A 122,520-nucleotide genomic window follows, 5' to 3' on the forward strand; every position below is an offset into this window, starting at 1 on the left:
AAAGAGGATGAGCAGAATTTGGTGGCATCAAGCGGAAGACAGAAAACCTCACTGCAGTGCTCACCTATGGACAAACTCCCCTAAGAGAATCAAATGATGCAATCTCTCTATCACCACGTGCCTGTCTATCTTCTGCAACTGTAGTTAGATACTGTAAGGAAGAGAAATGGTGGTTCAGTGGGTAAGTTTAGTTCAATTTTCTTTCCCCTTGTAGACTTCAAGGAGTTCTTTCTGCTTAAAGAGATAATGACCTTGAATCGTAAACTTGAATGGTCTGACTCGCTCCTGAGACACTGGAAGTCGGTGGTTTGGTCTCTGCTTAGCTTCCCAAAAGTAAATAATGGCATAGAGGTGCTCTGAGGTTTTTTTGTTTGTTTGTTTGTTTGTTTTTAAAAAAAGTGTGCAGTACTCAGATCCAATGGCAGTGGGAGCAACAAAAGGCTTATAAAAGGCAGAATGTAACAGGTAGTCGTAGTTTATGTGATAGCTCTGATGTATTAAGACATTGACATAGCCAATGTAGTCTTCCTTCTCATTTCCCCAGGTACAGGAGTTAGAGAACGGAACGGTGTTAAAACACACTTTTAAAGGCCTTAAGACCCTTTTAGATGCTTCTATCTAGAGGAGCTGTTGTCTTGTCATTCTCGTGTAGCAAATGCTCTTTGTAGTAATTGTGTACCTCTAACTGTGTGAGTAATCTAATGCACATCAACCAAACTGAGTGGCCCCATGGCAGTGTGTGGTGTTAGAAGTTGCTTGAAACTCCTGCTATTTCACAGTTCAAGGAAAGCCATGCTTTCCACTTTTCTTTGGTCTCACTTTGTATTGCTTGATCTTCCTGTTCAATTTCAGAAGGAGATGTGGCCGCATGAGACACTACATACCTGTGTGTGCAGTCACAGACATTCACAGTTGAGCATTATCTGAGGCTTTCCCAAATGTGCTTTCATTCCTTCCTCTGATTTGTGTGTCCAGAGGTTTCCTGAGAGTAGTCTAGCACCAAACAAAGTGTTTTGCCCTTTCAAGTTTGAATTGCCACATGTTATTGTTTCCCCTGTTTGGGGCCAGTACAAGCTTTTTCCCCATTCTAGGCAGAGTGGAATGTTGCCGGCATCTTTTTTTCATCCTCAGAGGATTTAAACGTGCAGTCACTATTGCTTGGATTCTCCATTTTCAGGTACCCAGCTGTGCTGCCTCAATGCTCACCCCAGTGTGGCTGCCAATTTTAAAAGCTTTACAGGGTCACATTTTTATTCAAGCCAATCTAACTACACATCATATCAAATGTTCTGCTTTACCAAACAAAAACAACAACAACAACTCCCCACCCCTGCCAAATATAGAAAAAAAAAACCTCACAGGACTTAATTTTCTGGTATCTCCTACTGTAGAATAAAATGTCTATCATGACCTGGTAGGGGAAAAGAGATGCATTCCAAGCAGGAGTAAAGGTTGGACCCCTCTTAAGAACTGCAGTGGTCAGGTTACACTCACCTCATCTCTTGTAAAGACTGCAGAAGAGGTTTTCTGCCATGGCCAAACTTTCCTAGCTCAGCACCTTTGCAAGCTTAAGACATGTGCCATGACAGCAAATCTTGTCCAATAAGCTTCTGCACCAAAGAAAAATGTCTTGTCATGTAATGAGTAAAGCTATGTGTGTTTCATAACTTTTTCCCTCTCTTTGAATGTTTAACTCCATTATTTAATTTTGTACAGAAGCTCTTTTCTATATTTTTTTCCTCCTTTGTTTCAAAATCTAGGCTCTTTCCAGGAGCCAGCCCATTGTGAGCCCAGAAGAATCAAAGGTTAATTTAAAGTGCTGGAGAGACCATATGAAACATAGAGGATCTATATACTTCTGACTCTGCAAACCAGAAAAAATGTAGCAATTTTAGCTTTGATTGTCATGACTTAAGTTGCTGTCAGAGACATCTTTCTCATATGATTTTCTTCAAAGTATTTCTCCCCTTGATATGGTTGAATGATAGCATGCTCTGTTTTGAATAGACTGCCAAGGCTGCAAGATGATAAATGCATGTTTACATAAGTAGTCATTGCTATTTCCTTCTTCCTCCTTTTATCAAAGGGGATGTGACATTTGTGTCAAAATTGACTTTAAACACTTTTCCAGTGTTATTGACATAACAGTCTTTGTTAAGAAGGCTTTAAGGTTCTGTGAAAACTAAAGCTAATCTTTGAATAATGACATATGTAAGCTTTAATTCAAAAAGCCAGTGGAAATAGCGGAAAATTGTCAGAAAGTTGTCATGGAAACTACTAACACCTAGTTATTGGTGAAAAAAGAAGCTTTTATTCAGAGACAAAAATTATTTGCAAAAGAATCTGTAGGTTTTGGAAACATTTTTTTCTGCTCAGTTCTGATGGTAGGACTGTTTTTAATTTTCATAGATGTATGCCTGGATTCACACACATACACAAACCAGGAACACTGTGCTTTGCGCTGGATGAATAAAACATAGTTTTGTCAGAGAATATTGCTCAGAACCAAAGACACAGACCAAGAACAAGCTTTTATTGGCCTCTTGTGTTTGATGAGTAAAGCTTTTTCATTTTTAATCAAACTTGTTTAATTCCTGTTGACTGAGCACAAGAAAGAGATGTGTGTATAGAATAGAGGGATGGCTGTGGTACTGAGTAGAGAAGTTCTATCTGACAAATTTGGCTGATTGGGAAATAAAATAACAGCTGAAATAAGTGAGAAGGGGGGAGGAATCCAACTCTACATCATTCTCAGTTTTTTTTTTTTTTTTTAAAGAGAAAACATGGCTTCATAGCCTGTATTTTAGATATTATCTAAATATAGACTTCTGTCAAGGTGCTATAAAATCTGGTTACTCAACAGTTCCCAGTAAGTGTGTAACATCTATCTAAAAATGGATTTAGGAAGCAAATTTTTTTAACTCCAATTTTTTTTTTTAAGTCTTAGATGCTTGTTTATCTAAAACTTTGGGTTGGACTTTCATAGCTCTATGTCATTTAAGTGGGATGTTTTAAATGTCACCTTCTGTATCTCTGCAGCACTCTTTCAACTCTAATACTTAAGTGCTACAATAATCTCATGAATGTACAAAACTGACAGTTTGTCATAGTATGTTCTCAAAGGCCTATTATAGATGCTTTGAGAAATCTAAGGGATGGAGTGATTTCAGATAGGGAAAGACAATTCAAATATTGAAAATACTTTATGTTCTAGAGTTTTGTAAGACAAATACATCTTTAGAAGGGATTCGAGAGGGTTCAGCTAGGGGAGTAGTATTTGGAAAAAGTTTCCAAACCTGTTGGAACATAACAGCATCCATAATTGCTCATAGAAATTGTCTGCATAGCCCAGAATTTTATCTCTATGAGTGGCCATAAACAGATAGATGCCTGAGGAAGACTGAGAATAGATCAAACATACATACTACTTGCCACTCTGATGTTTTCTCAGGCTCTGACTATACCCTCCTCAGAGAATTTCCTGAGCCTGACTGTACTTAGTCTGCTTTGCAACATAAGATGCATCTTTCTAAGCACCTGTTTTCACCTGTATAAACTTGTTGCATACACGTTGCCAATGAGTGCCATAGGTTTGGTACCCACTGAATCAAGAATCACCCTCCCTACACGTGTTTTGTACCAGGCTCCAACCAGCTTTACAGAATGGCCCCTACCTCACCTTGGAAGAGACACAGAATGGGTAATCCCTATCTCTACTGTCCTTGTCATTCAAGAGTTCATAGACTTCAACTGTATTCCCCCAAGTCATCTTCCCCAGGCTGAAAAATCCTCTTCCTCATACAGAAGTCATTTTGTACTTTGATAACCCTTTGCTGCCCATCTCTGAATCTTTCCCAGTTTTAACATATTCTTTTTGAGAACCAGACTAGAACAACATACAGTATTCAAGGTTTGAACAAACTATGAATTTATGCAATGGCATAATTATATTCTCTGTTCCTGATGATATCTAATGTTTGATTTGCTTTCATGACTACTGCTGAGCACATAAATAATGTTTTCATGGAATGATTTTATTCCCAAACTCACTCCTGAAGTGGCAACGGTCAGTTCAGAGCCTTCTACCTGTGATTTTTTTCCCCTGTGCATCACTGTATACTTATTTACACTGAATTTTATCTGCCATTATATTGCTTAGCCACTCAGTCTGCCCACATTCTAGCTACCTTAAATAACTTTGTATTATCAGGAAGCTTTGGCTTGTCATTGATCACACCCATTTCCACTTCCTTTTATCCAGCATTTTTTGCCGTATAAAAGGAGATGACAGTGTGTTGATACCATTAGATGTGAGATCTGAAAAGTAGAACAGACACCCTTGTGTGAGGCTTTGAAACATGAGAAGAAATACCTGATGCCACAAATAGGGGTAAATGCCTTGAATGAACTGTGGAGCAGAGTAACATTTGACTGGATGAGGAGAGTAGCTTCAGTTGATGTAATGTGGATGGTCTCACAAAAACAGCAGGTGTGGTGTTTTTTGTTTCATGTTCATGAATGCGTACATAGGTCATCTGATCCTTGTATTGCTATGTGCCTACCATGGGATACTTCCTTCCAAGACTCAGCACCGTGCAACAGCAGGTCTCATATTGATTCAGCAGGAAGCCCTCTTCAGATTGTGGTCTTTACAGATTTGTGAATACAGGTCTTCAGGAGTGCTAACATGTGTAGGGGTTTTTTTTTGCTGTCAATATTTTATGTGAGTATTTCTGTGGAGATGGAACACCTGATTGACCCTTTTCCCGCAATGCTGAGAAGGCTTAATAATCTACAAGAATTAATGAACAACACTTAAGGACAGGTTTTTATTTATCCGAAAGACCAGGAACAGTTGGTGAAAAGTGAATCAAATACAGATGAAATTCTGGTCTACCTCAACAACTGTGTACTTCTCTGAATACTAAATTTCTGAAGGTAGGCCAGACATTTTTGCCATTAGAGATGGGGGGGCTCAGAGTTCACAAAAATACCACATCAGTTAATTGCTATTCTTGGTTTCTGAGACAAAGCTGGAGGGAGAGGCATACAGCTCAACACCAGACTACTCTACTCGCATAAGCTATTGCCAGTCTTTCCACCCTGTTCGTCCTGATTCAAAGCCATACCAGCTTCAATGTGGTGTTTTCTTGGAGTTAATCAACTGTTGGTATCTTTCTTCAGTTGTAGGTGGCAAATTCCTTTCACTCTTCCTTTTTCCAAAAGTCTGGCTTCCTGTTTCTAACCCAATACAAACACAGATCTGAAGACTTGCATCTCCTGCTTCTATGTATTAGGCATATAAATTCAAATAACTTTCACAGCTCTTTTTTTCTGGGAGGGTGTGTGCCTTGAATGTTTGAGAGGTGTTATTTATGGTTCTGTTTGCTGCGCCACTATCACTATCTAATACAGCATGTTTAGGTGATGTTGTGGTTCCTTGATCATTAATACTTAAATCTTTGCAATGCAGGATTATATCCTGGTGCAGGTTTGATCTGGATCAGGAATGGGGAGGCACTCATGTTTCATCATTATCAGAACACATGATGTAGAGTTTATTTGACCTTACGTTTTCATGTTTGCACTGGGAGGACAAACAATACATGACATGATAAAAATCCTACTAATACACAAGTAACAAATCTGGTTTAGAAGAGTGATTGGCCTTGATTCAGTAGTAGAGGCCCTAGAGACAGAGCTACTGAATAGAGACCCAGACTACTAGGCCCCTGTGAGAGCTACTGATACCTCATGTCTTCCAAAGAAACTTCATGTTACATAAGAAGGACATATCTGGGCCAGATCCATCTAGTCCTGTATCTTGTCTCTGATAGTGGCACTAGTGGCTATATGAGGCAGAATAGAAGAATAAGGCAAAGATACAGTGCTATTTCCACAAAATATTCTATAAACCACCAGTGACTTGTGGCTCCAGAAGTTCCTGAGTCAAAAGTAGTGTCTTGGAGTTTATAAGAAAGAAATATTGACAACTGGTTTAATAGCAGGCTCTTTGTTCAGCCCACCTCATCTGGCACCTGTGTGTATAAGGGTGCGTATGTGGGATGTCTAGTTATTATCACTGTCTTCAGAATGCTGCAGTTGATAGTACTGCGTACGTGACTAAGGACTGTAAGATCTCAGACCCAGTGCTAATATACTTCATCTGGACAAAAGGTAAAACTCTGACCCAAAGAAATCAAATGCTGTTTTTTCTGTCCCTGAATCTTGAATCACTGGGCTTTATCTTGGAATGCTAAGTGACTGCATTGAAAGACTGTTCTAGAAATCATTCTGACAAAAGCTTCCTTAGTTGACTGCTCTGTCTTGTTCTGTTGATACTAGAATAAAGCAAGTAAAGGTTTCATAAGGATTTCAAGCAGGGAGACCACACTGTTAATTTTACATGAGTGATTTTATATTCATGTCTGTTTAGCTATTAATTAACTTGCCCTTTGGTACAATTGCTAACTAAAGTCTAATTCATTCCTATTTTTATTAAGGCAAGTATACTTGGTGCTGTAATGATGAGCAACAGACTAAATCCACAGTGGAAGAGAATTACAGCTGGAGCCAGAGGGGGCTTAGGAGATCAACATAACATTTTTTGGTGGAAGAGAATGGTGGTTCAATAAAATATGAGACAGGATTAATGCTGTAGATGACCTTAAAATACTGAATAGCAAAGAGCAAATGGCAATTATATGTGCATGTATAGCAGTAACTGTCTGATGGTAGGTGCCTGTAAGTTTTAGAAGGACAATCAAAATAGCATAAAAAGGTCCTAAATAGAGTGTGCTTGGGTTCATTGAGTAATATAATGTAAATGATAGCTTACCAGAAAAGTAAACAAATATCAACTCAAGCATTTTTTCCATTTTGTGAAAACTTAAACTGTTTTTGGAAAGAGAAGTTTAGTAAAGTAAATTTCATTGTGGTCAGTTGTGGTGTAATAACTGCATGGACAGGTTATATGATCTTTCAGGTTGGCTCTTCACTTTTATGCAAGCTTTATCTTTGTCCATTCCATAATCTCCAGCATGCACTCAGATTGTCCACGTGTTGGACTGTGTTCTTTTGGTAGCCATCCTTGACTTACCAAGTGTGTATAGTATTATACTGAGCTCACATAAGCAGCAGATGAATTTTTTAAATATCGTGTTCTTAGAGACTGTTAGCTATGCTCTGATGCTGGGGAATACAGTATGTCTCCAGCAGGTTCTCCCAAAACTTTGAGGTCAGTGAGCTGTGTTTTTCCCGATATCTCACTCATGTTTATAACTGCTCAGCTTTTATAATCTCCAGCAAGAATTTCTCCTGTTTATTAGTTCATCTGAGGAAATGTATAATATGCCCTTTTCCTGGCCTTTTGTATTTACCTTTTCATTTAATATCTAATTCACAGCAAAACTGACCAAAACTTACAATGAGATAATACTAAATTTGCTTATACCCTTATCTAGAATAAGGCTTTATAGGAATAATTTGTGACTGAATTATCATTTACATTTGGTTATATTCAGTTTTAGCATGTGTACATTGAAATTGCACTTCAGTGGCTTTTGCTAGAGCTTTAAAACTATTTAATGCATTTTAAATAATCTTGTAATATGATTTTTTTTGAAGGTTTTGGTTTAGTTTTATTAGGAATTGATCAATTTTTATTGTATATTTTATCACTAGCGGTATTTAGCCTAATGCTAATATATATTTTGTAACTACTATGCTATAATTTTGTAACTATTTATGTTAATATTAAGCATATCAAATAATCATATACTCACAATGCTTTGGCCAGGATAGAAAAATCTGGAAGGAACTTGTCCTTAAGACTTTGAACATGCAGGAAGTACTCTGATCACCTGTATGCTGTAATCAGACAGGGTTTAAATGTGGATATCCCTGCACATTTTTTTTGGAAGTGGTTGCTATGTGGAATACATTTTTATATGTATAAAAGTGATATGGCTTCTTTTACGCATGGTCAGTTAGCTTGACTTCTACGTATTTTCAGTATTAAATCCTGATTATGGGCAGTCTCTGTTGATTCCAAGTCAATAATTTTGACGTGGAATGAATAGCCTGTTCAAAGAACAGGGTGCTGCATATCTCAATGGCTTTCAGAACTGTAAGCTTCTGAGCGTGCTGCAGTTCTGTAAAAAGTGACACAGCTAATGTCTGTTACATGTTATTCACACTCTCAGCTTTTCCCCTGGAGGACAAATGCATGTGCTGGTATTTGTGCCATTTTATACGGCTTTTGTTTCAAAACAATTCACAGCTGCATGCTTGTGATACAGAGAGAAAGGGGCAAGGTTAAGGTGTGCTTTGCATACAGAGTAGGATGTGCTAAGATTTGTCTTCGCTTCAGTGAGAATTTTTAGACTGTCCTTGAAGAAAGCTCTGCACAGCTGAACTTTTACCTTTACATAAACAAAGTTGTATTGTGCTAAAGTATCATCAGTGTTGACAACATGATTTTCATCCTGCATCTTTGGCAGATGTCATAAATATTTGCTTTTGGTACCTAGAAGGCTACTAAGTGATGAACAGATGAGAGCTGCGACCTTGTGTATGGCTTCTTTCCCTGAGAAGCCTTGCTAGAGAGCCGAGTACGTCTGATCTGCTCATGCTAGTTTGAATTACAGAGGGGAAATGTTGCAGCATCTTCTGTTTATTGGATTTTATTGGGAACTGTTGGCTCTCTGTCTGCATATACTGTGCTGTGGTAGTGGACATGTGTCAGTAAGACCATGTCATCCTCCACAGAAATGGGATAAATCCTTTGGCTAATTGGAGATGGTAAGAACCACCAAAAAGCATCACTTACAGGTTCTTTGCAAAACTGAAAGCAGGACACTAGTATTCAATGACAAGTCCAGTAGATCTCACTTTTAGAAATTCATTAATACTTATTTTCCGTATTTTCTATGGAACTTTATAAACAAGCTATAGAGGTTTATGTCCCAATGTATCTAAGTACCTGCTCAGCTTTTAGCACGTAAGTAGTCCTTTTGAAATCTGTAGATTAAAGCCTGACACTAGTGGAGTGAGTAGCAGATACTCATTGACTTCAGTGAGCTAGGTTTCGCTCTGATTAAATAATCCTGTAATAGAAAGGTAAATGTTCAGTATGTGCTTAGATTAATTTCAGTGAAATCTATTTACATAGGACAAGGCTTTTCCATGACAGTGAGATAACTAGTTTTGTGACTTCAAACTGGGCAATAAATTAATTTCAGGGAGAGGTAGCGTGTTTATGGACTGTCCTCTCTTTTCAGGGACATTGGACTTTTCTGTTGTTGCCTTTCCTTCATTTGCTTACTTTTCTGTCTCATAGACTGTTCAAATCAAAGGTGGCAATAAAATGTTTGAAGTACTTTAGAAAAATTGACACTTTATAACATTTCAGTTTTTTACATTCAGACCTGAATATAATTATTTAGAAGCAAAAAGCTGGAGAAGGAGGATCTCTTTGTAAACAATTTCCCCACTCTTTCTCCAAATCTACCTAGCCTACAGCAAAACTCCTCTTTATTTTCCATTAAGAGAAAAAGGAAAAAACCAATTTTTGTTTCAAGAAGAAAAAACATGGCTCTTCAGCCTTTACTACCATAGTTCTATTTACTGCTTTTGCGTTGGAGAATTATTTTGCATTTGTAGAATTAGTCCTAAAAATTTGACCAGGTTTTCTCAATGAGGTGATGCACAAGTTTAAAAAAAAAAAAAAAAAAAGTTGCCTGATCAAGTCCCACTGACACACAAAATCATCATATTGTTACTGAAATGTGGGTCACAGCAGGATATGCTTCATATGTTTAATTGAATCTTTTTATGAATGGCGCACATGCATTTCTTATAAAGGAAACATAGTGTTTTCATCTATTAGGAGTTAGGAGCGAGACTTGTATTAAAGAGATTATAGAGTATCATTTATTCATCACCAGCTGCCAGCGCTTCCGGCCTGTGAGATGATACCTTATGAGAGTGCTTTCTAAGGGCAGGAAGAGTCAGGATTTCAGCTGATGCCCTGGGGGAATATCCTCTTTAAGGACAGGTTCTCTTCCTCCATAGAGAGCTTGACTCAAAGACCAGCTGGAGGGTGGGAATGCCAGATGAACTCTGTCTCTAGTAAGACAGTGTCTGAAGTAAAATTATTTCTCCTTTTCCGTGTCAATACTGAACAAAAGAGTACAACACCGAGACACTGAGTTAGTGCTTGCCTGAGCTGGTGCTTCTACATACAGCATTACAGTGCCATGTAAAGATATTAGCTGGGTGTCAGCACTACCTCTGGTTCCCATCTTAGCTCATGCAGAGCCAGCTGAGGTGTTTCTGCCCTGCATTGCACTGTCTTCTCATTTTGGAATTAGTTTGTCAGGGATCCAGAGAGACAGAAGTCTTTATACCCAAAATATCCTAAAAATTAAAATTCTAAGGTGCTCTCTGACCCAGTCAGAATTTGTTTGTGGGTTAGCCACAATAAGACTTTTTTCTCTGCCTAGGCAAGAATGGTCCAGGATCACAAGGATTCCCTTGGACTTGAAGAGAAGGCAAAGCTTTGATAAGACTGGAGAAGAGACAAAAGTAACCTTCTTTCCTTCTGCAGCAATCCACAGCTTGGTGGGAAGGGATAGGAGGAAGAATGCAGCAGTTCACATGTCTGCAAGGCAGAAAGGATCTTGGGTCTTATTTGTACTGATGCAGAACTATGCGGGGATGTTTTTATTTGATTCAAATGTTTTCCCTGCGATGATAGCATAAATTGCTAAAAGGAAATACAGTTTGATTTGGACAGATGTCTGTCATTGTAATTTTAAGCTGTCAGGCAGTGAGTGATAGCAAAAATGGTCAGAATCAAAATGTTTAGGCTGCCTCCTGCATATATTCTAAATTAAGCTGAGCCCTTGCACAGAAACTCGGAAATAAGTAAGTGTATCCTCCATGGGGCCTTCTGCACACGTTCAGATACAAACCAGTTTTTATCAGTGACAATCAAATGCATTTGGTAAATGCAGAACTGAAACTATATGAATATAAAGAATAAAAGGCATGTGTACCCTTTTTGTAACATTAGCATTAGTCCATCTTGCTATTGCCCTTCCATTAATACCCGAAAACTGATAGTCCTTAGGCCACAATTTCAGTCCTCCACTCCTGATTTGGATTGGTAATGATAACCACAGAGGAGTTACACAAAGTCTGGTCCCCAGGATAGAGGTGTTTGAAAATCTCAGCTGTGCTGCTCTCCTGTGTTCTTCCTCTCCACAAGGTTCTCAGCCTGTGCAATTTCTTAACAGGGAGTCATGGAGTAATCTGTTCTGTGCCTTACAGAAGATGCCATAATCTTAGTTGTCGCTGTTGGCCAAGTCCCTACAGCAGGGAGAGTTAAAAACACTTGGGGCTCTTGAGCGGAATCTTTGCTTGGATTTCCTGGTGGCTCAGGGGTGAGCTCCTTTTCCCCAAACACCCACTCCAGACAAACGCACGTCCTTCTTCAAACACTTCTCATTACCCAAGGCCCCTTTTCAATTCCAGATTCATTCCAGATTTATTTTTATGCAACTCTCCAAATGTTATGGGATGAGGAAGAGTTCTTTTCCAGCTATAGATTTGGGATGTGGGCATACGTAATGCTAGTAGCCCATCACATAAGCCAATTAGTTGATGATTATTTTAACAAGAAAGGAGAAACCAATATAGAGACTTTTTTGTATTCTGTTTGTCTTCATCAAGCACTAACCCTGACCTATGCCATTCCCATCTCTCTTTTCCTTTTTGTTTTAGTATGTTAGGGGCTTGGAGGTGGAGGGGTTTTTTGCCCTCCCCCCACCCCGCCCTTTCCCCTAGGGCTTTTAAACCTGTTTTACTGCTTTTCCGTATCCTATTTCAAAACACGACCTTATCCAGGATTCAGCTCATCAGTTAACAATTAACAGGCCTGTTTCCAGTCATAAATACTTAGGTTCTCTAAATGATGTTTATTCTGATCCCTCTTAAATAAAAATCGTTTATGCAAACTCCTCTAACCTTGAAATGGAATCCAGATTGCCTGCAATTACCTGCAAATATTTGAATTAACACAATAAAAGCCTTTCTGATTTTACAAGCATTTTTCAAATTGAGGGTCACTCTTCAGCCTCACCTACAGAGGTGACTGACTGGGGAGCAGCACTGGCATGCTTACATTGTTAGGTAGAAAGGATTTTTGTAGGCTGAAAGACAAGTCACTCTTGGCAATCAGCAGTGGTCAAAACACGAGTGGGCAGTCTACAGGAGGCAAATTCTCTATGTGCTATTCCCCTCGCTCAGACTTTTCAGTTCTGTTATTTCTTTGGTTGAAATACGGTCTTCAACAGGTAGAAGTTTTCCCAGTTATGGGACTTCCACAGGCAAGGGCGTTATTCCTTTCCTCATCCACTGGAATGTTGGCTTCTCCAGGACTGTGACAGAGTGAGGGGCTTGAGGTTTTTCTCTGTCAGAGTTGAGCAGTTATGGAATTTTCTGCTTTGATAAAAATTTAGAGGTTTTGAAACAAACACAGACACCTACAGTGTAACTAAGGTTACTTACTCTTCACACAGTTCGGCCTGCAGTCAGCATCCCCTAATCTTTGGGAAGGACAGCTGAAGGAGATAGCCATGTAGAGGGGCACTGATGCTGAGGACTCCAAGGCCCACAGCCACCTGCTGAGAAGCTGGCAGTGTCCAGGAAGGCAGCTGGAGGATGCAGCAAAGCCTGGGATCTGAAGCTGCCCTGAGGCAAGGTACCCAGGAAGCCAGCCTGTTGCAGAGCTGGGAGCTGGTCTGCCAGTACTTCTAGGCTTCACATGGTGAGGAAGACCGCTTGGGCTATGGGTAAGGAAGGCGTCAGCTTCCAAACTGATCTCTCTCTGAATAAATTCATTCTAGTGGAACATTTCAGTCAAAGCCATTTCCTAGTGGAAAAATGTAGTGTTGGAACATTGTCTGGCCAGTGCTGGTTCCTTTTTTATTCAGGGCTTGAATGCTCTGGTCCTAATTCTTCAGTTCCTTAAACTTCTTCCAGGCATTTACACCTGTCGGATGTGGGTTTAATAGGCTTTGCTGTTCTGGTTTTATGTCTTTCTCTGTACTTTTCCAATATAAATAATACTAGAACAGTATAAATAACAGAATAAATGACTAGAGGAGATGGGATGGAATAGGGAACCAAGATGTGTGCCACTTTCAGAAAGCAGGATATATTCAATTGATTGCCAATCTGATTTCCAGGTACCATTCACTGGACATGGGAATAGGGAGTGTGCCTATGCTAAGATGCTGACCACTGGGCTATTAAGGTATCATTTGAACATAATTGCACAAAGAAATCCTGGAAATTCAGTCCCTCAAAAGAAAAGCTAGAGTGGTACCCGCTGACAGATGGTTTAGGCTGCAGATTCCTATGGTGTGTGCTGAGAGTTTTGCCAAGAGTTCATTGAAAAGATTGAGATGTCAAGAGGGAACGACTGGGCCTCCAGTGTTCTGCTATCTGCTAAACTGTTCATTAGGCCAATGCAATAGAGGAGTTATCTGCCACTTTCAATCCACAGATGCTCTGAAATTTAAACAAGGTTTTCCATCACCTTGTGAAGTGTGTGCTCTGATCCTCCACAGCACAGAAACCAAGCGGAACATTTTATGATTAGAATAATGTAGAAATTCCTTAGCAGCTCCTTGTGGTTCTTGATCTAGCTGTTAGTGAGGGATATATGGCTGGACCATCCATGCAGCAGGTTGCTGATGGATTTCCAGAACCTGTCCTGGGAGCTTAGGCACTTAGCATACTCTTGGAGCAAGTCCAGGTTGTGACAGGGAGTTGGCCTGGCACCCACGGTTCCCTCAGGTTCTCTAACACTCTCAGTGCAAATGAAGTATTCAAAGTGATAGAATTAACACTTTAAATAAAGACACTGCTTCAAAGAAATAGTTTCAGTTAAGATGACTGTGTGGAAGGATTGTAGTGTAAGTTTTATACATTCACAACAGCCCGCCTCACTTGAAAGGCTGCACTTTGAAAGGCTGCACTTTGTAGTAGCTGAGGCTTCCTGGGGAATTCAGGAACCTCTTTGAATGGAAGTGGGCTATGACAGATCAGCCCTTGAAGTAATAAAAGCTTGAACAACCAATGACAAGGACTGTCCTGTTCAGTGAAAGATTGTACTGTCTAGGTCATCCTGAATTAACAGGTATACTTCAGGGCCACTTTTATTATCCAGAAATGCGGCAGCAATGATAGATTTATAAAGTCTCTGATAGAGTGAACTACTGAGAGTGGCTAGTGTTGTGTGCTACTCTGTATAAAACAAACAGGTCTGAATGAATAACTTTTTTTTTTCTTTTCTTTCTCCTTAGCTCTAGTCCATATAGCTTATGTCTGTGTTTGTCCAGGTCCACGGACCTGCTGGAGTACATAATATTCTTGTCTGCATGCTCAGAGGATAAGGGCCAGTTCGGTGCCGCAGCTTCTTGTCCTCGCTGAACATCATTCTTCAGTACTTCGTCTCTACCCAGTGGATTGAAACTGTTCCAGTCAGAAAAGGGATTACATGGACTGGAGAAAGTGCATTTGTGAAGTGGTTTAAGTGCCTGCAGAGTGAAAGGAAGATTCAATGGAAAGGAAACAAGCAAGGAGCAAGGAAAAAGGACAATTTCCACCTAAACTGAAATGTTAGGGAAAACTTCTGTAAGTAAATCCATGTGTTTCTAGCATTCATAGTAAAATATTGCTGAGATAAAACTGTAACAAGGTAATTTAACTCCTAGGTCACTGTATTGAAGTTGGTGGAACTGACATACATTTACACTGCTTTAAATAAGAAAAATATAGACCTCTGAGTCTATAGTGTCTGTGGTCTTGGCATATTTTAGGTAAAAAGCCAGACGTATATCAGAAGGGAGGGACTTTATGTGAACATGTGTATATATATATACACCTCTTTCTTCTTGACATTTAAAGAAGCAAATTAGCTAGCCAGCTGAAAAATTTAAGGTGTCTGTACATACTAGTTGGCCATAAAATGAATGGCTGTTTAAGGGGAGCTGAGACCCATTTATGCCTAATTAGATTATTGTCTTCTGTATCTCTATGGCGTAGGTCTAGTGAGACCCAAGAAGAACATCTGGTCCTCATAAAAACTATGAGCACAAAGAGGGATTTTGGTGGATGGGAAGAATGCATTGCTCATGTAACTGCTTGGCAGATGGTAAAAAGTGTCAGGGTAGAAAAGTTCCTCTGGGAGTCCTTGGTTGAGGGAAAGATATGAGAGTCAGCTTCTAAGAATCGTAGGGTGCATTTGCTAGAGCAAGCTTCTACCCAGTCAATTATTCCCTGAGACATAGTGTATCTGAATAAAATAGAAAAAAAGGTTTTTGATGTATCTTCCCCCCCCCCCCCCCGCCTTGATGAGATAGCTGGCATGTGTATCTGCAGAAAGACAGAATAGTTCTTGTGTGATTTTTTGCAAGTGATAGTGTCTCAAATTACTGGCCCTGGAACAAGAAAAATTTAGCCTGGTCTCTGGCTTGGGTGAGCACGCAGTTATGATAAAAATAATGAATGTGGGAAAACACTTTGACTTTCCATCATTAAAATGTTATATATTTCACCAAAGTCTTTCATGCATTGAGCTCCAAATCCTGTTACTGCTAGTTGCCAGTAGCAGAACAGTCACTAGCTGTAGAGAAAAGTCTAGCAATTCTAAATGCTTAGCATTTGAGGAAAGAAGCCCCTATTGCTTTCCTTGTAAGCAATTTCAATAAAGTAGTATTGTTCCTGTGTTTGCACTAGGTTGTGCAAGTCATGCAGTATTCTCCATGTATGGCATGATTTTGACTCATCTCTCTTCTGCCTTCATGTCCTCTCAACCAGACTATTGCAGCTCTCTGGCCCAGATCCTAGCTCTTCAGCAGGAGCAGGACACTGCAGTCTGCCCTCATATATATGTGTCAGGAAACATGAATGTCAACTTCTTTTTTTTCAACAATTATGTTGGCTCCCATCTGCTTTAGAATTCAGCTCAAAAGCACCCTGCATCTATTTAAAACTCTATTTGACAATCTGTATATTAGAGTAAGGATGCTGTTTAGCTTTTATTTATTTTTTTTTTGAAAACAAAAATACGTGGAAAAGAAAGGACTCTTAGTGGATATTAAAAGCTGGACTTTGTTTCACCCACGGAGTTCTTTACACATCTGGGAAAAACACTGCCTGGCTTATCTATTGCAGAAAACCCCTGTGATCAAAATGTATTTCTCCTGCTGGAAACAATTATTATTATTCTTTTTATCACTCATTATTTACACTTAGAGAGTGGATCCTAATTAATTTTTGTTAGGCATTTGCTGTGATTGCTCAGCCTTCCAAAGGGAAGGAAGAGGTCAAGAATCAGAGTTCATGAAAGGATTTGCTCTTCTGAGATGCTTTCCAAAGGTTTTTGTTGCACCTGGAATTTGTCAGCCATATCCTCTTGGGTTGCACAGCGGTATTATGCATGAACTTTTAGAGCTAGTGAAGGAGGATGCTCTGGGATTAGAGCCTTAAGCAGTACCACACACTTTTCTTCCTGTTCCATTTCCCCTTCTTCAGTCCCAGTAGTCCCTTCCCTGACCTGTGTTTCTGTGGCAGAGACAAGATTTTGGGGATAGGCAACAGCAGGCTTATGTAGTTAAAAGGAGAAGATCTTCAGATGCAGAATTCACTCCCCCACCCTGATCAGATGTGATTATAACTACAGCTGAATGAAGTTCCTAAAGGCTGCTGGAGTTGAGAGGAATGGTGATGTGTGCAGTGCTCTGGTTTGGCATATAGGCAGGGAAATATTATGCAGTTTGGACTTTGCATTTACATAAAACTTAAAGGTTTATGGATCTATGTTTTTGGTCCAAAGACCATCTTCTCTTAGGTGAGAGCTTCTCCTTGCCTTTTGAATTTAGTGTCATTGTCTTTAAAATTTCTGCTTGGAAACAAAATCTCTGGATTATGTTCATGTGTGTATCACATTTACTTGTGTTGAGTCAGCTTCTGAAGGGAAATCTTCCACTGTCATTCAGTCACCTGCGAAGTGTCCTGGAATCTATCTGTGAATAGTGAATACTTAGGGGGAAGAAGGAAATGCTCAGACATGGATGATGAAATTAAATCTGGAAGGCATGTAAGATTCCACATCCACATTATCATCACAGCTTTTTGACAGTAATGTTTTATACTATTATCAGTTGTGATTTTAATAGTTGCAGCTGTACTGCACAGTAGTTAGAAAGAAAGAAAAAAGTTTGCAATGGTGTGATATTTAATGAGCATATAAGTAGCATCTCTTCTTCTAACAGTGAAACTTAAAAAAAAAAAAAAACAGTGAGATTTGGGCATTTAAATCTTAGGCTGCTTTGAAAACCACAGCTTTTATTCCTTATTCAGCATAGAATTCAAATAAGAAGAGAACAGTCAGAGTTTGGAGCCGGATAAAAAGTTTCCCAGATGTTAGAGAGTATTTGCACTTGGGATTTTTGTTTCATTCTTTCTAAGGAAAGAAGCCAGGCAAGAAGTTATATGTATTAAAATATTTTATATGTATTAAAATATTTTATATGTATTAAAATATTTATGTGGCTCTCATCACTACTTTTTGAGTGAATAGGTTTGGATTTGAATTTCACCAGCATTCAGAGTCTGGATCAAGGTTTTAATTCAGAGCCATCTTTCATTTTAAATCACTTCTATGGATTTATGACCCTACTTGGTTTTTTTTGTTTGAAACTCAATACACTTCAGACGTTTTGGGCAGCACATTGATTTAAATTGGCAAAGTGTAGCAGAGTTGTCTGTGGATAATGAACTTGTGGATATCATGTGAAGCTGACACCTGCAAATGTCAACCTTGACCTACAATGCTCTTTGCTTTAATTAAAATCTTTTTGAAGAGTCTTGACTAGTCAAAGATCTATGAGAAAGGGCAAAACACAAGTATTGTTTGTATTGAATGTGCCATAAAAGCTTAAAAAATGAAATCCATTTCTAATAATTAAAAAAAAGAAAAAGAGATAAATATACCAGCTCAAGCTTCAGGATAAATTGCTTAGGAAAATGGGAAAGTCTGAAAAGGCAAAAAGTTCTGTGTGTTGCTTCCTGAAATTAGTGCAAACAGGTTTTTGCAGCTGTGTGTAATTACAAGAAGTTAGAGAACTGTTTATTTAACAATGATATATTTATACATTTACTAGGAAATACAGCATTAGTCAGAGGCATTAAAATATCTGTTAAGCTATCTGTTAAAGTATCTGCAAACTGAAGCCTTTATGAAGTAGTATTTTTGCATTCAATCATTTTTCAGTTTCCTGTAAACACAGCAAGAAAGGCATAATCCAAGGGGAAGTTCATGGAGGTTCGCACAGAAACAGAGATATTCACCTTAAGTTTATTTCTCTCTCCCTCTCTGATACAAATTTAACACCTGTTTATATCTGAGGATTTCAGATTTTTGTTTTTATAAGTTTGTCCTTGAGTCACTTTTGTTAGGTTAGAAAGTTACAGCATATCTATTCCTGACGTGAGAAAACTGAGCTCTGGACAGATTAATTCAAGAGTTTAGGACACAAAGGGTATTTGGATGTCCACAACTCGCCCCACAAACACCTACAGTTTTGCCAGTAAAGTTTCTCGTTCACACAAAGTAATGCATGTCCAGAGTAGTTCCCTTTATGTTAGGGCAGAGCAATTTGCTGGACCTGTGTGTGGATCAGGCAGAATTTGATCCTTAGACAGGCATCCCCTCTGGGACCCCGCTGCTATCAGGATGGTCAGGCTCCGTCTCCTAGACTAGGCTCCATGTGGAGCGCGGTGGCAGCCTTTGCATTCGTTAAAATACCTGTGGGAAAGGGTGGGATGGTAACGGTACCCCAGTTTACACAACAGTCTTGTGGTTAAAGCATTTGAAGGCGATGTGATGCAGTCCCTTCCCTCGATTCCCTATGATTGTAGCCCACAAACTGTAGCTGTGCTACTTCCTGAAAAAGTACCACGACTATCAGAGGATAGTTGATATATTGAGAATACCTGAATTTCAGTTCTTCCTTCAAAAGTTGTCTGCATATTATGTTAACTTGCACAGGGAATAAAAGCTAGTTTTTGTAAGTCATAGGCTAGTATCCTAGCCATTCATATTAAAACCAGAAGATGGAATTTAGTTTAATTTTCTTCTTGGGTAATTTCTTTTCTTTCTTCATCTTCTTGAATTAATTTAGTGGTGTTGAAAAGTTCTGAAATTCTTTCCTGGACTAGATTCATTATTTAAAACAATGGGAGTTGTTTGGTTGACTTCAGTGGAAATTAAATCAGGCAACTTATTAAAAGGCAAGATATAGCACGAACAAGCAATAAATCCAACTCTCCCTTTTGTCCCTTCTTCTACACGTGTGCAGGTGCGCACAAACACACTCACACTCACATTAGCAATTTCAACTTTGATCTCCAATTGTGAAAACAGGTTGTTCTTTAGGCCTTTACATTTCTTGATCATTTGAGGAGAGGTTGCTGGTAATGAGATAATCTTCCCACTACAAACTGAATTAACATGATGAATTCTTGTCATAGGGGTCATCAAATAAGTGCCAGAGCATAACATACAGCACTTAGAATGGATTTATTCTGGTTTAAGGCAGTTATTTGGTGTGTGGTATTCATAATGTTTAAATGACTGTCTTATTGGCACATCTGCCTGTAGATTTTGGGGGTGGGGAGCAAAACAGAGACTGACTAAAAAAGAGCAAACCACCAGTGGGATGGATTACTTATATTATAGCATCCTATTAATAGTGCTGAAGTGCATATTGTTCCGCCACTGGTAGAGAGCATAACTAATTAGTGATGTGCTGTTTTCACAGCTGCAAGAGCATTTACTGATAGACTTCTGGAAGTGTGCAAAGACCCCACACCAGCTAGCTACCTTATGCTTGTGAGGGGTAAATACGAAAGCCTTTTCTCTCTGCCCCCAAGAGCTTAAGTACTTGTCTTGATTATTGATTACTGCAGATCGAGCTCCTGTTCCCATTGAGGTCAGATCTTTGCAGCTAATCTCAATGAGAATGTAATAAGGGCAACAGAGAGGGGGATGCCTCACAAAGAGGAGAAAACCTTTTATAATAAACCTCATCAACTATGAGGGATTTGATAGCTTTCTCTTCCCTGCAGAAAGTTGATTTGCAGTTTGGCATAGAAGTGTAAACGCTGTTTAAAGGCAGTTTATGAACTATTAACCTCTGGGATTCCTTACACAGATAGAAAGCTAAGCAATCTGAGGAGCAAAAATTAAAAGCCATGGACCTGAGGAAATGGCACCTGTAAAAGTGCAAGGTTGTTGACCGGATGGGAGAAACTCTAAGTAGTGAAGATTGTGTGCTATCAGTAAAGATATTGGTGCTCTACCTGATGTGCTCTGCTAAGCCTTGGATAATGAGACTGTACTCTTTTTCATACCACCAGTTGTGGTTAGAAATCCACCACTGAACAGTACTATGATACTGGTGGCGGGGGAAAAAAAAAACATGTCTTTTTTTCTACACTCCAGTAACTTTATTAATATGTTAATTTTCACAACGTTAAGAAGCTTTCAATCTTGCCCTGCCCTAGGGTACGGTTTTCACAAACACTCATCATTGATCTAATCCTTCTCCCACTGAAGCTGAAAATAAAGCTTCCATTAACTTAAATGGGAGACAGAATTAGGCCAACTTTAATCCTTTTCAAAACAGTACCTGGTGCGTAGACTTGCTTCCTGCCTGAGCCCTCAAGTAGGAAATTACAACTGAGATTATACCGTGATAATGCAGCTCTTTGTCTACAGTAAATCAGATTAGAGGCTGGCTCCTAATCTTAATGGTAAGGGAAGTTTACATCCCTACTTGTCTGAGGCTTCAAACCATCTGTAAAACAAACTAAATAATTTATCACTTTGAAGGGCTAGAAAACTATTGTGTAAATCTTTCTTCTGCTTCCAGCTCCCATCTCTGCATTCAGTGAAAATAAAAAAAAACTTACAAGTTTTTTTTTTTTCAATTTTATTTTATTCTCTCTCTTTCTGGCTCTCTACTGGGATGGGGAAAGTGGTAATTTTGCATCTGTATGCAGGTTTCACTCATGTGAGATATATGGTAGACTGCTGAGGTAGCCCTGCTGCTAATAGTATATTGTAGGAATATGTCTTTAGGGTAATATCATCTGACTCTGAACCCTTAATTCATAAAGAGATCTGAACTAATTCTGACTATTTTTATAAATTCCAATAATCCTCCATCACTGGCAATATTTGCTTTTCCCTCTACTTTAATACACAGTTATTTTGTGTCTTTTACAAACTGTCAGTGTGTTTACTGCTTGGCCTTCTTGTTGATTCTTGACTATTTTAGGTCTGCAGTTGGTCATTTCTGCCTCATAGGGCTGTGTAGAAATGTAATCAATTTTTCTGTACAGGCGGGGGATGAGTTTTACAATTGGCATGTTGTGACGAATGGAACTGGGACATTAGTGGACAAATTAAACAGATTTGGGGAGATGAGAACTGTTTTGGATGTATCCAAAAACAATTTTTGTAGCAATTCAGCACAACAATACAAAATAAGAAAAACTTATTTTCCTCAGTTGTGACATTGTTTGCTCCAAAATGAAATGTTTCAGTTTTAGGTGACTTAAATTTCAGGCCCAGTTCCAGATGAAAACATCCTGGTTTAAGAAGAATGTTGAAGTGATACTCTTTAATTTTCCTTATTCGACGCCCCTTCTTCATGCCTTTCCTTTTCCTATGTCTGAAACTGCCAAATTTATGGCACTAGAGCTGACCTTTATTGATTGCCGCTAAATCTTTGCATAGTTCTAGCTGCATTATACTCCTATTGCACCAGTGTGGAAGAAGACAACGCTGAAAGCAGAGCCTGGACAGTCAGTTTTCTTGAGTGTCCCCATGGACCTTGAGTCACATATGAGACCACATCTCTGGGCTCTGTTTATGTCATCTACAAAATGAATGAAATAAAGATAAAAGCCAATAGAAATTACATTCAAGAAAAATGTTCTGGAAGAGGTGTAAAAATTCCTGGTTTAGGAATGTAACTATGATGCTACTGGTGGAGATGAGTGGGTTATAATTTTTCTGTGCTTATCGTACAGTTTCTGAATCTGCTTCTGGAGCATCTCTACTGGCCACTGTAAGGAGTAGGGATACTTAACTAGGTGAGGTACTAATCCAGGCTGTTATGGCAGCCTCTAACACCTTTCTTCTGTAGCAAGATAGTGTTAACTGTTCTTTCTAGTGTATGTGAAGGTATTCAAATAAAAAGCACTTGAGAAGGACAAAATATTATCAGTAGGTAATGCTGATGAATACAATTACTCTGTCAACAGAGCAACCATGGGAGTTTCACCAGGACTAATCTTGAAGACCCAGCACGTTTGCAGGTGAAACGTATTCTGAACAGAAAAAATAAGTTAATCATTAGAAGACAGCTGACTACTTTAAGCGACAGCCTTTTTCTTTTATCAATGTGTGTGATGCAAATAAAAAGAAAAAAACAACTCCACAACTAAATATAGCATAAAAGTCCTCAAAAGCCAGTCAATAAACAGTAATTATCTCTCACAGCTGGAAGCATGTTTTGCCTTGAGTGAAACCAACAAACTGTGCTTGCCTGTGTGATGATTATTTCAATCAGGTTATAAAGGAGAATGTTATTTGGGAGCTGTTCTCTTGAAAGGTATTCTTGTAAATGTGTGCATATTTCCCAGCTCTTCTCCTCCTTTCCAAACTGTTGCAGGCCTTGGTAAATGGTAAAGCCTAGGTGATTTGAAGGCAAGGTTAATCTGTGATTCTAATACAGCTCTTGGACAGAGCATCATCAGAACTACTCTTCCCCGTGCTCCCACTTGCTACTTCTGTGCAGTTTCTAGTTTCAAAATGTTAAAGCAGACTTTTGTATTGGATCGATCCTGCCAGGTTCCTGGGCAGCACTGTGACAGAATGCATGCCACTTGAGAGCTGATGAATAGGGAGAAAAGAAGGGAAGAAACAAGAGGGCAGCTCTCAGAGGAAGAGAAGAAAAGTAGGCCCGGCGTGTTTCATGGCTCCTGACACAGTGATCCTTTCAGTCACCTCAGCAAAACTGCAGAATGGCTTAAACTCAGACAGCTTAAAAAACATGGTCTGCAGGACTGATTACTGAATGATGTTGCATAGAAGGAAAAGTTTTAACTGATTCACAAAGTTAATTTGTCACTACCAGATCAGGAAACTGAATTTCACAGTGCTGTCATGAAACATCCTCCTTGACTTTCACCAGGAAGTGAAAATCTCAGTGTCCTACTGCCAGAAGCCTTTGGCCAGTATTCACATAACCCCTAGGAGCTACATTTTTGAGTGTCTTCTTGCAGTTCACTTGGCCTGTTTTAGAAACAGCACAATCTTTGAAGAATACTCTTTCCATGCTAGAATGGTGGTCATCATTTAGAAGATAGCATCTGTTTTGTTGTTCTGTCTTTGTTTCTGACAGTATCTACAAAATCTGATTGTTTTCTCAATATAGAAAACAAAAAAAGTAAGGCCCATATAGAGCCATGTGCATTTCATATCCAAATTGTCAAAGACCTTGTCGTAGGCACTGTGCTGGGTTTTGAAGCAATTTCTACCTGAGGTTCATCTGCAGCTTCTAGACAGATATTTCACTTATTCTTATCTTCCTTCTTCCTGAGTAACCAGGCTTGTTTAAGTTTTCCCTTTTTTGTCATACCTTTTGCATATTTGGGAAAGAAAAGAGGCTGCCAATCATTTCTTTTAGTAGTTAAGCTCATCTCTGTTTTGCTAGAGCTACATGAACATAGAAGAAATTTTGAACTCCCACAAGGGATATTTTACGTTGTTTGGTTATTTTTTCAAACAATGACCTCTTTTTCTTGGAAGACACTTACGTTTTCGTAACAAGCATTTTAGGATGCTGAATCTAACTTTGACTCTGTTGTGCTGTTCGATTTGTATTTCATGACTTAAAAAATATTTAGACTGTCATAACAACTTAGTTGAAAATAAGGTGCTCCTTTCTTCTTTCTTTTGATTTTGAATAATTTGTGCTCTAGGTTATGTGTGAAATGCCCGTGATTCATATGGGGAACACGAGGCTGAGAAGTTATGAAGTTTTGTTGAACACCTCCAGAGAGAGCAGACTTTTCCCCCCATTACAGCCGAAAGGGAAAGATCTCCCTTGAAGTTAGTTTTTTTTAAATTTTAATTGGAATTATATTCTATTTTACTATGCCTGTTCCAGGGCTGTTTTTAAACTACTACAGAACAGCAAAATCAGTGAGGATTCCTCCAAGGCAAAAAGGAGGAGAATGGCAGAGTGACTGATCTGTTGACCGTCTGGTAAAAATTCATGTTGCTTGCCACAGGTTGCTAAGTCCGTTGCAGCTGGCTGGCAGTGGAGTTTTGGGCTTTTTTGCTAAACTAACCATTCATCTAAGCAGAACATCAGGCAGGATACATCAGTATGTCTAAGGGCTTTGCAGTGGTGCTGTTTGCAGGCTATACTTGGTCTCACTCCTTGAGAAAGCAAAGGTTATTGGCTTGCTCTAATTAAGAGAGAGGTTGGGTTTTTTTTTTCCTTTTTTTTTCAGTAAAGGCTCATATATGCAATGAGTCTCCCTTGATCAAAGCCATTGAGCAGTGGACAGATGGAGTTGCATGAGCATAGGTTTAGGTGACCCTTAACATTATAAAACTGTGATAGAGCATAAAAGCATGATACAGCACAGAAATTCTTCATGGTCAAAAAAGATTCTCCTGAGATTAGTGTAGAACAACACATCTCGGTGTCATTCAGATGTTCTCTCAAGGCTTTGTTCTTGGCAGTTTTCAGTTTGGCTGGTCTTTTTGTTTTTCCAACTGTATATGGACTTCTTTTGTTTCAAATTATTCTGTTGATTGGCTGCAGATGTACAGTAAAACAAAGGACACTTTGGTGTACATTTACAAGTGACTAATGATTAGCTTTGGTTGGAAATTTTTCCATTGAAATGGTTTGACAGGCATTTGTGGTTCCAGCAAAGCTTATATTTTCTATGGAAATTTATCAATTTTGCCAAAGGGGGTGAAAAAAAACCTTTTTTGTCAAGTCATCCTGAAATTCATGGTTTATTTTAGGTTGGCTTATGAATGGCTCTAAGTTGCTGCATTGTTTCAGGGTAGTACTTAAGACTCCTGTGTTGCGTGACCTCGTTTGTTGCTATGGGATCCACTAAACAGTCTACTTTATACCTCAGTGTCTCCTGTTGGAGATGGCACGATAGCAAACTGGGAATTGCAGGGCTTGCCTGTGATGCTTTCAGAGAGAGAAAATATCTCAGAGGAGGATGTGGGTAAGACCGCAGCTCTTGGGGGGAAGCTGAGGCAGCATTAAGTTTGCAATTGCAACTTGGTAGGAGATTTGGATGCTTACTGTGCAAAATGTAGTTGTGAAAAGTATAGAACTTCCTTTTGAAAAACATTTTTAGCCAGTCCTAATAGGATTAAAATCTCTTATTTATACGCTACCTCCTACTAGCATCTGTAGTTCTACCGTTCTACCACCTGACTTTTTTTTTCTTTTTTTTTTTTTGGTAGAGGTGCCTTCTTGCTCAGTTTTAAAATCACAAGGTTTTTTTTTTTTTTTAAAAAAAACAGCAACAATAATAACAGATTTTCCGTCTTTTTATCTTAATTCTGAGAATATTTTTATAAATTCTCTTCTTCATAAGCACAAGGGCTTGAAACTTAACTTTCATTAAGAAAATAAAAAAGCCTTAAGTAATTACTTGTTTTCAGGAACTGTGATGCTAAGGAGAAAAAAAAAAATCACATCATTAGAATTTCATGGAAATCATGAGACCTGGCAGCTATGGGATAGCAACACTGCTGGCCTTCCAAAGACATGTAAGAGCTATTGTACAGGACTAAATGTGATACTTGTTGTGGTGGTGGTTGTTTTTCTCATCTCTGCATGAACCAGTAGATTCCAGGATAACCTGGAAGCAACTTTGCCATTATTATCTTTCGTTGTGCTCCGTGGGTATGGTCGTCCACGTACAGGGCTATCAGTCCATGTGATTCCAAGACGAGATTGCTTGAAGGAAAACGCTTCCCTCTCTTCCCTGCTTCCCCAAGAAAAAAATGAATGGAGAGACAAAAGGAATGGAGGGGAAGGAGAAGGGAAATAGGGAAGGAACAAAGAAAGTAGTCAGGAAAAAGGTGGGGAGACCTTTTTGTTCTCCCCAAACTCCTTTTGGCAGTTGGGAAAAGGTTGGGAAGCTGCCAGACTCTCACCTGGTGTAAACCATTTTCACTGATTCCAAGGGAACTATGCTAACTCACATTGCCCATATTTTGGACACTCAATCCTTTAATAGAAACAAACTGAAAGAGCTGATTGGCAGGTCATGTGGCACTTGTTAATAACTAGAAAAACTGTAATGTAGCCAGATGCATAAGATAGAAATCTTTCTGGCAGTGTTTTTGTCTCTTCCCTAACCTAATGGTCATTTCAAAGAGTCTAATGAATATCTGCAGTTCCCTAATATTAAATCATCAGGATTGACTTTCAGCATACTTTCCCCTCTCCCCACTAACTTTTAATTCTGTTTATAAACTACAGCTCAGAGCTACTGCTCAAGATTGTTCTGACAGTGAAAATATACTGAATGCAAATATTTTCCCTTGAATTTAACAACAGCGGACCAATGTAATTTCTTTGAAGTCTGCAATGATACACTCGGAGTGAATTGAGTCCACTGAGTGCATCTTGGGCCAAAGCGAGGGTGGGATGTAAATGTGTGTAATAACCGAATGTATTGGAAAAGTTTTCATTTATATTAAGTTTGTCTTTATTCTTATAAGTACTTGTCTGTGTGGCAAGATATTCACCCTGATGCCTCTTTATTGTTTGTCACACTTGTAAGATTCACTGAAGTTTTACATCTCCAACATGCCAGTGTCCTGAGGCAGAACATTTCTATTATTAATCAGTTTGGGTTCATGGGGAATTTTGTTACAGTTTGTGCAAGAGAGAGGAAATATCTTTTGCAGCATAAGCTTAATTTTTGTAAAAAAAACCCCAAAATTTATGAAGTTAGCTTTACTAAAAAAAAAAAAACAAACAAAAAACTTTTTAACAAAAAAGTAGTAAATGTCTTTTCTTCTATGTATCCTTTCTCAAGTTTTTGCTAAAGTGGCTAGCTCTGGCTTTGAGTTTTGTAGTGGTTCCCATTTCTGTGATAACAAGTCATTAAATGCTCACCAAAGTGAATAAGCTGCTTAATGTCCTATTCCTTTGTGGCTTGAGACTTTATCTAAAGAAAAAAAAAAATCCTCTGATAAACATCTTCCCAATTACTTAAACATCTGTCCTAGTATCATGCAATTGGAGCATGGAGGAAACAGAAGAGGCACACTAACCAAATGTAATTCTTGTAAAACAGGGACATAAGGAGGTCAGATTGATAACTGAGCACATGAAGGATTTAATGTTATCCAAATACTTACAGTACATGCTCACGCAGGCACTAATAACCTCAGACAATATCGATAATATCCTTCATTTGAGGAGCGAGTAGAAAAGCCCACTCAGTTGTACCCAGTAGCGTGCTGGGCTCTAACTTATTAAAATGAATTTTACAAATAGAGAGCACACTGCATCTGTGAATTAGCACAATAATGACAGGAACAGATGTCACTTGCTGCTGAATGAGCAACAGAAAATATCAGGAGTGTACCCTGCAATGCTGTCTCATGCTTCCTGACAACCAATTCAAACTCCCTGAAGTCAGCCATCTCCTTAAAACCTTATTCTAATGTTTGTCTAGCCAGAGGCATATTGCAGTGGTGACAGAAGGCACCCTCACTGCAGGTCCTGACTGCTCCATCCCCTTCCTTCACTCTGCCAGATACCCTGGGCAGAGTCTGTTCAATCTACTCATTCCCTTCAGGGATGTGCTAAACACAAAATCTCAGAAATCTCTCTTCGACTAAAGCACATACAGACCTAAGATTAAAAAAAAAAAATACAATTCTCTATTGTCATAAAAACATTCCATTAGATCAAGATTTTACCAACATCTCATAAGGATGTAATTTTCTTATGCATTAGGTTAATTTAAGGCATAGATGTAAAGTCTTGGTGCCACAGCTGTGTGATGCCAGCAGAATAATGGAGTTTTTAAAGCAGAGTTGGGGGTAGAGGGGACTTGATAGGCATTTTTCTGTAGTTGCAAAGAGAAAAGTGAAATTATGACTACTATAGTGTACAGGGGAGCAGCCTGCAGGTTCCATTGGAGCAGACTGTACATGCTGTTTTGGTGATGGGAACCATTCTGTTGCTGGTGTGGATCTGCTTATTAAGAGATAGTGTTGGGAGGGTCAAAAAGTTTTTTTACTTTTACACTTTAAAGTAGGTGTGTAAAAACCAGCTGCACGTTAGTAAAAATGTGAAAAGGGCCTATTGATAGTGGTAGTCATCAATGGTAGGGTATTTGAGAAGACCTGGTGGGAGAACCAGCCATGTAGTAGTTCTTCAGTGTCTTCCACAGCATTGCAATTCTGTAGAGAGCTATTTCTGTTTGTCCCACTCTTCGTGACCTCACAGAAGAGATGGTGCAGATGAGCTACCACCAAAAATGATGTGACAGTTTGATACTCTGCAGATTTTAATTAGGCAGTGTTATGGTGAAAGAGATTCTAAGGGAGGGAGTGTTCATTACTGTTCTGTTTACACAATGACATGAATCTGTCACAGAGATGGTTAGTCACATAATCCAGATCTACTTTTTGTGAATGAGCCAGGGGCAAGATGCTTCCCACATGCACTTGAAAGTGGGAATAATGGAGTTTTGTCAGAGAAGGCCCTTTGCAGCAATATGACATGTGATGTTAGGTGCTCAAGGTTTGTCAGCCTTATAAAACATGTTCCTGTTCTCCTTGTTCAATTCAATGAAAGTGACTTTGTGGAGGAGTAATTAAATAAAAGCATCATGTTCTCCAGAGAAATAGAAGAAAGCTAGCATAGTATTTACATACCATGTATTCATGTTGAGCCTCCAGCTTAAGAGGGCTTTTCTGCTCCAATTCTTTTGATTTGCCTTAGTGAGTCAAGCAATTGTGTGACTCAAATTGTTCCTGCACACACATACTCACACAGGCTTTGGATCATGTGCAAATCATTCAGGACATGGAGTTCTTGTGAAACAATGGTATGGCTGAGATGGAAGCGTGCTGATACTGTCTTTTGATACGCTGTGCTTAAGGCTCCACCTTTTGCAACCGTCACTAATAGTTGCCATGTCTTTATTCCTTATTTCAGAGAGCTCAGTTTTCTCTCTAAATTTGCAGTGGAGAATGACTAGAAGATATCTTTCTATTCCAAGGAAGAAACACAAACAAGATCTCTGTGATCTAGCCTGTCCAGCTTCAGGCTTTCTGCTCGGGGTTACCTGCAACGTGAATAAAGGAACGTTGCATCCTTGGAAGATCGCTGCTGGGGGAAGTCAACTCAACTTCTTCTGGAGGCGCATGATATTTACGTTAGTACATGGATAAGATCCTGCCTTTCTTTAAGCTGATTCTGGTTATTGTACGTAAGTGTTGTAATGCTGGGAAACCATATAAGGCCTGAACGTGTTGAGACTGATAGCAAGGAGAGTTTTGCATTTGACTTCAGTGCAAGTCACAGTGGTCCCTTAATATTGTTCATTGTAATCTTTGACAAACTCTGGCAGATGACGTAAGGAATACATTTTTGGAAACCTATTTTTAAAAACCTTTAGGATGTGCAATTAACAATTTCTTGTATTTTGCATTTAGTCGTTCGACTAAATTACCTTTTCTCCAGGGTTCTACTCTAGGTTTGCTACCTAGGAAGTCCTGTACCAGAGAGTACCACGAGAGGGCACCCGGAATACACTGCTACTGGTGTGCTCGTGACTTGCGCCAGCCAAGTCTAGAGCAGCACAGGCACACCTTGCTTCAGAGCACTATTCGCTATTTTCCCGTGGAAACCTTCAGTCAAAATGCCTGATGAACTTGCGCTATTTTAATTTATCCTTCCACAGGTAAGGGATGACACATGTACACACATCTGCACAAGCTGAAGTCAGCATGCTGCTTCTGTGAAAACAGGTAGGCACCAAAAATTGAATGGGAAATCCTATGTCAACACCCTAGTTTTGTATGGGTCAAAACATAAAAGCAACAATTTTATAGTAAAATTAGGAAGCTCAGAAAAATATTCAAGCTTGCTAAAGCTAAAAATGAAATGAAACTGAATTCATTTAAACTTGGAAATTCAAAGTAAGTTTGTTCTTTTCTTACTGGGCAAACCTTAATGATTTGTCTGATGTACTGTCATATTAAGTCATTCTGTAACTTCTAGTCTGGATAAAAAAAAATTACAAAAAATATATGTGCATCCAGACATCTTTCATGACAAGATGTAAATCAGATAATTCGAGTCTGCTGTAGTTTTCTTCCTATCTCTATGGGTGAAAAGGATTACTGCTGGAAGCAGAAAGAAGTTGTCAGAAAGGGTGGCCAGATCAGAATATGCTTCTGCCATCTCCCTGTAATTTTCTGGGGAAGGGATTGATCTAACCTCAGTTTAGCTGCTAAAAGCTACAATCCAAACAAGTCATCAAACCATCCCTTGAACTGTCAGAGAAAGATGCACCTAGATAGCAGTTCTTCCTGTCTATCTTGAAACTACCTCTTAAAATGGGAAAAACTACCCCTTGGATTTACTTAATTTTAGCTGGGAATGACAAGAAAAGCCCAGGGGCCTGACTTTTAGATGGCTTAACTGGCCAAGATAAATTCCAAGCTAGGGGACCATAACTGGTGAGCAATTGATAAGTAAAGAGAATCAAAAATCCTTATTGTCTCTTTGACACTACTGGCCTTGTTGTGACATTTTCAGCAGGTAATCTGTGAAAACTCCATGAAGTGGCATTAATTTGGCTGACAACATTTCCTATTTAAATTCTGGGACCCTCCTTAATATAAAAATGTTGGTTTTGTTTTGATTCTTACATAAAAGAATAAGTCTCAATAAAGGGATAAATCATAAAGCATGAATAAGACACCTGCTGTTACTTTTATTTTTTTTCTTATATTTTTTACTCTTTTCCTTTCCTCTGTCGTCTTTCCTTCCCCTTTTGCTAGAAGTGCTGGAACAAAAAGTAACAGTGCTTTAAAACTGTGGGAGACTTCATAACATCAGAAATAGGAAACTAAACTTTGAGGCTTTGCTGAGGCTGCAGAAACACTGCACAGCATTAGAGAAGATAGAGAATATAGTCCATGACCTGAAGGCAGAACTGACGCTAAACCTTCTCTGCTTTTCTTTGACTGTAAGTCACTGAGCAAAGGCTGTCTCTTCCTTTGTGTTCTATAAAGATTTGGACAGCATGAGCCAAAATCCAATGTAACTGGGGCTTTTTGTGATCTTGTAATAAGGGTAATCAGTGGGTTTAATATTGTGGCAAACCATACAGATATCTGGTATGCTCTCCAAAACGGTGAGATAATGGTTATTTTGCCTAGGCTAGGCAGAGAAATTTTCCATTAATATAGGAAGCTTTAAATACAAAAAAGGCCATCGATATGGATAGAAAGAACAAATTTCTGAAAATTTGGCCAGAATGCCCTTGTTTTTTCTTCTGAAAGTAGGTAAGTCCTTTCAGACAAACATCCTCTGCACTCTTATCATATTCTTATTAAGTTTCAGAATAAAAGATTCAAGATATTTGTGTTCACATTTTTAATTCATCATATGCTTTCTGTCTTTCTGTAGCTTTAAAGAAGGTGGTTTGGGGGGATTTTTTTTTAACCTACTCTTTTGTTTCTCTGTCTGCAAAATGTGGATAGCTCCACTTTACTTTTCAAGAGTGATGTGAGGGTAAAATCCATTAATGATTTTGAGACCTTCATATTAAATTTGCAAGGGCCATATAAGTACTTAGATATCAAAAAATATTAAACAATCTGCTACGAACGTCTCTCTTTCTAACTGCCTTTTCGGTGTGGTTCATTAGCGTGCACTCGCAGATGACCTTAGTGTTGCTTGTGGCACCCTTTCAGATCCTGTTTAAAGCAGCTATTGAATGACTCACTGTGTTAGGGATATGGAAACTTTCCCAGAGTGCATTTATGCTCTACTCTCTTACACTTCAGGAGATGGAGCTGATCAGGAAGGCTGTTAGAGACGACTGAATATATTTATAATGGGTAGACTATTCTCCCCTCCTTTGGAACATCTGCTGATGAATTAAAAAAAAAAATCTTCTGGCTGGGCTTGGTAGCAAGCAAACACAGGTTGTTTTTGTGTCGCTGATGATGCATCTTCAGAGGCTTACACATGCCAGTTGCTTGACTTCAAGGAAAATTTTCATGCTGGAGTGATGAGACAGATGTAGTGTTGATCTAAAATAATTTTTCTTTTGCTTCTGTTCTCTCTTTGCTGCTTTAGGGATGGTACAAAGCCATACAATTCAAATCTGAATTCAAAGATTCCTAAAATGTGAGTTCAGATGTAAGCTTTTCACTGGGTTGTTTTCAAAATTGGGATCATTCCTACCTGGTTCAATTTCTTGCTTTTTGTTTGTTCCTTCAGTGAAATTTATAAGCCCATCTTTTTGCCATCGCTTGCTGTCACTGTGGAAATCGGTATGATGTCATAAATCTGATACTCTGACTTCAGATTCAGACAAAATAGACTGTCAAGAAGCAAACAGAACCCTGTTGAGTACAGAATAGTATTAGAGACTGATGAACTTGGAGCAAAACTTGACCTCAGACTGAGGATTCAGAATCTAAATTCTAATGGGAATTTTCCCAGAGCTGGGAAGAGAGGAACTCAGGATGTGCTCTCCTGGTCTTCTTCTGAAACACTCCTTATCCACAGTCCACAATCCACACTCCACAACACTCCACAATCGCCTATTACAAGTTTATTTGGAAGAAAAAAAGGGAGTTAAACAAATATGAATAGCAGTGTAACAAAAATCAAAAGCTTTTGAGACTGGCAGGATCTAATTTCAGTTCAGTTGTTTTATTTCCTTTTTGAATTGCCATTTTGCTTTCCAGCATCTCCTTTTCCTCTTTTTTTTTCCTTGACTGAAAGTCTCTAGTAATTTGACTGGGAGAAAAACTTTGAAAAAAATGTCATAAGTACTCAAGTCTGTCTGAAACTGAAGGTGGTATGAAACAGTGTATCTGGAAAAGGATAAGTCACCTCAGCTGGAATTAATGCAAGTATCTGGTTTAAATGTCAACATTAACTCTTTTACTGCTGGTCAAAAAAATGAAAAAAAGTAAGATGATCACCTGAGGAAAATTTGCATGATTTCTCATCTTTATAAAGTCAGTGAAAAATACCCAAGAGATCAAATGGATAGCTTTTCTGATCTTTGCTTATTTTTCTTTATTGAGCATAGAGCGGGGGAAAAAAAAGATTAGTAGAGAAGGTGAACCAACTAATTAGTAGATGACATTATAAACCCAAAGACAGCATCCAGCTTCAACAGAGGAGCAGAACCCCCAATGCTCCTAAATTTTTGTAAAGTAAGCGATAAAGGTTTCTAAAGATGTACACATGATTTGAACATTTGCTATTGCCACCTCCTTTCTCACAGCTAAATTAGAACAATGGATCAAGATTCACAAATGCATATATTCAGCTGTAGCAAAACTTTCATGGATAGAAGGAAAAGATGGGCTATGTTGATTTTTTAAAAAAAAGTATATTGTGCTTTCTCTAAGATATTCCTATGAGATACAAGGTATCACTCTTAGGATAAGACATTGGGACAGCTAGAGAGAGACGGCAGAAGATCCCAGTGATGATTCATGGCCTGGAAAAACTGCTTTACAGTGAAAAAATTGAGACATTCAATGTAGTTTATAAAAAAGAAAAGGCTTATTCATGGTATGAATGCTTGCATGGGAGAAGATAATGGTGGGTTCTTTAACCAAACAAGCCAAGTTACTGCAAAATTGGAGGGAAGTTTTAAAAAAAAACAAACAACAAAAAACCCCCCCTTAAATTGGATATAGAGCACGTATGTTAAAAGCCAAGGCTATTTAAGCACTGAATGGGTGCTAAAGATTCTCTTTCACTGGAAGGCTCTAAATATCCATGGGATGTAGTTTGAGAAATATATTTTAGTGCAGTCAGAAGTACTGGACTTGATAAGAGAATTTCATCCAAGAAGGCTGTGGCCTGAGTGAGAAACAAACTAGAGTTTCTGTGTTTTCCAGCCTTGTAATCCATGAATATTGAATGCACTGTTATGGATACAGCAAAACCTCTGTTCATGTTGCAGGAGGAGAGATATTCCTATGATTAGATGTGATAATAGATCCAAATTTCATATGATATAGGTGATTTACTAATGCATGTTTGTAGATTAAGGAAATGAAGAGAGGAAAAGAGAATTAGTCTTTTATATAGCAGAGATGAAAAAAATAAGTTCAAATAATGCTTTTGAATGCCTTTATTAGGATTCATTGTTATGCTGCATCTCTTCACAATGGTTTTAATTGCATTTTAGGTCCCTATTTTGTTAATCATGGTTTTAGTGTTGTTATGGTCATAATACTTCGCAGTATAGCAGAATAAAGATTAATGAACTGTCACGAGTAAGGAGTCAAGGCTATCTGGTTTAAATACTATTTGGAAGAGTAATTTTGGCTCATGAGTTGTCTGAATTTCTACTAGACAGGTTTTATTTTAAAGTAGCATGACACTATATGGCTTATTTGAACACTAATAAGATGTTCTACTTTCAGCTTGCAAGAACCACCCTACTGCATTTTCAGAGCCATGTATTTCCCTCTTCATCTTTGATCTATAGCTTGTATCTCTAGATAATGAATATATTTGGGGTAGGGGATGGGCAAGGGAGCATGAAAATGGGAATAGGAAAACGGCGTACATCTCAGTATGTGCATTTAGAAGTTAAAATGTTATTTTTATTTTAAAAAGTTTACATGTATAAAATGTTCCAATATTCCAAGAATACACAGTACCCTGCAAACAGTATCAAAGACACATCAAGGACATTTTCTTGGATGAACTTTTTCTCTGTGCTGCTCGTTGATCTTATGTTGTGAAATGTTCTGGCAATTTGTGAAGCAGTGAACAGATGAGCTTCCTGTCGTTCTAGGAGGTGTCATGGATATTGGACCACAGCATTTCTCCTAATTACAGCTGAACACATTGCTGCCTTGTAGTCAGTGTGACTTAAAAAGGAGAAAATAGATATGCCAAGTCTTTGTGCATATTTATTAGACTGATGTATTAAGAGAGAATCATTTATGAGAACATGCCATCTCACTGAAATTATCAGAGGTCTTTTTGGTTTTTGTTTTTTTTGTTGTTGTTTTTTTAGCTTTGTGTTTTTAAAACGCTGCCAGGAAAAGAGATGTTCTAGTACATGGATAATGAAGCATTGCATCAAAGATATTTCTTAAGTGCGAATGTTTACAAAACAAATTGCAAAGGGTGGTGAATTATCTGGAACACTTGCTTTTTAAAATAGCACACTTTCCCACACACCCCAATAGATGGACACAAGAGCAATGCTACTGTTTTGCTGGTTTGTGTTACAAAAATCCTGGCCTGAATCCCCTTTGCTGCTGATGAGGATTGAAGAGATTTAGCCCAAAGCAGTGCTATTGCATAGACTGCAGCAAAAGGCAAGTCTTTGATCATTCCTTGCACTGTCATCCTGAAGTATTGCAGTAAAACTGTGGCTTCTATGGAGTAATCTGTACTGAAAAGATATTCTTATGGGTGCAGGTCTGCAGGCGGATGCATGACATGAAGCAAAGCCTGACGTCTGCCCGTTTCCCACCTCCTGCCCGTGGAGTATGGGCTCAAGGTTTAAATCTGAATAGGCAATCCCTTATATCTTAGCTTGAATTCTTAGGGTGGACTACAGATAATCCTTTGAAATCAGCTGAACAGCTGATGGAGGGATGTGCAGCTCCTGAGAATCTGGGGAGAGAGAGGGATTAGAATCAGGTCAAGTGCTGGCATTTTTAGCAGAGGCACCTAAGGGGTTTCTGGGCTGAATTCCTTTTTTTTCATTCTGCAGCTGGCTTGGCTTGGTCTCAATTGGAAAATATAGGGATGGATCCTGTACTAGGGCTTGTCTTTGGAGGGAATCACTTTACATATAAATCAAGGTATGGTCTCAAGTCAGAATCATTGTTCTGCAATAATTTTTGGATAGATGGTTGTCTTATATTTTAGCTTACTCTAGTTTTGGGTGCAGATTAAATGAAATAGTGTGAAGGCAGAGTTAATGTGAAATAAAAATGTCCATGTGGTGAGCCATGCTGTTACCAAATTATTAGTTAGAGCCATTCAGTAATATTAGATCAACTCTAATAGGTGTTTATACAATTCCTCTCCTGTCAGTAATAGAGAACATGGGTCACTAGAGCTGTCAGTCAGGCTCTTTCTTCATATTAATTTCTGGTGTTACTAAATTATTTTTTAAGTATTAATTGAACATGATCAGCTGAAAACCATGAAAAACACATGGACTAAATCTTCAATCTGTTCAAACATCCAGCCAGGAGGAAAAGTTTCTCTTATTGCAACATACATATGTATCATATTTATACTGAGAATGGCACATTAGAATTTTAGGTAAACAAGTTATTTGTGGAGTAGCTCTAAAACATTGGAGCTTCTAATTTAATCACAAATAACTATAACTGATTGGAAAACATTTGCTCTTAAATGCCAGCCCCAAATTGTTTTAGAGAAAAGATTGTTTCCTTTGTTTTCTTTCCCCATCAGAAACATTGAAACTGGTCACAACAAAGTTTTCATGTTGTTTCTAAACAACCTTTCAAAAATGGTTTTGAAGCATGCGTAAGAAATTGGAGGGAGGAAATCTAATTTTCTGTTTCTTTTCTGCTTTCTAACAGGGGGGAAAAAGACCCTAAGGAACAAGGAAAAGAGAGTTCTCATCATGTCCTTCACTCCTAATTCCTGTTTCAGGCCTTTCTTTTTCTCAACCCTTCCTTTAAAAAAGAGAGACAACCAAGTGGAAAGAGAAGGAGAAAATATCCTAAACCCTATGTGAAAAATTGTAAGTTTTGCATTTCCACAAAATGCAATCAAACAACAATTTCAGATGAAGTGCAATGGTATAGTTTTCTTTTGAACTGCTGTGTCAACTAAATTTGATTTTTTCATTTTTTTATTGGAAAACTGGAAGGCTTAGTCAAAATTACCTTGTTCTAACAGAATGTGTGAAAATCAAACATTTCATTCTGGAAATTTTTGAGTATTTGTGGCACCTTGATTCATGAAGCTTTGTGTATATATAAAATTTCTTCTTAACTTTATCATGTGTGTTGATCAGGTCTGTACTGTATTTCTTTGTACGATGCTAGAAGTGCCAATTTTTATGTGAGTTGTGAAACAGTTTCGTCCTGCTTGTAATAACTGAAAATACAAAGAGCTGCTATAAATTTAGAAGAATTATTCACCCTTCTGTCCTGGAAATTGCGAGCTTTATAATTACATATTATTTCCCATGGTGCTCACCTTATTTCTCCGAGGGTAGCATTTTTCTGACAAACATCTTATATGTAGAGGCATTAGGATTTTCATAGGTGATGGGTCCCAATTTCATAAAGGTGTTTGAGTCTGTCTTGCAATAACTATTAGTTCAAGCTTTTATAAAGGCAAATTTAACATCAAAATGAGTTTTGTAGAACAAGTAATTTCAGATACTTTTGGCTATGAGCACATAGTTCTTTGGACACCAAAGTAGAATTCAAGTGCTCAAAAACCTTTGAAAATTTTGGTCCTTACAGATCTGAAGTTCTCACAAATTCCACATACAGTCTATGGTTAAATCTGTAAAATGCCTTGAGACCCTTTTGATCCTTAATAAGTTGACTTGGTTATGGTAGACAGACTGAGCAAGGAAATTAAGAGGCACAAGGAGTATAATAAACACCCCCATACTACAGTATGAGAAAGAAGAGCTGAAATCTCTGTTCAGACGGAAAACATGGATCTTGATATGGGAGCTAAAGAATGTGGTAGGGAGGCTATAGCACATGCTGAGATAACAAGCAAAGACCTATATTTAGGAACCTGACACATTCCTGAAATGTAGCTCAGTCATTACTTTGAGTGTTATTGTCTGGGTCAGATTCTTAAAAATGCATCTAATGTTGGATACTAAAAGTGCCTGCTGTCATGTTGCAATAATAACTGTAATTAATTGTTGGTAATAGTTAGCAGTATATAATGTTGTTTATCTTACAGATCTCAGAGCAGTTCACAAAGATCATCAATATTACTGTCCCCATTGGGAAAGTGTCCTTTTTTTAAGGAAGCAAACCAGTAGCAGAGTCAGGTCTTGAATTCAAATTTTCCTAGCCCTAGCCCTTTGCCTTAGTTCTTACTTTCGGGAGAAAGTGTGATTCAGCTTTTTGTCCTGTTCTATCCTCAAAACCCTTTCTTTACAGCCCCCCTTACCTTCTTATGAGTGACTTCAGTTCTTTTTTACCCTCAATGTCATTTTTTTGTCACTCACCTCTTAGAGTTCCTTACTTTTGTTTCCTACATCTGAATGTTAAAATCTGGATGTCTGCAGTCAAACAAGCACAATATTTAGGCCTGGGTAAAAAACCTCCTTGTATAGCTGTACGTACTAGGAGGTGAAATTGAATACAAACAGGAGGTACAGTGAAGTTATCTGGCCAATTATTTTGCCCATGAAGATTCAGACATCCAAACCACAAAATCCACTACTGTTGATACCAGCTGGTGACTGTTTAAAACGAAAAAGAGAATGATTATCGATATAGTCTGAACAGTCACAACTAAAGCATGTGAATGGGTAGTGTAAAAAAATCTTGCTATTGCTTCTGCTTTTCCTGTTTTGCTGATATAACTTGTTCTTGTCACAGATTTCTTGCTTTTATACTGAAGATAGTATAAAGATCATTGTCTTCTGTATCACAAAATCCACTACTGTTATTTCACAGCTGCTTTTTTGACTGTTAAATACAATCCTATTTAGAGAGGATTTTCCAGCTGTTCAGTCGTATGATTTCTTAGCTTATGTGGCCTAGTAAGAGGCTCTGCAAGTGTTCAGAAGTATCCTTAGCAGATTGATATTAGTCTTTTTATTTATACTGCTTGTCATCTCGAAGTCAGTGGATCAATAAATGCTTTTCTTCTTTGATTTTTGAAGTGAACTCCTCCATAGCCATACTATACACTGAGAAGCATTTGGTTTCACCTTTTTTCTGTTGCTTCAGGTGACTGAGGGTGTTTATGACTACATCCGTGCCTGCATATTTACTCTCCAGGATAATTTGCTGGTCCAATTTACTTTATGGTACAGAAGTCCTTCCCATAAGAGTTACTGGCCTGTTTAGGAGCCAGATCTGAAATATGAAATCCATCAGAATATTTTGGTTCAAAACAAGTGTTTGTTGATAGAATATGCTGTCTGCTTCAGCTCAGCACATTTATCACTTCACTCTGTTAGTTTATGTATATATTAAGGATATATCCTAAGTATAATCTGTCACAGGATTTTTGTTAATACTCTTTTTCCTAGCCGCGCCTGTTTTTTTGTTTGTTGTTGCTGTTTTAATTTAATACTCCTGAACAGTAATGGGTAAGTGCTGTACAATCTTCCAGATGCTTTCAGACCATTCTGCCAATGTATTTCAAAGCTCTTATTGCAGTGTTCATTTATTGAATAGCTTGTTTATAGGTAAGAAGTTTAGCAGCAAGATATATTCAGGTCTGAATTTTTTCAGCTGAGGCTCTTGCCCAGGCTAGGGTGAATCCTAACAGCAATGGTTATGGACATCATGTCCAACTGTTATGAAGTGGTCAGAGAGAGTGATTTGTCTTCATTTGCACTGTTGCCTCTATCTACAAACATCAGTGACTTTTGATCACTATTAACCTTGTCTAGTGATTTTGGAAAATTTCTGTTTTGTACTGTGGAGTGACATATAGTTCAGGGAACCAGCAAATCTTACAAGGTTTTCTAACACAATATATTGATCTAACTTCAAAGGAAGAGGAAGGAAGAAGAATTACAAGGATTAAGAAAATACATAAACAGTGAGAAAAGCTGTACTCTTGGAGCAAGATATTTGATGCCAGGTATTTATTTAGTTTTCTTTAAAATTTCAGAGAAAATGTCAAATTACTTCTCAAGCCCAAACTGGAAAATGTTTTTTTCTGGGCACGTCTGTGGACCAGTACAGGTTTAGAAGCCATGATAGCAGAAGTGAATTTATGATAAGAACCTAGTCTTTTCCCCAGTTCCTGGTAGAGTTCTGGACACCTAACTTGCTATGCAGAACAGGTGAAATTTGATCATCTGTCTGCAGATGTAGCTGTCATGATTTGATACTTTAAAATCCCATCAATTTGGTATGGAACTGTCCCGAACTATTTTCTTTAAGTTTGTTTTGTTCAAAACGTGAAAGAACCATTAGAGTAAACTCATTCCATATAGACTTAACGTACAATGTTTATGCTCAGTGTGATGTTTATACTCATAGGAAACTTCTTTGTGACAGTCTTTACTGTTATCAAGATGTTGGTACTTTGCTTACTGCAATTAAAGAGAGAAAAATTTGTTGTAGCTCCAGTTTATTAGGTATCAGGTATTTCAAGCTGCATTACTGGAGGAACTGTTAAACTTCTGACATGACATTTTGGAGCAATATTATTTGTGAAATTTGGCTATGTTATGCAAAAAACAACTTTTATGATTTGTAGAAAGAAACTGCATATGTTTCACCAGGAAGGCAAATACAGATTTGAGATGTGTGCTTCTTTGAAGATCTTTAAAATTCTCACCTAAAATCTGTTTCTCTGTCACATTCAGAACTGGAAAAGCCCCTCGGTTTCATGGACCTTGTGTTGTGGTAACTGTTGTTAAAATTGACTTTTGAATAACAACCGTCGTGTGTCTGATTTTATAAAGTCTGTGTTCTTGTAGCTGGCAAGGAAAGTTACCAGACTAGACTTTCAAAGGCAGAAAATTAACTCCAGCTCCATCTGAGATTCCTGTTGAGTTAATAAAGTCATATTTTCATTAAATTCCCTTCAGTTATGTTTTAAGTAGAATTTTAGGGATTGAGTGGAATGGTCACTGAAAGGAACTAAAGAGAATATTTGTGGAGAGAAAGTTTTAAACCCATAATAATGGCTATATGCAGTGACTATATATTGAAAGCTAATTCATGTCTGTTCATCTGAAAAAAAATGAAACGTGACCTATATGTTAATGCAATGAAGGCAATTTTGAAAAAACGTATACTACAACAAACCTTTAAAACAGAAATTTTGTGTATAAAGGGCCTAGAAGTGCCTAAAGTTTAGTGGAAGCTTCTCTGTTTTGTTCGTGTGTATGCACTATTGCTTTGGTTTTGTTTCGATCAAAGCATAAGGCTTAAATCAGACATATGAAGAGGCTGCATTTGAAAAACGTGTTTGCTAATAGTTATGTACCCAGGTCTTATGGAAGTCACCCTCTGTAGCCGTGATACTTGGGAATTACTTTCCCAGGAGACTACTCCCACATCTAAATTTGTGTGCAGAAATAGTGGATTAGAATTATTTACTAGGTCATAAATTATTTCATAAATGATGATAAAAATAGTAAGTTCTAAATTTTCTGTCTAAATACTGTTTGAGAATGCTATTACATGTAGTCCTATTGTAATACATGTAATGTTATAGGGACTAGAAGCCCCTAGTTAGTAATATGATCTCTCCGTACTAAGTGCTGCTGCAAAATACAAATGGAGATCCTTGCCAGAGCTGTTTTACAAGTGTAGGCCCTGGCCTTAAGATTTTGTGCTTTGTTCTAACGTACTCGCTCCTTCTGATGTCTTCAACCCTTCCACTAAGTTTTACTTTCCAAATTTAAATAAGCTTCCCTGATATCTAAGCTTCATGCATGTCTCTTTCACTGCAAAAACACAGTTCTGGAAAATACATTGTAAATTCAATCACTGCTTGCAAGACTGTACTGCAGCCCTCAATACTTCCAGTGGCTTCCATGCAGTAATTGGATTTCATTTTCCAGATATATATGCAAATTAATTTAGAGTACCTATGGGAAATTAAAATAACATTTTTGCAAAAGTTGTATTTTGAAAGTTATTTGAACATTTGGAATTATTGATCTATTGAGAAAGATTTAGACTAACTGTTTAATTATGAAACAGTGGCATTTGTTCAGTCTGGGAACATCTCAGGGATGCTCTGTATAAACTGTTTACAGAACCTCATTGCTTTAGAGACTGTACCAGCATAATAAAGGCTTTGTTTCGTCATATGCTTACAACGACACAACCTATACTGCCAGAGATCAGAGATTTTCCCAGGGCTATAATCCCATACTGTAGCTGGTATATCTCCTGTAGTTCTTAAGCTCTATGTACATGGAGATAAAATGTATGCGTGTAAACAAATACTGGAAATTATATGAACAGCACTTTATTATCAAATGCTGTAAATGGATACAGTAACCTCTCGTGATTACAGTTGTGTTTACAATAGGCTGATATTTATCCTTTTTTTTTTCTTTAAAAAAAAAAAGAAACAGGAACATGGTAGAAAATGGCAGAGTTACTAGAGAAGTGTTTATTTACCATAGGCTCCTCCACTCCCTTATTCTCCTAGCACATGCATTCAACAAAAAGAAGATAACAGTTTGCAACTAAAATCCATATATTCAGGGAGATTCCAGCTCTGGTGACTGAAGTGCAGTGCTTTCGTTGTTTTTGTCCATCTGTTTTCCTGTTAGACTTTGTCCTGTTAGACAAAGCCTTTTGGCAGGCTCTTTCCATTAGTACTGATAAAGGTTCTGTTGATAACATTAGTGGCCCTTCCAGTCCCATCCTTAAACCATTAAAACTGGTCCTGAGGAACAGCAATCGGCTGCGGTGATATAACCAAAAGTTAAATGTACATCCCCTTTCATCCCCTTCTACTCCTTAAATTATTTTTGGAGAGATTTTAGCCTCAGTGGATGGAGTGAGGTGATCATGAAGAGGGATCAAATGTTACTCCCTTTTTAACATGTTTGAAAACTCATGTAGTTACAGTAATAGGCTCCATTCAGCCAGTCTTGCTGCTGTTAAGAAAAAGTTAGAAAAGTTGGCCCTTCTTAGTGCTCTACAAGGATATTTAGGTATAGTGCCTGTGTATTGCCTAGGTTGACTGCTTTTCGTGCACTGCTGGAGGCTGGTCTCACTCCCATTGAATTCTGTGAATTTCTATGACAGTTAGATTAGAAACTACTTTTAAGGTACTTTGGTACTTTAAATGTTGATGTATCTGAAGGGTATTTGGCAACTTGGCATGACAGAAGAAAAAAGAATTAGTGGCAAGAGAAAAATTTGTGCTCTGAACTGTCTTGAACAATTGGTAAGCAGTGCATGGTAATGGAAACTTAAAAAGGCTCTGTTCATCAAAAATGGAACTTGAGACATTTTGCAATGCTTCAGTAATAAAGGGCTGGTTTATAAACAAAGAAATTTTAAGACTTATTTTTAAAAAAGGGGGGGGGAATTCTTGCCCACTGTAACAGTATAAAATAGGCAATTTCTTTCATTCTGCTCCATATGGACCTCATTCTGCAACAATGCCAGTGGTTTATAGACCTTCACAACTCCACAGAGTGTCTCTTGGGGTTAAATATACTCCATAAAGACTCGGAGTTAGGCTAATAGGTCCAGTTGCAGGGCTGAAATCTTTGCTTGCAAAACTGGTATCTCATAGATGGAGCAAGAATCAGTATAGTAATCCTTACACATGTAGATGAGAACATAAAATGAAGAATTCTGAGCAGGTAGATATTTTTTAAGATTGTTTACTAGTAGACTAAAAAGTTAGTAGTATCTATTTATAATTCATTATTTCCTTCTCTTTGAAAGATTACTTAATTGGATGTTCTAATATCAGCTCGTATACAATATATGACAGTACTGTCGGAAATGGTTCTCTCATTTATTTGTGATGATTATAACACTATATTTGTGACTCTTCTGCAACACACAAAATACTCTGGAGAGTACATTTGGACTTGGAGTACTCTGGAGAAAAAGGTATTTTGATATTTCTCTAAACTCATATGTGTTGCAGCATCTTTAAAAGCAATGTAGGAGATTATTTGAAATTTATTTCAAAACTACTTTTTTAGTATTTCTTTTGTTCCATTCAAGAACAAGCATGTGGTCTTTCAGCAACTTGGTGACAAACAAATAAAATGGAAAGGACAACAATTACATAAATTTTCTTAGCAAATGATATCAGTTTAGCTAGTAGAGCTGGTATGTGACATCTGATACTTCAGTGAAAGGACAGCAGTGATACTTCTCCTTCAGTAAAGCAGACCTAGGGTGGAAAGCTGAATCATATTTAACCTGAGCAGTGCTTACTTCCATATGCCCAATTTCAAAGCATTTATGTCCAATGTAAATATGCTTGGACTGAATCTTACTGAGTTCTTCGTTCCCTATTGGAAGTGTTTCCCACACAGTATTTCTCCATGCTTCCAGTTTAGTTCTTTTTTCCTGTCAGAAAAGAATATATTGACTGACCCTCTAATTATGAAATGTATCTGATACAGATAAGTGAGAAAAGGTGTGAGTCAGAGGTAGATATAGAGTAACACTACTGATAACTTGCTCAAATATTGTATTTGCTTTACTTCGTCTTTGCAAGTTTGTGTGTTTGAGCATTACAAAAGACTGAGCACGTGTGAGCAAACAAGCCTCTTACTGTAATCTATGCTACTAATTTCTCTTTGTAAATGCACTGGGAGATGAATTGCTATTCTAGAGTTTCTAGGGTATGGATCTCTAATTGTGTAAATTTTTTGGTACTATGAAGTGGTTGCAGGGATGTAGACATCTCCTGGAATCAGAAAATTCTAATACTTTGATTTTGGTGACTAGAAAACTTGAAATGCAAGCCTTTCCAAGACAGGTATCACTCTTGCAAATAACAAATAGTTACTAGTCCTGAATTGTGAGATTTAATAAATGAGGTTTTTTTGTTGTTGTTGCTTTTTGCTTTTGCGTTCTGATTTGTTAATATTGGAATATATTTAGGTCCTCCAGTTCACATCTCCCCCTTGGTCCAGAGGATTGGTATTTACTGTAAGTGAAGCTAAGATTCTTGCACCAATTTCACAGCTGGAGCTTTGACAATCACCGAATGTTGTGAGAGTCAGTAATAGCATGCAGAAATGTTTATTAATAGTTGCCTGTTTCTTTAAGACTCTTTTGAGGGGACTTTGAGCTATGAAGTTGTGGAATCTTTGGAAGTCAATATGGATTATAATCAACATATTCCAATTAATCAGGACAAGGAAATTAGTCAGTTCCTTATGGTGGTCCCCATGGATCACCACATCTTCAGTACCAAAACTTTGGCCAGATTGGAACAAGCAAAGTCACCTGAACTTTTCACTCTGAGGAAGGTTTGGGAAAATGTATACAAGGCCTCCATACTTTCCTAGAAGCAAAGAAGCCTGGGTGGCTGATTGCCAAGTGTACCATGCCAGGAGTTGTTGGGATCTCCAACACATTCCAGTGGGAATATTAACAGGTCTGCACATTGCTGGGTAAAGTCTTGCAAACTTTCAAGAGCGCTGTGAATCTCTACTGTTTAATGTATGTACGGTTTGTGGTCCCCAGTTATCCGGAAACTCTCAAAACTCTGCAAATACCTTATGAAACTCTCACACCCAGACAGCTCTCTAAACATTCCTTCTCCCCTCTTTAAGCATATGTGGTCTCTGAATCCTAAAACCATCTGGAAGTATAAGCTATAGGCTTCCAATCATCACCTTGTAATGGGATTAGCACCCCATCAAGCCCACAGATGCCAGGCATCTGCTGAAATAGCTGTAATACTTTGAAATAGAAAATATCATTAAAAGGGTGTGTGGAGCCTGATCCAAAGTTCACTGAAGTCAGTGAATTCTGCTGCCCCACATGCTTCATTGAGTTTTGGGTTAACCTATGGTTCACAATGGCTTTGAATCCACTGGCACTTTATCCCATGCCATCGTAGAACAAAGCATCTCATAAAGACCAACAGAGAGGTATTTTATGCCCTTATGCTGTGTGAAGGGACTGAAAAAAGCAGCTACCAAAATTCTATTCCTAGCATGGCAAGACCACTCTGGAAGACTTGAAGAACTTCTGTAGTCCGTGGCACTGGGACAGTAAGAGAGGAATATGTCAGGTGTAGGCCATTTAGTATTTCGGTGACTCCTAGCAGCCTGTAACAGAGTTCAGCAAAGCTGTGCAATTTAGATTTTGGATTGTCTAAATTACATTGCAGAAAGAAGTCAAGCAGCCTAGAATCAAGATGTGAAAGTGTTTGAAAGCTTTCTCTGCTCTCCCACCTGCTGCATGCAGGTTCTCTGCTATGCCTCCTGGAAGGACAGCAAGGAGCTTTGCCCCTAGGCTGCATGCCCCTTACTAAGCTTAAAGTTGTTCTGTAAGTTTATCAGAGTGACAAGAAACTTCAGTTCTAATGTAAAAAAAGAAGTTACCATTGAAGACATGGCTTTTACTATTTTGGAAGTTCTACAAAAGCCCATGTCCATCATAAATGTCAAGATCTTTTATACGAATTACATGTAGCATACATTTTTCTCAGGTCAGTAGATTTATTAGCTTTCAGAGCTTATTTGGCTTTATTTTTTTGTTCTTTCTTGACATCGCATAAAAAAGTATGACAAAACAACTAGTCTTTCCAGGGATTGCAAATTTTAAGTTATTTGGAAAATTCCTAAAGTAGTACCATTTTTGACCAGGACATGACAATGGCTCTGTCTTTCAAGAAGCATTAGAAAGGTTATCAGGGAATATTACTTGCCCACTGAAAGGTGGGCATGGGTTCAAGTACTTTGCTGGATCTGGAATATAGTGAGGAAATATACATTCATAGTAGTGTCAATATACATACATCATAGTAGGTTTTGGTTTTATTTGTAGTTGTTGCTGGTCTTTTTTAGCAGTAAGGGGTTTCTGCTGGAAAAGTGTGATATGAGTCAGGATCTAAACTTCCCCAAGAAACAGCAGGCATCTGTGTTTCTGTTCAGATTCATGTTTTCATTTCACCCATCAGGGATAGGAATCTAATGATGTTTGGATTCAGATCTGAACATCACATGAAGACATTTCAGTCTGTTTTTGGTGTGGACCCATCTAGTCTTTAAAGTAAGGTCAAGAGAACTGTAAAGGACTGGAGATGAAAGTCAAATTAGAATTTCTTCAAATGGGAAGGCATGCATTAGCTGACAGTAAAGGAATTTTAAGAGGCAAGCACCAGCTGTTACACTAATAGAAGAAAGACAGAACACGTTTGACCTGGCAATTGTTTGGGGACTTTATTGTAGAAGAACAAAAGGACAGCCTGAAGTCACATGAAAACTCTTATGATTGAATGGGGGTGGAGGTATGAGAAAGGGGAGGGGGAGGAAATGACATGCGTCTTCAATTCTCATTTACAAATTGGTCTGATCACAAATGAAAATTAAAATGCAAATTGATTTTGTCTTTTCTCATAGATTGTAATGCTTGTAAGAGCAAACTTGACTTAGATTATTCATGTTGGGCTTAATTTGGTCATTAAATTGCATTTTCCTGAACCAGTGGAAGTAGGCAAATGCTATCTGAGCTCTCACCTTCCCTTGAGTATTTACTTGGAGGCAGGTACCTTTAAATTATAGCCATAGGTTTCTTACAGGATGAATTGTGTCACTGCTTCCATTTCGACTGGATCTGCCCACATCATTTTTTGGCCAGCATGCCTTACCTCTGGGATCAAACTGGATAGCTGTGAGTCCCTGGCTGGCACGGGTGATGCACTGTGGGAAAAGCACATCCCCACGTCCCAGAGAGGCTCTCTGCCTTGTGGGGCCCTGCCCCCTGGGATGCTACGTCAGCCGTCAGAGGGCTGAGGGGCATCCAAATTCTGGGTTAGGACTCTCCCTCAGTGATGGAGGGGTCATCTGCAAAACTTGGATCAGTTTTCTGGCTTGCATTTGCAAATATTTGAATCTGAGATTTTGATCCGTGTTTTCTGTAGTAAGGAATGAAGAAAACTGATTTGAATAAAATGAAAATGATCTTTGTGATTGCTCTAGAAATGAACTGAAACAGAATCTTTTCTTGCTGTTTGAAATTGCCTTAACTTTCCATTGTTTGAAAAAAATGCTAATACTTCTTTTTGTCATCTTTTTTCCAGATTTGGAAATAAAAATTGGCTACCCTTGCAGAACGTCTGCTGCATTGGTCATGTCAGCCAGGAAACGCACAGTCTTCTTACTGGTAAATGAATTGGTTCTCTGCTCATTTCATATTTAGACTCGTCATTTGTAACTGCTGTTACTAGTAACTGATTTAATAATTTGGCAGCTTGAACAAATATAAAGCTATACATCCAAAATTAAAATAAGATAAATGTGTAACTACTAGAGTAATACAACTTTGGAATGAAAGGTAACTTTGAGATAAAAAGTTGAAAAATGCTTAGAAGCAGTGACTTGTCAACAAACTAGTATTTTTAGTTATAAAATATTTCAGTGAAATGTCTCCACTGATCTCTGATAGCCATATTTGTGTAGTTATTCAAATGTAACAGTGTTGTGTGTAGAGTATTTAATTGATTGATGAGACAGTCAGCCACTCAGATTCATTTAATCATGCCCTAAATGCCTGCAGGCATTTCCTAAAATTCTTATCTAAGCCTTATACTGCCAAAGGAATCTTTTCAAGGCTGGCTGGTACCTAGTTAAGACAACTAGTTTTAGATGTGTGAGAAGCTGTGAAAGGGCTTCCATCTTTTTCTGGGACTTAAGCATGATTGCAACTCTTGTGCTGGGTAAGCTGATAATTATTTCTGTATGACAGTAAGAAATGAGGAAAAATAAATGTAGGGTGAGTGAGTGTTGGATGCCATTTAGCTTCATTTAGGACTAACTTTATATTTTAGGAAGAAGGCACAGGTCTGTAAAACATAATAAGAATAGAAAATCCATTGATTTATTATTTCAAAAATATGTTTATGAGATAGACCAAATGTGTCCAGTAAGCTGAAAAATTCTGTTTAACTTAACGTGCAGTAATCACTGGAGTAATGTGAACCTTTGTTTTATTTATTTCTGTGGTGCAATTCTTTTGCAACTCTTGGAATTTTGTGACAGTAACACATTATGAGGGACATACAACTACTAATTATATTGAACAGCTATATAAGCAAACTAAAACTTTATAGTGTGTCAAAGGAACTACAGTTATATTTCACATGAACCTGTTCCTATTTGGTGTTGGTAGCTGTAATGACTGTATCATTGTTTTCAGTGCGGGAGGGGCTGATTCAAAGCCTGAGAAAGTTTTTGAATGAAACAGTGATGGCCTTTAAGGTCAAAACAAATTGCACAGACAAAGTACGCAGACAGAGTGGTTGTGTGTGGTTCAGCTGAGTCATTCCATTTCTAATGCCACAGTCTGTTATACTAGGTTATTAAGTCTGGTCTCTTTGAATGCTAGAAGTTAATTTGAATTTGCCAAATAATTCAGATACTTGTATCTACAAAATGCTACAAAAAGCTGAAAAAGTTTGGTCTTAGTAGGCGGGAATTGTTTGAAGCTACAATTGAGCGGGTAGCTGGAGAATGATCTTTGTGAGCTAGCAGAGATAGAGACAAGGAATATGCATCTCTACCTGTTGAACTGGGTTCCCATGAGCAAGCCAAAATGTCATTTGAGTTTTTAGTGCCATGGGGATAAAAGACACAGTATCAGCACAGAAATAACCACAGAAATAACCAGAGGAAGAGAGAGCAATGGGCCTTCATTTGCTAGTTAGAAGATGTGTATTTACTCAGTAGTCACATGATATATAGCTGACCAAGGAAATAAAACTGTTTCTGCGGAAAAACAGGGAGAGGGTGATTGCTGGAGCAAATGCCCCAGAAGCAGTGTGTACTAAAAAACAGTGTGTGTATATCTGAAAACAGGTAAGTTGCCCCCCTCTGTCTCCCTCTCACCCTAGCCATCTTAGCAAAGTATTTTGTTGTTTTTCCATTTTGTAACTTGGTTTTCATTTTTGTAATCAGTCAGTTGCTAGAGTGAATCTGACTATGTCCCTAACCTCACTGGGCAGCAGCAGTTACCTAAGAATAACGTGCCAGGGCTTGACTGTTCTGCTCTGTTGGAAGCAGCACATCTGTTGCCCAAAGGATGCTGGTACAAACGGAGAGTTCTTACCTCTCAGCACATCCTTGGGGATTCTCCAGAGTTAGGGGGTGCATCTCCATCAACCTGTATGTGTCAATGCAGGGGCAGATGACAGCTGTACCTGGGACAGCAGAAAGAAGTGTTTCTTGGTAAACATAAACCCATGTGCCTGCGATGGGTGAGCAATAGGCAGCTTATATCACCAGGATAACCCATTTCATGAAAGCTAGTTAGGTCTACTTCGTATAAATATTTCCATCTAGCACTTGTCCTCTGAAATCATGTGGATAATTTTGAACAGGCTAGTTAGGCTCTTTTGCCTTCCTCCCCCCAGGCCCCATCTATCTTACTTGCAAAGACTTGTATTTTTCCTTTTTCTGTACTATTCCCTATGTCTTGAACTTCAGCTGATTTCTCATTTGTTTTGGTCCAGGGGGAGGGCAGGAGGGAGGAATATGCTGCAGATTTTTTAGGAAAAATAGAAGGCTCCCTGAGCTAAAATAACCAAGGATCGGCAAATCAACCTTTTCCGCAGATCTGTCTGGCAGTAACAGCTATCAGCTTCTTTGAAGGGAGTTCAGATGAAACTAATGAAATGGCAGCTCCACTGCAACCAGCTACACTGCCTCAAGTAAATTTTTGTCAGCCAGCAATTATCTGCTTTATGGTGACTCCCTTTTTTGTAGCCAGTTTTCAGCTGATGGAGACATGCTTTTTTTCCCTCTTGCCCCCACTGTTCAAATCACTGATGTTTCAGATGCAAAAAATCTCCTGTGTGAAGATTGCTAAATGTTTTCTAAGTATCTCAGGAAATGCTGTCTACGTTATCCCCTGTATGTGTACCCTAGCCAACATCCTCTGTGAGAATTCCAGCCAGTTAGCAAGATGTGAATTCCTTTTCCTGAAACCTGGTTGGCCATCATTAATCAAGCTGTTCAAATAGCTTGCTTTGTTTTAAAACAAACTTTAGTTAATGTGTGTGCAATTTCCTGCTGTGTCCTGGGGCACTCTCAGAAACCGTGACGTGATTTGGGGCTTTTTCTGGTTGCCCGTGCTGCTAATGTGTTAGAAGAGGTATCACTAAGGGAGCAGCTCCCCTCCTTCTCAGCCCTGAATGAGTGGGATGCTGCAGGATGGTGACACTTTTCCAAGAAGGGAAATAAAGTCACCTGATTGCTGCGGAGATTCAGGGTACTCAGTGTGTGTTCACACATGCACAAGCATTTAATAATAAAAAGCATTCTCTTTGTATGGTGCTTTGGGTCAAAATCTGCCTCTGATGGCTCTATGGCAAATTTGTGCTGACTTATCTGAAGGTACTAATGGACTAATGTTAGTATCTTTGGTGGGAGAATCCATTTCCTACTGCTCTTAGAGCTGTATTGATACCACAGCTCATGGACACTGAAAAAAGTTAATCCTCACCTTTTATCAGTCTTTGTAGCTAATCTTGGTTGGAGAGGGAGCCCGGAGGGGCAATAGTTTATCTTTTACCACTAACTCAGAGGGCAGAATTAGTTCAGGGAAGGACCAGCCTCAGTGCTGTCTTTTGTTCATGGGGTTTTTGACCTCACTGAGGTATCCTAGAGTTTTATGTGGTGGGTCATCCTGCTAGAGGTATTCCACTCCTCAAGGAATGCCTGAATATTCACTGAATGAGTCAGTGACAGAAAATGCCTTCCTGGCCTTTTAAGGATACTTACCCATAATGGGAAGCCAAGTATATCCCATCCATGATATTTCCCTCTTTCCCCAGGGAACATTCAATTATTTAAGCAAAACAAAACAAGCCTGTCAGGAGAAACAAAAGTGTCCATGCCATAGTACCCTATGGTTAGGTGAGAATGTGAGAAGTAAGCATTCAGTTCTGGTTAGGGAAAAAGAGAAGTGAACCTAAATCTCCAGCATCCTGGATGTGTCCTCTAGTTCCTCAGTTCTCATGTGAAAAAGGAACAATCACGACGACTTCAGATGTAACCCTTTATTTGCTTTGCTTTTCTTGGGCCTAAGAAAAAGGGTTTCTTACTGGACTGAATGGAATGCTTAATTTGACACAAAACAGATTTCTCATTTTTTTGGTTTCAGTAAGACATTTTAAGCATTTTTTACGATTTTATCTCGACCACTTTTTTCAAAGAAGCATTTTTTATTCAAATGCTGAAGCAAAAAGAATTTGCGCTGCCCTGTTTAATATAGTCCAGATACTACTTTTGGTAAAATGGGCAATTTAATAGCTCTTCTAGTCAATGAACTGCTTTTGTAGCCTTTGGATGCTCTCCCTCTACATTCTACTCTGCAGTGCAATGCATTGTAATGTATTTCATGAAGTTCATTATTAGTTCCCTTCCCTTTATGATTTTAATAGTCTCAGTGTTGCGACTTAGCACTTGTGCTGTCTAATAAAGTGCAATACCGTTGTTCCAATATTGACTAAATGTGTCAAATGAGTTGTGGGAATCGTCTTTTTTTTCTTTTTTATGGCTGGCTTGGTCTACATGAGTTTCTATTATTTGCTTTCTTTTTCTGGTTTATTCCATTTTTTGGATGATAAATGCATTAACGGTTGCAGAGCTGAGATACTGCCAGAGCAGTAGGATGGGATGGGTCCTCCTCAAAACCCTTTGGGTTTTTGCAAGATGCAGATCAGTACTTCGCATCAATAGAGATGTAGCATATGAGGACCTTCTTTTTCTATAGGCAAAGAATTGTCTATGATTAATGGTAGATGAGGTAAAACTAAAGGAGCTATTATGTGATTTTTAAGGTGGGAAAATACTATGCCTGTTGCTCTTGAAAACTTTTATTTTATAACAGTATACATTGTGCACTTGTGTGTGAAGCTCCTTGCTTTTAGAAAGGTGTTTTCAAAATATAAAGCTATTTGTATGCAAAGTTTTAAAAATTCAGTTTCCTTTTAACCTTTCATGTTCTTCAAAAATTCCTCTTTCAGAAGGTTGTAAAACATGCACCAGCCTTCTGCATCTGTTCCTGTTCTGTGGCTGGCAGATTTTAGATTATATCAATCCATAGCATCTTCCAAAGTAATTATATCCATTTAATGTAACTGAATAGCTGACAGAACCTTTATGATAGCTTTGCAAGGGACACTGCTGCACTAACAAAAGCGTGTATGCATTAGGGCTTTTACAGTGTGAGGATGTATGTTTAAGTTTCAGAGAGGCTGTGAGTGGGATCAGGCTGAGCCTTAGGCAAGGGAATCAGCTGTCCGAGCGCCATCATTGACTGTCCATGCTGCAGTCAGGGGGAGGGTGCATGCGAGGGATGGGTGCATGGGTGGTGGGGACTGGGTGTGAACTCCTGCCAGGAGCAGCCCTTCATCCCTAGCGAGTCTCCGCTCCACTTCTGGATGGTGGTAGCAGCTGCCAGCCGGCCTCTCCGGAGAGCTCTCTTTGGCTCTTTGCCTCTTCCCATGGCAGAAATGGCCTGGCCTTGGCAAAATTCAATTCTGCCTATGCTGATAAGAAGCCTCGAGTTAACTCTGCCTGTAAGAAAAAAAACTTTTATAGAGCTATAAAGCGTGGAAAAAACTGTGAGGGGGGGGCCCTTTCTGAGTGGAGGGTGGTGAACTCTTGTCAGCCCAGGCTGACAACAGGATGGTTTTGCTGACGCCAGGACGAACTGAGGCAGGGTTTCAGTAGATAAAGCGACCTCCCAGGGGGAGCCCATCCTATGGTCAGACCTTCACATGAACTGAGAAAGGAGGGGTCAGTGGAGACATGCGAGGAGGGATTTAAAGAGAAGGGTGCAAAGCTATCAATCCTTCCTGCATACACAGCAATGTGACGTTTCCGTTTCCCTGTTGAATGTGTTGTAGCTTCTCTGGCACTGATGGGGACAGTCCCAGCAGCTGCTCTGCTCTCAGGGAGCATTTGCTTTGTTCTTGAAGTCTGTGGAAACTATACTGCTGTTTGCATCAGGAGGTTATGTTTATGAAAAACTAATAAATAATAGTTAAACAAACATAATTTATCATGGTAATTCACCAGCTTAAAAAGCAAAAACCCTGGTACTATGTGCTTGGTGCCTGAAGCTGTTCAGTTTACATCTTTGTTAATAATGTTCTCATGGCTTTTTCTTTTAATTCCCGTAATGTCCGGATGCTGTGCTGCACATCAAAGGAATTTTGGTTTTAAAAGCAATGGTGAGTGCTATGCACTGTACTTGCTCCGCTTTGATCGCCATCCACAGCACAAATAAATCTCATTAATCAATATTTTCTCTGTTTCCTCCTTGCCTTTCTGTCAGTGCCAGAGATCTGTTTCCAATTTGCTATTCTTTGTTTTAAATGAGGGGAAGATTTCTATGGCTATCTTTCATCTAAAAGGTAAATTTCTCATTACTTTAGGAATTAAACTATATCTGTTGTAACTAGGGCTTGATCTAAGCTTTCTCAGCTCAAATGTCAAGGCAGGAATATTGAAGCAGTTAGAGCAGACATGAGTCTGTGAGCAATCCATTGGCCAGGATTCATTCATGTAAAATATTTGGTGTACCCTTGCCAGCTGAAGACAAATTAATAAAAGTCACAGTCTGTTCGCTTACAATTCTTGAGAAAAGTGATAAATTTGCTGAACAAATTGTGACTTGCTCATCCAATTCTAGCTGTGACCAGAAACTATTATGAGTAACTAGTGTACTTTCTGCACAAGCCTCTGAGACAGTCCTTTTCCATTTTCTCCTAAACTGCTTTGTATTTTTGTTGTGTAATTTCCCCACGCTTATCACTATGGTGTGAATGAATAACTGGAAAAGAGATTTCAGTGTAGCTTGGAAATAAATGTGAGGAAGAACTGGAGATCTTTGGATGAAAGCCTCTGCTGAAAACTCCAGTCATTAATAGTCTCCATCTCCACACGAACCAAATCCTGAACTTTCATCAAGCCAACTAGATGGGCAGCACACTGCCCAACAGAGGGATTCCTGAGTGTTTCAAAGCATTGTTGGCCAGCGAGAATGGAGCATAATAGAGCAAATCAAACAGTGGTCAGGACTCAACCATAGAACTGATTTTGAGGACTGGGAATACACGGTGACTAAAATGCAGAATTTTTAAGGCAAGTTAAATTGGTGCTTCTAACCTCAGGGGTGCCTCTTTCATGATCTTTTACCATGATTTAGCTATGCTGTACTGAGCATTACTTCACTATTCCAAATGTTACCTGTTTTAAGACTTCAGTATATTATGATATACACAATTTCACTTCTCTGCATTACATACATTTGGTGTGTTTTTTTTTTAATTGTTCTTCCCCTGTATGTTTTCTATTTGTCTTCAGTTTCTTCATGCCAGATATGTTGGTGCATCTTCTGCCACAAATGAATGGCTGTGCTGGGAAAATCCAACTCCTTAGGGGTGGAAGAGGAGAGAATGGATGATTATTTTTCCATTCTATTGAACAAAGCTGGCTTCTGTTGCCATTTTTAACACTTCAGTATTACTGGAATTAATTTGATGCATCTGTTCCTGAATTACCTCCCATAGTTCTAGTCCTTACTAGACTTCCAAACCAGTGTTGATTTAGGCCTGTTTGTTCCAATCCATATTGCATTCCCATAAATGCTCTGCTATGTTAAAGCAGTTTAATTGCTTTTTAAACCCTTCAATATTAAAGTCACAATAAATTTCAAACTACATTATGTTATTAACCATACATCTCTAGTTTCTTTCCAGTACTGTATAAAGCCTGGAGCATACCACCTAGTCCTATTAAGCTGTGAGTATTCAAGTTCCACAATCTGATCAGTGACAGGTCTGGATGTAATTTGATGGGAAATCCCCTGTGTGTAGCACTGTTTCTGTAAGGATTCTCCAGATCCCAGCATAGCTTTAACCTATTACTGTTTACTTAAACACCATAAATGTTGAGACAATAAATGTCTGTTAGTCATAGATTATGTTTTCTCACATATAAACCGTCCAGACTTTATGCCACTGGCAGATAGGTGCTCCATCTAGAATTTTATGTTTCTGTACTTAGAGCTGTGGGGCAATAAGGGTTCTGGTTCAAAGTTTTTCCAGAAATGCTTACTGGGCTTTGAATCAATGCATATTTGAGCTGATCTTGTTGAACACACACAACTTTCTTTGACTAGTTTCACAATATCTCAGTATATCCTCTCTTTGTTCTTATGCATGGATTAATTCAGAAGCATAAAAGTAAAGTGGGAGAGAAGTAGCTTATATAGAGGCATTAAAGAGACAATACGAAAACCTGCATTTAAAGTAAAGGGATCCTATTAAAAATCAGTCTTTAAACATGCCACTGGGCAGATCCATATTTTCTGTCTTCATCAGGTGAAATCAATTAAACTTTCTGGTCAGTATCTCTCCCTTCCCTTTCCCCTGCCCCAGGAAACACAGCTGAAAACACAGCGGGAGACCTGACAACTTCCCCTAATCTGGGCCCAGCCAGGGACATAAATTTAGAACAGCATTACATTACACTTCCTATGGCCCCAAGAAGCTGATATGATGGCCAAGAATAGCTGAAATAGAGCAATGCTTTGGCCATGTTCCCTAAACCTCTTCAACACTGGCAACCAAAGAAGGAAAGGTACTGAGTTATTACAAAAGTCCCATGCTGCCCAGGGTCCCATGCCCCAGCTGTACTAGTGAGCAGCTGCTTTCAAATAGTCTGGCCATTTTAAGAGTTATGACAGTAAAGAGTCCAGAGGCAAAATATTTATTTTATACTGGAAAGAGGTAAAAGCATGTAGGTTTGATACTCACCTTTTCTCTAGCATTTGCATTAAATCTATCCAGAGTTTCAAGCTTGTCACAGTTAGGTTTAAATACATTGGAGTTTCAAATTTTTCCTGAAACAGAAGGTAAAATGGCCACTTCACCCAGCCAAAAGCCTTTTGAACATCAGGTGATGAGGCTTTTAAGTGAAGAAAACACATAACTTCTTAAAAAATAACAACAACAAAAAAAAACCCAAAACTGTGCAGCCAGGTAACAGCAGGTAATAATAATTTTAGCCATTTCAGTTCTAAATCCTGATATTCTGAAATAAGTAAAGTACATATCTGTATTCAAGGAAGTACAGTGTCTTGTTTTTAATTCATTTAATTCATTTAATTTAATTTTTAATTCATTTATCATACTGATTTCACTTTGCATCCATGACAGAACAATGAATTCAGAAAAATATGACACTTAATTGTAACAAGAGTACCCATTCCACAATTCCACCAAGTTGCCCCATTTAAGGGATGAACATTTTAAGAGCTTTGAAACATGCCCTGAGGGTCAGCCATTAGGCTTTGTTGAGTAAGGGTGGGAGAAGATGTGGTAGAGTTCCAGCTGAACATTTCTGCTCTCTGTCCTATCCTTTTGAGTTCTAATCTAGGCTTGAACATTTCAGCATTGCACTGATTTTGAGCAAGAAGAGGTTTCTGCAGAGAACTGGGATTACTTAAATTTATTTTTGTGGGAGAGGAATGCTGGTGCTAATCCTTGTGATTTTGGGGGGAGAAAGTAAGGGTGGAAAAACACTGTAATGTACAGAAAATTTTGCAGTCATACTCCTCTCTCGCCTTCCCTGTCCATGTAATTCTGGTTGGTTAAAGACCTACAAATAAAAATGATTGAATTAGGTGACCTCTGGTGGTGATCTACCTATGTTTTATCCTGTTTCTGGCTAGTTCAGTCAATGAATGAATGCTTCTTCAAACATCATTATCATTCTGTGTTTCATGCTTCTCTGACAGGAACACTGGGAGAGAGATTCCTCTTGGTATTTTGCTTCAGGGCATAACCCAAGGTCGATATGAGGCAGGAACTGGAAGTCTTGGGGAAAAAATGCTTATTCAGAGGTGATACTCCCTTAGGATCCTTGTGGATGTAAAGCCAGGTGAAATTCACCAATTTCACTTCACCTGCATGTGCAAAATTTTGCAGTGTGCCTTTCTTCACTTCTGGGAGTCAGTAACCTTGTATGCTAAATCAATAGGCTCTGTCTCTTTCCTTAGAAACGTCAAAAATTTCTTAAATATTGCTGCGCTCAACTTTGCTTCTTGCCTTCTTTCTGCCTTCTTCCCTCCATGATATCTTTCACCTCCTTCTTCTCTCTCCCCATCTGCAGAAGAGATCAGGTTGCCTGCATGTGTGAGATAACACTAATCCACGCTTACTGCATGTGCCCAGAGTGACTCTGTGCTGGCTGTGGCCTTCTCTTTTAACTGAGGGCTTCAGGCATGCTCTTTGTAGGTGCATGCATTACAATAGCATGGTATGTAACTGAGGTAGGTACATAATCTGTGGACTATGTGAGGTGTATATTTGCCTATCTTTATGTGAACCAGAAAAAATATTAATAATCAAGGTGGTACTGGATAAAACAGGAAGATTTTAAACAGTGACTATGCAAGGTGCAGGAGAAGAGAGAATCAGGCTGAGTTTGAAAACCAAGTTACCTTTTTTTGTATATCCCTTTTCTTTAGAAGCAGCTGATTCCTTTTGTCAAACAGAAAATGGGTATATTTTAAGAATTTTTCTGAAGTGCGTAGGAGGCTTTGGAAAATGAGTCCCATTAACTTTCAGTGAACTTGTGCAACTCGGCCCTGGAGATGTTTTTATATTTTTCCCTGTTAGAGACAACTGAAAACTTCCATATCATGCTCGGTGGAAACATCTTTCATGTTTTCTTTACTATTTCTACAATTTGTGGAAATGATCTGCTTTGAAATTAAAACTATTGCTTTCTGTGTCTCTGTCCTCGTCCTTGCCAGTTCGTCTTGCCATTTCTCCCTTAGTCAAAGCCTGTGTTACAACAGAAGCAAGGATGCCGTCTTGCAGCTGGAGGAAAAGAAGTATAGACTGACTTCAGTTTGCGTCTTAGGAAAACCTATTCTTGTCTTCTGTGGAGGAGATTTCATAAGTAACCTTTGGCTTCTGTTTCAGCCAATCATTTTACCTGCGAAGATCAACTATGTTCCTCATTTCCCATTTTCTATGATTGTTCCTACTAAAAGGAAAAAACAGAACAATAAACCCAGTTTGACTAAAAAAATGCTCCGTAGTTCCAGGAGGAGCAGAGAAGCTACAGAAGGAAGCATCCTGCTGAATGGTGGTTTATAGTTAATTTTCTTTGTGCATGATTGTATTGTTGAAGAGAAGTCGTAGATAAGTGCCTGCTGTTCTGGGCATAGCGCAGTCTTGGGCAAGGGCCGTATTACCAGGCAATGCCTATCAGCAGGTGGTTTCCAAGTGTACTGACCCATATAAAGCATTGCAGTCTGTCTTAGCTCTGCTTGGCTGTTGTTATTTCTGGTTTACCTCTGTGTAAACTAAATCACAGAGATGTTAAATAAGTTTGTCCAGACTGAACATTTCATTAGCATAAGTCATATACAGAAAGTCCCCGATTCCAAACTCGTCTAGGACATGCACTACTGCATTACCTCTCAAACTTGCTGGCTGATGAGCCAATATTGGGTGCTATGGCGCCTACTCTGACTTTGGGATGATTAAGTGGATGAGGGTATTCAAATTTAATTTAAATATTTAACTTTAGGTGCTTAGGACTTGGTCCTGAACTTAGGAATTGGTACCTTTTTCCTTATGCTCTTTAGATAGTCTTTGGAGAGAGTTAAGTTCATGCTTTGTGTGGGTGTTTGGGGGGGGGGGGCAGGGAGGAACCCATCAAATCAAAGTAGGCTTCTGTCTTATGTATCCTGATTTAGACACCTAACATAGAAGGTATGAACAATTAAGGAGGAATTAATTTAGTGCTCTTAAAATGCATGATTATTTAGCCAAGTGTTTTTAGCTACCCAAGTTTGAAACTGGTAACAGACAGGTAGCGAAAAGAAGGGATGGTATGAGAACCACTCATAGTTAGGAGTAAGTAGAATTTTGTTTCTCATGAAGAAAAATTAACATGTCAACCTTTTACAAGCTGAATTGTTTAGTATTTTTTCAAAGTCTATTGCTGGTTATCAGTTATCCTGCCATTCTGGTTATCCTCAGGATTTTATCCACTGAAATCTGTGTATTTCTGTAGTTATCTGGTCCTGTATTTTACATTTTTGTGAGCAGGAAAGAGAGCAAAGCTAGTCTGGAAGAGAGCTTGTCCTGAAGTTTCGGTGCATTCTGCTGAGTTAGATTCACTATTTGGCTATGTAAATGATCACTGACCTATCAACAGCTTTATACGCTGACAAACTTTGGAAGAGAACTGAATTTTTACACACATAGTAGATTCTAAAGTGCTTTTTATATAGTTCAGTTCAAGTGGTTAAAGAGTGAAAGCATGAGAAATGTAAACATCATTGACATAAGCTGTTTTCTATTAATTAATTTAAGCATATCAAACAGAATGTTGTTGCCAACACTTCACACACTGTTCGCTTTCCCCAGAAGCTTGTTTGCCAAATACAACACAGGTTAGATGGTGGGAAAAATAATCAGGAGAATCAAGTTTTAATCTAAACTTCTGCTGCTATGTACATGTCTGGCACTGGTGCACACGTGCACAGATTAACAGGAGCAACTAGTTTTTCTATTGGAAAAACACAAGGAGCTAGAATGCTGAATTTCCTTATTGAAGTTTTCTATTAGATGTATTTGGAGGTTTTGGGTAATAATGCTAAACATAATCTCTAAGCTGCTTTATGCCTTCTTGGATAACTGATAATCCAAGACTATGTAGTTGGCTGGGTACTTGCAGCCTTGCTCGTTGGCACCAAGCCCTGGTATTCTTTCGTCTCGATTTTGCATAGCGATTATCATACTGGCTCAGTGCAGAGCAGGAGCAAAAACATTTTTAAAAAGTGCAAAGGAAGAAGTAGAATTAAGATAAACACTTACATAACTGGGAAAAATTACCCAGGAAGGACTGGAAATCTGATGACATTCTGTTTACCTTGTGCAGCATTAAAACAGTTTGTGAGAGATACAAAACAGAACACTTCGTATAAATCACTGTGAATGTAAGGACCTATGAAGCGAGACAGCAAACACTAAAATTATCAAGCTGGCTCAGCATAATAGCATTGACCTTGTTCAAGAAAAAAATTTTTAAACATCTTTACTAAAGCTGCCTTAAGAAAGGAAAAGAGCAAGATGGTACACAGCTTCCTGTTAAAAAAAGTAATTATATAATTTAGATTTAGTATCTACAAACCTTGTCCCTTTTAACCAAATCCAGGCCTTGTTATTCTGTAAAAGCAGGTGTTACACACATGCAAAATTAATGTCCTTCTGAGAACAGAGAAGGTGCATTCTTCGTTCATTTTTTGTTAGGATACTGTTAGTAATATGAGATAATTGTAAGATGTGCTTGTACTTTTCACCCCTTTGCACCAGTAGAGGCAAAATTGTGTACAAATCTTGGCTTTATGTTGACCAACTCCTGTGTCTGACTGGTATAACCTGACTTTCGTGCCCCAGGACTGCACGTGCACTTCTGAGAGATCAGACCCCCTCTAAGAGATGTACTCCAGAAAAAGTACACAGGACCTATTTTTTAAAAGTGGAGGTTTCATTTGGAAAACTACCACAATATCCTCTCTCTTAAGCTACTCTGATTTCTTCTTCTTCTTCTTTTTTTTTTTAATGCCCTCAAATTAAATTAGACACATGTTTTCTCTCAAGACTTCATTGTAATCTTAAACAGGACTTTTCAAGACTTAGGGTTCAGTTGCAGTATTGGAGGAGGAGTTGGCAAGTGTGGAAATGGAAGTTTCCTTTTTTGGCTGGGTAGTCTACCATCCCTTTTGGTTACAGCATGTGGTGTGTGAAAGAAAGCATTAAACCAATCAGATAGCCAAGGCTGGAAAGAGAAGTAGCTAAAGAGGTCTGGGAAAAATATACAACTGGGAGATCTGAGCAAAAAAGAAGTTGGAGAAATTATTAATGTGCAGATGGATTAGAAATCCTTCCCCCATGGGAATGGACCACAGTGACCACAAATTTCACATTTTCTAAATCAAATACAAAGACCATTTCTTTAACCAAAGATTCTCAATAATAGCATAAGACAAACATATTCATTAAAATAACATAACCACCCTTCTCACTGCCTGGGAAGCGAGTGTTATGCACACCCTAAATTTTATAATAAATACTGTATAAGAACATAAGCTAGATAACATGTCATGTTAAATAGAAGTCTAGTCTACCAGGAGGCATTTATTAATAAAAACTACAACTACAGCCAAAACAAACAGGCCTCTACAGAACTGAAGTTTCTGTTTCATGTTCTTTATTTGCCAGTGATGCCTAGAACTTTGTACAGAGCAATGAGACATATAGTAGCTGAATGATAAGTCCAAAGCTGGATACAGGCTACTTAGTTACGCCAGTAGATATGGAGACACAGAAAAAGTTTGGTGCTAAATGAGATGGGGTAGCAGAACAGAGAAAATGAAAGCAAGGCTGATGAAGCACAGTGAACGTGGAAGCATCACAGTGATGAAAGGAGTCCTGAGATGAAGGAGGATGAGTTGTTTGAGTACTGAGCTCATTTATTTGCTCTGTGTGGGAATGAAAATTAGCTCTAGATTCCCATGCGTTGTCAATCCTGAACGTCTGAACAGATTTGGGACTTGCATCCAAACACTGTGTTCTCATTTCCTTCTCATAGTTTTTGCACTTCTCTTTTTCCTTCTTATCTGTCTCTGCTTTCCCTGATAACAGATTTAAGCTCTTCAGGGATATACTGCATTTGCCCATGCAAAATGATTCCAAACTTCCTGAAGTCACTGGTGAGCTTGTATTGTCATCTTGGATCAGTACCTGTGATCAGTACCACAGAGTGCCCAACACTGTTTGCTGGTAGTAGAATGAAAGTGCAATTTTCTCCATCGTATCTTTGTCAAAGCAGCAGTGGTCAGAACAGCAGGAGGGTGTTAGGGGGTCTTGGGTACTCTAAGCATGTTCCTGTTTTACTTTGTTTTGTTTTATTTAATTATTTTTAACCTTTGGAAGCATGATTTACTTTCTTCCCTGCATAAGCAAACAGTTGATTCCAAGGCCAGTAAAAATGTAATCCCTACATAAGGCTTAAAGCTGGGCCTTTCCCAGTAATGTTATGGCAGTTTATTGTCCTGTCAATGGATTATAAACCTTTTTGTTTCAAAATATAAATAAATAAATAGGAAAGTTGTATGTGCCCCCAAGGCACTCACTCAGCTATGCAAATACAAAGTACAAGTATATTTCTCATCACAGAAAGGAGAATGGGGATATGTTTGGAACAATAGTTGATTTAAGAAATGCTATGATTTATTAAAAGTGGGAGCTTCAGACTTTTGAGGCATGAATAATATAATTCTTTCCCCCCTCTTTTTCCCCAAAACAGATTAAACTTTTGCTTGAATTAGGACACAATTCAAATGACACAAACTGTACGCTAGAGGAACAGGGAAACATAATTCATAAGTTTCCTCTGCTCTTTCCTGAAATAGATCAATAATTAATTGAGTCTCACCAACAATTTGGTGTCTGCTTTAATAACATTATTTTCAGATATGGTTCCTCACCTCCCCAGAAATTAAAAGCCATGCACATACTGTGAAGAGCAAGAGAGAAGATTCTTTTCTCTAAGGTGAGCTGATACTCAGGTTCATAACAAAAAGGTGAAATGTAATGCTGTTATCTCAGTATTTCTGCTTGAAGATGCAGAGTACCATAACTCAATTTATTTTCCATTAGGAGAGTATTAAGTAACTGTTATTGATAACATAAATTAAGAGTACTCTAGCATAATTCTTCCATGTAAGGTGACATTTGAAGAGGTTTTCTCTTAAATGCGACAGCTTCCTAAGCCATCATTTCCAGAAGCTCCCAAACCAGTTGCAGCAGTCTCCCCTTGCAGCAGGTTCTTATGTAACACTTATGCTACAAAAACTATGTGGTGCAGGCAGCAGATCCTCACTTTGCCTGTATGGGGTAAACACCTTCACACAGGCACTTAGTGTGCTCAGTGCCCCTCAGCTGGCTGGTGGTGACTGCTGCTCTGTGTAGCCTGTCTAGCCCATCTTACAGGCCTAGCACCTACAGGGACCTAGTTGCGGCCAGGACGTACACTTTTCATTTGGGATGGGCCAAAGGAGGATGAGGAAAGGAGCCCAACTTTGGAGGCGCAGCCACTAGAAAAGCGGAGGAAAGATACAGAGTTTAGGAACACCTACTGCAGGTAGTTTTCTGAGATCACCTCTGATGGATCATTTTGTTTTCACATAAGAAACTCCCCATCACGGTGCATGCAGCTAAGCTTGCTGTTGGAGCCCTGGCTTACTGATGTATTAATAATTTCTGGCATTTGGAAGTAGAACATATAAAACTGATTGGTGTCGAAGCTTATGTTGGGGGAAAAAACAATTCATATCTGATCTCTTGCTCAGCTTTTGCACTTGGGAGGTCTCTGGCTTACTGTAACCATCAGATAAAATTGGCTGTCAAAATCAAAAGTCATAATAATCTACTTGGCAAACTTGCCAGATTTGCTGGAAGATCTAACACTTGATCTTCGGACATCCGCCTTTACTCTTTCTGTTGCTCAGCGAAAGCATACTGTGTTCCTAGTTAGGCCTGCTTCTCCCCATACTCAGCTGGACCATTTTCATTGTCACACTGGAGACTCTGTGGCCCTACTTTGGTTGCTGTTGCTAAGAAAGATCATTCTGACTCTTGTTCACTGCGAAGCCGACTCCACCAAAAATGATAGCCTGGAAGTTTGCCTGCCTTTTTTTATCTGAATCTTCTCATTTCCCTAGCTTGCTTCACATACTGCTGTCTCCCAGGTTTGGCCTTGCCCTGCCACAGCTGCTCCTTGCTTGCAGAAAAATGGCTCTTACTCTTATAATCTATTAAGAAGGCATTAATCACCTTCCTGTTGAAAAAAGTGCCTTGTGGTCAAGGGTTCTGATCTACCACATAGGCTTTCTTCTTTTTGGGTTGTTTTGGGATTGGGCATGGCCCTTGTGATACCAACCGGAAGGGTTGTTTTGGGACAACTGAGATGGCAGATGTAGCCAGAAGCAGGCTATGAGTCACAGCATAGAAGAGTCCTCATGCTGCACTGGATGGGGTCTTGGCATGCCAAATTCTGTGTCTGAGAATGTCATGGCTTGCTTTGGCTGGATGTGCACAATAATTACCAAGTGGGTTAAGGAGGAAACAAAAAAGCTGGAGCTTTGGCCTTAATGAAAGCAGGGCTGTTTTGTTTCAGTGTGACTGCTTTCCCTCAAGCTAACTCATATATGACTTTTTTGTACTTGTAATATGAGGCTCACCCTGTTTCACCCCAGCAAGCTAAATCTCCTTTTTACCATGCCACTTCATCATCTAATTGTTGGTTGTATGCATTATGTGAGACAGTGTTTAGGCACAGCAGGCAGAACTGATCCCTGTTGCAAGTCCATTAACCTGAATGGAGCTACCTCCAGAGATGAATGTGTATAGAATTCCCTTAAAACAAAACTTCAGTGTTACTTTAATCAGAGTATTTCATATTCATGAACCTGTGGTATAAAAAGAGCTGTGCAATTATGATCATTCATAATACTGCAAGGTATTCAAGCTAAGATAAAGATGGTAACTTGTTTTTTAAGGGCACAAATTGATCTCCTGCTGTGGTTAGGAAAGCTTGATCCAGTATGCAAGTTACATTTTCAGTGAAAGATTTAACGGTTGTGTTGCAGTTCTCTGAGTGCGTATAACAAGAATAACAACATTTTCTGATAAATGGCACGCTTGTTTTGCTCAGTGTTGATAGCTGTGACCGAGGACAAAGTTCAGTAATATGCATAAAAATCGCATCAAATCAATGCAGCGTTTGCCTACAGTCCCTCTTGAACACTGGGATGGAAAAAGATTTTGGGAGGTAAACAGCTGTTCCTTTTCTTTCTCTCAAATGCCTAAGAATTCCTCAACACATGAAAAGATAAGCACCATTTCTGAAGGGGAGAAAATGAGTAAATCCTCAGCAGGTATAAGTAGGATGCACAATTTCATAGTTCTTGCTTGTCTGCCTGGCTTGTTCAGAACTGAGGAAACTCTCCTCTACATAAAATATAACCTTTTGTGGGAAAGCAGAGTTTTGCTCCTGCTTTATCTGCAAATAACAGGAGAGGTTTAAAAGTGTTTCTTAATGGTTTTCATTTTGAAACTCATGATGCATTTAATAATTAGCTCTATATTCCCTTCTAACATAAGTTATGAGTGACGGAGGCATTTAGCAAGGCTCCTTGGTTTCCCCAAATCTCGTTGCAATTTGCCATGAAATTGTTCAGGAGAGAGGCCTGAGAACTGAGTGGGAGAGGCTTTAGAAACAGTTTGCCTGTTGTTGCAATTTGAGTCCTCTACTGCTTGGGAGAGTTCAGTGCTTTCCTTAAGGAAACTCATACAGGAGGCCATTGGAGAGGAAAACTCCACCTCCTCAGCCCCTAGGTGAAACACAGATCCTATTTGCAGAGGAAGCAGTCAGTTTTGCCCTCACTACTTTGCATGCTGACTCGGAGACCCAGGAGATAAATGCTCTTTCCCCATGGCAGCAGCTCGTATGTATCAGTCCCTCCTCCCTTTAGTATGGAAAACTTGAAGGGACCGATCTCTACCCAACAGTCGATACCAGGTCCCCTATTTCCTGATTTAGTCCTATGGAGATACCAGCTTTACGTAGCTTGTGGAAATAGTGTTGCCAGATTAACCTGACATTCATTTTTTACAGCCAGTACAGGGAAGCTCCGTAGGTGAACCTGAAAGGTTTATTTGAGCTTTAGATTTAAACAAATGTTCCTGCACTAATTTTTGCATCACTTTACAACAATGACTTAACTGTATTTTGGGGTACTGTTCTTATCTTCAGTCTTCTAGCTTTTGTGACCTTACAACTATTCATTTGTAGTTTCAGGGAAGAAGTCTTAGGTTCACTACCAGTTTCTCTAATGTTGTAATTTAGGAAATGTGACCTGATTTTTTGCCATATTCACCTCTATGTCTGGCACAAACACTGTCCCAAATGACATTGGGAGACCAAGAAAGCTGATATGATTCTATATTAATATAGAACATGTTTATGTTTTTGCACAATGAGACAGGCAGAAAACCACTGTTCTGTCCATCTGCTTTCATGTGGATGAGAAAGAGGATGGGTTTCACTCTGAGTCTAAGACACATTAGGTTCCTTTATATTAAGGTGTCTGCATGTGAGCTAGGAGTCTGTGTTTCCATTTTAGTCAATCTAGTAAGTGCCATCAGGAGAGCCTACAGAGCTAATCTACTGACCAGTCACTAGAGCATTGTTTCACACACAGGCACTAGTGCCATTGTGGACTCTCAGGAGTATTGTACTTGGCCTCCAGCTACTCCTCCAGAAGGAGGAGAAGCAATGTCTCACATTGCTCCTGTGACACGTTTGCCAGTCCCACCTGAGACATTGAGGCACCAATGTCTCAAGTGCGCTAAGGGATCTCAAATGGCATTAGGCATCAGTGTTTGGGCAACCTAACTGTGCTCTAGACATCTACTTTGGAATGAGGTAGGTGGCTACTTTGGTGAGAGTTCTGTAAGCTCCATTTGACTGGCTCTCCACTAGCCTGTAGGTGGAGTTGAGTCTTAGTCTGGTAGCAAAACCCCACCTTGAATTTCAGGAAAACTGCAGGGTGTTTCACAAGAATAATCATATCATCTCTGACATTTCTGTCAAATTTTAAACAAGATTATTCCTGATTTGCTAAACTTACCAGATGCTGTTAAACAGCTGTCACCCTTTATTGGCCATGAACTTAGTGGTGGGTGAACCAAGCCAATATTTAGCTCACACAGCGGTAAGTCAGTTTTGCAAAGGAGCTTGAGATTCTCTAAAGAAAGAGACTGTTGAATATAAGGTTATAATGCTGAACAGAGCACATTTCAGAACAACTGCACATTTCATTCAGGCAATTTATAGTAGCTGAGGAAGGATAGAAGGAGATGTTTCTACATTGCACTTAAATTTATATTTTGTCAAAAATAAACTTGTGAACTTTTTTCCTGACATGTAAATCCAGTAGTGATTTCACTTGCCAAATCTATTCTCAGGGCTAGAGAAATACCTTTGCAATTTATTAGGGGTAGATGCTTTGCAAAATATTAGCTGGCCAAAGGGAATGATAATATGTATGGTGTTCTGCAGTAATCAAAGCTTTGAATGCAAGTTAAAAGATTTTTGCCATGGAATTTTCCATGAAGTGCAACAGGATACAAATGGTTAAACCACCCATACCGTAACCCTCCTTTTCATTAGAAGCTCTACCACTACCTCCTTTCCCTCCACTGAGGTTTCTGTTTTTTATTTTTCTTTTTTTCCTTTTTCTGCTCCAGACAAATACCACAGTGATGAATATGGCAGAATAACTTATATCATAATGGAATTTCCATCGTTTTTCACTTTTTTTTCCTCTCAGTACTTCACCCACTCTTATCTGATGACATTTAACAAATAGATAACGAATAACCGAACCAATTTTTTTCTGAAAAGAATTCACACAGAACACTTTGGAGATTCTAGAAAACTTGAATAATTTATTTGACAACAACTCTTATATTTTTATCCCTGGGCATCTCCCTGTTCTGGAAGGAGGGAAAAAAAACAAAATATTGTGGCACAACCACTTCTTTATATAACATTCCTGCTTTAACCTCAAATGGGAGAACTTGCCATCCAGAAGAATGTCCTAACCACCCAGATTCAGGCTGTTCCATTATGAGGTGTTCTGTGAGGAGCTTTAAAACCTTTGGTTTTGTTCTGAAGAAAAGCTTTAAAGTGTTTCGCTTGCTAAGCCATTTCAGGATAAAGAAATGACTTTTCAAACCCTCTTAGTCTTTCCTGATATTAGAATCTGTAGGTAGGTGGATTAGTATCTTTTTGGTTTCTGAAAGCAATAACTGTTAAAATGCATTTCTAATTAGTTTTCCAAACAGTAAACTTATTACTGGCAAACTAGTTCAGCTGTAAGCAAATATCATCTTAATAGGATTTTATATTATTCTGGTGAATATGCAATAGTGAACTATGATTTTATTTAAGGAGCTGTGCCTTGGTAGGAGATCAAATAAATAGAGTTTCTCTTCTGATTGCATTTTTGTTTTGCTTCTCTTTGTTTTTCTCAGGCAGATCAGGATTATTATAGCTAAATAGAAAAGTGTCTTTTCCCACTGGTTTGAAAGCAAAATTTAAAACAAACTAGTGTTCTAATAAAACTTAGTCCATAAATACAGAAAAGGAAGAAAAAAGAAATATCCTCAATCCAAACAATCAAACAAATCCAGTCTCTCTCTCTCATTTATTTATTTATTTAGGAGGGGCGGGGGGTGTTGGTGATGACATCCAGTGGTTGATTGGCATCTCATCAGGCTGCATTTTGTTTAGCTACATAATGTCTTTCTGCAAACTCTGTGTGCCTTTCTGGATAGTCAGAAGAGCCTGGATTTTCCTAGATATGATTCGTGTCTTGGGGCTGTTCTTAGTGTGATGAGTGATGCTCTGATTGTCCGTCCCTACAAGGCGACATTAGAAGAAAGTGCTTTCTGTGGAATATTTCTTGTTCCAGAGTGTGTGCATAACTACTCAACTCTTCAGTTTCTCTCCTTCATTTAGTCATGTGTCCATTCAGTGTCTCAATTCCTTCTTCTCTCAAATAGGGATAAATATATTCCTACCTTCACAAGAAGCTATTGAACTATACTCAATCAGATCAGCAAAGTGTATGAGAGAGGGACCTGCAGAGTTTTTAGGGTACAGCCTCAGTGACAGGAAACGGGAATGAGGTAGCAGCCTGAGTCAGTCTGAAAAGTAAAAACAGGGAGGCCACCATCCATTAGGTGTTCAGACGGCTTGGTGAGCTGCTGCTTCCGGGCAGCCCAACTCTCCTCATCGTTCCACTCCTGCTCCACTGCTTTGGTTTGCCTTTGCTGTGATATCCTTCTCTCTCTGATGCTGTACAGGGCTGCCTGCCTCACCAGCCCTGCTGGCACTAAGGTCTTCCTCACTTTTTGAGTAACAGCATCTGTAAAATGGAATGTGTTAGAAGAACAGTCAAAATCAGTATGTCTTCTCAGGTAGAACTGATGCAAGTAGTTCAAAGGAATCAGCACAAGAATGCCTATCCCATATTCTAGTCTTCATAACCATTGAATAGGAAATTATATATCTGATGTGTGATTTTTAGAGGTCAACTAAAAACTGTAGAAAGTGTATCATTTACTCTAAAGTAATTCTTTTACAATTTTTTTTAGATTTTTGTAGACCTCTGCTTCATCACCGGTCTCCAGCAACTACATTTGGAAGTTTCTTATCTGATTCATTTTGAATAAATAGTCCAGATTGTGTTTTTTTCTTCCTTTGAATGGTAGAAAATCACACAAGTCTGTTTCAAAGACTGGTACTGCTTAATTTCACTAATAAATATAAGTGCATTCAAAAAAATTTTTTTAAAGCTACAGATTAATTTAATGTACCAGCTCCTACTTACTTTACTTATACCAATATCTCTATTGCAGTATTTACTGCAATAATCTTGTAAAGAAGCTAAAATTTGGATTTAAAATTAAAGCTTTAGTTCCCACAACAGATTTACAGAATCACAGAAAGGTTGAGTGTGGAAGGGACCACTGGAAACCGTCTAGTCCAACCCCCCCACCTCAAAGTAGAATCACTAAGAGCAGTTTGCTAAGGGCTGTGTCCAGTCAGGTTTTCAGGATCTCCAGGAATGGAGACTCTGAAACCTCTCTGGGCAACCTGTTCCAGTGTTCGATCACCCTTAACATAAAAAAAGTTTTTTCTTAGGTTTAAACAGAATTTTCTGTGTGAGAAGAGTGAGAAGAGTCTGCCTGTGTCTTCTTTATACCTTCCCACCAGGTATTTACATGCACTGATGAGATCCTCCTAAGCCTTCTCTTCTTAAGGCTGAATAACCCCAGCTCTCTCAGCCTCTCCTTTTGTGACAGATGCTCCAATGCCTTAATCATCTTTGCAGCTCTTTGATGGTCTTGCTCTAGTAGGTCCATGTCTCTCTTGTACTGGGAAGCCTAGAACTGGATAGAGCATTCCAGATGTGGCCTCACCAGAGCTGAGCAGAAGGGAAGGATCATCTCCCTTGACCTGCAACGCTCTTCCTAACATAGCCCAGGAGGCTGTTGGCCTTTGCCTCTGCAATGGTATATTGCTGGCTCATGTTCAACTTGTTGTCCACCACGCCCTCAGGTCCTTCTCTGCAGAGCTGTTCTCTAGCTGGTCAGCCCCCAGCCTGGACCAGTGCATGGGATTATTCTTCCCCGGGTGTAGGACTTGGCATTTCCCTTTCTTGAACTTCAAGACATTCCTGTTGGCCAATTTCTCCAGCTTGTCAAGGTCTCTCTGAATAGCAGTGCAACCATCTGGTGTATCAGCTGCTCCTCCCAGTTTTGTATCACCTGCAAACTTGTTGAGGGTGCACTCCGTCCCTTCATCCAGGTCATTAATGAAGATGTTAAACAGTATTGGCCCCCATATTGACCCCTGGGGGGCACCACTAGTGACTGGCCTCCAGCTAGACTTTGTGCACTGATCACAAACCTTTCAGCCCAGCGGTTCGCCATCCATTTATCTAGCCCATCCTTCATCAGCCTCGTCTATAAGGATGTTATAGGAGACAGTGTCAAAACCCTGGCTAAAGTCAGGATAAAAAACATTCACTGCTCTTCTCTCATCCACCAAGCCAGTCATCTCATTATAGAAGGCTATCAAGTCAGTCAAGCATGATTTCTCCTTCATAAACCCGTGCTGACTACTGCTTTGTCTTTCTTGTGCTTTATATGTTTAGAAAGGGTCTCCAGGATTATTTGCTCCATCACCTTCCCAGACCTCAGGGTAAGGCTGACCAGCCTGTAACTCCCCAGATCCTCCTCTTTGAAGATAAGAATAATATCTGCTTTCCTTCAATTCTCAGGAACCTCCCCCAACTGCTATGCCTTTCAAAGACAGTTGAGATTGTCCTGGCATGCGCATTGGCTAGCTCCCTCAGCACACTCATGGAAGCATACCATGGACTTGTATATGTCCAATTTGTTTAAATGTTCCCTAATCTGATCCTCCATCACTGAGGGTAAGTATTCCTTGCTCCAGACTTTCCTCCTTGTCTCAGGGGCCTGAGATTCCTGAAAGCAAATCTGATCAGTAAAGATTGAAGTGAAGAAGGCATCGAATCCCTCGGCCTTTTCCATGTCCCTTGTTACCATCCTCTGCCCTATTTAGCAGTGGGCCCGCATTTTCCCTAGTCTTCCTTTTGCTGCTGATGTATTTGTAGAGGCCCTTCTTTTTGGCCTTCACATCCCTTGCTACAGTCAATTTCAGGCAGGCTTTGGCTTTCCTAACCCCAGCCCTGCATGCTCGGGCAGTGTCTCTATATGTTCCTTCTAGATCACTTGACCCTGCTTCAACCTCTTGTATCCTTTCTTTTCATATTGGAGTTTAGTCAGAAGCTCCTTGTTTATCCATGCAGGCCATCTCCCACCTTTACTTGACTTCCTGCATGTTGGAATGGACCATTCTTGAACTTGGAGGGAGAAGAGTCTTGAAAATCAACTAGCTCTCCTGGATCACTCTTCTCTCCAGGACCATCTCCCATGTGACTTTTCCAAGCAGATCCCTGAAAAGGCCAAATATTACTATCCTGAAGTCTAGAGTTCTGGCCCTGTATTTTGGCTTGTTCCCTCCTCTCAGGATCCTGAACTCTGTCACGTCATGTTGCTGCACCAAGGCTGCCCCAACCTACAACCCCAAGCAGTTCTTCCTTGTTTGTAAGCATGAGGTCCAGCAGAGCACCTGTCTTTATTGGTTCCTCCGTCACCTGAATTAGGAAGTTGTCATCAATGCATTCCAGAAACTTCCTGGACTGCTTGTGTCCTGATGTGTTGCATTTCCACCAGATACTGGGGGGGGTCAAATCCCCGATGAGGACCAGAGCCTGTGAACATGAGGCTTTTTCCAGTTTTCTGAAGAAGGCCTCATCTGCTGCTTCTCCGTGATCAGGCATTCTCTAGCAGACACCCACCACAAAGTCCCCCACATTGGGCTGCCCTCTAATCCTGACCAGCTGTGGCTCATCACCCATCCCAAGATAGAGCTCCTTTCCTGCTGCTCTTGCACATAAAAGGCAGCTCCTCAACTTGCTGTCCTGCCCTGTCCTTCCTAAAGACCCTGTACCCATCCATTGCAGCACTCCAGTCGTGTGAGCTTTCCCACTATGTCTGTGTGATCCTGATGAGATCATAGCTCTGCAGCTACATGCAGACCTCTAATTTCTCCTGTTTGTTCCCCATGCTGCATATGTTAGTTTACAGGCACTTCAGAGAGGTACTCAGTAGTAAAAGTGTGAGAGCTTCCCCCATAACGCTGTCCTCTCAGCACTTCTTTATTTGTGTGCATATGCTTGGGGTGGACTGTCTTCAGCCCTGTTTTGGTGATTCAACTCAGCAACACTCAAAACAGAAATGTTAATTGCTGATAAGCTTAAGTGTGTCATAAATTCATTTCCGATTATAATAATACCACTGGATGTTCACGAAAGGCGACTGAGTTGCAACCGCCTATTGCGGCAATCATCTTTAATTTTTCTGACGTCTGTACATTTACCCTCCCATCCTATAGCTAAGTTGATTAGAACTAGATGTGGTAACAACTATTCTGCTGGCTCCCTGCCTATAAATAATATTCCATCATTTCCTGAGGGGAAAATAGTCTTGTAGACTCATTGCCATTTGTCCTCACGTCTATTTGCAGCTTCTTATTTCCCTTGAGAAGCATCCAAAACCATTTGGAAGTTGTATGTTCTGATGTCCTCACTGATCTCCGCCTCCCTTTCCCCTCTGTTTCTTGGAAGGATCAGCTTATGAAGACAAATCTCCCATGTTGTTTAATTCCATTATTCACTACTATGTGTCTATTTTATTTCTACTCATCACACGGTATTCTTTTGCTCCTCCTTCTTCACAATTTATTTGGAAATCAGTCTCCTTTAGTGATTAAAGATGCACAAACATATAAAAAGTGGATATTTTATCATGTTATAGATTGTCTCCTTCTCTTCATCTATTCTTTTTTAACAGCAGATTCAGCTATCACATTATAATTAGATAATATGCTGACATACACATCCCTGAGGGAGATGATTGTGAACTGCTGGAGGAAAAGTGATCAAGATTAGCCTGCCAAATATTTGGTAGGTATTAATCAACATCAAATAGAAGCTGAAACAACATATTTGCTCAGAAAAGCAGCAAACCACTCTTCAAAGCTTGTGCCTTGATCTGCAGAATTACTCTAGCATCCAGTGAACACTCAGATTTTTTTGACTGCATCAACTTTGAGAGCATATTGATCTAAAAATTTCACATTTGCTCTTCAGTGCTTCAATGTTTTCTGTTCCCTACCCTCAGGAATCTCCCACCCCCTAGCCACACACACACACACACTTTTATAAAATTGGGCTGAATTCACAGATAACTCACATCATTATCTCTATTAACAGAGATTTCAAATATGATCTTTTCTCTAATTCTTTGATATTTCCCATTATTGAAAACACCAAAACTATGCTAGTCTTTTTCAAATGTGTATGAACACTAAAATGCCTGGAATAGACTTTATTTGACATTGCACCTTTGTATTCTATAACCAGTACAGCATAAATAACATAAATGTTTAGATGCTTGTCGGAAGTACTTGAACTTAAACCAGAACTTCATACTTTGAGCCAAGTGAGACCCTAAACATCTGAGACACAGAAGAATCAATATTAGTAAACTGAGGATCTACAAACAAGGACTTAGGCTCTTTCTGTAAAATAAATTATAATCTCTCCCTGGCTCCAAGAGATATTAGTGAAATTTTCTGAAATTCAGTTAGATATGTAGAGACAAAAATATGCAGTAAGGAACTGAGACAATTTTTATGCAATCATATCCAAACTTTTCCTTGAGTAGACTTAATGTGACTAATGCTTCAATATAATAGATGTGTTAATTTCCCACTTCCTCAGTGTAACCATTCTGGCCCTCAGTACAGATATCGCTCTGCCTTTCTTTAAAATAAACGCTTCCAGTGTTACATGTGGTATCAAGGAAGGAGTTCTAGTCATGCTGATCACTACAGTATCAGCACCATGCAGATCACAGTGTAAATGATGGCAGAAGACACAAGAAAAAATGGTTTGCTGTTACTTGCAACATCTTTGAGTAAATATTTGTGTACTAATATGTTCTTTAAACTGTACCGTAGATACCTCTCAAAGACAGTGAACTCAGTATTGTTAACAATTTGCTGATAAGATGTTGTCAGGAGTCAAGAAGTGCACAACTTGATTTGTCATACTCCTTCAAGGTCCCTTTCCTTTCAGGGAAAGGTCACCTGCCAACTAGAACAAGACCTGTTCTAGAGAAATAAGGTAATCAGTTAGTGACTGGTGGAATAATGTTGGCCAAATGTTCTTGTCCATTAAGGTAATCTTTCAAAGCTGCATATGTTGTCCATTACATAGCTGTTTATGTCTTGTACTAATCATGCTTGAGAGCTACCAGAAGAAGGTGTGGTTTGCACATTATTCTGCTCACATCATTGCCATAAACTGCAACACAGGAGTTCTTCAAATATATGACTGTTTCCATTTAGATTTGCAAGTGCTTACTTCAGAAAGAAGAAGGTGAGGAGATGGCTATTCTTTTTCATCCTTACATCAAATGTAGTAGGTGCATCCAATGTTTAGAAAGCTGAAAGTGCCACTGTATTCTGGTCATGAACACAAGGTACTGCTAAGCACTGTTTTTTTAAAATCACACATAGGAGACCTCCTGAAAATGAATTAGGGGGTGTGTGGCCACATTAAAATCAAGAGATTTGTGTAGCAGTAGCTGGAAGCAGAAGTTGGTTTGGTCTCCTGTCAAATGCATGTATACTGACTTGCACTGCACTTATTTAGTACATCAGGACCAAATCGTGTTTTTGTTGAAACTAGTGGTAGGACTCCTGTTGACCTGAGCAGGATCTGGAATTAATGCTCTGTTTCTCTGTAACTTATGTTTTCAGATCGTTTACAAGTGGGAACCTTTTATTCTCAGCATGGTAGGAACTTGTCAGAATGTCATGGAGATCAATGAATTAACTGTGGATTAACGTGATTGGAAACGAGAGGCAAGTTTGACCCACTGTCTGTCGGAAAGGAAACTGGAAGTAATGAGACTAGCGTCCAACGAGACCAACAGAACTGGAAGATGGGCTGCTACTTGAAAATAGCACAGTAAGATCATGAGAGCCATTGCAGCTCCAGGATTGCTGTGGCTAATACATGGATTGCAAAGCAGGGAATTTCTTCTCCCTCATACTCTCCCTTAGCTGCCTCACACAGCTTCTGAGAAAGAGCTGGGCAGATAAATTAGCCTGAATGCAATTAAAACTAGAAAGTGTTTGGCTCTAATGTTTCTTTCTAAATTCAGTCAGGAATTGTAACAAATAGGTACAACTGGTAGCTTTCCCCAGCTAATGGAGTAATACCGGGGCTGAGCTTTTCCTGTTCTGTCTGCTCTCTGGAAAACTATGTACTTCATAACATGTTCAGAGATGACATTGATGCCAGGTCACACAGCACTGGCTGAGAAGCATTGATGTGCAGCCTGAGAATGGTTAATGTTTCTTTCTTGTTGCATAGCCAAAATAAGACAGAGCTATACTGCAGACTTTTCCACTTATACTCTGGGGATTATGAAATATTCCACTTTTCCTGGTGGCTATATGCAGCAAAACAAAACATCGGGCAGTAGTTTACATTCTTGCTGCCTGCTTTATTTAGCACCAGCCCTGAAGTGACTCTGGGCATTTATAAAAAGAGAACTCTCACAACATTAAGCCCATGTGAAAGATGGTGCTGACTTTCCTCTGTGAAGATTAAAAACAGAGGCTGCATTATACAATGCCAAGCCTAACCTTATGGCTAAGCTAGTGAGCCTGTTTTCTGTCCCATTGTTGTCTGTGTAATGCTCTCTCCAAAAGTGCCTTGTGAGTTAATGGTATAATTTTTCCCAACAATCTTTCTTTACTTATGAGTTCAATTGTCTGAGAATGTGACTGATACTTAAAATTGAGCCCTGCATCTGGATCAAAGCAGGACAGTCCTTCTTGGGAGAAGGAACAGGAAGTTTATATTGCAAAATGGATCTGAACCAGTATATGACCAGTGATTGCTCAGACCTTATACTGTAGCTTTAAGTAGTAAAAGCAAGGGATAAACTGGTACAAGGTTAGAGTAGAAGCCTTTTTCATCCCTAAAAGTTAGAGACTCCCCAACATTCTCATAACTAGATACATTTCTACAGAAAGTTTAGTATATAGCGAAATTTCTTTCCAGTATCTTTGTGTGAATAAAAGACAGTGAATTACATTACATTAATGTTAGGAAAATGCTCAGGTTCTTTTTAGCTCTCTTGAGTGCAGTTTAACAGCTAAAAGCAAAAGGAGAGACAGCCCAGTAGAAGTTCGCTTCAGGTCACCGTTAGCCAAAGGCCGTAGTTCAAAACTTCCCAAAGAGCATCAACCTACATAAGAACAGTATGGAAGGACCTGGTCGCATGGAGGAGAAATATGTGATTGTAAGGGTTCTAAAGAAAGGAGGATCTTACAGCCTATCGTGCTTATAAATGTGGATGCTCAAAATAGGAATCTCTTTTTGAGATGGTGACAGAGCAGAATACAAATAAATCAATAAACCAGAAATGCTTGTGGGACAAAGTATTTCAGTCTTTCAGGCAGTCAAAGTCCAGACATCAAGGGGAAGTAAGCTACATAACTACGGGTGCATTTGAATGAGAACATTTATCATGTTTGCTTAAGCCCCACAGATATTCTTCAAAATGACAGAAGTGTCTGACCACATTTCCCCCCTTCCCTACCCTGAATGAACTTGTGAACTAGTTAGGCGCTGTCTGGGTTCCGGACATTTCAATAGTTTTGGCTCTATTCTAACATTCAGCCTAGAAGAATTCCTGTTAATTTTGTTTATGCTCTTTATTAAGCATTTGCTTTGTTACTTCAGGTCTTTGCTGTGTGTTGAATGTGCTAATGAGAAAACCATTTTATCCAATGAAATCTATGTTTCCGTAATTTTGAGTAATAGCAACTTTCTCTGAGAAAGTCCTATGCAAAAATCCAGATTCCAAACATTCCCCAACCTTTTGCTCTTTGGGTTATTTGGAAGATGGTCATGGATCTAGACTTCATTCTGCAATTGGCTTTTCTCTATATATAACGGGAGAAATAAATTGCCTGATTTAGAATGTTCTGCATCTGAATTTTTTATGGGTAGCTCTACTTCCCAAACAGTTTCAGGGCTTTGGCCATTAAATATATGAGTATATCACAGAACTGACTGGGAGGAGTGTTTGCTGCTTCCTTAGTAGTAGGCAATCAAGTAAGCAAACATCTGAGGTGTGCTGAGTATCTTTATGTGGCACCTACAGTTAGGAAATTCAGAAACGTGCATTTCAAGCACATTCACTTGGCAAGCATTGTAATATGAGGACAACCACCTCATTCTTTTCGCAAAGCATGTTTTGGAAATTGCCTGTCATCCTTATAGTACAAGCTTTGTGTAACCTACACAGCAGAAAGGAACATTCTTTCAGTTACTTTCATAGGGAAGCATCATAACGCAAATATCAAGATGAAATGATATCAAATCTACCAATCTCATAGATCTTGGAATAGTCTGGTAGGTGCATACTCTATGTAAATTCAGCTTAATTGGTGCTTGTTTTATGTGGTCAGGCAACCCTACTGAGTTTTCTGAATTGATAATTTTGTGGCTGTATTGACCAATCCATCAGGATTGCTCATCAAATGCCTTTAATATAACTCAAGGCATAACTAACCCTTTAATGCTTCTAAATATGCCCTACTTTGCCCAAGACATAGTATGTCCAGGAAGTTTTGCGAAACTTCATGTTCCAATGGTTACCCTTGACTTAGAGTCTATGACCAGGTTTTTTTCTATATTTTCAAACTCTGTGGATATAGAAAAATGTAGAAGGTATGGTTTTGCTAGACCATCTCTCTTTGAGATTATAAGGAAGAAGATCTTGAGAGCAGTCAAAATGTCTAATATATTAAATCTAAAAAGTATATACTTTCACACAGTCCCACTATTCTCCCTGACAGATGGTACTGGAGTATGCACTGCTAATGATGACTGTACTGTGTTCAGTGAAAGTTTTTCACTCTGTATCTACTCAGTCTGCTTGGCTAAGATTGGGATGGATGTTTCTGAAGGAGAGAGGAAAAAAAGAAGGGTCTGCAAGTCTTGAGCCCTCCTGAATGGTACACTTTTTTTTTTTTTTTTTTTTGAATGAAGTTTCAAAGGAGCTCAGCAGCAAATTGAATGAGGAAGTAAAAATAACTAATCTTGTATGCTTATGAGTGTAGAAACAAATTAATTATTTTAGTTGACATATGTTAGCCTCCTGGCTTTGTTGACTAATCTTAATTTCAGTGAATGGTGCTGTGTGTGGCACCACTCAGCCAGTATTCACTTGAGATATTTGTTTGACATCACCATACACTGTGTAAGACTGTAGAAAAAATAAATTGATACCTCTGTTGACCTCCCAGGTACAGTGTCAGGCAGGCACTTGTCAGAAGCTTTGCGACTGAAGCGGGAAAATCATATCTACTACGTAAATGGAATGAAAGAAAAATATATTTCAGCTGGTTAAAAACTGTGTTTTCTCCCCACTTCACCTCAAGTCATCAGAGTGCTTTTATGTCCATTCTCCCCATAAAATAATGTGACCTATTCACTTTGGAAACTCTCTTCTAGGGAAGGTGACACTGCATCTTAGGCTATGTGATGAAGTAGCACTCTGGTCAGATGGGAACTAGCAGATTAGCTCAATGTATTACAAGCAAAATTTATAAAATTGGCTTTGACTTTACGAGGGCAACAGAAGCGATGTCCCAACAGCTGTCACCAGGACTGGCACTAGCTGTGAGACTGGGCTTGTCATTAGGGTTTCACTGGGGAAAGATTTAGCACCAGGAAGTTTCCATTTGAATGCCTGCTTGTGTAACAGATAGTACATTTCTTTCTTTACTATTTCAGGTTTTTCCTGGCTCACAGTGCAGCATCTTGTAATATCATAACATCCTTTATTTAGACCCATGTGAGGAAGAACTCAGGTTGTTTATTTGTTTATGCTCAGAACTGGGTTACTTTCGCTCTATATGGCTTTCTTTCACCATAGTACTGAAAAGGGAATGACTCCTCTCAAAATACAGCAAATTCAATTCTGCCAAAACTAGAAGTAACTCTGATTTCATTGGAGCACTGTAAATGATAGCTTGATCTACTAATTATTGGAAAAAATATTTCAAGAAGAGACATGACTTGGTTTTGCATTTAAATGTCAAACAGAACCATGTATCTTACTATAAAAACTTTCATCACAAAAAACCTCTCTTTTAAAAATTTCCTTCCTCTGTTTTTTTGATGTGTCTCTGAATTTCCTGGTTCTGGCCTCAACTGATCCTAGCATGAATGTGCACACTCAGGAAGTTTGGATCCTCACCTGCTGGTGATATAGTTAACCTATCATAAATCAAACCTCTTTCTAGTCTTAAGCCCATGCCTTACCTAGCGTGAGCAGTGTTCACAGATGTGTTAATGGTATAGAATTGTGATGACACTGCAAACAACTTTTGTAAGTGCTTCTTTTGTTATGTGAACTTCCCTGGTGGGAATACTCAGAAATAAAACCCAGGTACTGCAGAGGTTAATGATAGGGATTAGTGCAAATGCAGAATAGCTCTGTTAAACAGTTTGGGCTTAACAGCTTTAACAGTAAACAACATTAGTGCATAACATGGCTGATGCTTCTGTTTGTAACTTAAGATGTTTGTTTTCACTGATTCTCAAGGATCTCTCAAGTGTGGTGCTTGTTCTTTGAACTTTCTGGAAGGGCACCTGGCAGTATCAAGCTGCTGCTCTGGACTTTAATCGTAGGGCTGAGCCCAGGTGTCTTCCTTAGCTCTAGAGAAGCTCTTTGGCTGCAATTTGGTTTCCTCCTGAATATGGCAGGGAGAGGATTGGAGTCGATCTCTATCATGAACAAACTGGTGCTGCGTTCAGGACATCTTTTCTGCAAGTAGAACAGTGGTCATAACATTTCAGGTAACTGGTGGGGAAGGGTTTGCCTTGCTGCTTGAAGTTGTCAGATTGTCAGGCAGACACAGAAGTCTCTTTAACTTATTTATTCTTTGCCTTTTTTGCAGTAATTGCCTGAAAGAATCTTAAAGCATGCCAGTTAGATCTTATTCTGCTCCCATTTAATCATAGGCAAGTCTCTAGTAGGCTTAACAGGGGCAGAATTCAGCCCATTGTGCTTGTGGCTTTGTTTTCAAGGGCTCAGCTGAGACCACTAATTCACTGCACCCAGGCCGGATGATGGATTAAATTAACAGCTTTTTCAAAAAGAGACCTGGCCTACACAGGCTTTTTCCTGATGTTGTCTCATACATGGTTTGTTTTGCTGCTTCCTTTTTAATCTCTGTTAGTTTTTTAGATAAATTTACTTGTTTCATTTTCTAAAAATCTGTAATTTAAAACATTATAAGTTCCCACTGCCCACAAAGTGAATTGCTGAATGCAATTTATTAGGTAGTTTGTATTCCATAGCAGGGTATATTCCAGTGAAAATATTCAGCCACCAAAAAAAAGGTGAATATAGGGACCAACAAAAGGAAAAAAGGGTTAAAAGAGGCTCTTGGATTGTTTCATATATCATTATGTTTTTAAGAGCCGTATTTTCCCCTATGAATCAACTGGTATGCCTTAGGGCCAAAATTTATACCTAAAAATGCACACTGGAATGATATTGATAGAGGAAAAAAAAAAAAGTGACGTCTTCAGCTTGTGCAAACTTTCATAGTGCTACTGATCAACAGAACTTTACTGCCTGAGGACTGACTTTATTAACGTTAAACTACAAAGATGAATCAAAAGGCCGTGATCCCTAAACTAACATTTTCTTAATCAGTTTAAATCTCTAATCAGTTGGATTTAGTATCTACATATAAGAATTACATTTATTATTTTACCCACTAGTGAGTTCTCCTATTCTTCCATTAATGTGATGGGACGCTATTGAGGATTAAAATTGAAAATTATTATAAAATAGTTTTTGGAATCAGGGCCATGCTCAAAAAGTGTAACTGCCACAGTAAACAACCTCAGCTGAAGAACAGAGCAGATTTTTTTCTCTTTCATTAACCTTAAAGCATACCTATGGCCAAAACTTACCAGCAGAAAAGATTCTGATGTGGAGTCTGCTTTGTTTTATATAGTTTCACATTAATTACCATAACACCACAACACCTTCCAGCATGCAGAAACCAAATGACTAACATCTGTCTTAGGTGGCTGTTTTTTGTCATTTTGTGCTGAAGAAGAAACATGCATGATATTAAAGTGGTGAGGTTTTTCTTCTTACCCAACATTTGTTCAAACAAATTCTAATGGTGGAGAAATTTCAGAAGTAGTAACATTTTACTCACTATTAATAAGTAGTGCCATTTTGTGCAATAGTTATTCTAGCATATTTTTATCTTAGGATGTGTTTGAAAGGCTGACAGACCGAAATCGTCTTGGTTACTGAGCAAATTGATCTTGAATTCCTTGACAGTGAATAAATATGGAACTATTTGAAATTATTTTTAGAGTCATTTTAAGAGTGCAGACACACTTCATGCATCCTAGTATACAAAGTTTAGGTAAAATACTAGTAGGTATTCAGAAATGCCCTGGTGAAATTTGATATGGTCCCAAACAAGAGGGTGTCTGATGCCAAAATATCATGAAATATTTGAGACATTTTATTTTAAAGACTGGCTTCCTATGGGAAATATCAACCCATGCCAGTTCAGTCCAAGAAGGGAGCCAGAGACCTTGGAGTGTGTGAAAGTGGAACATGATTTTATAATTTATAGTTCTAAATGTAACTTATTTGAGATATTGCTAGTGAAAGTATGGTGATACTTAAAGGGAATTTATGTTTCATCTTGATATTTTTTAGATAGCTTCTTTAGTACAAAACTGGCAGAATTCACATGAGCAAATCCAAGATATTATGTATTTTTCTCTGGGTTTGCAAATGCCTCTCCCTGCTCCAAAATAAGAACCTGGTAAATCAGTCCTAGAATATTTGGTACTGCATTATACATGGAAAGCATATTTTGTTTTTTATAATAAAACCATTTTGTAAACTAGCATAGGAGTCTACTCTCTTCAGTAATATGTGTCCATAGAACTCAGTGCAGTCTCTAATTGAGGAAATTAACCCCGTTCTTTTAGAGACTTGATCCTGGGATGTAAACTCTCCAGAATGTAGGTGCTGGGTTGTATAAAAGCTTTTCCTTCTAAGAGTAAGCACAGTTTAAACTTTTTTCATGGAAAACTGCTCAGTTTTCTGAGTGGGTCAATCAGTGGGTGATAGCACCCCCATTCTGCCATTCTGCCAAACCAGTCAGTGGATGTTGGCCATCCTGTTCAGCAAAACCATGGACAAGCAAGAGATGATGGGCTATAGAAGAGGTCTTAGATGGTCTCAAAAAACTAAAGATGTAGATGTTTAAAGGTCACTGGGAAATATATAAATATTCTTTCATGAGTTACATTGAGCACATCTTACCTTGCTTGAAGGGAAAGAATGTGACTGAACTCAGGTCACACTTGATAAAAATAGCCAGGGATTATACCAAGGATAAAGACCACCCTCAGAGTAAGTCTTTAAAATGCAAAATTGATAGTTCTAATTAGTATTGCCTGCAGAAGTTGTTAGAAGCTGGGAATATTATTAGCTGCTTCTCTATGACATGAGAATCAAAATGCATCTCAGTAAATATGGCTTTGACTATTGTGCTAGCTGTATCTGGCTCTCAGCGTCTGTCAGACTGTCCAGTCTGCCTTTGCTATCATTAGCAAGCCATTAGGTATAGTACAAACAGAGAGCAAACCGAAGCATGTGTCACTGATGCAGTTGCAGTTTGTGGGAGGGATTGCTCTGGACTGGATTCAGTTTGGTCCCTTGTAGTGAAGGTCCCCACTGCCCATATGGTTTGAAGCTGCCCAAAGTACCGGTCTGCTCCAGACCCTGGTAGGAGTTGGAGTGCATTTGGTGCATGCCTGGAGCAAAGTATCCAGCTCAGTTTCCTCCTGAAGGAATTCAGTTCATGCATGGTGAAATCACTCTGTGAATTGAAATAATGCCCAGCAAGTGGGGATGACTGGGGGATTTGTTTCAAAACTGCACCACTGCTGTGAACCAAAACATTAATGTAGATGTTGTATCACCTCTCTTTTGTTGAACTTTGTCATAGGTAAACTGGAAAAGAAAAAGCTCCGTCTTCACTATCCAGATAAAACTAGGAATAAAAATAAGTTTTGTTTGGTTTTTTTGTTTTTTTGTTTTTTTTTTTTTTTTTGCAGGCAACATTGCAAAGCTGATTTTGAAAAACTGTATTTAATTTTGTTGACTCAAATACTACATAGCTGACTCCTATATAACTTTGACCACAAATAAGTCAAGTTTTGCCAGCTAAACCCCGTGACCAGAAAAACCTTTGACCAAAACTTTTGCATTTAACCTCATATGTATACTCATATGCAAATGCAGTGACATGTGAGACCTGTCCAAATGTGAAGCCTTTAAGTGTATTCAAATTTGTTTGCTCTACTATTTTGAATGTAAATAATCATACATTCAAATTATTATTTTGATTGGCAAAACTGCTGTAATTTCCTTCACTTATTTTGCTTCATATTGCAATAAATAGGGCTTTTTTTCTCCTGACACGGGGAACTCAGCCTTTTGGAAATGACGTACTGCTACTACAACAATGAGTGTTGCAATTTACAGAAAGTTTTGGTGCTGCCCAGTAGTCTTGGAGGGGAAGAAAAATCTTTACTGACTCACAGCATGATTCTCACACATTTTTACACATAGACATGGACTGGAATGTATCAGTACAGAGATCTAACCTGATCCCCCTCTCCCCCCTGCCTCAAAACAGACATTTTTTTCATTTAATACCTTTTTAAAGGTACTGTCCAAAACCTGAGATATACCTGTAACATTTACCCCCACCCTAAAATATGCAGTATGCAAGAGATTGAAAGATTTTTTATAAATTCCCATCAATCACAGTGAACTGCTTGACTCGGAAAAATCTTCAGAAATACTTTGGGTTTAAATTTGCAAAAGGTATTTTTTAGTGTTCAGATTGTTTGAACACAGTTACAAACACTGAATGCATTACTAAGCACTTCAATACTATAGAAAATTAAACTCAAACAGTAGATTAATTTATTCCCTCTTTTAAACTTCAAATGAAAAAATGTACTATTTGTGTTTCTGTAGATAGAAGCTCTGTGGCATGCTTTAAAAAGGTGCTTTTACAGAGTTCTTATTGCTGTATGTGATAGTATGAAGTTGGCTAATCAAGGCTTGCTATCAATTCTTAAAAAAATCAGCAGACGGTATGATATCCAAGTAGTCAGAGGAAGTGAGAAGTATGTGGAAAGCATGAAGGACAATGCCTGTGAGGAACAGAATAGGTAAATGTGTGGTGGGAAGTGGGACAGAGAAACATCTACACTCCTGTCTGCCCCAATGAGTCTGGCTCTGCAGATTCAAGTATGCTTGCAGCAAGTGTTTGGGTTTAGAACAGAGATGACAGAGAAAGCTGACTTGCTCAATGGAAATCATGACAAAACGTCTGGTCTACTCATTTCCCTGATAGTCACAGAGATTGCTCCTGTCTAGTTTTCCTCATGCAGAGACATTCTTTCTCCTGCCTTACAAGGGCCCTGAGAAATAGAAAAGAAGAGGATGTCATCCCAAGCTAATTCTATAAACATTGCTATCAGAAAAGACATTTTAAACTATTGTAAAAGGACCCATTGTGCAATTGGAGTCTTGGAACAAAAATGGCTTATAGCTCAACCATTGTTAAAGGTTAATGTTCCTATCATTACATTCCTTTTTCTAGTTCCCATAACCAGGCTGTAATGATAGATAAATATATGAGCTATTTCTTTGTGTTGGCAAAATCACAATTCAGAAAGACATAGTTTCCTAAGTTATTTTTAAACTAATATGCTGTTTTATAGCTAGATGAACAAAACCATCTTTTTTTTAAGAAAAAAAACGGAGAAAGATTTTTTTTGTTATTCTGCTCTTGCAGAAAGCAAGCATTTTCTTCTATCAAAACAGAATAACAGCTTTCTGAAGTCAACTCATAAACTGAAAAGGAAACTAATTAAAACAATAACATTAATTTAATGTTGCCAAATGTTAACCAATCTGGTACTTTCCATAATTATTTCTACTGTTGTAAAATAATTCAAATGTCTCTGTCATTGCTTTGTATTGTTATGTTCCTGTAAGTGTTGAATGCTGATTCCAGGCAGGAATTCTATTTACTGTTAGCTGACTGAGCAACAGTCTTCACATTTCTCTTCCTAGCTCATTCAGCTTTTGTGCAAGGAGCAAAGCAATGCCTCCTATATTTTAGTGAGTTGCCGTACTGCTTGCTTAGTGTATGGGGAGCATTTTGCATCCAAAAGGTGCTCTGGTAAGACATTATGGCCTCTGGGTGACTCTGGAGATATAGTGCCAAGAATTTTCTTATGACATGGCAGTTGGAGAGCATCTGCTTAGCCAGGCTATCTTTAAAAGGCTGGAGAGAACTGATTTAGTCTTCACAGTCTCATCAGATTCAGAGCAGGTTTCCATACAATTCATCTCACCCGACACCACTAGACAGCTCAAACACCTGCAAGACTGCCACAAATGCTTCTGCTGGTAAATACCAGTGATGCATTCTATGTATCGTTCACTCCGTGTTTTGAAGGCAGTTTGCTGGTGAAGCCTTGACACAGCATAGCAATACTGTCCTCATTGCTTGTTCAAAAAGTTGCAGGCCACTGATAATATTACTGTTCCTGGTTATGGGTTTTCTCTTTCAGGGACAAACTGAGAGGGAAAAAGCAGGCCAACTGCAGCTACCTCCTATTTTTGGAACCCAGTCTACTGGAACTATATGTTTCTGAACTCAAACTAACCCCAAAACAGTGTTTTCCAGGGCACAAAAGCGTTCCATTAACTCTTTCTTGTCTTACAGTGAATCTGAAGTGAAGTAAATGATCCCTCCTTTAATCTCAAGGAATATAGCTGTGAAAGGCAAAATAGAGTGACATGACATGAGTGGTGCAGCTGCCCATTCTCTCTAGTTAACTTAGAGTACTTTCATACCATGCATGGAAAATTGGATTCCGTTTCCAAAAAAGAAGAGAAAAGGCAAGCACTTATTAACTTTTCAGTAAAGAAAAAATACTGCCTGCACATCTTCACAAACTGTAAACTGCCCTGTAATCATATTCTGAAGGTCATTAACTCTGAAGTCTAATGACCACTCTAAAATGATGGGCATTAGCTTTTTGATTCCTGCTATAGTGATGCTGAATGCAAAGAACAAATAATATGTAATGTTCAACTTTTGTTGTTAAAGGAAGTTTTCAGCATTTGTTCCTTGTGTGGATCTCCACTGACAGTAGTGCATGTTTATTGCTAAGTGAGACAAGTGCTGTACGTATGCTCTATATGGGCACAAATGAAATTTGTCCTTTCTTAATACTAAAGTAGCATCTCTAATATGTTTTTAAGATTATACCTATTCTCTACAGAATGCTCTTAAACTTCTGTGCAACCCTTCAGTTACGTCTATCAGAAACATCAGAGAAAAGAAGAATCTATGATATTCCAGGAGGAGGTTACGAGAGAGAGTGACAGAAGTAGTTCGTGCTAAATATGTTTTGACAGATACAGTGATACAAAATTGTAGTGCTTTTTCCATATCGTTTGCTTCACTTTCAATGCTATGTTAATGATTTGCATTTCCCATTTTATTCCCAGTTATGAGGTTTACTCTATTAAAATCAAACATGCATTATCTGGTAGTATTCTGTTATCTTCTAATGAACCAGATATTACTAAAGGATAAGACAAACGCGTGTCATATCTTTACAGCAAGAGAAACATAGGGAGAGAATACCTGCAGTTTTAAAGTGATTCATTTAGTTACTAGCTCTTATGTGGAAAAATCATGTTAGTTCTGCTTTTCTTGTAAAACACTGTGTACTCAGCTGTTTCCAAAACCTAGAAATACAACATCATGCATTAGTGTCTGCTTTGCCTTCACTGTGATATTAAGATCAATATGGTTTCAGATGTTAGGTAGCAAAGAATCTCTTCAAAATTAAAGCAACTAAGCAAATTTTAAGTAACTAAGTAGGGATATAGATTTTGGCCTATGGTAAAAGACAGACTAGAATAGTAGTTCTAATTATATGACTGTTTACCCATGACATGCAAGTATTTGTAAGAAAAGAAATGGAATGAAGAAAAGGCTAAGAGGAATTTCGCTTGAAAGGTCTCTTCAGGATGTGGAAAACTGTAAAGTAGCATGCTTTTTGTTTACAAGAAGTACTGTGTTTATTTAAACAGAATGAGATATATTCACTTTGGCTGATGAGAGATAGCATATAAAGCTGGGAGTTTATTTAGCAAGTTACATATAATTACTTTGGGCACTCAAGGCTATTCCCTGCAGTTTTACTAAAGATGTTTTCAAAACCTGCACATTGTCAGAATTCAGGAAACTTCATGTAAAATGACACTCAAGTTTATGCAACACACTATATTCCTCCCCTTTTTATAGAATGTTATTCTGAATACTGAGGCTTTACAAAAATCAGCATGGTTCTAGTTTTTGCTCACTTCTATTTAGAAAAGAAATTGACCTAGCTCTGAAGCAGAGTTTTTATTATGCACTGCAAAATTATAATGCATTTTTGCTAAAACAAAAGATAGTAATTGATTTGCTGGTTTCAGAGTTAGAGATACTGTTTTGCCTAATCCAATTTTGTTTTAGTTCTGGTTTAGGTTTTTAAGCTCACTTATGACATTTCCATGCAGAAAGTGAAACATATTTCAGAGTGAGAGATTTTTACTTGAACTGATAAAGCAATTTAGAGCTTCAACCTAGGGATATAAATTTTAACCTTAAAAAGTTTCAAACAAGAGAAATAAAGCATCATGAATTTCAAGAAGGGAGAGTAAGGGTTTTTTTTCAGTGAAAGTATGCTAACTAGATTTTTGCAAACCAAAAAAAGTTTCAAAAAAACATTTTTTGCAAACCCTCATGCAATTATAGTTCTTTAAATCAAAACAATTCAATTTAACTATGTAAAAAAAGTAAACACTTAAAATCTTGGAGCAAAGGGAATATAGAAAGATATTTTTGAATTACTGTATCTCATTAGCCTATCATGTTAAAAATATGCAAAATGGTTGGGAAATGGATACGAACACATTTAGTGGATTTTTTTTGAGCATGCTGGTCAAATTTCCATAAAAGACTTTTTTTACAGTGAGTAATTTTAATTTCATATTATAGGTAATAAAGCCTTGATTCTGCAATAGCATTTAGAAGTACTAAATATTTTAAATATACATATGGTACTTCTCGATTTCAAAGGGACTACCCTTGCATTGAAACCAGTAGGAATACTCATTTTGAAATGCCTGTACATGTACTTAACGTTTAGGGGGGTTAAGAAAAAGAATAAATTTAATGTCTCCAGAAGTGGACAGTGTTTGTGTTGATGTTCTTTGGTAGGAGAAATCATCTTCTGTTAAATACAAAATAGTATCAATATTATATGTATCAAGTACAAAACATGTAAAAGTTAAACCCAAAGAAAAAGTGATCAGCCACAGTACACCTTAATTTCTTGGCCAGAGTTTATGGCAGCTCCTGAATTTTTCTTGTTTCTTGTTCTTCTTTTTAAAAAAGGCTTTGCATATTGCTCAATATAGATTGGAAGGCAGAATTTTCATTCTGCCAGAAGCTACAGCATTTGAAAACAGATTTTTATGTGGCAGAGGGAGTCAAGATGACTTTTAAAGAGACATCTCAATTCAGAGGCATTATATAGTTTCAGGTAGATATCCAGGATGACCATCATGCTTGCACTGCAGCCCCCTCACTGCTGCAAGCTTCCCCACCAGCCCTATTCACTACTGAATCAAATGCTCCACTCCAGCCTATGCCCACATCACTCCACAGCATGCCCACTCCTCTCTGGCTTCTGCATGCTGGAAAACTTTGACAGTTCAATCACACTTGGATCCTTCTGGCTTTTGGCTGTCACCTGGCTGCTTAGACAAGAAAAACGGCTACTGGGGGGGGGGGGAAGGCACATGCAGCTCTATTGCACATGAAGTTTTGCAGATCTGTAAACTGATCTGAGCATGCATTCAGAGCCCTATCTTTGTACATTTAGAAGGCTTTCACACATTTAATTGTCTTGCCAACAACTGTAGTTCAGCAGTAAAATTGGCTGGATCAGTGGAAAAATAGCTTAGTGAGAACCCTATCCTGGCCAAGGAAAGAGAAGACAAGGTTAGAGTTGGTCCCCTTTGGAAGGGGAAGCTGCAGCTCTACTGAAATGGTTAAGAATTTTCCCTAGCTCTTCACAGGGACTGTGAACTGGATGCTGCAGTGCAATGGTGAAGAATGTTGCTCTGCAAGCTGAAAGAGGAAGATTGATTAGGCAGTGCCCACAAAAACAGAACAATCCTTCCTGTTCTCTCCCCTCTCTCCTCTTTCAGCCCTTCTCTTCACATAACCTCCCTTGGAAAGATAAAAATGTTAGTTAAAAATGTGTGACAAGTTCTGAGGAAAATTGCTGGACTTAATTTCCTTTTTGTTTTTCTTTACCTCCCATATAACCTTTAATCTCATAGCTTAGAAGCTTTTTTTTGGCAAGAGGAGAGGGTTGTGTCAAGAACAGAGACAGCTAGTAAGTACGGGAGACTGCTTTACCATATCACAATGTATATGCAAACACATACGTTGGGTAGCAAGCGAAGAAATAATGAGGACTGCTGGGGAGAAAGAAGAGAACCTGGGCAACAGAAGGTAGCTCTGTAGAATGTCATCATGCTCTTGATGGTGCGGATGTTAGTTATATCATGATTTATTTTTTTTCTTACAAATAATACCATTACACATGTAAGGACGCTCTTGTGGTAATTTACCACAGAAGGATGACTGGTGATGAGAAAATATGTCTCTTCCATGTAAAACTGATTCAAGGAGGAAGAAATGACTGCCTCACAAGGTATAGTCAGTGCCACTTTAGCAGTTTTGGCTGTTCACATTTACTGTGTAATCCTCCCAGCATCACCTTCATCGCAGTATGATGCTAATGGGCATTAGCTCCCATCAAACTTCGTAAATGGTGATGACACTTACTGAGGCATATGCAGTTAATTACTGTTGTATTTTTGATGCTGATATTGCAGTTAGCTTTTCGTATAAAAGAAACAACAAAGAAGGAAAAGGAACGGCATTCTCCTTTCTGGTAGCTACATTACAAAGCTTTGTAGCTTTCAGAATAAATTACTGTTTCTTTCCAGTTTTTTTTTTTTTTGAAGGGGGGGGGAAATCCTCCTGAGATGCAATCTTAAGCAAAGTACAAGAAGTTCCCAAAGGATGCTGAACATGAACAAAAACATTTCCAGCATTCTTATAATAATGCTGTGTTTACTTTGACAATTAATGATTCATTACCCAAAACAGCTTGTGCATTACAAATGGCTGTGCATTGTATTTATGGAGCCTTAAACTGTAAAAGGCAAAGATGGCTACACTTTTCTCTCAACCTTTTGTTTGTCTAAATACCTGAGAACAGATTTGTAAAGAGTATGTAGTTTATTATACATTTATTTAGTTCACTAGCGCCTTTCATCCTAGGTGGAGAGCTCCTGGAACTCAGGCAACATTGTATTAGGCAGTATAGCAATGCAGAACAAAAAGATCATCAATATCCTATAAAGTTTACGACCTTAAGAACTACCAGATCTGAGTTATCTGTATTTTCTTTTAAAAATTGCTAGTAGGAATGTAGGCAAGGCATGCATCCATGATTGGATGTAGAAACAGTTTGTAATGTTCAATGTGTAGTCAATAGTCATCTAAATCCAAGAGTATCAAAGAGAGGATGAGACATAACCTCTAGTCCCATTTTCTTAGATCAGGAGAGCCTTTAGCACCATTTCTGCCACTGCCATCAGTGAACAAGTCCTTCTGCAAGGACTGAGCAAAGAGATCTGGGTCACAAATAATGTCTGTTTCTTTTTCAAAAAGACATGTTGCCCCCATTACCTGCGTGGGCTGAAGGACAATACGAGCTCAATATTGCAGTGCACCTATGAGCTAAAGGCACAGAGAAAGCTTGTTTCCAAAAGCCACTGTGAGTTGGCCTTGCAATTATTGTAAGACAGGAGAGTTCAGCCCAAATATTCGGTTGATGTAAATCAGTCCAGATTGTCACTGACTTTAATGGAATTTGCTGATTTATATCAGCTGAGAATCTGACCTATCACACACAGAGATGGAAAATGTAATGCAGTTGGCTTCAGTGGGAGTTGTGCTCCACTGTGCAAGGCACAATGTAATCACGTGTATAATATAGCTGAGTTCCTGCAGCTGTGGGAGATACAGCTCAGATTTCCCCACTTTGGTGTTCTTAAAATTATAGCACAACTTTTCAATCACAGAACATTTTTTTATTATTTTATTTTATTTTATTTTATTTTATTTTATTTTATTACCATTAAGCCATCTGAGCTTGGCAAAATACATGGTTTTATTGTAATATTATATGACTATTTGTAAAATTAATTATACTCTTTTCACCCTTCATGGCTTCCACCTCAATAAATTACATCATAAATGGACATAGGTGAAAGCTGGAATCTTCTAGCATTAGATTAAAATAAAAAGTTTAATGGTTTTATTTTGCATGTAACGGTTACACAATTTGATCCAAAGCTCAACATGGACAAACTCTCTTGTCTTCAAAAGGCCTTACTAAACAAACATGGCCATTGCTGGTGCTAAAAGGCTGAAACTGTTTTTTTGCAGTCTTATCTTCAGTACAGTTTGTTTGGCATTCAGGCCCAAAACACAAAGGGATTCAATGAGTTTCAGCCATCTAACTCTCTAAGAGAGTCCAAGGAGCACAGATTCCTACAATCTGAAGGAAGAATCAAGACTTCTGGATGAATTGCAGAACAGCCAACATACCTCACACCAGCAGGTAGGAAACATGAAGGGCAGCAAGTATCTTATGTCCAAAGAGGAGAGAAAGGATTATACATTTAGCACGTCACTAGACTACACCTCTCTCCACTTGGAATTCATGTCCTGGGACTCACTTGTGAGTTGTGAGACAGAAGGGCATTGAATAACCTTATGGAAGGTACCACTGCTATAAAAATAAAGCCTGCCATTTCCTAACTATGAAACATTTGCAGATTTTCTGAGTGTTAGCGTCACTAAAATGGTATTAACATGGTAGTATTAATCAACAGTGTCAGCAGGTGTCGACAAACCTTCAACTATTTTTTTTTACAAGAGTTACTTTTTGTTGTTACCATTTTTAATGAGCATGATGCATCTTGTGCAATGCTAGTTAACCAGGACGATATAAATCTTAGAGCTGCGAGAACTCAAAAGATCCTTGCGAGCAATTATACATTATCTATATTAAAATAAAACAAATTGAGGCCAAAGTCTAGACATTCACCTTTCAGTTATGTGATTCTTATCTCTGTCATTCAATTTCTGCATGGAAGTTGTCCGTAAAGTCTCCCAACAGAAGCAATGATAAAAAGTCAGCAGCAAAATTGGCCACATGCACTGGTATTGTTATGTTGTTCTTCCTTATGGAGTTCATTAAAAGTAGAAGGCCAAATTACTCATTATTTGCTCTGATAAGCCTCCTATTTATTTCACTAGTAGTTCTGCTAAAGTATAAAACATCCAGGACTGGATCCAATATCTTGTAGAAAACAGTAAGATGATAATAATTTTAAGCTGAGCAAAGGCTAAAATGAGCTATGGAAACTGAACAAGATTACTGTTCTGCAGGTTAGGATTTGAGTGAAATTTCAGGGTAGCATACACAAGTTCACGCTCTCCAGTTTGTGCTGTACCATCCTTCGGCAGGGACTGCGCTCTTCAGGACTCTGTGACTTCAGGACCTTTCCCTGCTGTGCAGTTGCAGGAAGTACAAGTTACTGTTATCTTTCTAGAAGAGATATACAAGGAGCTGGATGGAGAAAAGGCCATGCAAAACGTACAGCTCGTTTTGAGGAACTTCTTATGTGAGTTAGCTGGGGGTCTTTGCAGCCTGTTTCTAGCAGCCTTTCTTTCCTTCTGGCCCTTTTCTGCAGAATTTGGCTTGGTGACTTGAATCAAGGGCTCTGCCTGAATTTTAACACACAATTTGAGTAAGCAAAGCATACTGTACAGGTACAGAAAAGACTGCTCAAGAAGTGATCCTAGATAGAATTAGATGTGCGCTGTGGCATAACAGCATGTTCAACTTGCTTACATAAGCAGTCCTACAGAAGTTACTGAGTGTTGCTATGTGAACAAGGTTAGGAGAATTTGGACTCCTGATTGGATTTTACAGCTCTAAAGGGATATATCGTGAGGTGCTTTGGCTGCTGTAGATGAGCTTCTGTACTCAGAGCATATACTGGAGGGAAGATAGTAAAAATATTTAAACTTTTTGGAGAAAACAAAATGAAGAGACTTAAAATAGTCTGATGGAGTTTGTGCTGATGGGATGAAGTTGTGTATTTTTCCTGAACACTTCCCTGTGTTGCCATGGTGTTTTGATTTATGAAGAACACCTCTGGAAGCTTAGTTTGCTGGCAATGGAAACTAGACAACTTCAGAATGTAGCCGATCTATTGTTTTTTTTCATGTCAGAGAAATAGAGTAGTGGAAGAGTCCCATGCTTGTATCTTTCTTTCTAAAAGCCTGTTGCTTTAGGCTACTGTTAAAGAGATAGTGTGGAGATAGATGAAAGCCTAGTGGCTATACAGAAGGGCCTATGTCAGGTTAGATGGCTAACCCAACCACTTTTGTAAATCTGAATTAGTACCTGCATCTGTAGCATACCTAGGTAAGTTTGTATTATATTCACCACTGTCATGGTACTCCAGCTATATATTTTGATAACCTTTTCTTTCTTTAATTTGAAAGCATATTTCTAAAGTATATCATTTTTATTTAATGGTTCTTTCTTTTGAAAATGCTAGATAACCATTAATGTGCAGGCACTACTACCAATTTTTTCTGCCAAAGAAGTCCTTATGTTATCAGTACCTAAGCTAGCTTGTTTAAAGCTACTGCAGTTTTATCTATGTGAGCTGCAAACATCTCTCATGATAGACAGACTCTTGATCTTTTCTTTTTTGAGGGGGAATTAGAAAGTAATTCTTGAGAACAAATATTTTTATCTGTAAGTAATAAGAAAGAGGCTCATATGATATGGGAATGGCAGGAGAATTGCTGAAGACACCAGTAAAATTAGCTTAGACTGGATTAATTTTTACGTTGTAGGTAAATTTGCATGATATTTTGAAGGCAAAAAGAAATGCACAAGATATGGTAGAAATGTTACCAGTTAATATGTAAAACGAGAAGAAAAGCTGTGGTTCTTGTGGGTTCTTATGAATTGGCAAGTTGGATAAAAACACATTTTCACTTTTTCCACAAGCTTGGCTGTTTTGAGGACAGAAGAGATTTAAATCTGCTCAAGCAAACCCAGTTCATGGTTTCTAAAATCAAGTTCATGTTTCCCAGCTCAGTTTGCCCCCTACTTTTTCAATTTTCAGGAGTTCTTGTCACAAACAGGCAGTCAAGACTTATGAATAAATCACCTGCTGTCATCTCAAGCATATTGTTTTGAGGTTGTTTTCTAGCTTATTTTCACATCAAAGTCTTCCACAGTCATGATTCCCTTTTGAGCCTGTGATACTGCTTTCCTGAGCATTGTTTCTTGAACTGCTTGAGGCTATTGCCAGAAAACTGCTTACTAAAGAGTTCTACCAACACCATTCAAAAGAATGCCAAGTTCAAAAAGACAGAGGATACTATCTTTATAGGTTAAAATATTTGAATCATATAGTCAAAATATTCATTGTCTTTTAGAACCACTTGGTTTCATCCTAAAAATGCTTATTTAGCATGGAGCAAAATAGTGATAGAATCTGTTTCTTTTTGAATTATTCTTTTTTGCTCTTAATTTAGGTGAGGATTGGGACTATTGTTGTCTTCTCACGTAATGTCGATGCTGTTGTCCAGCTGTTATATCTCCTTCCTCCAAATTGTTCAGCTAGTGCTTTTATAATCACAATTAGCCTCCCTCAGGGCTTTTCTTTTGGATGTTTTTGTAAAGAATGTAATTATATTTTATGGGATCACTCTGATAAAATCATGAAAATGTGCTCTATTGCAAGAGGGACATACATGGCTCAGCCTCTCTCATAAACTAACTGAAAGTGTTGAAGCCAGTGATAAACTCTTTAGGGATTTTTCTTCAGTGCAGTTTGCATGGGAGCTGTATTCTGTCTAATATTCGCTTAGTTGTATGAATGCAAGTAGAATAAAAGAGTGCCAGGCCAAACAGTCTAAGCACCTTCTGACATAACCTCAAAAAAAGACAAATAATATTTTAAGTTTTAAACTATTGTAATTTAATGACCCACCACTGCTAAGACTGGCGCTTGACAGCTTGCATCCACTCTGACACTGGCAGATGAGGGTCTTGGAAAGCAGAACATTAAAAATCCTTCTCTTTCAAGTCAGTAGTGTCAGTGCTGTGCTTGGATACAAACTTTGTTTTAAATTTCATACCTGCACTCCAGAGTTTGGCCTTTCAGCATCTAAGGTTTTGAGTTTAGACTTATTTCTAGTGTATGAGAGATGCATTCTCTGCCTTTATGAACCCCATACAGTCCTGCCATTAAAACCATGGGCTGTTCCCATGCTCTAACACCTTCCTCATCTTGGTTTTGGGCTAAAAAGTGGAGAACTTGCATATATTTCAAACTCACTGTAAAACTTTTGACTTTAAACCTCAAGAAAGTCCCTATCTCATCCCACTGTATATTTATATCCCCTTTTAATTCCAGCACATTTTGTTTTGACCTTTTTTCCAGAGTTACCAAGACAAATATGAATAGTTTCAATCTACTGCAAAAATCTGACAGAAAATAAAAGACACCAAAGACTTAAATAATATGAATTACTATGCAGTGAATACTTAACCCTATCATGACAGCAGAGCTCAGGGATTCAGTTTCCAAGTGAAGCTTTCCTCTTCTTCAATATCTATTGTAATACATGCCATGAAGCATGAAGTCCTGCACGTGCAAAAGGTTTTAAAGGCTTTATTTTAACACTTATGAGACACACAACACATAACACAGGGCTTTTTTCTTAGGCCAACCTCCTGCAGGAGGTCTGCTTGCAGAGTGCTTTTGTGGTACAGCCCTTTTTCTCCCTCTGCGTGGCAGCCTGTCCTGGAGATCCTGCCTCACTAACATCTTTTCAGGCTTAAGAATTAAATTGCTTTCTTTACTGTCTCACTAAGTTTAGACTGGCAAAGTCCAGCAGCTGCCCTGCTAGTGAAAAGTTGTCTAAAACAACTTGGTAATTTTGCAAGATGAACAAGTATATCGTTTTTTTTCCTTCTTTTCTTGCACTGTATCTTGCAAAATCTTTCCAGCAAAACATAGACTCATTTGCTATGTAGCCAGCAAAAGCAGAGCTGTTTCCTGTTCAGTACTTACTCACCGTACTCCATGCCTTTTGGGGGCTGGCACTTCAAATTTGGCAGAGTGAAGCAACTGCTGCTCTAAAGTGGCTGTATGGTAACTGCTTTTTGTCTCTTCATCTCCTTCTGTCAGGAAGTGCCTGGTATACTTTCCACACAGTTTGAGAACACCATATGCATTATAGTACTGCACAGGGCTCTAGTGTCTCTGCTTTAGTGGTGCCTCCACCACACAGACCAAATAAACTAAAGATACTGAATTGCACTAACAGTTCTGGGGTAAAATTCCTGAATTGTCTCATCCCCTTGGAGATCTTCTCTTGTGGGGAGACAGCAAGTTCTGCCCATTTGGCCTCATGGCCTGATTTGGAAATTGCTTCAGGGGCAAGCCTGAATTGAAATTTGTGGGCGATCCCACTTAAATTAATGGAGTTTAGCCTTGCGTAAAACTAAGCACTTGTGTAAATATTTTCAGATTAAAAATCATGCTTTCTTAGGAGGAATGCTTTGATCTTGTGTTGGCTTCCCCCCAAACCAGCAGGTTATCTCCATCTCCCAGACTTCTCCAGAAAGGAAACAGAAACTTCTCTCCACACTAGTGTCCAATGCTTTCTAACTTCCTCTTGCACAGTGATAGCACAGAGCCAGACTGCCAAACACTTCTTTAAAGGCTTCTCTCCTCAGTTATCTTAGCCACCAAGATGAGAGAAGGCAGGGGAGAGAAAATGACTATGAGAAATGTTATTACATTTCTCTTGTCAGTGTTCAGATCACATCTACAACCCTGTTGTTTCACTGGAACATTGGCCCTGGTGGGGAAAGCAGCTGCTTCACCGACGTTATTCTTTCCAGCTCATCTGAGCTTACTTTGTGATGGGGAAATGGTAAAATAACATGACCACTTTATCTTTTGCAGCAATCCAGTTGTGCTTTTCTCCTTTCATCCATGAACCTGAGTGAAAAACTGACTTGGATGGAAAATTGGCCTTACCATCAGGATCCAAAGGAAGTGATCAGTGCTTCAAAGTCTGATTGGGGGTTGGTTTCAAGAGGTGCTCCTAAACTGCTGAAACTGGGCTGACTCTGTCAAACTTTTCTATCAACGATGTGGACAGTGGGATGGTACACTCTCAGCAACTCCATGAATAACACCACATTGGAAGGGAGGGTCAATACTCTAGAGGACAGGGCTGCCACTCAGAAGGACCTGGACGAGCTGGAGGGATGGACCAACAGGGATCTCATGAAATTCAGCAAAGACAAACGCAAAGCCCTGCACCTGAGATGGTAAGAACACATGCAGGAGACAGGCTGGGGAGCACCTCTGTTGAAAAGGACCAAGGGGTCCTGTTGGACAACAAATTGCATGATAAGCCTTTCTATGGTGAGGGTGGTCAAGCACTGGAACAGGTTGCCTGGAGGGGTTGTGGATTCCCCATTCCTGGAGACATTCAAAACCTGACTGGATAATTTCCTGAGCAACCTGCTCTAGTTGACTCTGCTTGGAGCAGGGGGGTTGGACTAGGTGGTCTCCAGAAGTGCCTTCCAACCTCAACTGTTGTGATTCTGTGCTTCTGTGTCAGCAACAATGCCATTGCAGCAATGAAAGCTAACTAGACTGCATTTGTAAGATGCAAGCCAGCAAGTCAAGGAAAGTGATCATATCCCTGTGCTTCACACTTGTGCAGCCACATCTGAGGCACCCTGTCCAGTTTTGGGCCCACAGTATAAGACAGAGTTTGAAAAACTGGAACAAGTCTACCAGAAGTCCACTGAGATGGTTACAGGGTGAGCACATAAAGGGTGGCTGAGGGAGCTGAGTTTATTTAGCCTGGAGGAGAGAAGGATTAGGGTGATCTAGTTGCCTCTTCAGCAATCAAAAAGTAGAGGGGTGAGAGAGAAGATGGAGCCAGGCTCTTCTCAGAGTTGTACAGTTTTCCCAGAGATATTACAAAAATCTGTTCTCAGAGTTATTCAACACCTGACAAGGTCTTCAGCAACCTGACTTAACATTGATATTAACCCTGTCTTGAACAGGACATTGGAGTAGATGACCTTCATAGGTCCCCTCAACCTAAATTATTCTATGATTAAGTGATCCTATCAATTTTATGCTACTGACATTTTCATTATGACTGTTAGATTATTCCTATGTTATGGTACTTTGAGTGTGTTGAGACAGAAAACAATATATGGTCTATTGCTATAGAAATAACTGCCTGAAAAAGGATTTAAACATGTGATTGCAGATGTCCATACTTTTTCACTGAAACAGTAATCAGCAATAGAGTAAACTCTACTGCTATATCTATTTTCTTTACATTGTGCTTCAACCACACCAGTTTTTATATGTACAAATTGGACACTAGATGATGGAAGAATCACTTGTTTAAAAGAATTTCCAAAATGCAGTCCTAATTTCCTAGGTTATGCACTCCTCTCTTTTTATGTTTTATTATTGAACTGAGATGTTTAGATTGCCATTTTTGACTGTCATCTTACAATTAGACTTGGTTATAGCTTTTTTGTTATTTGTTTAAAGAAGTTTGGAACTGTTGTGATTTTCTTTGGTCAAACTTTGCATTAATTTACTTACCCCTAGCTTGTAATGGTAGTGTTGTAGACACTGTGAGGAACTGCAGCCAAACCGAAATTAGTTTAAAATTTTAATTAGTTCTGTAAGTATTATATATTTTCTGGTTTTTTTACAGAAATGTAGGATAAAATATTACTCTAAATTTCACAGTCTTTTTCATGTAAGACTGATTACAAAAGGAAGGGCTCTTCCAAAGGATTTATTACTGGTTTTTATTTCTATTACAGTTGTCTGAGGCCCCAGTCAAACTCATGGCCATGTTATTCTAGGCATTAGTTGAACACATAGAAACAATTTTTGCCCAGCTAACCTGCATTTAGAAGAGGCAATCAAAATAGATGAAAGGAAAGAAAATGTATTATCCATTCTTTTACAGGCAGCTTGAAGTTTATCTTCACTGCAAAAAGGTTATTTGAAAAGTGTTCCTGAATCGAGACTGCTACCTGAAATTAAAATCCCAGTGAACTGAAGGAACAACAGTAGTAGTTACCTCAGAGGGAAGTAGCTGAGATGGTGGAGATGAGATTGGTAAGCATAGATGTTGTGCCTAGAATTCTACTTTGACCTAAATTGCTTGAAACAAAAACATCCTCCTCCTCCTCTGTACTGTCCCTTGTTTTCAATACCTTAGCAAGAGATTTCAGTGTTGCTCAGGAGGTCTTTTGTAGTGAGTAGAGATGAATAACTGTCTCTGAAATCCTAATTCAAAGATTTATCAACTAGATCATCCCTCTTTCTTATTCAAGAACAGTCACTACGGTGAGTTCTGAGCTCTTGCAACGTCATACTCTTTTCATAATGCTGCATCTGGTACATGTACTGGATGTTACTGTAAGAGGCAAACTAAATTTAAATCATAACAAAAAAGTTAGATGCATCTCTGCCAAGTTTCCTCAAACTGTGAAAAGATACTGCCTGATTTTGGCCTATGTTTGTATGAAAATGACCAAAGGGCATTTGTATAAAAAATTCAATTAAGAAGATCAATTAAGCTCTTATTCACTTTCCCTGACTGATTTTAACCATTTCTCCATGTATAATACATCTAGTTAATTGCTATCTCCAAAGCTAAATATTGATTCTGACATTAGCTTGCCAGCTAAGAGAGGTTACCTTCCTCAGAATATCCATGTTTAAAACTCACTTTCTCATATAACTGAAACAAAACAGATTAATTATTCATATTTCAATTCTATTATAGGTCTTTATAATTTATTCTAATTCTATTCCATCCTGTTACAGTTCCAGTGGGGTGCTCTTCATTGTTATCCTTGACCCACTTCCAATAGTGCATTAAGCTATGTTATTAACATCTGTCACATGTTGTTTGTTCTCTCATCTTCTCCCCAGGGATATAAGTGTGTGCAGTGAAGTGTCCTCTTAATTTGTTATTTTAAATATGCATGTTGCTATGTATTTATTAGTGAAGACAAGGTCAGGGAAATGGGCCTTACATTTGGACAGAAATTGATCAGGTTTGTGATGCATTTGTGTCCCAGGCCCAGATGTAAAATATAAATAATGTTGAGAGCAAAGGTAATACAGAGATTTAATTTTATAGGAGTGCTGTGATGTCATACATTCATTTTACAAGTTCTGTTGCAGTATTTTGTTTTACTACATTTCTTTTCACAGAAACGCATGTCTACTTATTTGATAATTATCCTGAATATAACATGCCTTTTGGTTTGGAAGTTACCTTTCATCTGCAGTAGCAAAACTGATGATATTATAAGCACATGTAGGTATGGTACTACCTGACAATATTTTGACCTTAACATAATTAGACCTGCCAGTGAACAGCAGGTCTTCATTAAGAATGGATGTCACAGTTTTACAACGGTTTATAATTTTATCTTAATTTTTCTTGTCTGTGCTTTCTGAAGTGGTTCCTTGTGTAACTTGTCTTTACTTTCCATGCTGATTTTCTTTCCAGTTTATTTCTCTGGTCAGCTTGGCCTGGATAAAAGCTATGAGCTATGAGCCATTAATTTTTAAAAAGGTGGAATGGTGATTTTGTAGTTTTAGGCTGTTTCAGACTGGAGTGTGTGAAACAGCTGGGAGGCTAATCAGTAACTTTCTGATAAATACCAATTAATGAAAAAATCAGTGGTCTGGATTGCTTTTAGAAAAAGAAGGTCGGTCTTTATTAGGTTCCTATATTTGGGGCATGTTCGCTTTGTTACTCTAAGAGTACTTTCAAAATGGAAAAGGAAAGTTTGAAACAGAATGCACAATAAAAGAAAATTAGAAGATTATAAAAATGAACCCTGGTCTTTTGAACTGAGTGGCTAAACTTTAGTTAACCTTAGTGAGGCTAGGATTTCATTTGGAAGGTTTCTGGTGAGGTTCTTCAAGCCATAAAACACAGGTGTAAAGGAATACTATCATCAATGACACACAAAAGTAGAGCGTGCTAATAACTACAATATATTTTATGAAATTAAGAGAGTTTTTTCTGTGTCTTTGGACCCTTGTCAGATTTCCCACATGGGACTGATTTTCTCTGTCACGTTCAACTCTTTGAAGCAATGATGACTGTGAAATGCTGCGTATCAGATTTCAGTACTGCCACTTACATCCCTGCTCCTTCACTCTCCATCGCCTGATCTAATGTAATTGTTCATCTTGTTCTGTTTTTGTTCAAAAAAATCTTACAAGCTACAAACAATCTTACAGTATCTACTAGCTTTGATTAGGGCTTTCTAGGCTTTCAAAGTTTAGCAAGCTGACTTAACAGTTTCTACTTCATGTTACATCTCTCAGCCAAAATCAGCCCTGTGATCTGTGGTTGATAATAGCAAGGACAGCTAAGATTACAACAAGGGCAAGACTTGGATATAGAAGAGACTATTTGCCCCTGAAAATCAACTTCATTGTTTACTAAACTAAACTGAGAAGCTGACTTTCACTAAGCTCCTATAACAAGATACCTTTGAGTGACCACATCCTCAGGTAGAGAGACAGGAGATTAAACCATTCTTTCAGAAGTAGAGCAAGATAGAAAATGGCCTTAAAATTGGAGAAGAATTTTTCAAAATGAAAAAGAAAAGTCATTTCCTGATGTTCAGCTGAAAAGCTGTCAAAACTTCAAAAGCATACCTGAATTAAGTCTTCCTCTCCTCTACCAAGCACTTAGCAAGGAGACCAGAATCAAAGGTCTATGCTGTGCTGTAAGCTCTCCTCGGTGTGACCCCAGGATTCAGCTGCCCCTTTTGATTGTCTCATGCTCTATGGGGGTAGGAGGTGGTAGAAGAAGAGTCTTTCTCCTGCATGAGCTTATTCCCACAGACACTTGCACTGCCGCAAAAATTCTAGGCCTCTGTGGTCTGGGAGCTGGATTCGTGTTAGGTACTTAATCATATGGCCAACAGGATTTTTTTGTGACTACAGAGAATACAGAGCATGAGTTATTGAAGATGCCATTGCTTTCTACTGAATATTATTATGGGGTAATTTCTCATGTAGTTGATTATGTCTAATGCCAAATTAGAATTTGCTAGTGTTGATTATAATTGGTTGTGTTTTGCTGCACATGGAAATTCTTAATGCTACATGGTTTAAATCATAGTTCTGGAGTAGCAGTTAAGATGGATTCTTCAGAGTGAAGAACTGACAACTGTAATTAGATAATGGATTAATTGAAGCAGGTTAAGCAATTAAGGAATTCTATTTATAGCCAGAGCAGATTTCTCACTCTTCCCATTCTTCTTTTTTGTTACTTTATGTAAAAAAAGAAGGTAAAAGCACAGCCTATGCTCCCACAGTCTTTACCAGAAATTATAAATGTGTAGATTCATAAAAGTAGATTCAGTAGGCACCACTGAGATCCAGATTAGACATAGGTCAGAATATGGGTTTGGTGGCCAAGTCAGGACCAAGGCTCAGGTTCTGATTTATGTAAGTCAGAGAACTTAGAAAACTTCTTAACAAGATTTCCCATCAAAATGGGAATGCCACCCCCTTTTTGGTCTTCTGGGACAGTCCTCATTTTGATCAAAGTGGGTCTGTTGCTCTTTTGTGAAAGTTTCTTCACTCATCTAAGTCTCAGGAGAGTGACAGGCTCTTCCTTCAAGGTTTTGGCAATAGCTGAACCTTGTTGGAAAAGGGGCCTCTATGCTGTTTGCACATTGTCCAGGGACAAAATTATGAGTGGGGTTTATGATTCAGGGACTTCTGTCTGAATAATCTGGAGGAATTCATATTTGAAGTTCTGGTTTTGGCTCACTCTACATTCTTTTTTGTTTTTATTTCTTATATATTGATGAGGTGTTTGAGTAGTATAATTTGCAAGGAATGAAAATATATATGACCCAGACTGGGGAAAAGAATGTAGAGTTTTGTCTTGTCTCCTCTGACTGCTGCCTGTCCCTTGGCCCCTGTTTCATGGTCCTAGGAAGACAGGGTCCGTGTTTCATTTTTATCACTAATGCAGAGCAGGATAAGAGACTGTAATGAAAGAGCCAAGGTCATAGTCCGTGGCAAACGAGTGAAATAATATTTTAGCTGCTGTAAAGCAGCTAACTGTTTAGCTGTCAAGAACTAGTTCTTCTGTTTTTTACTTCAGTCTGCCATCGCCATTCTGTGTCCAAGTAGGGTGCATATCAGGGAAAATCACCTTGATAACTTTCATGCTGCATTAACTTTGTTTATTTTAATTATGATTCTAAGTGATACCAAGGGTCTTCTCTTGGACTTCTCTTGATATCAGAGATAATAGAATTTCTTTGCTGGATCTTTTCTAGGTCTTGGTGTTTTCATTTACAGGGGAAAATGTCTGGTTTTTTTTAATTGTGGCAACAAATTCCTGTGCATATTGTTTCATAATGCAATTCAAGTTCTTTTCATTTTGAAAGACTTTTTAAGGACTGAGATGCTAGTAAGATTTGAAAATTGTTCATTTTTGTGAAGATCAATTTAATTTCAGTAATGAATAGCATTAGCTATAAAAGATGTAGATCCTTTATTAAGTTATCCTGTTAATGAGTTAGAGGTCACAGTAAGCATTATATTCAATTGCCAGTGGTCCAGGTAAGATCAGACTTTACCTTCTTGATATTTCTAAAACAGAAAGAAAACAGTCCCTTCCAGTTCTCTTAAAATCTTAACAAATAAACAAAAACTTTTGTTTTTTTTCCTTAAGGAGCAAAATAACCCAAAGCAAACCTTTTATTTCATGCTTCTATTTATCTAGGAATAAACCCAAATATTTCTTCTTCTTTATTGAAAGCTTCTGCTGTTACTCTTATGGTGGTATTTAGGGACTAATCAATGACAGGGCCCCAGAGTAGCTGATGATTTCTGTCTCAGGTATCTTAATATTAGAGATGGCTAAAAGCAACTTGACAAGTCATTTCCTCACTACAGTCTTTCATTTTGACAAACCTTCATGAAGAAAGCTTAATTTTTGGTTTTAGACCTTCCTCTACCAAGTGACTTTGGTTTCTAGGCTGTGGGGCCTGAAGTGCTTCACAAACTCCTATGTCAGCTGAGTTTCTGGGCTTCATTGGTGAGTTGTCACAAACCCAGAGCTTCCTGACCCTCTTCAGCCTTTCCAGAATTCATTTAGGTTTGACCATTTTGCTCTCCTTGAAACTTTTTTCTGCTTTGGAGAGCAGTTAATTTATTTTTGTTGTTTTTCATTCCAGATAGACATGAAACAGAAGTACTGCTGTTCCTGTGAGAAACCCAGCTGACTCACAACCCCAATAAAGAGGAGCAAAAGGCCTGGGGAGCTTTCTGTATGCACAAGAGGGCACCGTTGGTCTGTGTGTCAGGAGGGCTCGTTGGGGAGGCAGCCTTTTGCCTGTAGGATGCTGCACTTTGCTGTGCAGAAAGAGCCCAGGCCATCCCCAATTACTCTCTCTCTCCCTTCCTACCACCACAGCAGCCAAGGAGTTTCCGGAGGGCCCTGTCTCTGTGCTGTCAGCCACATTGCTGATGATAAAAAAAAAAAAATTAGGCTTGTTTGCTGCTGGTTGGACACACTCAGCCCCGGGTTTCCAGGCTGTAGGACATCTGTGGAGCCACTCCAGAAACAGGAAACCATGGACTTGACTATAGCTGGTAAGGTTTCCAAGAGGAAAAGCCATTATGGGGGATCCAAATTACTTTTCATCTACTACTTGATATAGCATTGCTGAGGACACTCTGCGGAATGTGACTTAAGTCAGCCTGTTTTGTGGCAGTTTTACTTAAAAAGGCCTTCATGTTATCCTAAAGCAAACAAGACAGGGCATCTCAGGCAAAAATAGCTGTATGGTGAAGATATTTGCCATTATATGGTCACTGCAGGCCTACTGTTCTTAAAACCAAAATCATAGCCTTGCTGAAAACTGATTTCTTGCCTACACCCTTTGTCATTGTCCAGAGATTTCAATTTCACAAACGAAAATTAGGAAGCATCATTGTCTTTACTGCTGAGCCATGCTTTGCTGCTAAGAATTTTAACTTAAATGTTTTGAGGCTGAGTTCAAGACAAAGCATTTCAGTGTCATATCATTGCTGAGTGAGTCTCTGATGTTTATGATTGCAGAGGAAAAGGTCTTACCCACTGAGTCAGCCTGAATATGTAGTAAAAGGATGTATGTTGAGGAAATGTGTAAGCTGCTGATCAAAACTGGAAGCATGATCTTCATCAACAACCATACCAGATCATTAGGAACTTACCCACATCATGCTCTTGAACATAAGAGACAAGCAGAAAAGGATCATCATTACTTACATAGATTCAAAGATACTGACTTGTGTATTTAGGAAGGAAAAACCCATAAAACAAGTCTGACAGTCAGCCTGCCAGTTAAAAGCCAATGGACTGAAGCAAAAGGACTATGGCAAAGATTCTTGCCTGCAGCTGTCAGACAAACAGACATTTGCCTTGATAATGAAGTGAGGAGACTCTAGAAATTTCAGAATACCCAGAGCAGGAGCTTATACGTTCTGAAATGTTTGAAATGATGGATGTTTCTGCACAGGTGCTAAATAGAAGATGATTCATGTTCTAGAATGACTATTATCAGTGAAAACACATTCCATCAATTTTTCCTCATTACCCTCTGAAGACATCAAGTCTCTTACACAGTCTTTGACACTACAGGGGTTAGGATATTCACATCATAACCAGTTATGAAAGGAAAGTTTTTCAGGTACCTTCTAAGGAAAGTTGCCTTTAAGTATTGCAGTGGTTTAGTGCAACAGCCTGTGGTTAGAAATTAGTGCATGCTTTTCAGAATCAAAGTGCAAGTCATTCATCAGCAATCTTTCCAAGGTTGCCCATGTTATGAAATCCCTCAAGCATTTTCTGAAGAACTGTGAAACTGTCAGAGACTACCAGCATTCTTCCATTATACCTGTGAAGGCCAGAAGTATATGGTCTCTGTAGAGACCATATTGAGAAATCAGGTGTCTAAGTTGAGAAGGAAATATTTGCAACTAGATGATCAGCATCACTTTCTTGTGCTATGGCACCAAAATATATGGAAAAAATGGATCTGACAGAAGAAAGGGAAGATAAGTTCAGCAAAGACAAATGAAAAGTCCTGCATCTTGATGGGAAAACTCCATGTAACAGTACAGGCTGGAGGCCAACTGGCTAGAAAGCAGCTTTGCAAGAAAAGGCCTGTGCTTCCTGGTGGAGAACAAATGGAACATGAATCAGCAGTGCACACTTGCAGGAAACAGAGCCAACCACATACTAGCCTCTACTAGCAAGAGTGTAGCCAGCAGGTTCAGGGAAGAGACCCTTCCCCTCTATTCACCATTCGTGAGATTGCAGCTGGAGTTCAGTGTCCAGCTTTGCCTGCTAGCACAAAGGTGTCAACATATTGGAATTAGTCCAGTGCAGGGCCACAGGATAGTTAGAGGGCTGGAGCACAGGACGTATTAGGAGAGGCTGAGAGTGCTGTGTTTGTTCAGCCTTAAAAAAGAAGGCAAAGAGAAGATCTAATTACTCTCTACTACTGCCTAATGGGAGAATGAAAAGAGGATGGACCCAGACTCCTCTCAGAGGTGCACAGTGGAAGGACAAGAGACAACGAGCACAAGTTAGAACACAGAAAGTTCTAACATGATATAAGAAAAATATTACCATGAGGTGGCCAAACAGGAGCCTGGAGCATCTGTAGAATCTCCATCCTCGCAGTTATTCAAAATTTGATGAGACCGGGCAGCCTAGACCTCCTCTGAGTGGAAGGTTGGACTCCCTGAGTTGAGGCTGAAGGGATGATCTCCAGAGGTCCCTTCCAATCTACATGATTTTATAAAGGGCAATTGACAGTCACTCTGAGCCAAAATCCAACTAGGAAATTCAAGTGTTCCTTGAATTGCTCCGATCGCTACTGAGACAACTTCATTTTGTAAAATCAGCAATCATTAAAATGCCTTACTGCCTGTTAGACAAAGGAGATCCTTAGAAAATGATTTGCTAGCATTTAGAGGCCTTCAAAAAAATCAGGCAACTGCTGTCCAGTTCTCCACTCATCCATTACGATGAAGAGAGGTCGTTGCTGATTATTAACTATGCAACTTTTTGTGGTTTTGGAGCCATCCTCAGACATTCATTAAGAGATGGAATTGAAGCACCTTTTCCTTGCTATTCAGGAATGCTGATATCCACTGAACAAAATAAGAATTGATAAAGAGCTTGCCACTTCTAAGGATTTTCTCCAAAGACGAGCCAACAGTTTCAGTCATATTGCTGTGTATGCAGTGATGGAGATATTATATGCAGTAATAGAGAGTTACACTAAGTGCTTGTGATCACACATTTTTTTGTGAGCCAGAAAAAATTATTTTTACAAATGTCAATGTGTGGAGATGACTGTCACTGCATATAATGAACAGATTGTGTTCTTCCACCTGCAGCTGAATTTTCAGTGCTGGAATGCCTCCTATGCCTGTTCAAGCCAACCATGTCATGAAAATGGCTGCCAAGGATCTATCCATAGCTTGACCTGGGTCCTTGGCTGGGTGGGAAGGAGGAGGTTGGCTAACAAAGTGACTGAGTGGAATTGAAATAATTTTTAACCCAGCAGTCTGATCTGTCTGCTAATGAAGAAGTTTTATTTCACCATTCATACAGGAAATCAACAGATTATTTTGGTTTTAGCTACATTATGTCCAGCAAATTCAGATACTGCACACCCAAAAATGTTCACCTGAAGTTGCATCCAATACTCTGAAGTCAGTGCTACCATAGTCAGAATTGAATGTGTCAGTCAGCAACAACCACAGTGTTTCCCTGGGAGGTGTCCAAGAAGACACGGTCAAGTTTCAAATTCACTGGCCTCTTCTTTTGAAAGAATTTCCTGAGTGTGATAGCTTCTTATACAAAATAGCTTGAAGCGATTTTTAGTCTCATCATGAACATCCGTTGCAACAGTCTCTGCTATTTCTCAACAGAGAAAAAGTCACAATTACTGAATATATTGTATTTGACATCAGAACTATCTTCAGTTCTGGTAAGGTCAAGGACTTTCCCAAAAGCAACCTATTTCGAACTGTTACTACTGCATTATGCCTTTTCCAGGGAAATAGTCAGGCCAAATGGCTCAGTCTGTCAGAGATGCTTAAAAGGGATTATTAATAGGCTCATTCCTCATTGCTCAGAATATTTACTCTTGTCCAACTATGTCAGCCCAGATGAGCTAACCATGGGATAGGCCAAGTCACACCACAGTTTTCTCAGCCTTGTTCCGTCAGAAAACTGTGATACAGGTAAGAGCAAACTGTAGATTTATCTCTGTCATTGTCTATATTTTAGTTGTATTTGTAGAGTAGGAGAATTCAAAATTGCAAGAAAGTGTGAAGCTGGACCAAAGGAAGTTCCTTCAACAGTTACTGATAAAACCTTGTCTAAGCTCATGAGAGTCTTTATTTAGATGGGAGGAGCACTTCTGAGTCATTGTTTCCAAAGTGTAAAGCAGTATATAGAGAGATCACAGCAGAATGGAGTGCCCACTGACAGATGATTATGGTTATGGTCATCTGTAGCGGACAGCCATTTCATATATGCACAAAGGGAGATCATAGGACAAGTGGCCATCTGTGATGCTGTGTGGTATGCACAGGAGTCTTTTCTCTTGGTGCAGAAAAGGTGCATGACCCTTTTTGTTTCTTTCACTCTCTACTTATACAGCAGAAACCTGGGAGATATAGGAGGGCTTTGTTCATATTTTTTTGGTCTTTATGTTGGTGATATTACAGAGGTCATGTTCACTTGCTGTTGGCTGCTTCAGTTTGTGTCATGCTTCTCAAGCACAATAGGGAAAGAGATGGAACACACAGCAAGCAGAGTATTGATCTGAAAACATGGTGTTAGTTCAGCTATTACTATTTAATGTCTTCAGTAGGTTTTACAGAGAATGTGATTAACAGAACGAGAAAGACATAGAAAAAAAGATCTGGAAGAAAAAAGATGAGATTGTCAGGGCAGGGAGAACCTCAGGGCAGGAAAGTGTGAAAAACATGTAACGTGAGACTAAGATCTTTTTATCTTTTGCTGTTGAGCAAAGGAAGGAATTATGCTATGCAGATGCGTTGCTGCTTTGGTGGGCTTCTGGTATCTTCTGGAAGGGGTAGACACGGTGAGAGCACAGCTGCAATAGATTGCTGTGTGGCTGTTTCGTGCAAGGGCAGAATGCTTCTGCTCAGAGCTGCTGAAAACACTCTACAGAAGTCATCCAGAAACCTGCCACTCTGAGTTTCTCTAGCCACCCTTGCTGGTGTATCCGCCCTTCTCAGGGCTACTTAGTTCAGGCTCCTCATGGAGCTAGAGGTTGGGGAAAGGAGGAAAGGGGAACTGTAGTACTTCTGGACTATGGGCTAAAAAATAGAAAATTTTGGTAGTTCTGAAAATTCTGCATCTACTGTCACTGGCCCTGTAATGACTTCTGAGGCTTCCTAGCTGTTAACATCAGTTCCTAGAATAAACTAACCTTCTCCTTCTTCTGAATTTAGCTTGGTAAATTAGTTTTGACATAGAATATTCAAGCTGCAAACATTCTGTAAAATGTGAATGAAAAATGGTCTTCTTTCCCTGACATAAGATTAACAAACCCAGGCAAAATGACCAAATGCTGTGCAGCTGTATCTAAGCTGAATAACATGAACTCTTACAACACAGAAATGAAATGAAATTGCTGTAAGAGTTTATTGATGTTTCTCATTATGAGGCAGTGCATATGGTTCAATTCATTCAATAAAATTTTATATAAAAAGAAAATTAACTATATTTCTGCCATTAACTGCCAACAATTAATATTACCTCTTAGAAGGTAAGTCCCCTCGGTTTCATTCTTGACAATTCGACCCCAGAAATCAGGTTGCATTAATGCACCTTAATCAAAACCAGAGGACATAGCTACTTAAAATTTCTAATTTAATTTTGTGCATTTAAAAAAAGGATATTTCATATTAGTGATTTCTTATGATGGGATAAAAAAAATCTCTAAGGCCTATGTAGCCTTTCAGGAAACACAGTATTCAGATAACAAGCTCTTAATCATAATTTTCTTTTGACAAAACTGCATCTCTGAAGTGTTTTGAGAATTGATACCTAATCTGTTCATCTGAGCAATGCCAAACTGGAAATCTGTTTTATGTAGCCTCCTCATAATATGCCTATAAATCCTCAAAAAACATTAGAAGATCTCTATTGCCTTTCCCAACACGGGGCGAAGTTATTAATTTTTTTCTTCTAATTATAAGCTAGTGGCTTTGCTTGTGTAAAAACTATAGGATTAGGACCATATGAAATCAAGAAAGGAATAATAACATCAGAAAGTTCACTAGGAGAGAAAACCGCCAAAACTTTTGGCCTTTACTAGAGAAACTGAAATTAGATTTATAACTAGCTTTTTCCCCTTTTTCATTTTGATGCATGTGATACAAGGTTTACTACGATTCTGTGCAAGTTTTTGTCTATAGTAAGTCATATGCTATAACTAAAGTTTTTCTAGTAGTGGGTAATATAATATTTTCTCTGCTTTCTCTGTTTAATTTCCAGTAATTTCCAGTTGAGTTATGTTAGAAACAAACTGACATCATGAATGCTAAAGAAAACATAAAACTAATCCCCAAAGATAGAGAGTCCTTATGTACATAAAGTGAGTTTCACATAAGGAAGATTCAAAGAATGCAAGCATGTTTTTGCCACTGACTCAATTGATGTAATAACAGGAGTAGGATTTCAGAAACATCACTGTAAATGCTAAATCTGCCATTGATCTGATGTATTACACATATCCTACTGAAGCTCAGATGTGCTGTATGGCATGTCCTGGGGTCCTGATCCAGTGATCATTCAGAGCTGGCTAGAGCATGCTCTAAATCCATTCTGGTCTGTCTTCTTTCTGCAAGAATCAAGGCGTTGAGAAGTGGCTGGTATGCATCTGGATTTTATCATAACAGGGGAGCAATGGGTTCAATGTGTTTGGAAGCACTCCCAGAACCACCTATTTATATATAGCTGGTGAAGAGATAAAGACGAGTTAAAGATTGACTTTGATAAGATAAAATGAAGTCTTTTCATGGTGTATGCTATATTCCAGTACTCCAACACTGGAAAATAGTCCTACCTGATGGGCCCTGAGTGTTTCAGTTTCATTCAGTCAGCTGAATGCTGAGAGTGCCAAACCAATGCTTAAATGAGGCAAAGAAATCCATCTTGTGGGGCTGCCCAAGTTGATGAGTAGCCTCAGAAACAGTCGGGAGAAATTCTGTGCCATCCTTACATTACTTCCTCTGCTACTAGTAGTACAGATATACCTATTAGATATTATAAATTCATAAAAGGACAAGGACCTAAAGATCTAATGGACCTAAAGAAATCATCTGATCCATCTCTCTATCTTTCAGAGAAATTTCTGTGTCATTCGTGATAAGTTTGTCTGACTTGTTCTTTAAAGACCTCCACAGATGGGGTCTCTCCAAACAGTCTGTTATGGTATTTCACAGTTTTTCCTATTTTTTTCCCCTGTTTTTCAAACCTATGTGCTAGAGACATAAAGAAAAAAAAAAAAAAAAAACAATCCTCTTCCTCTTTATAGCTTTTCACATAACTTAAGATTTTGGTCACATCTCCTCTTATTTTTTTTCTATTTTAGACAGAACAACCCCATTTTGTTCAACCTTCTCTTACATGTTGTTTTCTTCACCTCTGATTGTATTTTTTGTTCTCTCCAGACTCTCTTCACTTGGCCCACCTCTTTCTTGAAATGTGGTGGCCAGCACTGTACAACTACTGCTGGATCTGAATAGCCTGGAAAGATTGTCCTTGTGTGTTTGCTCTGATTGCATATCCCATTACACTTCATGTCTCTTTCACAGTAGTGTGTCCCCGTTGGCACATATGCGACTTGAAAGCCATAGACAGCCACTGTTTCTCATCTGCAGAACTTCTGCTTAGCCAGTATTTCCTCCCTCCTATTCACATTTTTAGCACAAGATTAGAACCATGTAGTTACCTGGGTGAAATATTGTCCTATTTTTCTGGACTTCCGTTTCTTCAGTTTGTCATTCTGAACAGTCCTCTCCTCCAGCATATAGACAGTAGTCCTCAAGACAGTGAAGTAAATGCTATATGGTCAAAGTTGTGTAAGATGCTGTCTGAGTTTAGTCACATCTATGTAGTCTGTGCAGCCTCCAGTGCTAATTCAGAGAACTAAGTAGGTCGGAAGCTCCACTGACTGTAAGACTACCTCTAGGTTAGGTGCCTAAAATCAGATGTTATGATATCTTTCCTCTATGCTCCGACAGTCTCTGTGTATGTAACTCATCTCATCTAGCTTCAGCCCCTAAAGAGTTCAAGGTGTCCAGCTGAAGCTACTTGTCTGAAATGCCAGGGGACTTTCCAGAGAGTAATTCATCCAGTCTTTCTCAGCCATTGATCTCACTTGGGAAGGAACCATTCGTTGGACAAGCTATCTCACTGGACACTGAGGGAGCCTAGATGACTAAGATTTGGACTGTTAACATTAAATGGGATGGATCTAGGCCTACACCTGAGCTTATTTGTCTGTAAAGCTGGATAATTCTACCTGTTTCATGAGGATATTTAAAGCCTAAGTGGTGCTTTTGAATGGACTCAGTTGATGAAGTAGTTTAGAAGTGTAAGGGTAAATTATGAAGGAAGAAAAGCATACATCTAGTACCTCTAGGCACACAAAGAGTTTTTGTCTTGCTTTTGGAAATGTTCCATGAAACAGCAATGAATGGAAGAGCCTCCTGGTCAAATAAACAGCGCATGCATTCTACTTTTTAATAATTTGTGTCCAGTTAATGGTACAATATGATATGGCTTTACAGGTTGGAGCAAGTTTTGCAAAAGCTTATTATGTGACCTTTGTTGTCTTCTGTCATTGTAAGATTCTTCAGCCCACCAGAACAAGGTTACCCTAGTGCAATTAAGGTTTGAGAATCATGTTTGTATTTGCCTTGTGTTGAAATCTGTCCTGCGTTTTGTATGCCAGAAGGCTCTTTGGTCTGAGACAATTTTTTTTTTTTTTAATAGCTGATATGCTATCTTTTAAATCAATGACTTTTGGAGGAAATAATAAAATAAAGTAGCATTAAGTTGTGGAGAGAGGGGGGAATGAGAAGAAAATGAGAAATGGAAAAAGGAGAAATAATGAGACTTGACTCTTTTCTGCTGTAATGGATTTTGCCTAATATTCAAGTTCAGCATACAAATGAAGCTGTGCTGGTTATGTAGTGTTGATACTGAATTGAAAGAAAAGTTGTTTATTGAAAATTTGTGCAGAAAAAGAGAGGGCTGACTGTTGTTTTGCACTGAGAAATGCTCTGACCCATAAAGAGAGCAATATAAGTTCCTAAATAAATGGTTGCCTAAGAACTGTCATTACTCCATCTGATAGGAGTTTAGTTTTTAATATTTATTACTTTCTGAGATAGTGGAATATGAGAAATGATTTTCTGAAATTGGGCAATAAGCTATGATTTTCATCAGGAATTATTTATAAAAATACACTTTTCTGGACATGGTAAAAATGCAAACATAAAAATATCAGCTTATCTTCTATTGACATACTCTGAATAAGGTGGTCTGAGCAATCCCTTCCCTATTCATTATCCACATTTTTATAATTCTTTTTTTTTCTTGTGGAATTCATTCTAGCAGGTAATGAATCCCAGTAGAGAAATCATAATCTTAAATGGGCAGAATAATAAAAGAACACTGATCACATGAATATTTATGAAAATTCTGATTAGAGACAGCTTTTAGCTACAAAAATTACATCTTGATTCAAACATACTAAAAATTTAGAGATGTTTCTCAAGGTGTCATGGAGTTAACACTGAATAGACCAGTTCAGTGCTGTAAAGTTGAAAGTCTGCAGCCACTTTTCCACTTTTTCTTTTAGTAGGCTTTGGATTCAGTGGATTGTAAATCCACTCCTGGTCCATATGGACTGTTTGTGGAGTAAGTGTCAAAGATCTGAGTAGTCAAATGTCCAAATCATTCTCTCCAGCTTGAAAAATTGACCTTTCATGTGCATAAGCCTTATAAGGTTTAGTTTGGGGTAAGTATCCCAAAGACCATAGGGTTTTGGGAATCTTTTTTATCTGGAAATTTTGAAATGAATTTTTCCTCTATTTTCCCTCTATTTCTAGTCTGTTACATCCCATGGGGCAGCCATTGGCTTTTTGGGAGTGCATCAAGGATACTTCATGTGAACAAGCTGAGAGTAGAAATGTAACATTAACACAGTAGGTTACAATAAACAGTTGGAACTCGCAATATTGATTTTCTGTGTGTTTCTTAGATCAGCAAAATCATCACTCCCTTTCTGTATTTATATTCCTGCTCTGATATATCCCATGCTCAGAATTCCTAATTCCTTCAGTTCCTTTCCCTCTTTTCTTTGAGAAAATAATCTGGCAGTTGGGATAGCAAATACTTCAGCCACACTGTGTGAACATCTGGGAAACTTGACAAAAAAATGTTGAGTTCAGCAGTCAAGTTTTAGTAGTTGGCTAAGTCATTTGCACTGGAATTGCTGGGTTATCTCTGTCCTTGGAGACCAATATAAAGTGAGACTTTTTCTACGAAAAGTGGAAGAAGTCTCATCACTGAAACATTTGTTAAACGTTTGTGCCACTTTATGGAGTTCAGCAAATGGTCGTGAGAGATTCAGAATGAACACTGTAACAGGAGACTAACTTTCTGTTCCACATTATGCCCAGCTGTGATCTTGTCCCCAGACCTGATGTAGTTGTAGCACTGCGTATATTGTACATTTGTACACCTCAGCTATTTCCCATGTGTTCCCTGGTTTTCCTGTTTGGGATGTACACTGCAGAAATCTTTCTCTTGTTGCTTCAATATACTGCAGTTATGTCAGGCAATAATATGAACCAATAATATGACCAAAGTCTCCAAAGTCTTACTCCTCGGTCATCAGATAATGCCAAACATTTGTCATTGTTAGCATTTTCGCAGTTGCAATCCCATGTCCTGGTCTGCTGCGACTGTGGCAATAATGATGCTGTATGTCTGGTGCTTCTTACATGGTGCCTCACTGATCCTGCCATTTGGGACGTGCACTGCAGGAAGCTCTAGCTGCTTCAGGACTCCAGGTTTGTGTGAGGCAATGTTGCTTTCACTGGCTGCATTTTCTTTTATTCCTACTTCTCTCCCTTCTCCCTTGCCTTGTGCCTTCTCCCTTACCCACAAGAGGATGTTCATGTTGTTCTCTATTGGCCATGAATATTAACAGCATGTATTTTGCCACATGAAGATGCACTCCAAGCAGCCAGGTCCTCCTGTTCATTGGACATTTAGCAGCAAATGCCCAAGCAGCAACTCAGATAAAGAATAAACGATCTAAGAAAGTTGGTGCATAAGGTCAACTTGCCAAAAGCAATCAAAATGCTTATGTGCACCCATGCAACTGTCCTCTCTTTCTATAGGTTTCATGGACAGACCTCTAGCTATAGGATCCCAGGACAACCTAACCCTTCTTGACTCCTCACTGCACTATTATACTTCTGTTTTCTTCCAGCAACCATAAATAGATAAAGGCTTAAATTTTCTGTCTGCTCTTCGCTCACTAGAAAAGGAGAATATGTTAGAAACTTCCTTTAGGGGAGTACCAGGTGCCAAATACCTAAATTTTTCCAAACACACAGACAATAATACTGAGTTCTGAACCACTTTTAAGGTATGTATCTGAATGAAATATGTGAATAAAAGCATTCTAAAGTTATTTCATCCAATATTGAAATCAAATGAAAATATGGTACATCACAGAATACAATTATTTTTGTTCTTTTTTTCTATGCCTTTCATTTTAACCTGTTACAGAGGCATAGAGTTTTGTACTGAATTCATCAGTACTGTTTTGCCTCTTGTGTATAAGAAGCCAGCTTGGTGTGTTACTAGGACAACTTGATAGTTTGCTCCACACACATATGGGAGTGTTTCTTATGTTGGCATAATCTTTTACCACAGCTAAAAGCAGTTCAAATCTTCACTCTTCACTCTGATATTTTTAGTCTGTGTGTGTCTAGTTTTCTCTCTCAATCTCTTTCTCTCTCTCTCTCCCTCTCCTTCTTCCTCCCCTTCTGTATCTTTACCTAATTTGTTGAATTATTTTCCATCAGTAGTGTCACTTACCATAAAAATTGCCATTGTTCTAGTTTATCTCGGAAATCACTCAAGTTTACTGTCTGACAAAAAATTACAGGCTTTGAGGGCTTAAGGCTTTCCTGAGTTGTTTGTCTTAGTGTATCATATGACTAAAAGCTGGATAATGAGAAAAAAAACACGAGGATAAGTGCACATTTTTCTACTTTTCTTCTACCATGTAACAGTGCCACCAGCATGGCTAAGCGTTTGGATGAGATCAATTTATAGGTGAAGACCAGCTGGCAATAACTGAACCAGAGGGAGACAGGAAAACACTTGGAGAAGTTTGATGCTGGGACAGTTGTGCTTTTGGGTTTTATTTATTAGTTTTCAGATTTTTGCCATGCTTTTTACTCTCCATCAGGTAATGTTGTTATCACTTAACGAATCATAGGTCATCAAGACTTGATGAAAAATAATGAATCTAACCCTGATTATTTTGGAAAATGAATACAAAAAATTGAAAAGTTTACAGGAGAAGCATGCAAGAATGCTGCAGATGCATCAAAACAGAAGAATACAGATCAAGCCATAGAAATGGCACGTGAACAATCTGTACAAGTTTCATGAAGACTGATACACTGTACTAAGGTATGCTTCAGGTTAAGTATTTGTTAACACTTGTAGGATGCTTTAAAGACCCAGATTTTATTTAGCATGTGTTGCATTCTTGGGTGGAATAATATCTCTGCAACATACAACCAGTATCAAATCTGGTTGCCATAAAATCAAAGCTGGAAAGAGAATTTAGGTCAGGGCCCTGTGGGTCCCCCAGCCCTTCCCTGTCCCTGCCCACGCCTGGGCCTCCCCCGTCCCTGTCCCCCATCTCAGCCCAGCCTGGGGCCATCAGTCCCTGTCCCACGATGCAGCAGTGATGCTGGCTCCAGCCCCACCACGGCCCTGCCACTCCCCCTGCCCAGCCATGGATCCCCCAACCCTGACCCATGGGCACCGGCTTGGCCCGGCCTGGCCCCACGGTGGTGCCCAATGCCCTCCCTGGGGCTGGGGCTGCCCTGGCTGTCCCTGGTGCCCTGCACCATCGGGGCAGGGGGATGGGCTCGGCCCTGCACTGCTGGGAGACCCTGCCGATACCAGCACCTGGCCCCAGGGAGTACCCAGCCTGCGCTGCACCCTGCCAAAATGTGCTGTTATGATTTCCACAAAAGATGGATTTGGGGCTTTTATTCAAATTCAGCTCAAGCAGGAATTTGCAGTTTTCTATATCTCTGGAGACACTTGACACTTTTGAATGTAATATTGCTTCTGTTCTTCATTTCTCGGATCTACAGATCCAGAATCTTTAAATGTCCCCAGAAGGCTCCTTTCAAGACTAACAATCCACAGTAAGTAAAAATATTTTTAATAATGTGTATTATACTGTACTAACTATAATAATACAGTTAGATATAGTTCCAGCAAGGATTGACAACATCACAAAGCTTTTAACTCTTAAATAGTGTTTCTCATTGGTGATCTTTTTAATGGTTTCTGGGGGTGGGGGGAGATAAAAGGTACAGAGACTAAAACTTTAGTTTTTTAATTTTGATAATTATAGATAAATGTAATTATACCAAACTCTGTACGTGTTCTGAGCAATAAATTTGGAGTGCTGCAACTGCTACACTAAGCAGAGCAAGAAAGAAAAAAATATATAAAGAAAAAATTAAATAAGGGCATAAAGAAACTCTGATTGTTCCAATTGTATTATTAGCTCAAGCAGCTAAACCACAGGGTAATTAAGAGATAAAGAAAATGACATAGATTTATTAAAACATTTTATATAAATAGTAGTGTTCTCATTTACATAGATAAGAGTATTTACTGAGAGTAATTAACAAGGGCAGCATTACAAGAGCATTTCATGACAGGGAAGGAGCACCAGCTTGCATTAGAAACTCATTTACACCTTATTTCACAAGTACTGATAATGATCCAGTCTATTTATCTGTTTTTTTCCACCTGCCACAGCATACAGATATGCCCATTGTCAGAAATCTGTCCTAACAGTCAATCATTTATCAGTTTAGACTAAAAAAGAAAAAAAAAAGTCCATTAAAGCCTCCTAAAAACTGTCCTGGTTGAATTCAAGTGCTTAAATTAACACCTATAAAACCTGCAACTGGACTCAAACTCTACTCATTTTCTGTTCTCTGCTAAGAAATAAGTCTTCCTGTATCCCTTTGTATAAATACCTGATTTGAGCTTCCCAGCTTATCCAGAGGGCTAGCAGATCCAGCTGCATCAGAAGAGAGATGCACATTTTAGGCTTCTAGGGCCTTCTAGGGAAAATGCTCCCTACTATGTCGCTCTTCTACGTAAGAGCGATGTTTCAGTTGAAATGTGGTCACCCATAGGTGTGGTTGTATGTAGGTCAAAACCAAGGCCAAAACAAACGAACCCTTTGCAAATAACTGCCAGCATTCTTTTAGTGCTCTTTGAATATTTTATTAGATTATTTTATTTCAAGTTTTTAGTTTACTTTTGGAAAAATTTGTTAGCTGTGTCCTATAGACTGTTCAAAAGTATATGTGAGCCTTATCTCTATGAGTAAGTGCACAACTGAAATAAATGTCTTGCTAAGGTCTCTTCTCTTTACAGTTTCTTCTTTAAATTCTGTCTTAACAATTTCAATGCCTTTTTCTTTACTTTTTTTCCAAACTTCACACTAAAAAGTCACCCATCTGAGTTATGCCCCTTCATCATGGAATTCACGCCCTACCTCCTCCACTGACGCAAACTTTGGAAAGCAGCTCTATGGAGGACAACCTAAGTGCTGCCTCCAGAGCTAAGTGTGCTGTCCTTGCTTGTTATTGTAACATTGATATACATATCTTCCTTTCCTCATTTGTTATATCCTAATGTCATTAGGATAAGCCTGCAGCAATTTTAAAAGCTGGCTGCACAACCCCTTTGACGTCATTACAGAAAGGTCTCGACTGCAGACCCTGCATATACTGTCTATGATATAGTGTATAAAAATCCATGTCAATGTTGGCTCTCAGGGAGCACTGGAAATGATTCAACTGTCTGGAATGGGCAGATGGCTGCTATCAAAGTTTTATTATCACCATCATTACTATTACAGTGGTTTGTGACACATGTTGAACTTTCAGAGTAGTGTTAAAGCTTAAATATTTGAGCAACACTTTCTGAAATTCAAATCCCTCAAATCCTTACCAATCTGATTCCAAAAAGCAGGAGTACATTTAAAGCTAATTAGACAGATTGCTTCGTTCCACTTCCAACTTTCAGAGTAATTATCTCAAAATTCTTGTTCTCATCTAAACGTGACTGTTAACTATTTTTAATTGTCTTGATTTATTGCTGAACTTAAATTCAGTACATGCTGAATGTTCAGCAGGGTGGAAAGAAAATTTGAGTTAGTTTAAGGATACATATGGATTGGTGTGGTATCGGCTTTTGGATTCTTTATTCTGGTCAAGTTTCTCATTTCATTTGATATCCTTTTTGCTCTTTCTGCAACTGGCTTGTCAGCAGAGTACTCCTCAGCAGAGACATGATTCACTGAGCTATTAATTTCTGTTTCCCAGAGGGTTATGGTTGGGCAGCACTGCTAGGCAGACATCTTTTCCTGTCTGTTTTGCCTTCACCATCAACCTCTTTTCCCTTCACTTTGTGATGTTTCAGGGAAGGCATCTAGTAGGCACGCTCTCATTTGTCACTCATTCTTTGAGATCTGCTTCCAGTATGAAGGCCTACTTTTTCAGTATAGCATGCCAGGTGTGCCGCAAAAAAACACCTTCTTTTTCCTAATCTCAGTCCTTTCTCTTCTCTTTCTCTTTCCTAATCTCAGTCCTTTTCTGAATGTCTTGAAACTGGGCTAGTAAATTCCTGTTGACACAGGCAGTTTCTGGAGTTGAAAGTGGAAAAATTGGCCCTGACTCTTTTTCAAAAAGGATCTCCTGTGTTGGTAATACTCTTTTTGTTTTCAGTCATGGCTTTTGCTCTGTTCCCATTCCCTCTTCTAGATGTTCAAAACTGGCCAGTAGATAGGCTTACCATCTGCACAAGTGTGCCGCCATTCCTATATCCATTGCCAACCCTTTACTCTGCTTCAATTGTTCTTTTAAAAGAAAAATCTCAGCTGCCACACATAGCTCACCCCTC

General features: G+C 38.7%; 3 long non-coding RNA genes across 4 annotated transcripts; all 3 read left to right on the plus strand.

Annotated features, from left to right (window-relative positions):
* The first annotated feature begins 29,950 nt into the window (after nt 1–29,950).
* On the plus strand, nt 29,951–78,945 carry LOC112990492 (uncharacterized). 2 transcript variants are annotated; one of them, XR_010390142.1, is made up of 5 exons: nt 29,951–30,196; nt 36,172–36,262; nt 37,016–37,179; nt 48,366–48,448; nt 76,432–78,945. It is a non-coding gene; the product is annotated as an uncharacterized LOC112990492 (long non-coding RNA). The 2 variants fall into 2 exon arrangements; XR_003261090.2 differs by lacking the exon at nt 29,951–30,196 and adding an exon at nt 31,284–31,422.
* Nucleotides 78,946–99,072: 20,127 nt separating this feature from the next.
* On the plus strand, nt 99,073–113,751 carry LOC112978901 (uncharacterized). Its single transcript, XR_003258041.2, has 3 exons — nt 99,073–99,436; nt 101,122–101,273; nt 106,394–113,751. It is a non-coding gene; the product is annotated as an uncharacterized LOC112978901 (long non-coding RNA).
* An 8-nt stretch (nt 113,752–113,759) lies between these two features.
* On the plus strand, nt 113,760–119,737 carry LOC135329017 (uncharacterized). Its single transcript, XR_010390144.1, has 3 exons — nt 113,760–117,341; nt 118,787–118,983; nt 119,682–119,737. It is a non-coding gene; the product is annotated as an uncharacterized LOC135329017 (long non-coding RNA).
* The last annotated feature ends 2,783 nt before the right edge of the window (nt 119,738–122,520 follow it).

This window comes from Dromaius novaehollandiae, chromosome 1 (genome assembly GCF_036370855.1).
Source record: "Dromaius novaehollandiae isolate bDroNov1 chromosome 1, bDroNov1.hap1, whole genome shotgun sequence".
NCBI lineage: Eukaryota > Metazoa > Chordata > Aves > Casuariiformes > Dromaiidae > Dromaius > Dromaius novaehollandiae.